This window comes from Calonectris borealis, chromosome 21 (genome assembly GCF_964195595.1).
Source record: "Calonectris borealis chromosome 21, bCalBor7.hap1.2, whole genome shotgun sequence".
NCBI lineage: Eukaryota > Metazoa > Chordata > Aves > Procellariiformes > Procellariidae > Calonectris > Calonectris borealis.
In genome coordinates, this window is record NC_134332.1 from 12,953,388 (window position 1) to 13,073,123 (window position 119,736).

A 119,736-nucleotide genomic window follows, 5' to 3' on the forward strand; every position below is an offset into this window, starting at 1 on the left:
ATTTATCAAGCCACCTCTGCAATTTCCCTTTTTCCAAGACAGCTGAAGATGTGTGTCTTTCCATAGAACTAAAAGCTATTTAAAATAAAAATTGCAAGCACCACACTCCTATTAAGAGAAAGGGAGAGTTTTTCTCTCTAAATAGCTAATAAAGCAGGCAAATCCAGTTTGCCTCCAAAAATAAATTGTTCTATTCTTTTGCATGTCTCCCCACCCAGTCTACTCCTCCCATTTAAGTTAGTGTTTATGTTAGCTATTAATACAGCTCCACCAGCCAATCAACTGTTGACTCAAGTTGTATCAACCTACTATTTCAGACCTGCTGTAGTAGATTAAAGGTTGATATGATTAAATACTAATACTAAGTTTTATTTTCTGGTCTCACAACTGTGCACACAATTGCTGTGTTGATTTTGTGTCATTATAAAGTGAAAGAGATAATCTTAACAGAGGACTAAACTTACCCGAAAGCTCCTCTAAAAAACACAGTGGGCTATTTAAGATTAGACTGTTGAAACACATTAGGTTACAGCTGATCTAATGGGTACTATTTAAATCCTGATCTAGATAAATCTCCAAGAACATATACACCATAAATAGAGGAAAATTATTATCTATCATTCTCCCAGTTAACAAATATGACTGTTGAGAGGCTGAGATGGTATAAACATCAATTGAAGAATGTGTTATTCAATTAAGTAAAAGTTGTTTATCTGAGAAAATGACAGAACAGAAAGCAAACTGATTTGCCGTACGGAAGCTAACCAAGTCACAGGATTTCCCCTGAAGTACTAGTATAATTGTAGAGGAAGCAGATGTTGAGGAACAAGTAAGGTTGCAAGGTCTCTCATTTCGGAGCATAAGGCAGAATTGGAGCACTGGAAAGCATGAAGTGCTAGACAAAGAGGCTTGAAACTGTGAGTAAATACACTATGGTTTGATTCCTCTTATGTTCAGGAGGGCATGATTTTGCGCATTCTAGTGAAGTATCAAGATTGCATATAACAAACATAGACGCCATTATTTTCTCTTTACGTAACAACTGAAAAATGCTGAGGTGTTGTCTAACTATTCCAGGCAAAATGGGTGACAGTGTTTTATAAAGCTTCACTGAAACAGTTATTAAAACCAAGGCTCTTACTGTTTTGTGTGAATAAGTTTCTTGAACTTTGTTGATATAACATACCTTGCAGTAAAATGTCGTCTTCTGGTTTCTTCTCTGTACTGCAAGTGATACTAACCTAAACAGGCAGAGAAGGTCCAGAGTTACTAACATATTTTAAAACTCCTCTTTTAAAGAGGAGGGATATTTTTCAGTTTCAGAGCACACAAAATATTTTCTTCAGTAACAGAGACCCTAGTGATATCACACAGTGAAACAGTAGTCATTTGCTCAACGTTGGAATGTCATCTTACATGAAGTGAGTCATTTGAACAAAGGACAGTACAAAGCAGTACAAGAAGTATCTCCTAATAACTCCATGTACATAACCCTTTTCAGAATGACAGTGGCTATTTCTGGTCAGAAATTATTGCTCTGACAATAGTTAATATGTGCTGCATTTTTTTAATGATCCCATCCCAGCTAGAAAAAGAGAAATTTAGCTTTTTTAGTCACCCAGTTCAGTGGACATCAGCTAATGGTTGCAGCCTGTGGATTCCAAAAGAGGTGGCACAAGCTTGAACCCAGAATCATATTTCATATTTAGGAACTGATGCCATCCCTTTCTTGGAAAATTCATGTATTGAGCAATCCCCCTTTGAGCAGATCAAGATGAAAGACAGAAATGGGATGAAGGTTAGCAACCACTGGAGCTTTCCAGAAACTAAACGATTCTTTGAGGAGAAAACAGTGGGTTATTTAAACAGACTATATAGATCTCTATATGTCTCTATAGTTTTTATAGACTTCTTTATGTAAAAGGAACTTATGTGTTTCTTTATTGTCCCTGTCTTACTTGTTTTACTCACAGTCACTGTTCATGTCCTAAGAGGCCTCTGGTTTCTAACAAGAATGCTAGTTTATGTTTTTTCCAGATCAAGTGGTTAATAGTGCTTTTGGCATGCTAAAACTACTCGTTGTTAGTCTAAAAATAAGCTATTAGGATGAATTTGCATTGCCCAAATTGGGTAACATATGCCTACAAAATTTGTGAAGATAAACGATATTAAAAGTTGGTTTGCACGTAGTTAAAAATGGACAACAGATTGTTTCATCTAGAAGATGTGAGATGCAAGGGAACATTTGAGTGAACTTCCTGCTTTGTGTAACTTGCACGTAAAACTAAGATGGAGACTTCTATGCAGACGGATATACGGAAATTGCTCTCTTTTTACATTGGCTAGAAAGCAGTGGTGTTCCAAAAGGGGGGTAAATGAGAGTACTTGCCTTGAGTGGATTTTAACATTAGGTCTTTATTGCATGGAGAGACTACTAGTTTTCTAATATTTCTTAAATCTTAAAAATGCAATTTTCATGTAAATTTCCCAAGCCTAATTTAACAGGAAATTTTTAAGGTGCATTGCTGCCTGGTGTCAGACTGACAGTTGAAAACATTTCACCAGGCCGGTGTAATAATTTTTGCACTTAGCATCTGTATCAAAAAAAACCCTGGACCCTGTATTTCTGTAAATAAACATGACAGACATTAATGATGAGAAACTTTATTAGTGCTTTGTTTTATCTCACCCTTTAGTAAATTTGTCCCATCTCTTATGCAGTAAACCATCCTCCCCAGAAAAGTTTATATCAGGATTCTCCGATTTTCTCTACCTTTCTCAGTCACTTTGTTGTCCTCTTGGATGGGAAGATTGGACCCATAAACTACTCTACTTTTACAACTTAATTGAAGCTCCTGTCCTCTGTCCTTGTTACATGCCTCTTGATCTTCACACCCACTCCCATCTCTGCAAAGAATTCGGTTGATTTCTTCCAAGAGAACACTGACAGCTAAATCCCACCTCCAAAGTGGGGGGGGGGGGGGGGGGGGGGGGGGGGGGGAAGCGAAAATAAAAGCAATTGTGGATAAAAAACAAGAACTAGAACTTGAACTGACTATTTTTCCATGTTGTTGTTGGCTTCTTTTTCTTTTGTGGGTTTTTTTTCCTCTGAAGTTTTCTGTAAGCATTTTTAAATCCCACTTCCCAACTAATACTCTTATAAAAAAAAAAATTCACTCTAAAATATTCTTTCTCTTAGTTTTCTAATAGACAGCATGTTAGTAATTGTAAATGGTTTCCAATCCAAAAATAGGAATAACAGTATGTATTTGAAGAACTTTGATGCAAGCTGATAACTGATGATGCAGCCCTACTTTTATATATTTATTGTCATCTTTTCTATGCAAATATCACTTGCAAGGTCCTGCTTAGCCACTAGTGAGCTAATGACAAAATGCATATTTGGATTTTATTGGTTAATTGAGGAGGCAGTATTAGAAGTATTTAAAGCAGATGAGGAGACATCTTCCGCAGAACTGAGTAACTTTAAACTTTGTGAGCATATTAGAAAAACTATCCTGCACATGCAGTGTAATCTTAAAATTGGTGAATACCAATACTTGCATGAAAGATTTTAACTTTAGAGAATGGGTCATTATACATCGTTCAAAATAACTTCTTACACTTTTTGAGGCCAAAAAATGAAAAAGAACAGTTGAGCAACATCTTGGATTTGCAAATTACATCAGGCAGCAGTGCTTTCATCATATTCTTCAAACCTAGTACTCTGAAGTCAGAATAGAGCTGTAACTAAAAAGTGGCAATTTTGTCATAATTAGAAAGCGGTTGTTATTCAGCTGAGATTGAGTGTATACAAAAGAGGACAGACTACCTACAAATGGTACAGACAATGGTTAATTGTTCTGATGTGTTGTTGTGATGAGTCACATTATATCACGCCCTCATGGCTGCTCATAGAATAAAGCAAGGTTTGGTTTAGTTTGGTTTTGTTTTAATTTACCTTCCACCTGCTTGATGGTTTAAGCATGTGTAAATATCGAGCTGTGATTGTATACTGAAAATCTTCACTTTGTACTCTGATTTGGTAACATCTTGGAGAACTTGAAGTTTCCATGGCAAGGTTAAAATGTTCAGTAGTGCATGTGGTCCAATGAAGGGTCACAATATTCACACAAAGTCCTACTGAAATCAACTGCCAATTTAGAACTGTGGTCTGAGACTTGGCATCTTTAGTGGCAAAAGCAATTTACATTTAAGGTCATCTCAGCCACCTGAATAAGTGAAAAGGTCATTATATTCAAACCTCTTTTCCTAGATAATGTTGAATACCATAGGATCTTACTAGGCTCTGAAAACACTAGGGTCTGAAAACGTTTTCTTTGTGACTTGGTAATCAGGACACTGAGAGACTATGACAGGATTACTCTTACCCAATACAACAGAATGCAGTTTGAATTTTTGTTCACAGCACCTTTTTTAGGAAGAAGAGGGGAAAGGATAACTCTATAGTTTTACAAGCTTCTCAGAATACCAAAAAATAAAGAGTGTGGGTTTTCACTAATATAAAATTTCTTCCAGGCCTCAAAGTGATTCAAATTATACTATATTACCATTACTGTATACCAAAACAGCTGAAACTGTTGCACTGGGCCCAACTGTAGAGTAAAATATAATAAAGTTTGGAATGAGGAGGTATAAGAGAATCTCTCAATTTTTTCCAAACCTGTATGAAAAGTCAGGTCTTCATACTAAAGTTTGAAGTATCAAAACAATAACTATTGTGTTTAAGAGAATACAGTTCAATACAAAACATTAAATCTTTTTGGCAAATCACTGAAAGAGTGCTTTTTTGTGTGTTTGTTTTGTTTTAGAAAAAGTGAATAGAAGACTGAGTGTAAAGGTCTGTTAAGTTCCAAATTGTTAAATTCAGCAATGATACACTGTGGAAAAAAACATATTTGTGCTGTTGTTGCATGTATTCTTATTTTTACAAGCATTTTAATCTGCTCCTGGAAAGATCCTCAGCTACCGAATAACATAACTAGAAGAATCTTCCCCCAGGCAACAACTGCCAGTCCAGCAGATCAGCTTTGTAGGGGAAAACCTGCTCAAAATGTAATAACAGCATTAAAAGATAACAGAACTCTTATTATATCCCCATACTTTGATGACAGAGAAAGCAAAGTCACTCGTGTGATTGGGATTGTTCACCATGAAGATGTAAAACAACTGTACTGCTGGTTCTGCTGTCAGCCTGATGGAAAGATATATGTATCAAAAGCAAAAATTGATGTTCACTCAGATAGATTTGGATTCCCTTATGGTGCAGCAGATATACTTTGTTTGGAACCCGAAAACTGTGATCCGACACATGTATCAATTCATCAGTCCCCACATGGAAATATTGACCAGCTGCCAAGGTTTGAAATTAAAAACCGCAAGGCTGAGACCTTTTCTGTTGACTTCACTGTGTGCATCTCTGCCATGTTTGGAAATTACAACAACGTCTTGCAGTTTATACAGAGTATAGAAATGTACAAGATTCTTGGGGTACAAAAAGTGGTGATCTATAAGAACAACTGCAGCCATCTGATGGAGAAAGTCTTGAAGTTTTATATGGAAGAAGGAACTGTAGAGATAATTCCCTGGCCAATAAACTCACACCTCAAGGTTTCTTCTAAATGGCACTTCATGCAAGATGAAGCAGACATTGGCTACTATGGACAAATCACAGCTCTAAATGACTGTATATACCGTAACATGCAGAGGAGCAAGTTTGTGGTTCTTAATGATGCTGATGAAATAATTCTTCCCCTTAAGCACCCAGACTGGAAAACAATGATGAGCAGTCTTCAGGAGCAAAACCCAGGGACTGGCATTTTCCTCTTTGAGAACCATATCTTCCCAAAAACCGTATCTACTCATGTGTTCAACATTTCATCCTGGAATACTGTGCCGGGTGTTAACATATTACAGCATGTTCACAGAGAGCCTGACCGGAAAGAGGTTTTCAATCCCAGGAAAATGATAATTGATCCACGAAAGGTGATTCAGACTTCAGTCCACTCTGTCCTACGTGCTTATGGGAACAGTGTGAATGTTCCCATGGATGTTGCCCTCATTTATCACTGTCGGGTGCCCCTTCAAGGAAATCTTCCCAGAGAATCCCTCATCAGGGATACAACACTGTGGAGATACAACTCATCATTAATCATGAATGTTAACAAGGTGCTGTATCAAACTGTACTGTAAGCTCAAAAGTGAAACATCAGTTATAAGGAGGGAAAGTGGAGAGCTACCCGTATCGTGGGAAGGCAGAAGATACCATTTAAAGTAAATGCATTTGATTTATGAACTGAATCAAGGTATCCAGGGAAGAGATTTTCAAAATTGAAAATATTATTTGATTCAAGAAGGGTGGTTGAGGTCTCAGTCCACTGTTTTCTAGAGTTGTTTGCACATGGTTGGGAAGAGCCTGATGACGCTGTTGTTATACGTCTTTGCAGGAAAGTGGTGTGACATACCTCCTATCAGAGATACATCCCTTTGGAGATATATTATACATCTTTGGCTCTGAAAGTTAACTGTGTTGGGTATGCTACAATTTTAAGTGCAGTAATGATATTTAAAGGTGTTGCAATAGGCATTTAATGCTATGTTCTCCCCAACAATAAATGTATATTTAAGATCATCTATTACTCACAGGACAAAGGTCTGTAATTCATGGCCTTCACCATTAAAACAAATCCTACCATAGAACTCGTATGAATGCCCACATTGTCTTTTCTTGTAGGAATGATTCAACTAGCAGTTGCTGTCTCTAAAAAGTAAAAGTACTGGTGTAAACGACTGGATTTTATCGTTATGTAATTATCAAATTTCCCTCTACTTTTTTTTAAACATTGATTTGCATTTTGAAAAGACAATGGCTTGCTTGTGTTTCTCCATTTTACCCAAGTTAATTAGACCTTCGGTCGAGTCCAGAGACCTCCTCCAGCAAGGCGCAGCAAGGTACAGCACTACTGCGGTCTCTTTCGGGCACTCGCGCTGTCCGGGCTCTTCGCTCCGGGGATGCCGGGTGCGGAAGGGTCTCCCCGGGGCACGGCACGTGGGCCAGGCTGAACGGCGCTCCCGGAGCTGCCGGGGTCCGGGTCAGCCGCGGGACGGGCAGGCCCTGCTCCCCAGATGGCTCCGCCGGCTCGCCGGGGCAGATCGGGGGCCCCGCGCCGCGCCCCGCCCGCGTCAGCGACCTGGGGCCGGCCGCCGCGTCGCCCCACCTCGCGGTCTGGCGCGGGGCCTCCCCGACAAATGCCCCGGGGAACTTGGGACGGTGGCGGGAGCGACGGCAATTCGCCCGGAGCGGCCAGAGGCGCGGGCGGTGCGGCGGGGAGGGCCGCGGCCGCGCGCTCTGGGACAGCGGCCGGTCCCGGGGAGCGCGGCTCGCCGCGGGCTTCCCGCCGTCCCCGGCCAGCTCCCCGCTGTTCGCCGGACACCTCCCGGGGCCGCGCTCTGGCGCAGCCACTGCCCGGTGGGGCAGCGAGCCGCGCGGGGCGGCACCTGAACAGCCCGGTGCCCCGAGACGCCGGCCCCGGGCGAGCGGCGCGTGGGTGTGTGCAAACGGCCCCACCCGGATCGGCGGCGGGGGGGCCCTTTCAGACGCACGGCCTGGGCGGGGGCCCGCAGGTCTCCGCCCGCCGTTCGGTCTCCCGCGCGCAGCTGCCGCCAGCTTTCCGGGCGGCAGGTGACAGGATCGCGCGTCGCCGCCTGTCCCCGGGCCGCAGCGGCAGAAGGCCTGGCGCCGCCGGCACAGGGGTGGTCTTGCGGCTGCTGGTTTGGGGGCCGGGGAGGGCGCGCCAGGGCTCCGGGAGTGCCGGCCCAGCTTCGCGCCGCGCTGCTTTGGCAGTCGTGCCTGCACGGGGCTGCGGCGGCGGGAGCGTCTGCCCCGCTGCCCTCCCGCGCGCCGGGAAAGGCGAACTCACGGGATGGAGGACTGGGGGAGCCGGGAGACAGGCGCACCCTTGTCGGCGTATTCGTCTGGTCAGACTGCCGGCACCACGGAGGGTGTCAGGCTGCGGCTCCTGCCCGGGATACTGTAACTGGTGTCACCTGCAGAAGAGGCTCGGCAGGCTCGGGATTTTATTTCCACGCAAGAAACAGCAAATAAGATGGTGGTCAGCTGCAGCATTATTTTTCGGTACTGGTGCTAACCGCTTAATGGTAAGTCAAAAGTATATATTAATTGTAGAACCCAGTTTTTTAAAGTCTCCATCTGAATACACTCCAAGCCTGGAGTTTAATTTTAGATTTAAAGAACGCATAACTCCTCGAAAGAGTGGTTTCAGCGTGTGTTGTGGGTTAACCATGGCAGGCAGCTAGACACCACACAGCCGCTCACTCACTCCCCCTCGCAGTGGGATGGGGAAGAGAATCGCAAGGGCAAAAGTGAGAAAACTTGTGGGTTTAGATAAAAACAGTTTAATAGGTAAAGCAAAGCTGCGTGTGCAAGCAAAGCAAAATAAGGAATTTATTCACTACTTCCCATCAGCAGGTAGGTTTTTAGCCATTTCCAGGAAAGCAGGGCTTCATCACTTATAACGGTGACTTGGGAAGACAAATGCCATAATGCTGCATGTCTCCTTCCTCCCTCTTTCCCCAGCTTTTATTGCTGAGCATGGCGTCATATAGTGTGGGATAGGCCTTTGACCAGTTTGGTTCAGCAGTCCCGGCTGTGTCCCCTGCAAACTTATTGTGCCACCCTACTCCTGGTACAGGGGAGCAGGAGGAGCAGCATGAGAAACGGAGAAGCTTGACACTGTGTAAGCACTGTCCAACGATAGCTAAAACATCAGTGTGTTTTAAACACTGTTTAGGTCACAAATCCAAAACACAGCACCCTACAAGCTACTATGAAGAAAATTAACTCTGTCCCAGCTAAAACAAGTACAGTGTGAAAGACAAAAAGTTGAAATCACAATCTTTTAAATGTTGTAATGCAATTTTTATTTTGCCTGATCTATTTCTTTTCAAAGGACACAAAGTCTAATTTTTTACAATAGGAGAAATTTGGCTTAGGGATGTACAGCAGATTATAATGGAGAAGTTTATGAGTGTACAGGGAATGTGTGGTTTGTCAGTTCTAATGGCGCAAATTAAGTATATGACAACACTGTATATTGGTCTGGCTTACCTTCTTTGTATTTAGAATAGAAATGGCCAGCTTATTTTTTTTAGAGCAATATTTTATGAGTAGTGGAATAATACTGCCCTCAGTTTAATCGTTCAAACAATATGCTTCTGACTTTGGATCGTATAAGAGAGGAAGAAAAGTGATGTTTCAAAGAGTCTTTCTGAAAAAGATAAGCTATCGAAAGATGAGCAACAGACAATCTAGATAAAGATGATAAATGATTGTTAGTCTTTGGAATTCTTATTTTTATTTAAGCACCAGTGGTTTGTGTTGTTACTTTTGGCGAAACCATAAAGCAAAGGATAGAGAATAACTTTTTCCAAAAATAATAAATTAATAAGGCTATTTGTTAGTGGTGGCTTTTTAGTTAGACCCTGGGTAAACCAAGGATTAGGTTGTTTGTTGTTGCTATACTACTGAATCTAATACTGCATATTAGCGACTGAAACTTTGCAGTCACCTCTTGGCAATTGCCCCCTATCTTCACCCTAAATTGGGAGATAAAGTAATAAGCTGAGTTATCAAAAATTAAACTCAATGTAGACATTGAGAAGATACTGAAATGAGCAGCATAAAAGGTCTTCAGTTTTCTCAATGCAAAGAAAACAAATTACAAAGGAAGGCAACAATGCAGAGAACGTGTGGGTGATTAATAATGACCTAGGAATAGATCTTGAACTAAATTAGCACTTTGTTCCACGATTTAGTAAGGACAATGCTAATTGTGGAGGGTTAAAGAAAGATGACAGAAAAGAAGGTCTGAAAATAGAAGTTGTACAGCAAAGGTAAAAACAACATTCCAGTTGGAAGGTGAAACTGAATAATTTCCATTCCAAAATTCTAAGAAGGCAGACGAGCTGTTGAAGAACCTATAATGGGTGTCGTGAGCATAGTGGTACAATGTGTCAAAAGAAAGCACGAGAAGTTCCTTGGTTTAGGAAGGGAAGAAAAAAGATGATTTAAATATACACAAGTTTGTAAGTGCAAACTTAGTGACATACAAGATTTTAGAGTAGATTTTAGAAGGACTATGACAAAAGAAATAAGGAGAAATGTGATTAATTTGAGCAACCTGATCTAGTGAAAGATGTCCCTGCCCACAGCAGGGAGGTTGGAACTAAATGATCTGTAAAGATCCTGTCCAACCCAACTATTCTATGATTCTAACTGGGACAAGAGCTCTTTATTATGACCTTGCTGCAGAAGAAAACACATTATGTAACTGCACTTGGCTGAAAGACTGGGTAGATGTATTAATCTTCAGCTGATGACAAGCTCAGATGTATCTGTGCAATATGTGATACATTTGCAAAAAATATAATCCTGGAATATGTTAAGAAAGAAAATTTCAAACAATGATGAGGGCTTATCGCTGTCATGTACAAATGGACAAGGAACAGGGATTTCTGGTCTCCTGTGCTAGAGATTAATTGAAACTGGGCCAACTGCACGAAAGCAACCGGTCAAGGAAGAGTGTTTCTTATGAGATGGTATTAGAACAGCCTGTCTTATTTAATGAAAAAGCAGCAAATATGAAGACTAGGAGGTGATATGACTGCAGTCCATAAATGCAATAGGGAGGAAGAAAGGCTCTTTAATATTAAGGGGGATACTGAAAAAGAACAAACTGGTGCAAAGTAGCCATTGATACCATTCGCTAAATTTAGTATTAAAGCAAATCTGCATAATTTGTATCATGTTCTACTTGAATAGTAATTGGAATTAAAAGACACAAAACCGGAGTGAATTGTTGTTGTTATTGTTGTTATAAAATTATAAATTATTATAAAATAATCTCTTTTAAATATGTTGGAAGCTTATTTTTGAAGTTAAAATTTGGCGAGTACTCTCTATAATGAAGAAACATAAATGTAATGTTCCTAATTAATCTGACTTTATATATTTTCTGACTACGTATCTGTGCTGTTAATTTCAGGGGATCAAAATTCATGAGGCATATGTTGGGAAAACCATGAATTTCACTCCTCAAATAATTACATTTTTCTTTAAGATTCTGTGTTCTGGTGTGTCTTGAGTTCTAGATTTTGCTCTTTTTCTCTGTTCTAGAATCTGCTGTTGTTTCAGGTCTCTCTCACAGTGCCTCATCAGAATCTGTATTTACCTGTTTTAATTAGGCCTATAGTGTGTTACTAAAAAAACGATTGCCCAAGAAATACAGATATGTAGTATATTTTTATAGTTCTCTTTAAGTATGTCTGTGAACTGCAGATATATCAACATGCAGGATTAATTTCCAGAAGGAAACTTAAGTAGCCTTAAAAAAAAAAAATCACCTGAGCGCTTAGGTTTGATTTGCTTGAACAACTCCACACTCAAGTTTGTAATTTAAATTAAGTTCTTGGGAGGCAACTGTATGCTTTGCTCAAGAGAAGGAAAACTTGTTTTTCTGGTAGGTGTGGCTGCTGTTACTGTTAAACACCAACCATCTGAAAATGTGTCAGCAAGTGTCTTAGGTACTGTACCAGCATTTTTTTCCTCAGTATTGTTCTGTATTGAACAATTCTTGCAATTTATCTTAAAAATATTTATGTTTTTATTTGGTTAGAGTAAACAATTTGTAGATTATACCTTAGCAAAAAATAAATGGAGGACTGAACAGAACTTCACTCAGCTATCTGCTTTAAAAGGTACTTTTTCCTTTCCAATGTTCACTGTTCAAAACACAGTTGAAAAGATTTTTTTTTTAATTGTTCATTATTTATAGCTAGCAAAAGCAGAAGAAATAACAGGTAATAAATTAATTGTATTCTTTAATGTTGACATATTTTGATTTTTTTTAGTAAAAACTATTTATTCTATAAGACTGGACAATATTTTAAGTCATAAATAGATAAGACCAAGGAAAAAATGTTAAATGTGATCTATTCTCTGTTGTAAGAATGCTGATATACATAACAACCGGGGAATAAGAATGCTCAGGGGAAACGTTTTGTCTGATTTTAGAATGTTTAATAAAAAGACTTAAAAGATTTGAGTTGTTCTTAGTCACAAATCTCCAGCAGAAAGTTGTGTGACAGTAGCAGGCTCTTGCCATGTATTTGCAGTTCTCTCTAAATTGTAAGGACTTCTAGGGGTGACTCTCCATTTCAGAAACAGAAGAGTCAGTGCTGTCTGCTGCTGCTGTTCTGCTTTGTGCCTAATGTGATGTAGTGAGATTTCTGGTGCCCTATGACTGTTCTGGTCTGTAAAGCAATTTCTTGGTAGCTAGGAAAGGCTGCTATAAATCATATCAGCCTTGGCAAATGGGGTATTTTAAGGGGTATGTTGTGACCATACTTCGCTTTTTCAGGAAAGAGCAATTGTGAAAATATTGCACATTATTCTGAAGGCATGGGCAATTATTTTTTGCCTAAACTCAGTTGAGATTCAGAAGCTAGATTGCTGTATTCAGAAGCTAGATTTTACTGGTTGGAAAACACTGTGTTTAAGCAAAAAAACAGACCCTAGGGGAATTTTTAAAGCCAAGCAGTGAAGTTGCCAGTGAATTTAGGCGCTTCCAGAGTTATGAAGCTGCTGAGTATGATATCTGGATCAAAATAATGGATTTAGGTTCTTTCTAGTTTTGTATCTTTCTTACTTTCCTTTGAAAATGCTAGTTTTCTGTTCCATCGCAAAACAGTATCAAGAGAGAGGCTCTCAAAATAGCTTTACACAATGTGTGAAATGTGGGGAAAAAAGTATGAAATATTTGGTTTAATTATTATTTTAGAATAGACTGAGTAACATGCTTTGGAAAAATTATTGTTAGATATTTAGCATGTGCATTCTCTCTGAAGATACTTAGATTACTAAGTACTTAAGCAAGTGATTTTATTAAGAGTCCTGAGAAGGAAATGAAAGGACAAGAAATATGAGAATCTTCCAATACCTGCTATACCTATGACATTGCTACCTGTTTTAGCCATAAAATATATACCTAGAAATCTGGATCTTTTAATGGTATGATTTTTTTTCTCAGCAGCTGGCTTTATGCAGCAATGACATACCTACTAGAAACATTTTCTTCATCTTGTGCAATAGAATCAATTTATTCCATCTTGGCATTTTACCCCACACTTCTTGCTGGCAGTCGGGGATACTCTTTTCTACCAATCCAGTTTTCTGATCTAATACGAATTTGATTAATGATGTGGGACACTCTTCTTCCAAGAATCTCTGTAGTACAAGCAGGCCTTTGAAGAGACTTGCTGTCACCTTACTGTTTATGGATCTTATCTGGATGCCGAAAGATGAATTTGTAGAGGAAACTTTAATCCGAGCTCCACTTGCAGAAATTACTGCTTGAGTGCCATGAGCTCCCTGTCAGGCATTAACACTTGTTAGCACATGAGTGCTGCTAAAGACTTTGGCCATCCAGGTACCTGGGGATGCCTGTCTGTTCCTGCAGCAGCAAGAGATTAAGACCTGACCCCCAATCTATGCCAGGAGCTGAGCCAGCATTAATGCAGTGTGAGGAGGCCCAGATCTCTAGCAAGCATAAGGCGACCTTCCCTGCAAGCCCTGCCTTGTACAGGTTAAGTAGGGTAGAGCTGATAACTAAGAATAAGTTTTATACCCCCATAGATTTTACCTGTCTTCTGCTGAATTGTACGAATTGACCTTCTTCTGTATGTATTGTCTCATCTGTGGTGAACTGCAAGTTAGGGAATTTATACACTAGACATTGTATCTGGACTATCATGTGCAATCCCCAATTGCCATTTTTTTATGAACTTGATTAATTCTGTATACATTTAACTTATATATCTGCCCCTAACTTCTCTGTGAGAAGTCCGGTTGAAGGTTTTTTGGTGTATAATTTACATATGCACTGTGTAGGAGGAAAGAAAAAAAGCTTTTGTTTTGCTTTAAAAATTACTGCCTAATTATTTAATTGGATGTTCTAAAATTTGGATTATAGAAAATATTGCATAATGTCTCCTTGTTCTCCTGTATATAGACCTCTATCGTATTCTCTCACAGAACCCTCCATGTACAGAAACTGTTCCACACATCTGACATATAGAGGCATTCAGAGTGTCACATAGAGTATCGTCCATCCCATTAAAGGTGTGTTCTGTAATTGATTTTTCATAAAAGCACAGTAGCTGGGTCTCTGATTAAGTCAGTGCACAGTGAGAGAGATTTGCCCCCCATCTTGTTTGTGAAATTCTTGACCAATGATCATGAGTCAATATTATCTCATACTACATATTTTCTTTTCTGCAGATGCGGCAGCATAAAGTGCAAGGACAAAGAAATTTGCATCCACATTTAGATACATTCAAAATGTTGTGTGGTGGGAAAAAATCTTACTTTGCTGCTGCTGTGTGCATTATTACTCTAACTTCAATGGTCATACTTTCTTATCTTAGGTTACAGAGACTTTCTCACCTGCCAAAAATAATTCAAGAAGGTAGCAGATGTAGAGGGAAAATTACCAATAGCACAATAACAGCATTAAAAGATAACAGAACTTTTATTATATCCCCATACTTTGATGACAGAGAAAGCAAAGTCACTCGTGTGATTGGGATTGTTCACCATGAAGATGTAAAACAACTGTACTGCTGGTTCTGCTGTCAGCCTGATGGAAAGATATATGTATCAAAAGCAAAAATTGATGTTCACTCAGATAGATTTGGATTCCCTTATGGTGCAGCAGATATACTTTGTTTGGAACCCGAAAACTGTGATCCGACACATGTATCAATTCATCAGTCCCCACATGGAAATACTGACCAGCTGCCAAGGTTTGAAATTAAAAACCGCAAGGCTGAGACCTTTTCTGTTGACTTCACTGTGTGCATCTCTGCCATGTTTGGAAATTACAACAACGTCTTGCAGTTTATACAGAGTATAGAAATGTACAAGATTCTTGGGGTACAAAAAGTGGTGATCTATAAGAACAACTGCAGCCATCTGATGGAGAAAGTCTTGAAGTTTTATATGGAAGAAGGAACTGTAGAGATAATTCCCTGGCCAATAAACTCACACCTCAAGGTTTCTTCTAAATGGCACTTCATGCAAGATGAAGCAGACATTGGCTACTATGGACAAATCACAGCTCTAAATGACTGTATATACCGTAACATGCAGAGGAGCAAGTTTGTGGTTCTTAATGATGCTGATGAAATAATTCTTCCCCTTAAGCACCCAGACTGGAAAACAATGATGAGCAGTCTTCAGGAGCAAAACCCAGGGACTGGCATTTTCCTCTTTGAGAACCATATCTTCCCAAAAACCGTATCTACTCATGTGTTCAACATTTCATCCTGGAATACTGTGCCGGGTGTTAACATATTACAGCATGTTCACAGAGAGCCTGACCGGAAAGATGTAATCAATCCCAGGAAAATGATAATTGATCCACGAAAGGTGATTCAGACTTCAGTCCACTCTGTCCTACGTGCTTATGGGAACAGTGTGAATGTTCCCATGGATGTTGCCCTCATTTATCACTGTCGGGTGCCCCTTCAAGGAAACCTTCCCAGAGAATCCCTCATCAGGGATACAACACTGTGGAGATACAACTCATCATTAATCATGAATGTTAACAAGGTGCTGTATCAAACTGTACTGTAAGCTCAAAAGAGAAACATCAGTTATAAGGAGGGAAAGTGGAGAGCTACCCGTATCGTGGGAAGGCAGAAGATACCATTTAAAGATCACATTAAAATAACTTCCACGTGAAGTTTACATCTTACAGAGATTTAGGAGAACAGCCATTTTATGTACTGTGCCAAAGTAAATGCATTTGATTTATGAACTGAGACATGGTACCTTGTATGAGTCCTCAGTGATCAAGTGCTGGTTAAGCACTGAGTTCCTCAGGTAAAGTCTGTACTGCAACTTTGTAAGGTGTAAGAGCTGAGGCATAGTGAGTCGATAGATAGCTCTCTTACATGCCTGTAACTATGAAGGGGCATTATTCAAGGCCTAGGAAGTAACCATGCAGAAATTAGAAAGTTAAATGTACTGATTTCCAGCTTTCTGTCTTTTTCTTTTCCCATCTTCATGTATGTTTTAGCTAGTACAATGAACCTGTAACTACCTGAAGAAGGAATGAACTGATTTTTGGTTATTTGTACCTCTGAAGTACTTGGTGGATAAAAAAATACAGCTGTGCTTAGTGGTGCCTATTAAAAGATGGCTTGGGACAGCATCTCCCAGGTAAAGAGCTGCATTGGCATTAACACTGTAACTCATTATAATCGCAGAGGCAGGATAAGGAAACGCACCAGCTGTAACACTGGAACTGTTACTTGTTAGTGGTATTTCTTTTTAAGGGAAACGGGAATTTGTAGCAGAGCCATGAGTCATTTAATGATACCAGGGATCAATGCAGATGGTATTACTTCTTCTGGAAAATGTAAAATGAGTTTGTTTTCAATTAAAAAAAAACAATCAGTATTTCTCAACTGATTCAAATAATGCAAAAGGCTAAAGACAGTTTTCAACCTATGTACAAAAAATACAACTACAGTCATTAGTATTAAAGGTAACATTGCTTAATTCTTGCAGTTTGTATGTCACTGTTTGGGCACAAAATTTGTATGTACCAAGCTGAGTAAAAGGTAAACATATACATTGTGAAAATTATAAAGCAAAATCTACCAATTTCAATTGTAAAAAAATGAACCCCTTATATTCTTAGAAATAGTGTTTGTTAAAGTGGTGATGTGTTGTAATACTAAACATAGCCGTTGGAGTTTTGCTGATCCAAATGACTGTTCAACTGGGTTTTTGAGACATGTAAGTTTAAGGGTGATCCCTCTTTTGTTACCCACAGCTGTTCTGAATTACTTAAGCTGTAAGTGCTGAGTTGTGTTGGAAAGCTTTAAAACAGAGGCAAGGGATCCATATATTGATGTTGAAGAAAAAGAGACTATTGTGAACTGAAAAGATGGCTATTTCCAGGTGGAAAGATGGATGGATGAACAACTACTTATAATACATAATATTTTTTTTCCTGGGACCTTGAAGCCTCATAACAGACTTTCTTCATTCACAAAATTACACATCAGGTGGATTTTAGTCCTTTATATATGGTAAGTTGAATTATGTTGCTTCTTTATGTAGGTGTAAGGATACAGAAGCTGCATCTTTTCCAACCTCTATCTAAAAATAGTGTCAGGTGGTTATTAACTTTTGCTGAAGGGTCAGATGGAAAGCAAAGCAAACAAAAAACATTCGCTCACTGTAGTTTCACAATCTCAGTCATATTTTTTCTGTTTGCTAAGCCCCCAAAGCTATGTGCATTGTACTGATGTGGCAATCTATTGGAACCTTCCTATGAAGGGACATCTAGGGGCGGTGATAGTCTGACACTTCAGTGAATGAGACAAGTGTGTGTGTGAGAGCAGGTATGCTTTTTTTAATTTCTACACCAGTGTCATGTTTTTGTTCCTTCATCTGTTTTGTGGTGGCACATACCTATGCCCTTAAGGAGCTCTGCCATTAGTGGATTATCATTAGCTAGCAAATGTCCGGGTGGAACTTCTACTTGGAAGTCTTCAAGAGACAGTCTGTAAATAACTGTTTGCTAATTGTGTTTATAATAATCATCAGCTGCTATGTAACAGGCTAAAACTTCATTTATAAAACTAAAAGGGTAGAAGAGCAGTGTAGTGTGTATTGGATGCTTCTCATCATGCTTTTCTGCTTGCATACTCTGGGACGATGCAGAAAAGGAGAATTTAGAGTTCTTAATTTGTTTAAAATTTTCTGCAACTTGTGAAATGCTTGTGGCAGAATACCTTTCCAACTACCATTTCACAGCTTTTAACAAACCATAGTATTTGCTTCACAGTGGCAGCAGCATCTCCCAAAGTCTGTATCAACAAACTGGCAGCTGTATTAACACCAAAGGTGCCTGCAGCAGTGGTACTGTCTTGCTTGGCAAGAGGTCCATTTAGAATTTTAGACTCATGTAGTTTAGAAGGGGCATCTGGAAGTCCAGCTCCCTGCTCAAAGCAGGGTAAGGTAGCATGGTTTGTTCAAGACTTTGTCTAGGTGAGCTGGACACAATCTCTCTGGGCAACTGTTCCAGTCTTAAACTACCCTTACAGTGGAGAAGAGCTAGTTAATTTCTCTTGTTGCAATTTGTGACCATTAGCCCTTGTCCTGCTGCATGATGCTGAGATGAGTCTGACTTTGTCTTCTCTATACCTTCTCATTAGGTAGCTGGAGACAGCAGCAGTGCATCCCCACCCCATGCCCACCACCTTCCCTTCCCCCTCCATTCTCTCTGGAAGGCTGAACTCGGCTGTCAAGTTTCCCAGACATTTGTGCTCCACCTCCCTGTCCATCTCTGTGGCCTCTCACAGGACTTGCTCCAGTGTGTCAGTCTGTTTTGTACTGGGGAACTCAACACTGGACTTGGATGTAGCCTTGAGAGCAGAACAGAGGTGAATCCCTTCCCCTGAACTCCTAGCTATGTACTTGTTAGTACAGCTCAGTATACAGTTGCCCGCCTTTGTCACAAGGGCATATTGCTGAATCCTGTTCAATTTGCTGTGCAACAGCATTCCCAGATCCTTTCCTGTAAAGCTGCTTTCCATCTAGTTGGCTCCAACCTGCCTGTGTGGGGGGTGATTGTGTCTCAGGTGCAGAATGGTGCATTTGCTTTGGTTAAACTTCATGAAATTTCTGTCAGCCCACTTATCTGGTTTGTTGAGGACCCTCAGAATAGCATTCCCTGTTCTCTTGCATATTGACTGCTTCCCCTTCCCATGGTTGCCCCTTCCCCTCCAAATTAGTATTGTTGGAAACTTGCTGAGAGTGGACTCTGCATCATAAGGGTCACTGATAAATTAGTTAACCAATTCTAGCCCCTGAAGAACACTATTACCTGATTATCAATTAGATTTTGTATCACTGATGACCACTCTTTGAGCTTTGCAGGCCAGCCCATTTTCCACTCATCTTCAGTCCAGATATTCACTCCAGATTTCACTGATTTGGGTGCAAGGACATTTCTGGCATGTCTAAACTCCTGTTGTGAAGTAATCTTTCAAAGTTAATGCAATGTTTTATAGGTGGCCCATCATGTGGCTCCTTTTAGAGTAACATCTGAGTTACATCATACACAGTATAGTTACTCCCACATTAAGAATTATGAGAACTGGGTTTCAAGGCAAGTTATTGAAAGCCTTCCATTTCATGTAAGTTTTCTTCACTTTTGAGTGAGAAAAGAAAAGCTCTAAGAGATCATCATTTGTGCCCCAGTCAGTGTGGTTTCAGTCAAGAGCTGTGAATTTGGCTTCCAGTTCATAAAATCCTTGACCACAAACACATTTTCAAAGTAAGTTTGTGTGAATAAAGGTGGAAAACCGAGTACTTAAGACTCTAGCTTTGTATTCAAGAGACACTGCTCCACTGTGACTTCATGCAATTCCTACCACATCACTCAAACACTGATTCTTGCATACAAAAACTCCCCTTCCATTGGTATAATTCATACTGCATACATTTGGGAACCTTGGCCTTTGTTCAGTATTAAGTATGAAATCAGGTCTCCTTGGGTAGTGGGAAGAAAAAAAAACCATACTAAAAATAGTAATGTTAGGCAGTTTTATCTTTTCAAGGACATGAGCCAATCTTCATGAAAACTCATGTTTTCAAGTTGTGTAAATAAAAAAAAAAATAGACATTAAGGGGAGATTTTATTGTAAGGGAGGAGGGGAAACCAACCTAAAGCATTTCTAAAGCATGTGATGTCATAGATACAGCTTTTAAGTACATGTCAAATCCACAAAAGTGTGTGGATAGGTATTTGCTACTAGATAGTTAACTCGTGTCTCATGTAACTCATCAGGTCTCCTATGATGATCAAAACAAAAGACCTTTTTCTACTCCTATGCTTTTCTTCAGACTTTTGATTTTTTTTTTTTTCTTCCCCCCCGAGATGTTCCATCCTCACTGTTATTTGCCCGCTTTCCAAATCTAGATGTAGCAACTACTTTAAGTGCATGATTATATTAACTGCAATTTCTGGAAAAGTGAATGGCTGCTAGACATCATTTAATGTAAGAAAGTGACTCTTGTTGTAGAGATTGAACATCATCTTCCCATTCATTATATTTCTACCTACCTGTGAACTAAGTTATGTTCTCATAAAAACTACAGGAAATGTGGACTATAAAATACTTATCAAGCCATTCTGAGTTACCGTCAGCAAATATGATGAATACTGTCAGAGGTTCTCTAAGGTTAATTGCAATGGCAAGCTCTATCAGATAGAAGAAAAGTTGGCTCATTCTCGCTGAGGAGAGTTCATACTGACATGTTCCCAAACTTAACCAAATTATTATTGTTAGCATTTGATCCTCGTTAAAGGACTCATTTGATTCTTCTATTTCAAAGGCTAAGTATTTAAAGCTATTGTAAGGAAAAAACATTTTGAAGAGAATGATACTGGAGAGAGAAAGGGTTTGCTATCTTCTCATTTTAGTTAAGCAGCCATGCACTGTAACCAGTATTTGCTGTTACATGTACAAAAGCCTATGGTTCTAAAATAGTAGCTTCACCTTCACCTTTTCAACAACAAAAAATAGGTCAGAAGTCAGGTCAAGCACTACCTCATTTCAGACTTGATGGTGGATTTGAATGGTTTAAACGTTACAAGCTATGGTTCAGAGCCCAAATAGGTATGCTTAAACATGAGTACAGACAAAATTTTGTGGTGAATACTGTTAGCATGCTGTATTGCATTATGTCCAAAACAACCCATTCCCAAATGCCCAAATAAAAATAAATGATTGTGCATTGCATGATGATACCATTAGGTGTGCAACTTTGGTTCATGCAAAGTCTCATTTTATGGACACACTGCTGACAGTCCATATATTCCTGAAGATTCTGCATATGTGAGCTTTTCAGCCATGTTCTTTCCATAACACCAAATGGATACTATGGTCTGGCATACTGGTGGCAAAAACCAAGCCCATATCATTTTGACCATTTAGTCCATTTAACCAAGACATTTCACCAGCCAAAAAGCTTGAACCTCTCTTTGACTTTCTATACTCTGGTAGAGGCCAGCGGCTTATCAGTTTTTCTGTCCTCAAGTCCATTATATACAGGTATCTGTTATCAAACAGTAGAGCAAATATCTCTCCAAAGCCCAGCAAGGACACATTTGAGAAGTCAGGAGGTTTGATAACCCTAGAAGACAAGACAACACTGTTAGAAACTCTGTCACGATGGCGTCATGAACCTGCATTACTAAAACGTGAGTAAGTGTCTAAACTCATCATTCTGAAAGGATTTAGAAAAAACTGGATGCAAATTTTTCAAATCAAGCAACGGAACACTTAGCTGCAGTCAGGCCTGCAGTTTCAGTTCTGGCTTTGTGCATTCAGGACAGACCCTTCTGAACATAAGATTAGGGTTTGAAAGGGATTCTGCACAGCACAAGGAAAAAAAAAATCTTGTTTCCAGATACACACAAAAAAGCAAATGTACTTGTGTTTTACAGTAAATTTCCATAGGGATTTCATGCCTCAGTGTCTTTAAATTAAGAGGTAAAACCTCTTATTATTCTTTTGACCACTCTTTTAAAAGCTGGAAATAAAACACAGAAATGCCTTCTTGTGATAGGAAGATAAATCATTCAAGATTGGTCCTTAACAGAATGCTCTTTTACTAATGCTTAGCATAAGTTAAGCATTTTCACCTTACGGAGAAATAAAAGTATTTGTTAGTTCCCCTACACCTTTAGGATATTTTTGCCTTAATAAATAAAACTTGGAACAGAAATGAGTCCACAACTGACTGAGCATTTGATCATAGCATTACATAAAGCACAGAACTGAGGCACAAAAATGTCTGGAGATGAAAATCTGTTCTCAGCAGTAAGAGAACATCTTTCTCTTTTGAAAGATGGGAGGGTAAACTAAGAGGTGAAATTACTCACTTTTTCTTACTTATAAGAAGCACTTCCTTTGGAGTAGATCTTCCTATGGTAGATACTCTACAAATATTCGGGCCATTTCAATTAAGAGTCTGCTAACAGTTCTAAAATGCAATTTTTTTCTTTAATAAGTTACAATCTTTGATGCCACCATTTCTAACAGATACAGCCTCATTCTTTTTATGGAAATGGAATGCGATCCTCTTTGATTCCTTACTGCAGACTGATTTCACTATCATTCCACAGCGTTATCGAGAATGACAGATCAGTACTGCTATAAGGAAAAAGAGTCTTTTTAATTTCTTATCTCATCAAAGAACCCCCAGAAATGGCCATCAGGTTTTCTGTAGAGCAGTCTCCATGGGAACATTAACTTCTAGTCACTACAGTTTCACATTCACAACTACAGCACTGCAGTCTCATTTAAGTCTATATTGAAACTCTTCAGCTTATGGAATGAAAATATGAGAGCGGACTAGCCTGTGGCCAGAAACCAAAACAGCAATCAAATGATTCGTATTAACAGATGATAAATAAGAATTAAACCTGGCAACATGTGTAAAGTAAGATGTTTACAGAATTTTTATCAAGATTCGTTTGGCCTAAATCTAAAGTAAGTTATTAAAACTACTATGTTCTGGTCCTTATTTATTTAAAGATGACTAAGTCTTAAACTGAAAGATTTACCTGAGAATATCATAGCTGGCAAAGTCCCACTGGTATAATCCTAGTGCTGAACTGCACACTATGTATTTACCATCAAAGTGTAGTCTGGGCTGTAGGGAGATGCTGCGATCTTCAGAAACAGACAGTGTTTTTAAGCACTTGCAGTTTATTTCCCTTCCAATAGGCCAAATCTACAATTAAAACACAGTGTAAGACCATAAAACGTTCACGTTATAAAGTGTTACACAAATAGAGCAAGCCTCACAGTCTCTCCTTAAGCATCGGGTAAATGTGTGCATGTTTTTTCAGAAATATTTCTCTCCTTTAGGTAGGAACATCAATTCTGTAAGTAACTTGTCTTACAGTATTGTTGCAGTATGTGGTGTTTCTAGCCTAAAAAAATCCAAGTGAAAATGGGTGCTTTAAAAAACGGCAAAAAAATCAACCATTCAATTGGACAGAAATGTGACAATGTTTCAGTTATAAAACATAACATAGCCACAAACTTTACAGCACTCTCCAACCCAAAAGTCCCCAACAATAACAGTACTTGCAGTTAAGTGCTTACTCAGGGATGCACTGGATTTAGAAAAAAGAAGAGTTTTAGAAGAAAATCAACTCCATCCCAGCCGAAACCAGGACAGTGCTTCACTGTCAAGTTAGCACATTAGGCATGCACTAAAAGCACTTATTTTTTGCATTACCATTCACCTAGAGCTATCATTTAAATCTAAACATGAAGGAAAGCATTGAAAAGTTAGCTTCCAAAGAGTTGCATGTCTTATATGTAACTTTACAAGCAGGGAATACAGGAGAAAATAGTGTCTTACATTATTTGTAAACTTCAGCAACGCACTCAAGCATTTTATTTCCCTGGGTACCGAAATGATAGATGTATGATATATGGTACATACCTTAATTTCATACTTATCTGCACTTAGAAGAATATAATCCCCAGGACTATGCATAAGGGATTTGACTTTGCACTTCTGCAAAACTACCTGTAATTGAAGGATGTAATGATTTATGTTGATGCTGTTAAATAACCAAACTTTCATTTGCATTTTTCACTTCATTGACAACCTGCATACTGTACCCTTGTATAAAGGCAATACAAATACTTTTTGCAACTGAAGGGAAACTAGAGTTTACACTTTTCTTGTTTCTTCTAGTGACAACTTACTGTATTAATAAGCGAAGATATGTACTTCACCTCTAGAATCACCCTCCTAGCTTCCAAGTTCTGAAATACTCAGAAGAAAAATACTGTTTCTTGACTTCAGAACACTTTTCATGCTCAGATTTTAATTATCAAGATCGTTAGTTTTTCTACATAATTTTTAAAGTGGCTTTGAATCAAACCAATCCATAATTTTACTCCAGCTGCTTTGGAATAGAAATATCTTCAATGGTCTGAAAGGTTTAATTATAGCTTCTTTAAGTATTTTTTCTGCTGAAATGTTATTTTGCAGTATTTCCTGATGTTCTTCAGATTCTACACCTAGGTGCAGGGTTAGGATTAGGAAATAGAAATTTAGAACACGTTACAAACTTATTGCAAGTAAGTGTTTTGCAAGATTAATTAAAAATCAATATTCCCACCTTAGTGACCCATTCTGTATGTCCAGTAAGGGTATTCAGGCACGTTCCTGTTGATAAGGCCCATACTTTCACAGTGAAGTCTGCAGAGCCACTGACCAGAATATCAAGTTCATCATTGTAATCCACACTAAAAACTACAAGCAAAAAGGGTACTAAATAAGGAATACCAGTCTCTATGCACGTTTTTCTGTAAATGAGACACTAACTAGGTCATATAGCCTCTAAATTCATATACTACTACAGCTTTAACTGTTGTTCTTGAACTGTATACCTGAATTGTTGCTCTGGATTCCTAAGCTTACATTGCAAAATTACTGATTTTTGTCGAAATTAAGAGCAGGTACATCAGCGGTTCCTTTATGGTTTGATTATGGCAAAGCGTAACTTAAGCTAGTTCCTATTTTAAGAGTTCTAGTAAGTAAATTCCAGCAGGATTAGTACATTTGATACATCTCATTACTCACAGGGGAACAGACCTACAGCTGAGTTGAGGATATTTTGCAGCAGAGGACACAGAAGTTAATTATGAGAGAAATGCAAATACAGATTTCCAGGTCCTATTCTGCTCTTTGCTGTAAGCCCATCTCCAGTCTGGGGATCTAAAGAACTGCTGTTGCCATGTGCTCCCTCCTACCTAGGGTTTACATCTTTATGGTAGACTTGAAAGTACTGAATAACCATGGCATTTAGTATTATTTCCATGCAACTGCAAAACACAACATGGCTAAACTTTAGCATTATTCAAGGGCAGACAGATCTAGATCTGTTCTGGCCACCTCCCCCAACCCCAGAATGACTTGGAACAGAGCCTAAAAAAAAAAGAAGCTATCGTGCAAAGAGCTAACTTAAATTATAATTTGTCTGATGATGATGTATGTTACTTGATTGGTGAAATTACAAATTGAAAAGTTCAACATACCTGCACCAGTATGTCCTCTAAAATGCTGTGTCTTTGCCCCAGAGCTCCATTCCCAACAGGCTACTGTGTTATCAAAAGATCCTGTTACAAGCTTTTGTTCATCAAACTTCACTGCAGCACAAGTGTGTGTCTGGATACCATATATGCACTGACCTGTGCTTACATCCCACAGTTTTGCAGACAAGTCATCTGATCCTAGAATATAAAAGCACAGGGTAATTGGAAGCAGAGAGTAAATAGTATTTCAAATCCTATACTCGTCTTCCATGTTTGTCCTAAATATAGTATTTTCATGGAATCACAGAATGGTTATGGTTGGAAGGGACCTCTGGAGGTCAACTCTTCCAACCCCCCTACTCAAGCAGGGCCACGTAGAGCTGGTTGCCAGGACCAGGACCAGACAGCTTTTGAATATGTTGAAGGATGGATACTCAACAATCTCCCTGGGCAACCTGTGCTCAATCACTCTCACAGTAAAAAAGTGTTTTAGAGGGAACCTCCTGTGTTTCAGTTTGTGTACACTGCCTCTTGTCCTGTCACTGGGCACCATTGAAAAGAGCCTGGCTCCATCTTCTTTGCACCCTCACTTCAGGTATTTACGTACATTGATAAAATCCTCCCTGAGCCCTCTCTTTTTTTAGGATAAAAAGTCCCAGCTCTCTCAGTCTTTCTTCATATGAGAGATGCTCCAGTCCCTTCATCATCTTCATGGCCCTTCATTGGACTCTCCAGTGTGTCCATGTCTCTCTTGTACTGAGGAGCCCAGAACTGGACACAGTACTCCAGGTGTGGCCTCACTGGGGAGGGGAAGGAGCACCTCCCTCAACCTACTGGCAACACTCCTCCTAAAGCAGCCCAGGATACTGTTAGCCTTTGCAGCAAGGACACATTGGTGGCTCATGTTCAACTTGGTGTCCACCAGGACGCCCGGGTCCTTTTCTGCCAAGCTGCTTTCCAGCTGGGTGGCCCACACCATATACTGGTGCCATGGAGTTGTTCCTCCTCAGGTGCAGGGCTTTGCATTTCCCCTTGTTGAACTTCTCCTCATTAAATAGTGCTTTCAAGCTGCTTGAATGGGGAATAAGCCCTAGTTTTAAGTCTCAGCATGCAGAGACTCAGAGTACAGCCATGCCTCTTGTTTTCATGTTAATTAAGCTACTAGGTGTCTGGCCTTCCAGATTCCTTATATCCTTTTAGCACCTTCTATAGATTCCAGCACTGCCCCTGATTGACAGAATCTACTGAAACAGACACATGGAAGTTTTACATGATACATCACACTCAGGTTTGCAGAGCCACTGACTATACTGCAAGCTTTAGTTTGTTTCAGGTAGGAAAGTTCACCAAATCTCAAAAGACAGCAGATGAATACCAGGCCCCATCACTTGCCAGTTTCCTTTCTCTCCCCGAACTTTCTTTTTTTTTTTTTTTTTTTTTTTAAAACTCATAACAGTAAGTCCAGACTGCTGGCTTTGGAGAGCAGAATAAAACCCTGGACCCTTACACCTGTTGTTTCTCCTGATTTCAGCACAAAAGTGTGCCACTTTTCAGAAAGTTTTGACAATGCTGCTTCCTGTGTATTTATATTCCCTGCTGAGTAGGGAAGTGAAAGACTTGGCTAGAGTCTAGTTGTTGGTTTCTAGTAACCATCTTAATGTACCAACAAATGTGGGAGTACTTAGCCAGTATTCCCAATTTATTCTATAGCATTGTCATCTCAAGTGATTGGGAAATCCTTGGGATATGCTCTGACAGCAGTTCATTGTAACTTTGTTACTATTCTTTCATACTTAAGGTTTCATATTTGTTCTGACTGTGTTTTTAAATTCAAACCGAAATCTTGAAGTCTGCAGTCTTCACAGAGGAAGCTGAAATTATCATTACAATGTGCAAGTCAGACTAGTAGCAAGGTTAAATCTAGTTTACAGGTCTTCATACAAGCACTTATGTTAAGAACTGAAAGTGCTTACAGACTGTATCAGAGAAATTGTCTTGTTTCAAGGAAGAAGACACACTTTTCCTGCCACACATTGGGAGACTGCAGCGATCACATAGCCCAGACAAGGTCCCTTTAACTGGAAGTTATCCTGTACTGTACATATCTGTACTTCTCAAATGCTTACTAATCTGAAGCATGATACCTGCTGTTACTGGTTTTTTAACCAAGGAAATTGGTCTCCTTGTTTTCCTATTAAAGTGACCAATGAGTTTATTAGTGTGCCAGGTTTCAGAAATTGGAAAAAAAAAAAAAGTAATTTTGAATCATCCTAAACTGCGTTAGCACTATGAAAATAATCTGTCTGGTAAAGGAAAAACAAATTGTCATTAATCATATGGGGGGGGTGGGGAACAAAGAATTGTATGACTCCAGGTTTTCTGTCCTTCCTACCTGTACACAGAAGTCCATCTTTATAGTAAAGTGCATATACTCTGGCACTGTGTCCAATTAAAGAGGATGTCTCAAAGGCTTCGTGGTCCTTCAGTTGCTTCATCCTTAAAATAGCCTTTAGGTAAACCTTCTTCCAATGTAGAGGATCCTGAACAGAGTCATCTATTTGCCAACCCAAATTCTTACATGCAGTCTGCCACACCTCTGTACAGGCACTTATAACCTTATTCCACTGCTTAGAGACGAGGCAACATGTGAGTAAGGTCTGAGGATCAAGCCATTTTAACAGATAAAAACTAAGTTCCAATGGAAGAAGTTTGAGGAAGTCCCTCTTGAGGAGAATCTCTAGATTATTGGAGAGGTGCCTGAGCTGGACTGCTCCACTCAAGCTAATCAGGTGATCCAGAGTTTCATTTTTCTGCAAGTCCGTCAGAGAAAGAAATGTAATAGAAATGTTATCAAGCCATGCTTCAAAGTCCTTTTTCTCCATAAGGTTATGGAAAAATTTACCTGTGATACATCAAAATACTGTATTAGTTCTGTTCAGAAAACAAGGTAAGCATCACATCTTTATTACTGGTATATCAGTATTCCAAATGGCATGTTAACACATAGACTGAAGTGACCAAATGCGTTTTAAAATATTCATTAGGTTAGGACTAAGCATTTGCATGCACTTTGAACTATCATTTGTCCCACATCAGACTTAGAAGTTAATTGTATGGAGCTAGTGAATGTTAGCATTCATTATGAATGTGTTGTGGTTTAACCACAGAAAGAAAGTTAACTCTATCCCAGCCGAAACCAGGACAGAATGTTAACATCTTTCTTGTTCTAGGTTAACACTTTCAAATTCTGAATCCAATAAGGTAAGGGTTAGTTTAAGTTTTAAACCTATTATAGCAAATGAGCACTGTCTTACAGTTTACTCATATATATTATACTGATAAAGGGAAGAAACCAAAGCATATAAGCAGAGTGATGAGCTAATTACTGACAAAACTTATTCATACCTTTGTCCTGAACTATTTTAAACACAAAGCAGGTAACCAGAGTTTTTTTTTAAAGAAGATAGAGAGAGCTGTCTGAAAAATTATATTGAAGGATATGTTAGCCATCTTTCTATTTGGCTCTTGTAAAGACTGTAGATTGTGCTGGTCTAGTATCAGTTTTGACATGTTTGCACTGCTTTGACCTAAACTTTTTTTTTTTTTAAATTTCTGTTTTTTTTTCCTATTTTCTCAGTTTATTTCCAATGAAAAGAATTAACTGTGAAACTGAAGGTTTGAAATACTATCTCCTGAACTATGCAATCTGTATGCATTCATACTATTCTGTGGCATCCCAAGGTCCTACCATAAGCTTGGACAAGTAATTAACAAAATAAATATCGGGCAAACAGTTAAAAAGCCATAATTATTTATTTTCTCTGGAAGACCTAATTCCATTCATTAGACAACTGGCTGAACTTAATTCACAGAAGCTCCCAAACCCAAAGAATTGAAGAATCTGAGTGGGAGTCAATAACATGTTTATTTCTATACAGACATTTTACCTTCATAGAATAAGATCTTAAAGTACACCTCTTAACATGGCATAGTAGTACACAAAAGTACAGTTTTCACTATGAAAGGCTGCACATGGCATGCAATTGTTGATAAAAGCACAAGAAGGTACTGGGTGTCAAATGCACAGAAACAGCTGCTCCTATCAAGTCACAAGTTCATACAGTCACTTTTACTGCTGACAGCACTTACCAGCTTTCCTCAGCACATATGGCAGAGAATATATTTGCTGTTCTAACAGGCATGTGTTCTCTTTAAAAGAAACAAAAATTTCTAACAGGCTCCCTATGAATAAAAAATAGGTGAGCTCTAAGGCGTTTGTTTTATTCAACACATGAAGCTAATACTGAAATCAAGGGCTGCTGCGAGGCCCCGAAACCGGTGCTCAGAGCTACGTGCCCGAGGCTCTTTTCTCGGTGCTATCCAGCAAGCCCGATCCGCTCCCCCGCCCACTCCCATATACCTCCGCACGCAAAAAGCACGGCGAGGACTGGAGACTTTCAGCGCCGCTGCTGCCGACAGCTGCCGGCGCCGCTCGCCCGAGTCCCGTGGGCCGCGGCGCTCACCTCAGGTAGCGGCCAGGCGCAGAGCGTCCTTCGGCAGGCAGCCGCCACGGCTCGCGCGGCCCCCCGGAGCCCGGCATGGGCTGAGGCTTCCCTGCGGCCATCGCTCCCTCAGCAGGACAGGCTCCCAGCACTTCCGCGGCCCGGACCACAACCTGTGGGCACCCGCGGCAGGAGGTCGCCCTCGGACGGGACTGGGCGCTTCAGCCACGCCCGGCGCGGGAGGGGAGGGGCGGGGCGGGGCGAGCCCCGCGCCGCGGCCCCTGCGCCGGGCGAACCGGCCGGCACCCGGAGGGAAGGCGCTCCGCAGAACTCGCTGCTCTCCGTACTCAGGCAGCTTCCGGCGCATGCCCTAGACGTCATCACTCCCCGCTGCCACACTAACCGTTTCCGTCTGGGTTGGAGTTTCAGAGCGCAGTGGCAAGCACCGCGGTCGAGGGTCCGGCCTGGTCTGGCCTGCTACTGCTGCCCGTACAGCCTGGACGGGAGCCGCGGCTGCCCGTAGCGGCTGCCCGTAGCGGCTGCCCGTGGAGAAGTTGCTGGGGCTGGTCGCGCTGAGGCGCTCTCTGTAGGCGGGGCATGGCTGCAGAGGAGTCTCGCTACCTGCTGGGTAGTTACCCCGCTTCAGACTCTTATCCGAGGTGAGCGCGGGCGCCGCGACCCGCCGCTTTGGCGGGCTCAGGGACAGCGCTGACTGCCCTGGAGCGCGGCCGATAGCGGGGGGCGGCCGAGGCGAGCTCTGGGTCGAGCCCTCTGCCAGGCCCGCCCGAGCATTACCGGCCTTAGTGAGGGGCCGGAGGTGGGGGCGGCGTGATCCTTGTCGGCCTCTTCTGCCTCAGAGTGCAGAACAAGAAGCTGTACTTGGCCGCGTTCGCTGCTGTCCTGGGACCGCTTAGCTTTGGCTTCGTGCTAGGCTATAGCTCACCTGTTATTCCAGAGTTGAGGAAAATCAACGATCCTAAATTAAGATTGGACAGCAATCAAGCCTCGTGGTTTGGGGTAAGTCTCTGTATGATGCATTACCATTATGTGATTTCACTTGAAAGCATAGCTCAAGAAGACACTGCTTATATGATGGGGTCTTACTCCTCTTAAGAATGAGGGTAAATGCAGATCTTTAGAAAAAAACTGGATTTCATTATTAACTCAGTGGTTGATTCAAATTTTTACAGAGTAACACAGCTATGCTCTGATAACTCTTGGTTAGCATATATTAAAAAATGCCCCCGTTATTTGAACTTATTTTTGGTGCTAAAATGTCTTCTAACCATTCTCATGTTTCTTAAATGAACCTGTTAAAGGACCACAGAAAATAAACTTAAATAAATCAGTGCAATCCATCAACATGGGGAATATTTGCTTTTTGGATACAGGCTGGACTTAAGGTTAGTCAAGATAACAAATTCTTCAGGGCTTTAAAACAGTTTGAAAGGCCTGTTTGTGAATGGAAAGCTTTGTAGACAGATTAAGAAACAGTTACTGCCCTTTTTTTTCCTTCATTGAAAGAGCTTTGTGTGTAATACGAAAATTACTTGCAGCTCAGTTGTGGTGAGTAGTGCTTCTTGACTATGTTTTGATTAAGAAGTTAATGTTTATTTTGATTTGCAAAACACCTGCATCCTCTTGCACATTTTTTTTTTAGAAGCTGCTATTTACTTTTCAGGATTTTAAAAGAAATTTCTGTTTGCTATCTATTTTTATATTTATTTATATATATGTATAATAAATTTTTTTACTTGTTTTTTGAAGTCAGTAGTAACATTAGGAGCTGCTGCTGGAGGAATACTAGGAGGCTATCTTGTGGATAAAGTTGGGAGAAAGCTGAGTCTAATGCTGTGCTCAGTACCATATGTTTTTGGATATATAGTTATTATATCTGCTCAGAATATTTGGATGCTTTATTTTGGACGAATGTTGACAGGCTTAGCCAGTGGAATTACTTCACTTGTTGTTCCGGTAAGTAAGACATTTTTCTGGGTATGTGTGTTGCTTTTTTGTTTGTTTGTGGGTTTTTTGTTTCTTTTTCTGTAGCAGTATTGTGAAGTAACTGAATAACTGTAGCCAAGGCAGTTTGTGGATTTAGAAGAAACTGATTTTTATAGAATCATATTTTGCTTGGTTTTAATCATGAAGAAAATATAAATAAAACAAATTTGTTTCTTGTAGTGGCACTTCTGTACTATGCATTCCTGATACAGTGATCTTTCAGATTATTAGTCCTTTATTTGATTGCTTCTGTTTATGTTCTTTTATAGTCTAGTAATATTTATGTCTTCAAATTCCTCATATATAACATTGGGGGGGGTGTGTGGCTTCCCTGCCCGCCCGCCATCCCTTCCCCCCCTTACCAGCTGCTTCTAATAGTCTTATATTTCACCAAACTTCTTGGTTTTGCAAGTAAACTATGGCTGCTCACTCATCCTGGAGTAATGCTAAATAGTGCCTTCTAATTCCATTTAACTGTTATCTTCTGAATATTAACTCTTCCTATGCATTCAGGAATATATGTGCAGTAGGGAAATGGAGATAATTCATTCTGTTGTTGTCTGTCTTCTCTGGTATTATTTGACCTTTTGGATCTAGCTGAGTAGGTAGTAGTGTGAAATAAAGCATCTAGAATTCAAGTTTGTTTCTTTTCTGGTGGTTCCAGCATTTCTAGCTTTTGAAGTGAGATGCAAACTAAAAATCAAAGGATAAGAAGTACTCGTAATGAAGTATGGAATAAATGCTCATTCTTTATCAATCTAGATGGTTATAAAAATAAAACCTAAAAAAGATTCAGGGTGGTAGGGTCTAAATGATAATTTTGTGCAGCTTTCTCTGTTGTTGGAAGCTTGGTTGCTTAGTCTGTTGTGTTCATGTCTTTGGAGGAATTCTGTCTGCTTTACAAATGACCACTTTCTCTTTGTTTCATGGAGCTGAGCTCTAAGTTCCCATACGTAAAGGCCTTAGCCCACAGCCAACAGTAAAAGAACTATGTGACTGCAGGGATGAGGGAATTTTTGTAGCTCTAAATTATTCTTGAAATAAGGATTTACTTATTTTCCTTCCAGAAAAAGTAAGAACTGTGACTTTAGAAAGAATTGTATGTATAAGTATGAGGGATTTTTTTTTTAATGTATGCAAGCTAAACTGTAGCTGTTGACTTGGGATCATTATATTAAAAAATAGCTGAAAAGTTTAAATTGATCCCAAATACTGGGTGAAATGTGATACTGCTCATATAGTCTGTGTTAAGATGAGCTGTCAATTTTGAACTTCACGGAGAATGAAATAATTTGCACTCTTTTTGTTGAATTAAAAATTCAAAGCTGTAATTTCAAACAGTTTTATATGTGGCTTGGGCTACATGTTTATGCAAAGACTGTTCTAAGCTTTAGACTGCTTTGCGATGATGTGTTTCTTGTTGAATATGGCTAACAAAAGAAGCTCTTACGCAAGTTTATTCACCTTTGGGGTACTGATACTGCATCAATGTTGTTCTGGCTTAGGTCCTTCCTTTTTTCCAGGGTTTTTCATAATGCCAATATACATTTCTGAGATGGTACTTTTCTACTCACTCCATTTTATTGAGGCTTTTTTTAAGGAGGGGGGTTACTAGGAAATACATCTGTCTTTTTTCAGAAAGAAATTACTTATCAAGTCCTTGATCCAAAATTGGATAGGAGTAATTATTAGATGTTTTCTCCCTATGTTTTAGGTGTATATATCTGAAGTATCTCATCCTAAAGTCCGTGGTATGCTTGGCTCTTGTGTTCAGTTGATGGTGGTGACTGGCATACTGGGAGCCTATGTTGCAGGTATTGCAAAAAAATTAGTACATATAATGAAAGAACTGCACTGAAGAATTGAAAGTAAATGTTAATTTGTACAACTAATTGATGTTCATAATCCTCTTTCCTTTTTGTTACCCAGGAATAACACTAAAGTGGCGCTGGCTGGCAGTGTTGTGTACTTTTCCATCCTGCATAATGCTATTGTTCATGTCCTTCATGCCTGAAACACCAAGATTTCTGCTGAATCAGAACAAACGCTCAGAAGCCATAGCTGCTTTGCGCTTTCTGCGGGGACCACATGCGGACCATGAATGGGAATGTAGGCAGATTGAAGCTAGTGTTCAGGAAGAGGTGATAACAATCTGATTTACTTTTAAAAAACTTTTTGCGTGGAGATAACATCTGAAAGCATATAGTATAATTAAAAGGGTTTTACCAAAGCTTAGTTAATAGCCTTTTTTACAAACAGTGGTCCAAACCTGTTTCCTTGTACAAATGATACTCAAGAAGCAAGTGAGATTCTTTGAATCTTTTTCCTCTACCTTTCAGCTGCAACTGCTATCACCGTTGGCTGCCATCACTGTACACGAGTAGCAGTTGGGCTTGTGATCTTGTTACTTATATGACAGCTACCTGTTTTTTTGCTTTATTTAGCAATTTTTTAGGATTGTTCAACACCTCTAACACTAATTTCCTATTGTTTGTGTTGTATGAATGCATTTTCTCTTGCATCTCTAAAAGCATCATTTAGCCTCTTGTAAGGTGTGTGCTTAATTAGGCAGGTCTAATCATTGAACTTTGGTTTCTGCAAACCGTGATTTCATGTTAACTTTCTCTAGAAAGTACTGTCAATTTCTGCCTCTAGAACCTGAGAAAAGGGGAAAAATGCTTTTCTGGAGTTCTCAGATACTTCAAATGAAAATATTTTTACTGTTAAGGCACTTAGTTTTGCTAAAGGGGGGGTGGGAAACTTACTGAGTTTGAACAGATTGAAATGTTCTGAGGAGGTTTTTTGTAGTTGTTGTTTTTGTTCTTTGATTTAAAAAATGAAATTTTTCACCAAATCATTGCTTAATCTTTTTAACAGGGACTGAATCTCTCTGAATTTAAGAACCCCTCAATCTACAGGCCACTTCTTATTGGTGTGACTCTAATGTTCTTCCAGCAAGTAACAGGCATTAATGCAGTTATGTTTTATGCAGAAACTATCTTTGAAGATGCAAACTTCAAGGTAATTGGGGTGTGTTTCCAAACTGACAAATGTCTATAATAGTTTCAGCTTAGTCAGTGCTGTAGTAAGTCTAAAACACATAACAAACCGACTTGATAATGATCCTGCGTCATAAATAACAGCATTTGGGTTTTAGTGGGCTTTTTTGGTTTGGATTCTGAATACCTTCTTGACTGTGTTACTCTGGCATACCTGAATGTTCTGGGTTTTTTGGGGAGAAGTATGTTGTGTTTTGCTGGTCTGGAACTTTGATACTGATAGAATTTCCTATTATACTCATCTTCCTATATAATTTTTTTTTAATAGCGTTACCAAATGCAATGTTTCAGAGAAAGTGAAACTCTAGGAAGAAGTTGTGGCTTATTTTGAAGTCTATTAAGAGACCAGTATGTTGTGTTAATTGGTGATGGCTTTTTTTTTTGTGTGTCCTTTTTTTTTTCTCCTCCCCTGTTGTTTCCCCCACCATTAATTTCTGAGGCATAGTTTGTCTTCTTTCAGATTCAAGAAACAAATGCATTTGTAATGCTTAATAAGTGATCCTCTTATCAGCCTGAAAGAGCAAATTCTCCCTACCTCTTGTTTTATTTCAGGACAGCAGAATGGCTTCTGTTGTTGTGGGTTCCATACAAGTATGTTTCACTGCTGTGGCTGCACTTATCATAGATAAAACTGGACGAAAAGTGCTGCTTTACATATCTGGTAAAACATGTTACTGAATTTTGTTCAGTAAGAAAAAATACTATATATAGTACCAAAAAGTGTCTTAACTGTGGGGGAGTTAAGTGTTGCAATTTATGCATTTTTAAGTGGTTTGCTTTATATTTATAATTTGGTATAACTATAGACTTAAACTCAAACTCATGATAGTTTCCTCTTATGTTATATATACATTGTAGGTGGAACCCCTTGAAACTACACATGGCTATCTTTTTGTCTTCTTACCAGGCCAGTTTTTATTTTGAAATAGCTATGTCACTGAGACAGTTCTTAACTACTGTGATAATTTTTCTGCTTAATAAGATTCAGTGTCATGATACCTTCTCATACCCAAGTTGTCAACAAATGGCTATTTCAAAGTAATTTCTCTGTGGCTGCTGCTACTTTCATGGCACATTGTGGTGTTTAGTTATACAAGACTATAGTTAAAATTAACTTTACAAGTAAATGTGCTAAGAAAACTAATTCTGTTTGATATAGTTGTTGCACTGCACATTCAATAGTAATGACTGGTGTCAAGACTATATTGTTTGGCTAGTGTTTAGAATGCTTGTCTAGCATCTTTCACTCCTGTCAAGGCCAGTGATTATTTCCAAGAACAGTATCTTTTAAGAAACACTTCTGTGAGGGCCAGAATATCTTATATTTGACTGACCAACTATGTTCGGTCTCTCAGAAGAATACCCAAGTGGCAACTAGTGACAACTTGGTTATTGCTTACTTTCCAGGGGTAATCATGGCTCTCAGTACTGCATTGTTTGGGCTTTATTTTAAAATGCTCCTTCCAAATCGAAATAACTCATCAAATCCTGATGTATGGTTCACTCTAAATTCAGCATCCCCAGGAACAGAAAGCAGCGTATCCTGGCTTGCAGTACTGAGCCTAGGGCTCTTTGTTGCTGGTAAGTGGAACAGGCTTGTAAGTAGCCATTACATAAAACTCAAACTTTCTGATCTTTCTGATGAATGTGACAATCTTGTTCCATTTTGTCACATTATTGATGAATGGAAATGAGTTATGTCTTTGACAGACCTTCTCAGTGTATAATGCAAAGTTGGGCTGAGTGTTCACAACCCTGGTGATAGAGCTAGCAGTTTAGTTAAGCCAATTCCCTGGAAAATTAATTTATACCTCCTTGTGCTAATAGTAGTAATTGCTCAGGTTAAACTGCTCTACAGTCGTTAATGGAAAAAACAGGTTTTGTTAGTGTCTGAGCCACACTGAATTCTGTGATGGTACAAGGCAGCAGCAGTTAGAAACAAGGTCAGTTTTTAAGCTTACACTGCAGAGACTTTGTGGCAAGAAGTTCTGCTTGCTAAGAATATTCTTGTAATTAATTCGATGTAAAATGCACTAGCATTTATCATGCTGCCCTAAAATAACTTGTCTTTCCTTCTGGCAGAGGTACTGTTTTACTGGAATCATCCAAGAATCTAGAGTGAAAACTGCATCCCCCTTACTTGACTAACTCGGGCATCATTCAGTCTTCCCTTCAATATGTACTTAACTTGCATTTATTCTCCTCTGTTTGTAATTGCAGGTTTTGCCCTTGGCTGGGGTCCTGTTCCATGGCTGGTGATATCTGAAATCTTCCCACTTAAAGCTAGAGGCGTATCGAGTGGTGCTTGTGTGTTAACAAACTGGGTTATGGCCTTCTTGGTAACCAAAGAATTTCATGATTTTATAGTAAGCATCATAAATTACAATGTGAAGTTTCTTCTCATGGGGAAATTTATTAAAGGCTTCTGAGAGAGTCTTGAGCCACAGTCTTCTCTGGCAATACAGAACTGTAGTTCTACAGTAGTGAGCTTTAATAATGCGTTTTTTGTTGTTTCCCCTCCCTTAGGGTTTCTTAACATCCTATGGCACGTTCTGGCTCTTCTCTGCCTTCTGCTGCCTCAATGTAACTTTTACAGCCTTCTATGTTCCTGAAACAAAAAGACAGACCCTGGAACAAATTGAGGCCTACTTCAGAAGATCTTAAGCCTAAGGCTTTTTATATTGATATGAAACCTCAATCATGAATTACAATGCTGTGGTTGAAACTAACTGCATCATATGGCAGACATCTCAGTTACTAAACTTGCTATCAAATTGTTTTAAATGAATTTTGTAAAATCTGAATTCTGTTTTTTAAAAAAAAATCTGTAAGGATCTGCATATACTTCAGCATACTCCCTGTAGTAAATCTCCCTTGTGTGGGTCTTGGACATACTCTTTTTCTTTGATTCCTGTGTTCTTTTCACCTGGTGCAGACTGACTATAATGGCCAAGTAAGAATGTTAAATGTATAGGCCAGTATCTTTTTCCTAAGATGTAAATTAAGCTCTTATTTTGTAAATAAATAAATAAAATTTCTTTGCTCCATGTTACAGTGAAGAAATTAATGATGTAGCCTGCCTAATGTCATTTTCAGACTGCAGCACTTTACCTTTGTGTTGGTGCTACTCTTTCTGGGATGCCTGACCATGTAAGTCTTGGTCCCAACTGGAGATGAATGCTTGGCTTTTATGGGTGTTAATGTTAAGTTGGCGTTGTTTTTCCTATTGCGGTCAAGTTGGCTAGGAATGCATTTAAATCACAAAAAGGGTTGTAGTTCTTCGGAGAATATTTTAGAATTCAGGAAAGAGTATTACTTTTTCAAATGGAGTTACAAGGTCTGAGAAACAGCGAGAATATACTCTTAGCCAGAAAAAGAGAAAAACGATCATCTTTTGTAGTGTTAATTTAAGGGGTAAAGATCTCTGAAAATCTAGAATATGCCTGGATTATAGTTCTTGTCAAAGATGGGTAAGGCTTAAGACAAACACCAGTCTCACAGGTATGATATAGCACGTAAATGAATGACATCTCTGAAACAAAATTTCTAGGGAACTCAAATGGAAACAGTAATCCAGAGCTGTCTGCAATAGTATACTACCTCCTGTCTTTTTAATTTCTTGTCTGATGAACCAGATTTGGAAAAGCTGTTAGTTCTGCATGTGTGAAAGAAAGAAGTGAGGTCAAATTTATGGTTTACTATATATGAAGGAATAAATTATCTGTTACTCCTTCACAAAGGTGATAAATGGCACTTAAACAGTTCCAGCTGTGATAGGACTGTTTCTATTTGGATGTCACATCTAAAACACAAACCATACACACTATCCCATGACATTAAAACCAATGGTAATACATCAGCATTTAAGACAAGTGGTAAAGAGTTTTTGATCACAAACATAGCAACAGTCTTAACAATATGCAGTTATTAAATTAGAAAGCAGTCTGCTAACATTCAAAGACTTAGTTAAAACTGACATTCCAGGTTGATAACACTTTTTGCATAAACCTTCAGAGACATAACATTTTTCCTTCAACCAGATAAATACCTAATAGAGCTATAAATAAATATACAGAAAATAATCTCAAATTTTCTCTTCAAATCATGTGCTAATATAATGATTTCCAGCAGCAAACAGGAGTCAGTCAGCAATAAAGTGAAGCAGCTAGGCAGTATACAGGCTGGTGAAGTTGCTGTGCTCAACTAGTAAGAGTAAAAATGCTTTGTAACCTGCATGCAAGTACAGATGTTTGCTGCATACTGTCATACAAACTTTCCCATATTGTTAACATTAGATTCTCAAGATATAATTTATTCCTCCACAAAATCAGGCTAAGCCTATCTGAGAAAATACTGCTTTAACAGAAGTAGCAAGCACTGTGCATATGAACCATGACATCAAATTGTTAATAATGACAATAGTACGGTTCACTTTTTCATACACAGAAGGCAACAAAAATGATTCTGAAATACCTTATCACTTGCAGATGGGATCCCCCCCATAAGATTACATTACTTTAGTTTCCTATATATGCTTAGGACTTTAAATCCCTTAAAACTTGTGGTAGAAATTACAAATATTATACACATATATATGTATATACATACATATGTATATATATTAAAAACTCAATCCAAACCCAGAGAATTATATATCTCAAATGCAGACTAAGCCAACAGCTCTGGGAAAGCTGCTGCATCTGCAAGCACAAGTTACAGATCCACATCCTTAGGAAAATGTGCATGAGCTTGAATCCGTGGCTTGGTCAAATACACGTAGAACAGCAGAAAGTAAATGTCAGGAGAAGCAACCTTGACCATATGTAACTGGTTACATAATAGTTTATACTTCATGTGGGTGCTATTTAGATAGCACCCTGCCCTATTAAGAACTGTTTAAATATTTATTTAGTTGACTGGCCTAGTACTAAAAAAAAAAAAAAAAAAAATTCATTTGAATCTACCAATCAATTACAAATGCTTGCACATGTATGGAAATAGTCACATAAAGGCAGACAGCAAACCCGCTATTCATTCTGGGTGCCACTTGCATCCTGTATGTTATGCATCACAAAAACCCAAAAACAAACAACAAAAAAACCCAACCACCAAACAAAACCACCCCACAAGCCCCTCAAACTTCAAGAAACCAAACCAAGCAAAACAAACAAAACAAAAAAAAACCCACCCCAGCCCCAAACCAGGAAAGGACTGTAATCAGAACAGGCCCTACTTGTTCCTTGCAAACCAGGAAACTGAAGGTATCCATACATCCATTCAACCTAGAGTCCATATCTCTCGCTACCATGAATAGCACCTAGCCCTTTCAAATTGCATGTGGGTCTTTATCGCTCCTTAGAAGGAAGTGTTTTGTTACTTTCAAACATTCGTAAAATTTATGTGTACTGCATTGCCACTAAAAGAAAGAGCTGGACAAAAATGATTGTTAGTCTGCAACAGTTCCTAAAGCCCAAACTGTATAGACCTTGGGAAGGGCTCATCAAAGCCTCAGCCTTAAGAGCTGCATACTATGTGTGTGAAAAAATTAACTTAGCTCGTGTGTCTTGGGGCTCTCGAGTCCTAGTCACACTTCAAAGCTGTGGCGATGGTTTATATGCATGCTGTAATGCAAATGCAGGACAAAGATTATGAGTAGCTCAAAACGTTGCATCCCAGTTTTGAACAGACTCAAAATGCAACATGGCACTGAACAACCTGACACTGACGCTGTTTTGAATGGAGGTGCATAGGTGTGGGTAGATGATCTAGATGACCTGCAGTGGTCCCTTCCAACCTCAACTATTCTTGTGATTCTATGCATCATTACCCATGCTGGTGAGAAGGCACAAGTACATTCTAAATTAACTGCCTGTAATGCTTGCACCAAAGTAAATGACATTCCTGTAATTTAGTCAGACTAAGGCACAGTGCTGAAATGATGACACCACCATTAGCCAGAAGGGGTTAAAAGCCCTACCTCCTCCAACAAATCCAGCATGTTGGGATAGAAAACATTTCTTGCATAAACTTATCTGTTATGAGTCCAGAATGGAACCTTCAGTTGAGCTTAACTTGATAGCAAGTGTTCAACTTGGTAACAATTATTCTTCATGGAAAGAATTTCTTCCATCCATCTGTAGCAAGATGTTTTAGTATTCCTCTCTATTCGAACAACACCCATCTTGCATAGCTATAGATTCAAAGAATATCTTTTCTCTCATCTATGAGAGAACATGTATGGTGGTGTCAGCCAACACCAAGAATGCAGGCTAAAGGCAGCTTTAACATAAGATGTGAAAATAGGAAGGGTTGTGCTTAGGGTGGTCATGTCTACAATGTGGGCCCAAGACTACTTTCTAAGTTTTAATGAGTAGATGCATGCACATGCTGGAAAAGCAGAAGGGAAACAACATGGCTCTAAGGCTGGAGTGAACGACAATATAGCTGTCCATCCCAGTAGCCTTCCAACAAGCCTTGTCATCTGACACTGGTCTGAAGTAGGAGAGGTTGCACAGATGTGTAAAAACCTTGCCCTTTATAAATGATGCACAAGAGCTTATATATCAATACCACCAGTTGGCTTTTGTTTTGATTTTAATTAGCAGTCTGAATGGTATGGATCCAAGACGATATTTTGAGAGAAACGATGGCTAGAAGCTAGTTCAAAGGATGCCAACTCATCACACTAAGACGCATGTAACTCGTGGCGGTCTGATGACACTGTTAAGAGCCCACAGAAACCACATCCTTGTACAGTCGATATTTGTCCAGTTGCATCAGCAATTTCACATTATTATGCAATATTTTGTCTTTTGATACAATAAATGTGATAAAGACTTCACAGAATTTGGTTCTTGTGGCTTGTGTCAAACAAAACTGGAACATCATTACCATGTTCTCTGCCTTCTACCTATACTCTGGGCTGCTCTTGTACAGTAAGTAGGTAGTAAACTACATATACATGACCCTAAAGTCTCAGCTTTAGGGTCTCACCTACCATCTCTAGGTGTCACATAAATCAAACTAATGTTGCCTGATCCCTCCCAACTGCTTTTGCTAGGTCTACTATTATCCCTACATCCCTGCAAGACACACCGATTAATTACAGAAGCAAAAACTCAAGAAGTGGCAGCCTTGTTAAGGCACTTACTGCATACATTAGGAATGAAGACAGGTAATTTTTTTCCAGGGTTCAGATCCTTGCTGTCCTATATGAGTAATAGTCTGTTAGGTCTGGTAGTTCCCACTGTGACCTGCATAACAGCTTGCACCTGATCCATTAAGTCAAGCTATAGCATCAAATTCAGGTGGGAGGTGGGGGGGGGAGGCAGTTGCTGGGCTTCCCTCTTCAAACTATACCAACATCCTGTTCCAGATAAATACCATGAAGCATGTTTTTGTCTAGCTTAAGCAATCAAATTTAATCTGTACTCCTTACAGTCCTTTTGCTGTTAGTATTTGCTAGATGTCATCAATGCTGTGATTACAGGCAAACCTTCAAAGGTTCTCTCACACACACACTCACACACTCTCTTACTTTACAACAATATTCTATAGCCACTGCTATGGTTCCGGTTAAAGAAAGTAACTCTTGCTTTATGGCCTCTCTTTCTACAATCATATCTCCATTATGATGCAAATGCCACATCTATATGCATCCTGACTACCATCATAGCCAGTGGTCAAGGTTTCTGTCAAGCTTTCCTCATTCTTCTTGATCTCTTGTCTTTCAGGACACCTTAATATGTGTTTGTTCAGGTTCTTCAAAATAAGTTTTAAAATCTCCATATATTGCTTCAACTGCTATCGAACTATGGTTTAGTCATTTTAAATCATTCTAGAATAGCACAGGTGAACATCTGCAATATATTTAAAATCTGATATCCTAACAGTGCAAAGCAAAGTTTCCACTTAAAACTGTATTTTAACTAAAGCCCCAGTTTTGCAACACACTGGTACAGTCTTCAAAAACACCCACGTAACAGAAATGAAATACTACACCAAGAAATCCGTTTATGGAAAGAGGTGGTGCTTTTACTTTCTAAAAATATCTACGTGCAAGCAGTGCTTCCTAAAGTGGATTTGATAAGTCCACAGAAGTGTTTACAACTTCCAGGAGAATAAGCACCACGTGATACCTTCAGAATGATTTTTTTTTTTAAAAACCTTAACTGCCCAGATAAATAGGACAGGGTAAATTAACACAACCTCTGGAAATAACATTCTCAAAAAGAATTACAAGCTCTTGCAAACACTTTGAGATGGTGCTTCCTTTTAGGTGCTTATTAAGGTTCACCCCACACATCTATGGGTGCAAAAACACTAAAATAATAGTAGCTACTGGTTAATTCTGCTCCTAGATTAATTACTATTGAAAATATTGCTTCTTTCCTTGATCAGCCACTCCAGTTGAGAGTAAGAAATGATCCTTCCAGATAAGGCCCTGCACACTTTCTTAGGTGGAGCAATTAAGCCATTATATACAATAAACTGGGCAAAAGATACTTTGCAAAAAGAGTTTTACATTCAGATAGACCGAGGCAAAAGGCACACATCTCCAGAGAGTCATGCTTAGACAGAAAGTGAAGTCATGACACATGAATCATATTACAAAATAAAATCAAGGATACAGAAGGATTTCTACATACAGAACAAGAAAGACTTGCTAATAAAGCTAAATCTTCATATATAAAAAGCTTGGAAGCATCACGCTTTCATGGAAAAAAAAAACACAAACCAAAAGAAAACCAAACAAAACAAAACCCTTTCAAAATACTGTTTAAAATTGATTTTTGGCACAGAGGAAAGGGTTAAAAAAATCAAGCTTTAAACATGAAACCCTGTCCTTTAACATAACAAAAGATACAAGATGACTACTTAATCATAGAAAACTAGCTTCTTAGCAGTGAAATTTCAGCCTGGATCCGGTTAGAAAAATACGATTATCTGGAATAACAACTGATACTGTTGGTGCAAGAGCAGACAACAGCTAATGCTGATGCCTGCATAGGAATCTTTGTGTAGTCAGAAAGAAAATCAGGGGTTGGCTCTTCTGCCTGTAATGGGAAAATCTGTAGGTGCACTACAATAACAGTTTTCTAGTAGATGGAGAAATACAGAAGGATTGTGGTTTGCTTGTCTGTTGGTTTTTTTTTCCTTCCAATTCTTAAGGAATATTTTGAAAATTTGTGTTTTCTATAAAAAGTCTCTCTGCTCAAGGATTCTTAATGCCAGAACAGTTTTCAAGTTTCTCTAAAAAAATGTACACGGACAGGCCAGAGCAAAGAAAGCAGCATCTTCATATTACCTGATCTTTATAGAACATCCTTGATTCTTCAGTGAGCATACCACAGCTGCATCATTTCAAGGACAGACTGCACTGTTTGGAAAGACCTTGCCTGCAAGCTTTTTTTTTGTTGTTGTTTTGTTTGGTTTGTTTTTTTCAAAGGACTGAAAAACCAAAAAGAGTGATTTATGTTATAAAATTCCTCTTCCCACATGACATACACTGTTGTAAAACAACTCATGATAGTAATAAGTGATTAACTTAGCTGAATGTCATTCAAGTACTTCAAATTATAAGCTCAGAACAAGTAATACTTTTTATTTACTTCAGTTTCAGCCTAAATCTCTCATTGATTACCTACTGCTAGAATGCCACAAAAAGTAATGGTTCATTAACTGAGAAAAACACGCATACCTATGTCAGATATAAGCATCACCAAATCAGCTGAGCTAGCCAGAACAACATGGGTTCTATAAAGATTAATCACCAATACTTCCAGCCACATTTTACCACTAGAAGCAGTGTTTGTGACATTCCCATAGATCTCACAGAGTTGTAAGAAAATGTAAAGTAAGGAAGAAAGGTTTTAAGACTGTCTTCACTTCAAGTCAATGATGTCTTCATCATATAAAGAAATCAGCTGAAATGGATAGCTAGATGGTGAGCTGTCCTCCCTGTTTGCTAAAGTATCGGGATCTGAACTAGTGGAAAGGTGACGTCCTTCAGAATAGCTTTCAAAAGAGCTTGAGATTATCCTGTAAAGAGGAAGACAAAAGTTACTAAAAAAATACACAGCTCAGGGCAAGCAGGATCAATGGCTATTTCTAAATTCAATCAAGTTATCCTAAAGACAGAGACAGACCATTAAAACTGAGTTTCTCTCTGTTTTACTCTACTGAAAATCATCAAAAGGCAATGTTAATGAAGCCCCTCATCCAAATAATTTCCAAATAGTGAAATAAATAAAATATGGTTTTACATTGCAGCAGATTTTTTGTTTATTTTGTTAATTTCTGTCTAGCGTATCTTGGCTGAATTCTGCCACAGCTCTACACAAACATAGGTTATGAAAACAGTGAAAACAAGAGAATGGCAGTGGGGTCAGGTAAGCAGAGCCAAACACACAAATGCTATGGTGTTTCTTCACAAAATTTATTCTGGAAATAGCAACACAAGAGCATATGAAGAAAAGAGCAAGCAAGCCTGCACAGTGCAGATCTAGTAGTCCAAATCCTACTGACAGGCTCAACTGCAAAATCCCATTTAGTCTTGCTTTGCTCATTAACATGTCTTTAGCAAAAAGTATAATCATTTCAGGACTTAGAGTATTCAGATACTCTAACAAATACATTAGCATGAAATTCACATTGGTATACAAAGTAAGCCCCATGCCAACTTGAAAAACAATCAATTCTGAAAATACTTACAGTCTAACTTAGGTTGTTTTCTAAAGCCAGTATATTTACCTGTCACTACTAGTTGATCTTACTGCTCCCTGCTTGGGGTCTGACTGTCTTCGAGGAACCTTTTTTTGCTTCTGTGCACTTTCTGTCTTAGGTATAGGCTCATCCAAGAGGCCTCAATAAAGGAATATAAGACTTAATACTCTCAACAGAAAATAAAGCATTCATGAAAATGTTAAGGTATCTGTCACTGGTTTCCATTATTAACCAAGTATCTTCTACCTGGCTTAGAATTATGGTCACCTTATATGTGATCAGACGCTGGCTAAACTATTGGCAAATAATGTTTTCTCACAGTTTCATTTGTTTGTTTATACTACTTATTTATGAATACTGGTTGCATGTTACAAATCTGACTGTGGTGGTCCAAAAGATTAGAAATTATATATGTGGCAATTGATATGTACACCGAAGAATGAGGAGAGTTTACCCAGCAATTCTTTACGTGTTCTGCTTGCAATTTCTTTAATTTCCATACGAGATAAGGATAGCGAGTGAGTAACTGGAAGAGAGGCAATGCCACTGGATGTTGTAGCAGTGATGACCTTGGGAGCCAAAGGTGACTTCAGAGGTCGTTCAATGCTTCGCCCAACCAGATTACTGAGAGGAATTTTGTACAGGTTTTTGCATGGAACTTCACCTGAAACACAGAAGGAAAAAAGAATGTTACACTGTCACAATAGAATCACTTCTTAATACTTCCAAACGAAAAGTTATACAGAAAAGTATACAGAAAAGTTATACTCGTTTGTGTATACCCAAATAACAAAGACCTTTCTTGCCCCAGAGATCTTTCAATATAAATAGGCTAGGAGGACGAAGAAATACAACCACATTATGCAGACTTGCAATTTGACTTAGAGAAAAAAAGAAGATTGACTCTTGGTGATGTGATGAATCAGCAGTGGAACCAGGAAGTAAATTTACATGTCCTGAGGCTGGTATTCTGACTATTACACCATGACTCTGCACTCTGTGCAATATTCCCCATGTATTTTAATATGTTGCAAGTATATTGGAGCCTGGATCCCAAGTGGTTTAAATTATGGCTCCTCTTCTTAGGTCACATAAAATATCATGTGTTTTCCTAATTCCTAGGGGGAAAAAAAAAACAACTTACCATCAAATAGCACTGCCTTTTAAAAACTGAAATTGTGATTCCTTTCTCCTTTCCCCTTCTGCCAACAGTACAGCAGCAGATTTAAGTGAGGAAGATATACATACATCTTGCATTATCTAGTTAATGTTTCTTTGTTTCTCCATTATTGTTCCCCTATAGGCTGATTGTTCACAGATCATGTTACACTAAATTGACTGTGCAAACTCTTTTGAGGCTAGAACTTCTTCTTTCTTTTGGTTTGCAAAAGAGCTTTAACCATCCAGTGGTAGTTTAGCTTTTCTTAAATGAAAGGAATGGTGTATGCGAAATCTCAAGTTTTCCCACCATTTTATACCTCTTTTTGCATTATTAATCTTGGTCATATTGCCAAAGATTCATCAAGCTACTGAAGCTTAATTCTTGCCCTCCTACAGAAATGATTTCTTCAAAACAGTGCTACCATGGATTCAGAAGAGATACTATGGGGCAAAAGCTCAGCCAGGTGTTTCATATCTATGGATAAACAGAAAATCTCTATCTTCCAGACTCTCACCTAGGAACTCAAAATCTTTAACCTGATCAATTTCATCTTACTAAAGATCAGCTGCACTGAGATGTGATAGCTGTTGGAATAACCAGAGATCATTATTCAAGCTGCCCGGAAACCATGTTACCTTCTAGAGAAGAAAGAGGACATTCTGGCATTTCATAAGCTGTCGGTGTTTGAGGAGAACTCCTTGAACTCATTTCCTTAGAGCTGCTGTCAGATGATCCACTTACTGCAGCAGTAGCTTTAAAATAAATATCTGACTGAAATGACAAATAACTCATCATTAGTACAGTAAGACTTTCTTAATAAGAGCCCAAATGTTTGTCCACTATGTTCTATTGCCACTATCACTGTATTGCCACTAAATCAACTAGGGTTGGTCATGGAAAGGTTATCCCACTGTAAGTGGAGGGAACATCTGTGATGTTGAGGATAGCATTTGCCCCATAAACAGTCAAATATCTCAGATCTGCATTACTGTGCACAATAAAGGACAGTGAGATCAGTTCTGATTCTCTTTGTTCTTGATGTTAACTAAGAGCATACAGATGAACAGTTACCACAGATCAAGTAGCACATGTTTCAGTTTTGGTTTGTTTGGGTTTTGGCTGCAGCAACTTTTTATGTGAATTAGACCCCAACGTATTACAGAAATAGTCAAACATGATTTTCCTGTGTCTTACCCTTGATGCTACAAGTTGAAGCTCAGGCACAACTGCTGTGTGGACTAAGTTCCCATTCACCACTAATCTGACCTCAATGGAATCAGTAGTGAAGGCAAGGATATAAGGGAAAGCACACACTGCAATGAAACAAAAATTATTTTGCAAGGAAAAATGGTTAATGTAAATGTCTCTTGGATGCTCCATGAAAACCGTTCTTGAGTATCTGACCTCTTCTGGCATCTCCCTTTGCTATGAAAAGGATTGTCTAACATAGTGATGGACATTGAGCTACATCAAGCCTGAAGAAAACTTCACTCTCCATGCCTGGCAGAACATAGACTAAACGGAAAATGAAAAACAGAAAAAAGAGGAAAAGTAGTTCAGCAAAGGAAGAACTTGGCACCAAGGCTCCACTTTTTAAAATTATCATATGCAGAAACTTAGCTAAAGTGGCATCATGAATGTAACATGCTTATTCCTAGCACACATACTGTAATTCCACTAACAGCCAAGTGCAAGCCTAAATAGTAAAACAGCCATCTAGTAAAAAGAGATATTTTCTTACCAACAGCATAAGGAACTTGATTCCAGCTGAAGTGGAAGTCATAAGCTGATGGCTGGATCAGTGGAGAACCTCCATTGAAAGGATATACTTTTCTGTATTGGCAAACATCTGTAAGAAAAAAGAAGCATCCACCACCTTACACTGCAAGTGACAAACACCAACTTTATAGGCAGATTTTGCAGAAGTGTGGGCATTATATACATAATTGAACATTTATGTAGCAGTCCCTCTATATCTAAATAGATAAGGGAAATGTGCTTCCTCTGTGATCACTGCATTTGAAAGATCAAAATAAAAGACCTACATTTTAATAAGTTGTCGTATTTCACAAAGTAAGTATTACTCCGTTTCAACAGTTATCAGTTCCTTACCTTGTCTATGGACAGAGGAATAGGCAAGAAAAATTCAGAAAGCAGTGTCAGCAGAACTGTACCTCTCTGCCCTTCAAGCAGCCATATGCTAGCACAGTTTACATTCTTTGAAGACTGTTATACACACGGGATATTACAGATACCAAGATTTCATTAATCCTATAACTTGTGAACCTACTTCTTAGCTGCTGTAAATCCACTGATTCTGAAATTAACGAGTCAGACATGAATGCTGGCTTATACAGTTTCTTACTGGCAATGCAATTTGCATTTTTAATTTGATGGATCTAGATAATGGGGAACTTAACCTTCCACTACCAACAGATTTTTCTTTAAACACATGCACTAGTGCTGATCAAACATCTATTAAAGTTCAGGACTTGAGAAGTCATATCAGCAAACAATAAGAAAGTTTAAAGACGAGATGCAATTGCAATCATCTTTTTTTCTTGAAAAGCTCGTATGAGCGCACTGGGGGCTCCAGGTAAACATCTACGACCCTCTCAAATACGTGCTGCTTCCAGCTCTTTTCTATTTTTTAAGCAAAATTCTATTTTTTTCCTGTAATTGATGTCTTTAGACTAAATTAGAAATGTATTACAGATCTTTTTCTAAATGCAAGCTTAGGACACTGCCAAATCCTGTGTTTTCATATTTGTTCTATAATGACACTTTCAGAATTATAAAACTCTCTAAAGAAAAATGTAGGTTTCCCTGTGACACCGACCTAGAAATAGGAATTCAAGTTGCTGCAAGCCTTTGCAACATCTTTATTGTAACTTTAAGATCAGCTAAGTTTGTTAGCTTTGGCTCAGTGATGGGTCTACTAGAGGGGAACTGATACCATGCAGATATATAGGTGGGAATTCACTATGCTCTGTCAGATGGTTTTTAGTTCCAAAGCAGTGCTAAGTGAACCAGAACCAGGTAGGACCTGGCAAGCTATCAGAACCAGTAAGGCCTCACAGAGCATAGAAAGATATAGTTTAGAGACACTTAAAACTTGCTCTGTCGTACCGATCTGATAGCCAATGCTGGAACATACGTGTATTTATCCTGTCTCCATCAATGTTCACTTTGGAGAGGCAAATAGGACATGCCTTCTGCAACACAGAAAGCCGTGCCTTGTCCTTCAGCATTGCCTCATAAAGGCTGCTGCACACTAAGAGCTTCTATTTTCATGAGGATGAGAAGAAAAAGTACCTGTGTACTGCAGAGAAGAGCATATGCATGTTTTATAAAAGGCCATTTTATAAAAGGAGATTGAGATAATTACAATGAAATAATGCAACAGTGCCAAGAAGTAGGTGGAAGAAAAAGCACAAAGACAGAATGGGACAGCACACAGAGGAAAAAGGGGTGGAATGCTAAATTGCCTTGAAAACACCCAGTAAGTATGTAACTACCTAAAGAATGAGCTAGATCTGAAGAAATAGGACTTTTGTGAGTAAGGTGGTTAACATCTATAAAAATATAGACACACATCTATATACCTGAAATTAAAACCTAACAGCTAGTATGTCTAAATTCAACATACCCTGCAATAAAGTAGTACTTCAATTGCTGGTCTCTCTAATACGCATTTAAATTCAAAAGAACATATATTGAAAAGCTTTCCATGAAACACTGAAATTTATTTTAAAATACAGATCTAGACTCCAATGAAAAAAAGAATTACATATGCAGATTGAGGTATTACCATTTTCAGTCTTCCCTAAATACTTACAGTTATAACACAACAGTAGACCAGCTTCACCATCTTCATACACATCAATAGCTGCAACAAAATTAACCTGCAATGATAATGGAAAAGGGTAATGAACAGGCAGAGGATACTGAGGTTATTACAACTAGGTTTTGACTAATAAGCAATACAATCAGTTGGGGGAGTGCACAACTACAGATAAAAGAGGAAAAAAAAAAAGTAATTTTTCAAATGCAGCCTCTTTTGTGATTAGTTTTCAGGATGCTCTCAGGATGGAAATCAATTTCTTTTGTGTTCAGTTCTGTACAGTACTGAATATTCAATACCACATCCACAGCATAAAGCAATAAAAACTTACATAACTTATTTAGCCAATACAAATTTTGGGAAATGAGGTGATTTCAGGCCAGCTGTGAATCAACATGATATGCTAAAAATAACAATTCTTTTCAAAAAGTGAAATCCAAAAAGCTCCATTGCACATCATGACTAGCAGAAAGATCAGATGCACCAACTACTGGTTCAAAACTATTAACACTTACAGAGGTCAACAGGGATCTACTTAAGGATTACTGAATAGGCTGAATTTAGAAACTGACAACCAATGCTGGATACACCACAGTATTTTTTACGTAGCATAGGCTACATAAATTCTCATATTTCAATTCTGTATTTGTCTTTCACAGTTGGATTAAAAAACCCAAAACAGCCATAAAAAGTAGGGTATCTGTTCAGGAAATGAGACCTTATTAGTGAAATACATAAGATAAGATTAGACAAATACTTCCCAGACCACAACATTTACTACTTGGGCAGGGAGAGGGGTTGGAGACCGATTCCATGAACAGCTGTTCTTTGACTTTCCTTCGTAAATAAGCTAGATATTCACCTCTTGATTTAAGATTACTGTATAGGTCAAGAACTGTTAAACAGACCTGGAAGTTTATATATCTATACCAAACGCATTTTGACCCATCCTTTGTAGTGACTGAAAGCCATTTCTGCTCTGTTACTGTAGAAATAATTTGGTGTCCCATTTCAACATCATAAAAATCACTGGCTCAGCTCATATTAATTGTCTGCTTTGTTTGTGTTCTCAAAGGAAATACGAATTCCTAGTGAGAAGAGGAACAGGGGGGTGGGGGGTGGGGGTGGTGTACTTCTCCATCCCCATTCTTTACTTGTAATTCCTCCTCATCCAGATTAAGCCAGATTTCCAGTGCTGTAGAGAAGCCTACACTGTATCGCCCATGCTTGGAGTACCAAACCTCTTCATCAGATCGGAATAAAAATACAAATGATTTCAAAAGAAAATAACCTATCAACAAGAACCATCAAATTAAAAGAGTAGTCCCTTATCTCATTATGAGGAAGGGAGTCAGTTAAAAACAATAAAAAAAGATTAACTGTGCAAAATCTTCCTTTTTTTTTTTGTCTAAAGCTGTATATCCACATTCATATTTAAAAACAATTACAATTATCTGATTTTCAGAGATGCTGAAGATCATTATCTTCCCACCAGCAGGAAATACTGGAGCTCTTTTCTGAAAATCAGGACATGTGCTTAAATCCCAGCCCTATGTCCTAGTTAGAAAGATTCAGTTAATTTACTAGTTGACTGGGCAGCAGTTTCTTAAATACAGCTAAAAGCTACATGTAAATATTTTAGACTTAGTACATGCAAATAAGCAAATCTGAATGAGATACTGGTGGCCAACAACTGAAGTTATTTTGCTGCAATTTCTTAAACAATAAAACACTGACACCACAAAGAAAAAGCAAAAGCAAACTATTGACTAAGAAAGGAGAAAAATTAATTTATGCAGACAGCAATATTCCAGAGCCTGAAACACAGGCTCTTTCCTAATGTGTCATACCTTATAACTACCTCTCTTGGGAGTGATTATTATCACATATCCCAAAAGGAACAAATATCTCAGAGTGCCCTAAAGCAGAGGTTATAGAAGTGAAAAGTAAGAGACGTGAGGATCTCCATAAATTACACTCCCAAGAGGTCAGCACAGGATGCGCTGAGTCTGCAAGAAATTATGTTCAGTGTGATTCTGCAAGAAAATAATTTCAATGATGAAAACTTACCTTGTTTGTTTCAACATGATGCAATCTATAGGACTCCCCAGTACTCTCATTAACTAAATCAAACTGATGCCGATACGCTACACAGATCATATTGTCACTGTCTCCAGTAGGTCCATCCACCAGCGTCATAACCACTGGAGGGTCAGAAAGGCATATTTCCTATAATGCAAATAATAGAGTTATTCTCCTTTTCAAGCTCCTACTGTGGGTGCCATAGGTACTCCATGAATTTAAAGCGATGTGCTCTAAGCACAGAAACATGATAAAGAACAAGCAGAAACTTACTTAAAAAAACTGAAAGATTTCTTTGGCATATATATGATGGAACTCCATCATATGGCTTCTCACTTTTATTTGTCTGGAGGTTCAGGAAGATAAAAATGCATGCTCTTTGTCGTCCCCCCCACCCCGACTAGCTGAGTGCTGCCCAGTCTGTTAAGGTAATTAGTGATTAGATTACACATACCCGGATGTACTGGAACTCCTCTACTGGAGATTCAGATAACGATAGCAGAGAGTTGCTGGTTAAACTGTTGCATGGATTATATTTCTTTGTGACGAGAAGTAGTTTGTTCCGAATAGCAACAACAATCCTCAGTTCACTGCCATGGTGAGTATTAATGGCATACAAATGGCAGCCTGAGGAAATAATGTTCTTGTAAGTGTCTGGGGTAGGGTCTGCTTTTTTTGTTCTGTATTTGTATGATGATTAGTATAATGGGGCTCTGATGCATGACTTAGCAACACATAATTACAAACCTCCTAAGAGGATAACATTAACTTCTAGAAAAAGACAAAAGGCTATGACTCTTTTGAAACCTATTTTTCCCCTTACTCCTTTGCAAGTAAAGACTAAATACATGAATTTTCACTGTTCTGCAGGTTCCAGCTTTCCAAAGCAGCTTGCTTCTGAAGACCAGAAAATGCTTATGTCTACTGAAATAATTGGGAATGCCCAAACTAATCTAAGCACTACTATTTAATGGAGATTTGCCAGTGTTCCTCCTCTACCTTAAAATGCCCTTTATTTCGGTCTCACATCCCTGCATAATTCTTCTCATACCCCTCAATCCTGAAAGCAATATATCTATTTTTCTCTACAGCTTTTAATCAGCAGTGATTGCCAAGTAACACGGTATTTTTACAAAGATCTAAAATGTCGTGCTTGACTATAACAGACTTATTTTCACATATAAGCTTAACAAACTTCGCATTGACTGTCCAGAGAAAAAAAATAAAGGTGAACACCTATAACTGCCTCAAGGGAGCTAATAAGCCCCTGGTAACTACAGGCATCATACCACAGTGGATGTTTTAACGCAGGATAATAAAATCACCTTTTGTTCTCTCCAGTTTATTTTCTCTGCAGTCGTATTTGCTTCTTATCATTTGCTTTGTTTCTATATCTTTTTGGACAGCACTGAGTCTGAAGACAAGGAGACGAGAGTCCTTCCCTGAAGGATGAAAAGAGCCAAGGAACAAGAATTTAAAAAAGAGATGGTGGTAGTTTGAAATTAATACTTCCAAAGAGAAGCAGACTCTAACAAACAGAGCAAAGATACACAAAGCATACTGCTTCTCTGGGGATGAGCCACAGCGTCATACAAGACTGCTTACGAACTCTCTAGGTTTTACAATTCTAGCAACCAATCCCTTCAGTTCAGTAGCTGAGCTTCCCATCAGGTGGTGCTGCAGCAAAGAATGATATAAGAGCTTGAAAACAGTGAAAGGTATGCTATTTAGCAAATATACAAAATTTCGCAAGATAGCAGAAATATAATAGATATAAACTACAGGGCAAGAGTAAAAGGGTTAACTTAAAAGCTCGAACTATCCAGCTGAGCAGCTGATAACTGGATCCTTAACAGAGTTTGAAACCCTTTGGGATGCAGACTGATTTTTGCTTATCAGTTCTTCAAAAGTAGCTAAGTTAGGTTCAAGGCATATTCCAACTGCAAAAATAATACAGTATCTACTTCCATGGCTAAATCTGTTTCCCACAAAGATAGATATGAGTGGAATCTACAACCCCTAAATTTAAAACAAATACATAAATGATGCACTACTACTTGCGGTTGGCAAATAAGCGACTTAAGAGTAGTTTCTTAGATAAGAAACCAAGTTTCTTAAAATGCAAGCAAGGCACGATTTTCTGACAAAGGTGGACTCTTTTACTAGACTAGCTGGTATGGCTGGAAAAATTAAGCATGCTTTCTTAATACATAGTTGGTGTGGATCCCGCCATAAAGGCAAAAGCAAAATCATGGGTGCTGCCTTCAATTCTGAGAGTACAGCAACATGAATCAGGACATCTGGCCCTTGCATGACCTTTTCCCATAGCAAGTGTAAGAGAAGAGAAGATGCAATGCTTCCTTAAGTCTGCCACAGTTTGAAACATTGAGTAATCTGACTCAGAGAGTAAATTCTTACTATCAACACTGACAAAAGGAAAATAAAATATATGCAATTCCTCTCTTTTCAAGAATGTGTGCACACAAGAATCTGTGCTTCCATGAATGAGTTCATGGAAGAAGAATGGCAAGCAACATTCACACCCTTTTGGAGGGAAGGCCAAAAAGCATGAGCTAAGTCAAATGTTCAAGGACAGTATTACTGCTCTCATCAATTCAGTCTCTCTTTGGACTTACTCCTGCCTTTGGTGTTCAGTTAGTTATTCCAAACATAATAACCTGAAGAATCCGGCATCAGAATCCAGCAAATTCCTCAAACAAGCAAAGATCGTAAATACAGTTTTCTGTGGTGGGGACAAATCTTATTAGTCAGACAAACATCAAGGCATAGAAAACACACATCTTATGTTTGCAATGTCAAACAAGTTGCCAAAAGCGACTGTAGATTTACAGCCAGTCAACTAGTCCATGCTTTAAGCCCTGGTAATACTAGGCTGTTCTTTTCTAAAGTCTTTCTCCCTTTGATGAGTTAGGCTGCCTATAAGATGTTTTCCACTCTATCTGAGAATCTCCTTGACTTCTCTGAAACCATCCTTGCCCATGACACTTGACCAGCTAACATCTTCCATGCTAGATGCACTAATTTTTGGCCTGGCTAGTGATGATCATCTGATAGTGACAGGGCAAAATCTGAGCTAGATAGCAGAAGAGGCAACTGAATGGGCCTCTGTAGCAATCTGTAATCCAAAATTTTCTCAGTAAACAAGAGTAACTTCTGATAGCATCCCACAGGACTAAGGAAATCAACACAAAACCATACAGGACGCTCTGATTTCACTTCAGGAAAGGCATAAGGCAGAGTCAGTATTAGAAATACGACTTGGTGAACATTGTCTGATGAGAATTTTCTGTTAATCGAGTACTAGCCCTGTCATCAACCTTTGCAATAACTGCTTATGATTGCTTATGATTATGCGATAAATGCTCAGAAAGTCTCACAGTTTGTTTCCAATTCTTGGAAAGTGGAAATTATAATCCCATGCCCAAAACTGGACAGCTGTGGTTGCTGCCTAGCAGCTAATTGATCATTTTTGTTAAAGTCTTTCACAAATTTGTGGCCTCTTTATTTAGGAAAGGAATCAAGAGTGGCTCTCAAATTCATGGAACATTTTGATGCTGTGAAATGAGAAATGTAATCAAGGACTTGCATGTTCACCCACTGTTTTACAACTACTGCACAATTCTTGGTGCTGCATGTGAGCAGCACATACATAAAATACCTACACGTGACCAAATACCTTAAAATGCTCTTCCGTTTCTACCAACTTTGATTTTAAGCTAAAGTAGCTATTGACACAATCTGAAGGAAGGCCATCTTTCCTGATCTAGAATCAGTGTAATTCTTACGACTACCACCACTTGCACTGAGATCAGAGATGGTTTTTAGTGCAGCCATTCAAGACTGAAAAAAGTTTATTCTGAATCTAGTACCATTTTCTCCCAGATTCTGCCTCTGATTAAGTAGCTGCTCCTCCAGTGATAACTGCAGTGTTCAGTCTTCGTACCTGAGCTACTATTTCAGCTCAATATTTTACATTCTTGGTGATGCAGACAATTCTGAAATGCTACAACTGTGTACCCATAGCAAAACTCAACTTTTTCTGGCCAACCTGAATGTCTGCATTCTTCAAATCAAGAAATGATTGTAAACAGGCAGATATAGGTGGGAGCAAGTATTACCACCTAAATTAAGCGCTATTATTTTTGGAGGTTATGCCAAACTTCAGAAGACCTTTCATGCTTCCATCAAACATGCCATATTTACATCCCTGAAGATGTTACGTGTGTGCAGCAAAGAATAACACATATGATAACTTCTTTCCAGGCAGGCATTGCACTATGAAGGCAGAACAATGACCACTGCCTTCACTGAAATCGGTTTGATATGCTTTTAAAAAGGAATTGGGGTTTTAATCCCCATGGTCCATGAGATGAGCACCCCACAGTTGACAGTAAGCCTGCCTTTCAGCAGACATAAATCTTCACCTTTCCTTGTTGTTTAAAATAGCTCTGGCTCTTTGACTGGTGTGTCCTCTAGGATGCATCACTCTTTCACAATACTAGTTCTTTTGCAGATGTTCCAAACAACCCCATTGTAGTGTTAGATTTATCTGTGGCTGCCTATAAAAGTGACCATCATTCGAACTTTTTTAGTTTTTCTTAACTTCCTACAGACTTGATTCTTCCAAGCGAAGCAGCTCTTCCTCATCCCCCCTCACCCTCGTGTCTAGGCATTTCACAAAATTAAGCTGGAACAAAACAAAAACAAAACAAAAATGTGTTTGGAGGACAAAACAGATCCATTTCTGTGCCTTGCCTCTCATTACTGAGACAAATTTAACCATCAGATGTCCCAAACAATCCCATTGCAGTGTTAGATTTAACTGTGTCTGCATTAGAACCGAGGCCATTGTTACCAAAGCAATTTGTGCTGCCGTCATTGATACCTGCTGTATTGGTGCCTTCTTCAACGCCTTCTCTTGGAATGTTGACATGAATAAGCTCTTTCTGATAGTTAAGCTTAAAAAGCTAACCTTGTAGCATATAACATTTTATCCTCAAAACCCACAAAGTCTTTGAACCCAGTTTATGAGCCCAGTATGAGCATGCTTTTGCTCATCTAACTCATTATTTCTCTCATTTTTGCTGCAGAGGTGTAGTCTGAAAATGAAAGGCAAGTATGATTTTTCTTCCACCCCAGATCTTAATTTCAATATGGTATGCAAATACAAAATAGGAGGCCAGAATTCTAGCAAGTATGAAAGAACTTTCTCCTAAATGCTTCAGAAAGTATCCATATCAAGAGTTAGAAATATCTGCAATTTTTTACATGAGTAAGACTTTATCGGACTATGTTTGAAGTGTCATGAATTGATGCCGGTAATACCTTGTTCTGTTACCTCAAAACGCTTGCTTACATCTCTCTCTTCAGGTTTAACCAAACAGTACAATGTTTTGACAATTAAACGTAATAATCTTTTCTAGAAGCTTCAGAAACTAAGCTTCAGATACAACCTCCTTTTTCAGATCTTCAGAAACGTCACCCACCCTCCAGGTGTCTTGAAAGAGAACTGCAAGTGGCTCTCAGGTAGTTTCAGACAGTTCTGTAGGGTCCCAGGGTGAATTTCATCAGGTGCAGCCAAATTGGGCAACTCCCAATGATACAAAAGGAACCATGTTTTACCCCAAGTTTGGGTAAATGTAACTTCAGTCAATACTGAGCAAACAGACATAATGTGGTAAAAAACAATAAATCAATCATATTTATAATTCTTTTCTCCATGTTACACATACAGATCCTGTTCTTGCTTTGTGTATGCTCACTTTATGAAATTCCATCACAGACTACTGGGTAAAAAGTACCTCATTGAAAAAGTGCACATTTTATGCACATTTAATGCTTCCAAATGAGGCTAAAAAGGAAACATTGTCAGTCCAAACAAGATTTAAGTTCTTTTATACCAGAACCTTCACGAAAATACATTCTATAGCACTAGGATATGGTGACAGTTAACAGAATAAATACCAATAAAACACATTTGGTAAAACAGTGACAGCGTAAGTAATTTCCCCCACATTTTTGCGCAACTGAATAAACATATAATTCAGTGAAGCAGATTTCCAAAGAGTGTCAAATTCTAACAGTGGCTGAAGAAAGACCATATGACCAGTTTCAGACTTGCCTTGAAGGAAGCATGAATGAGCATTTAGGCATTTTAGAATGCCCAGCCTTTTAGAAAATAACAGCAGTTGCTGGATGTCCTCCCTTATTCTAAATGAGGCATCTAATATACTTGCCACTGATAGGCACAATTGCCTCATGAGACGTACATACCCAGCACCAGCCACATTCATATGAGAATCAAAGAACAGGGACCTCTCCTACCTTTGTCTGTTCGGGCAATCAAAAGATCCAGAGCTTCCAACACATGCATCTGCTTTATTTGGAGAGTTTTATCAAATACTTGCACTGACGGTTGACCATCTAAAAAAGAAACACACATATTTATTCAAAATCCTGCTAGTCACTGGTTTTGACCCATTTCTTTCTTGTAATAAAAGCCTCATTTTTTTCTTACAAAAATAAAACAACCTGCACAAAGCTGCTACGTATACCACAGCATCATAGCCAATACTTCCTCACGGAGAGTTTTATCATTACCATGGATCAGATTACGCAACTGAAGCCTAAAAGGGACCTTCCTTTGGAAAGTTTGAGAATTATCACCGAGAACTAACTTCATTCCCTCAGTCCCACTGGCCTTATGTGGCACACAGAAGGTAAGGGGTCAAACTAGCAATATCATTGTCATGGAAGAAGCAAGCTTTCATTGTCACATAAGCCTTTGGCTTCATGCTCATTATCATCAAGGGCTAAGAAATTCAGACAAGCCACTTAAACACTCCTTGAGCTTGGATGTGGCTTCATAAGTCTTTTCAGATGGTCAAGAAAACAACATCTGAAATCTGCATTAAAACATTCAGAAATCTGCATTAACATTGGCTCCCCAATATGGCTTGATTCTGGTGCAGAAAGAATTTTTGCCACTAGGTTACATAAATGTAATAAATTCACTTGGACTGCTAACTATCCCTGTAGGTGAAGACCTACCAACACCTGAGCAGAGCTTATGAACATACATTTTCCAGAAAATGGTCAGATACACAAAAATTGACACAAAAACACTGGATCATTTACTAACCGTTTATTAACAAGATGCCAGCATCTGTAGAAACCAGCAAGGACTGGCCCCAAGAATCTGCACAGACAACCTCATGAGGAAAATTACTGCAGAAAGATTGAGATTCCCAAGGCTACAAAGTAACATTAGGGATACATATTAAGTACTCTAAGAAACATACAGATCATACAGACACAGAATGTGATGGACAATGGCAAGTAATAACATGTAAATGCTTTTGGCAGGATACATTTCCAAAGAATATATTTTTTGAATTTGAAATATCAAAATGTAGTTAATTTTCTTGTAGAGGAAATACTCTCTGTATTAATTGGGTTTGGAGACTAATACGTGCAAGACACATTCCTGAAACACTGGAATTAAAACACATGCAGCAGATACACAGTGCAACCCTGGAAATACTCAGTATGTAATTTATTTAAAAAAAAAACAAAACACACCCACAACTATAGACTTAAAATGTATGTACCACCACGCATATGCAATTTGTTTACATTTTATGGCTCAGTTTGTGATGTTTAGTCACTAGCACATGGTACAGTTAAAATTGCCTTTTTGCCAAATTTTTCTTTTGTTATGTGTTCTCTGTACTTACCTCCCAGAGTCTGCCCCTCCACCCCCAATTTAAATATTAGCTGAAATTTGTGAAATTCTAGAAGCGCTTCTGAAGCTTCTGTACACAAGATGCATGCAGGACAGCATGGTTTGTATCTTTCACTCCCTAATGCCCTTGACAAAATCTGGTACTACAGGAAATAAAAACACAACTGAATTTTGCTTTAAACTTGATGCATAAGTTAAAATAAAAGATGATTGTGTATGGAAAATGGCATTTTCATCAAGTGTTCTCAGAGACAAAAATATCCACACTTGCTCTAACTTGAGAAGTGCTTCTGCCTCCAGGGTCATCCTTTGTTAATTTTATATTGGCTATAGAATCACTTTCACACTATGGATTTCATCTTTGCTGCTACAGCATCTAATTACAAAAGTAAATAAACAGTATGCAGAACTGATACGCAATGCCATACTTGACAGCATTTAATTTTTTCATAACTCTCCTCAGACAGACGGGTTCACTCACCTCCTTTTTACAAAAGCTTGCGGTTGCCAAGTTAGCTGTGACATCCCCTTTCACAGTGGTTTTCAATTTCAATGCCTAATAAAATTGAATTTTTGTCAGCAATATCCAAGCTAAAGACTATAAAGAAAGGACAATTTAGGACTACAAAGTAACTCCAGTTTGGAATTCCTATCACATTTTAAGTAATTAGGAAAGAAGCAGAATGCTGTATAGCCTGAACAAAGTCTGCATGAATCACTAGAGGGCTGCTAGATATCTTCTCAGCCAAAACATATGTTGGTTTGGGTTTTTTTTGGTTTTGTTCATTTATTTTTTAAACGGAAACTCAAAATCAGAAAAGAAGTGTCAAACATAGTAACAGAGAAAAGCCTCCACCTCAAATCATACAAGCTAGTCATCTACACAATTCATTCTATACGCTACCTGGATAGAGGATCCTTTTATCAATTATACAAGTTGGCCTTTCACTTGCAAAAATTCATAACAAACCACTAAGTCAAACTATATATATACATTGCCAGGGGTGCCAAGGACACACAGTCACAGTATCACAAATTCTTTAACTAGAAGTAACTAGAAGCGAGCTGATTCTGAAAGGGCTAAGAACTCTAGAGATACACAGTAAGTCTGTTTCAGTGAGATACACAGTAAGTCTGTTTAAACTATCCTACATACCTTCATTGCTAACTTTTACAGCAGTGTTCCTATAAAGTGATGACACATGGAATTGTCACAGCATTCTTTAACGCAAAGTTTAGAAATTACATAAACCAATTTTACTGCCCTGAAGTTTGCCTACCATCATGCACGGTCTCCGTGAAGTGGCAGTAATCAGCTGCATGAACCATTTGCACATTTGCATTAAGCATGGCTGCCAGCTTACAGAGCTGGCACAAAATACTTCATTGCATTAACATTTTAATTTCATCCCACCAGTCAGTAGAGATCACCTTCACAATAAATAAATGATTTAAATATACTGCTGAGCCAGTCATGAGTGAGTTCTGTTTACCGTTTAAAAACTCAACTGACTATAACTAAAGGATAGACACATCCACAGAATTTGGCAAGAATGATTAAGAGCTACTTGGAAGGCATGTTGAAATGCGTCCAATGCTACAGTTTGTAACTTAGAGGAAAGTTCTTTTAGGGAAGGGAAAGATTTAAATGTGAAAAGAACCTCCAAGAAAAACACAAACAAACAGGTATCTATGAATTTTTAACCCACATATTAGGTTTCCCTTCAATGAAGGCCATGCGGGGGATGGAAGTCTTGTTTAAGAAATGGATCCCAAGTAGATTTGTTACGTTAGTATCTTATCAGCACTTAACTTGGGGGAGGTGGAGGGGATCAAGCTTATAGGTTTCTATACTTTCAATAACCATGTTTTTCTTTAACTTCTGTAAAGTAATTAGTAAACTTCAGGAATAAATCATTGGTTACTTCTCTCTGAATATTACAAACACATGCACTTTTTCTTTTTTTTTTTCCTTCCCCCCACCTGCCTAGAGTGACTAGCTATTTCAAGGTGCTTGGGGAAAGGGTGGGCAAAGCACAGAAGAGTAGACTTTGCAGCCCTGCCAGCTTTAACAGGCCTGAGATTCTTTTGCACCAGCTCTCAATCACCTGGCTCCATTCTCTACCTTTAACCGGATCTGGAACTTCTCAGACTCTTCCACTCTTTAGCTTACTAACTCAGATTAAAAAAATGGGAGGGAATGGAGGAGGCTTGGGTTTTGTTGGTGGTGTGGGTTTTTTTGTTTCTTTTTTTTTTTCGTTTTGTTTTTCTGCTCTGTTAACTCCTGCTGAGTTAAATCAGCTAGAAAAGAGGTATTCTTAAGATAAGTAGCAGAACCATGTCACCAGTCCAGGATCAAGAAGAGACAAGTGGGAAGGGACAGGGGAACTGATGAGCATAGACACTGTCTTTTTTTCTGCTGCAATGAACTGTCAGATCAAACCAGACTACCTAAATCATCAGGAAGTTTTACTCCTCACTGAATCAAAATGTCAATAAGCCCATAGAAGATTGGAGTCAGTGTCTGGTATGTTCAAAGACACGTAGCAACCTCTGATTTAGCAGAAAGACTGTAGAAACGTCTTCCTGGCTAAAGTAGGGTAAATAATTTCTAAGAAATTCTACCTTAAAACATATAGAGGAAATCCATGAAAGATTATGTTTCTCCAAAGCACAGAAAAAGACAGAGCACTCTTCTGCTTGGAGGCAGAAAGCATCTGCTGCACGAAGCAGGGAGAGACCTTTTAGGTTTGATCCTAAGGCGTGATTTTTCCAACCTTCCTTTAGCTTATGTATTATGTAAATATTTGTAATTGTGGTGTGAACTGTGGGTGTTATAGATAAATACTTCTATTCCTGTTTTACCTTAACATAGCTTGAACTAATGCAATACTACAAAACTATTTCTGACCACGGAGAACTGCATTAAGTCCTGACATAAGTCTACAAGCTAATAAAATTCTAACAAAAGGAGTGATGCAGTCTTTGTAAACATAGGTGCATTCCTCCTAAATTGATCCTACCTGACCAAGTCGGACAAACTCTGCTTGCCGAGCTTCCTCTTTTTTCCGTGTTGATTTTGGGGACTCTGGTAACACATCACTGAAGGACCTTCTATTGAGCATGTTCTAAAACAGAAAACATTTCTTTTTTAAACTGAACCAAAAGTTTTCATAATCTTTTAATCTGAATTAACTTAATGTGATATCATTTAAATTTTCTGTCTTTTTTTGGATATTTTCTGTAGTGATGAATCTAACTGTATAGCTTCTCAGAGAACAGAAATTGCAACTCTTCCAATCCTTGAGTGCTTTACTTTCCAACTTGTCATAGTTTATCACTGCCACGTTCTATACAATCACAACAAAGACCGCAGACATGAATATATGGACAAAAAAGTTTAAGTAGATCTATTTAGCTGAGAGAGATAGACAGTAGGAAAAAAATAGCACCTCACTAATTTTAGAAGTATTGAACTTCCTTTTAGTTAGTTAATAATCACCGTAAGAGCAAGTCATCATCATCTAAAATGAAGTTATCTCATTGTTACCCAAGGGTAAAAATGATCCAAATTTACACATAATGGAATAAGTAAGTGCAGTTTTTATGGTGACGAGACTAATACCTATATTTGCAGAGCCTAAATTTCCTATTCCCTTGCTGCAGGTAAGCTTATACAAAGTATGACATTGTTATGCTTCTCCTCACACCCGATTTAAACAAATGCATGAAGAGTCCTATCCTGAAAGGACTGTCTAATCAACTTTCATACAACTGTAAAACAAGTTATATGACAAATGGTATTTAGCCTAGTGTATGCAATTCAGTGCTCATTAAGATTACAGTCTTTTAAAGCAACAGAACATTCAATCTACTAGTGAGAACAGGAGAGACTTCTGACTTACATTTACCTTGTGTAGATCAGGCATCAGGTCCTGGTACAACGAGCGGATCAGCATGTCTAGAGTGCGCTGACGTTTCTGAGAAAATGTTGGGGTTTCCAAGGTGGCTTTTTCCCCATTTATTACTAAAATATTATGGAAAAGAAGAGACATTACCTAAATGAACTTTGACAACTTCCACTGACTCTAGTTTGCCTCTGTACAAAAACACCTGTCTTCCCCTTAGTAATCTAGAGTTGCCTCCTTTTTCCATGTTTTTTAGTGAATAATGATCCCTTAAGCTTAAAAGGGAAAAATTAGTAATAGGAGAATTCAACAAGGCATCCCAATAACCTCCTAACTAATAAAAAAATTAAAGACAAACTGCTAATCAATTTAAGTACTAAATTAATTTAAATATGCAAAATGAGCTATTAGTCAAGATCCTGTCAGGTAAGCATCTAATTGTAATCATCACAATCAATTCTCAAAGATTTATTTCTCGTTGATTTAGAAGGGCAAGTAAGGGTCAATGAAAACTGAAACTGAATCATTACAGAATTAAGAAGTTCTTAAAGGTGCTGAAAGGCACCTATGCAGCATGCATTCAGAAAAGCTTATGTTTTCAGAGCTGCTAACCTAACACCTTCTAGTACTAAATATCGAACAGCATTATAAATTCTTTCAGATCTCCAAGTCCTTTAAGAAATGCAAAGCTAAACATGGCTGCACATTCTGCAAATGTAAAAGTCAGTTTGTATCTAGTAGCCTGAGAAGCATAATTGCATAGAAATTCAGTTTTTTATTAGTCTGACTGGAACAGTTTAATGGAACTGACATCCCCTCTACGCTACAGATTTGAAAAAAATTCTATACAGAACAGCAGTATATACAAGAAAATGTGTTTACATTTTAAGCATCATAAATTTCAATTTATTAAAGTACTTATTAAAAAAGTGTTTCTAGCAAAAGAAAACTGACTTACATTTCACTAACACAAAATCCCTGAATTCCTGATGATTTGTAAACACAGGTGGGGATGGAAGGGGAGGCCCAAATAGAGGAACACTTTCTTCTGAAAATATTTTCAGCCTATTGAAAGAACAAATCTTTATCTATATTCAAAGTCACATTCAAAACCCAGCGTTTTTACAGACACTATTCAAACCAGAAGAAAGAACTGGAAACTGTTATCTGGGTATGTCTTAGGTAAGAACTCCCACGGGTATAACAAAAAACATTCACTTGGAATTATTCACTAGAGCAAAATTCTGCTTCCTTTACACAAACTAATGCTGGGACACTAACAATTACAGCAGAACTTTGCAGTTCTATTCATAGAACAATGCTTTTAGTGGCACTAGTAAAATGTAGTCCTTTTCAAAAAAGCTGTAAAAGAACAGTTCTTCGCCCTCAAAATATGTTCTTATAGATTTCTACCTTACCTATGCATTCACCACACGCATGAAATATTTGATTCTTTCTGAATAATAATGGCTTCCTAATTCCAGCTGAATCTGTATCTTGGAAATAGCAAATTCATTTTCACTGAGGAAGAAAGAGTCAGAATGACTTCCATGACAGCTGGACCAGCTGAGTTCTTTTGATCCATAAGGAATCCGGCATAGAAGAATAAATGGCAGGTACAAAAACCGTGCATACAACATGCTCAGCAAGCTGTAGCTTCTTTAAGGTAAGTAATCATTCCTTGGTATTTCAAGTGACAGTCTGCACAATTTTCTTCCCTGTAAGATAGCAGTCAGACAAAGATCTTCCAAGCGGCATGTGCAGCTGACACAGGTCACAGCAAGTTAAGCGGTAAAATTATAGATTCAACCCATCTCTACTGTCTACAGACCTCACAGTGGCATTGCATATGAAACAAGGAAAATTTGTCTCAAAAGCCTAGAGTATTCCCTGTTTCTTTTGACTGAAATTTTTGCCATTTGGAAGATCGTCTTCACAAAAACATAACAGAAGGAACAAGAGTCTCATACAGGCCTAAGGTAATTAGGCCAAGCCGAAATATACAATAATGTATTAAGCCTGTCATATAGCGTAAAAATACTGCATGGTATGCACTATGGGAAGATGTGTTAAGACTGGCAGAATGAAGCAACTAAGGAATAAGATGGACTGACCTAGTAAAAGCAGTCAGTTATTTGGAGCAAGAGAGACAAATTTATCTTATTTACTGCTACTCATTTTTTCCCCAGATAAACAGCAATGTAAGAAGCAATTACCATGGCTAGCCCATCTACTGACTATTAGTGTACAATTAGGGAAACATTCACTTCTTAAAGGCTAATGAGGGATGTATGCCCAGGTTTCTGTCCCAAAACAAGAAGAAAAGGAAAGAAGTAACTGAGCTTTCACTGCACACTGGAATCATGAACATGTTTTGTGCCTCTCACAAACCTAGGAATACTGAAAAGCAGAATCTATGAAGACAATCAATTGAAAAAAAAAAATGCAAGGAGGAGCTCACAAAAATCTTAGAGCAAAATGAAACTACTCCTTTTTTTAACTGCACTACAGACGTTTTCCAAAACGAACCTTAGCTATAAATAGGATGCGGGGAAAAAAAACCCCACATATACAAACTGAAGTATCATGCTGTTGGGTTATTCTCTGGAGCTAGATTTAATGGCATGCTGGAAAAACATAGTAATATAGATTTCTCTCATCTTATTGAATCAAGATTTAAGTTTCTTAGCTATATTGGAAAAGAAGGTTATTTCTAGTGAAAAATTCTTTTGAGATGTACTTGTCCCTATATGTATATATCCCCCCATATGCACCTCAAGCACCCAAGTTTGTAGACTTTCAACTCCTGCACCTATTTGGCATATACATGCTTTGTCTCATCTCATACTCCACACCAAGAGCGACAAGGATGGTGTGAACTTTCTCCTGCAGCATGCTGGAGAAAGGCTCCCAAATATTAAGGGACTTGAAGAAAAAGGTAAGATAGGAGAAAGCACACATATTTATCAGCAAGCTCTCTTGAAGAAATCCAGTTAATATTAATCCATTTTCTTCTCGCCTTCACATTCTTGTGCATTTCCACATTCGCACTGCAGATGATTTCAAGTAACATTCACAAATGAGTAGGTGGAGTTGCAGTTGCACAAAAAGCACCAAACTCTTACTGCTAATGATCAAGTTTTGGAGCTAGGCAAGAAGGCTTAGTCAGTCCTGTATCTTTGAGATACAAAAAGTTCCAGTAATCTATAATGCAGCAAGAAGAACAGATTCTTAGATGACCATGAAGATTGCTCAGCCTATGAAGCATAAAAAACTTCCAAAGCAAGCCAGAATTTACATACGTTGGAATGGTTGGAACTATGTGATTGGATCTGAGCAGCAGCTTCTGAAACCATGGACCATGGCTGGTATCAGTGGTCTGTATTGTGCATTGAGGGAGAAGCTAAAAAAATGCCTTCTACACTTGTTCTATATTTCTTAGCTGTCAAAGTGATACGGGTTGTTCAAAAAACAGCACTAGTGCCAGGTGATCAGTTTCAGGGATATTGCTGGTCTCTTTCACAATCTGCCTGAGTCCTCAGAGTTATGGAATTGTGAAGAAAGGAAGAGGCAAAACTAATCTACCTAAGAACCCTGTATTCCTGGAAGCCATTTCCAAGTTGTTTCTTTCTCTCCACTGCAAGCTAGTAGTTCACCTCAAAGGAGTAGACCCAATGCTGTCAACCTTCAGCTTCGTCCTGCAAATGTGGGGTAGAATGATTTGCAAACAGTTTAACGTATTGCTAAGTAACAGCTAATGTCATGCAGGCTCACACAGCCGTTAGAAATTTGCATTCAAAGCCTAACACATTGACTTCACCCTTTCATCTTGCAAAGTTTTTAGCTTTGAGTGTTGTAGACACACACACATTCCAGTCTGAGACATAATTTTAGTTTCATGCCCTGAAATTTCCTTTCTAGTGCTGGATAAACCAAACATTTTGGTTTTCTAATATAAATTCTTTAGCCGTGAGAGACTTCAGCATCTGAGCTGGCAGTGATTTCAAACCTAACCAATCCTCTCGTCAGGCACATATTCAAAAGAGAACACAATTCTCCCATTTCTTTTTGACCTAGTCTAAGTAGTAACTGACTTAGCATGCTTTCAATAGAAGAGAGATCACTACAGACATTGCTAGTACTTTGTAAACAAGAAATAACAGTGGCAAGTCTACCTCCTATACTGAAGACTGCTGCACACGCTGTTAGCTGAAGGGTGGCTCTTTTATTTCTCTTTACTGCTTATTTGGCTCAAGCCCAAGGTGAATCCCTCCCATAGGCTCGGACAACGACATCCCATTGACACTCTGCTTTTTCAAGACTGACAGACATCTCTGGCATCTCACCATTAATCTCAAGACAATAGTTGGGATTAACTATTTGGTTCAAGTCACTATGTTAATTAAAGCCTAGGCACGAGGCTGCAGAAATGCTTGCTTTTCAGATTCTGGTGAGACCTAACAGACTCAGACTTGGACAGCATATGCCTCCAAGTGTGAGGGTCCCAAGGCTAACTGAAAAACAGATGAACACATTATTTACCAGCAAAATTCCACTAGGTTTTAAGTACATGATGTTCAACTGTTCAAGTACTCTATTAAGATCCCTGAAAATGAACTGGTTTGGTTAGCTACAACTGAACCCAGACCTGTAAGGATCCGCAGTCCATAGCTATGACAACACCACATCTAATTAACTTTCATCATACACGTAGTTCACTATGTCATTGATCTCACCAGGTCAGAATGTTCCAGGCATATCTTCCATCACTTTTTTACATTTCATCTAAAAAATAGTTTTGTTTTGCCCCCTTAGCTTATGCCTGTTCCAGAATTTCATTTTTCTGATGGTTAGAAACAGGCAACTTATTCATAGCCAGTTTACAGCCATCTGCACCCGGGTCCATATCGCTCTTCAATTTCGTAAGTTCATTTGGCTTCCTGGCATACAGACAGGTGGACAATACAAAATGTTTTCCTGTTATTTATAAACCATCAGAAATTCAGTGTGAAGGTACCTACCTGTAACTATCATTCTGCTTATTGTATCTCACTAAGGCAAAAATATCTGTCATGCAGTTAAGGAAGTTAATCCAGTACTAATGAAGCTCACATGTATTTTAATACACTTTTTTTTCCTGCAGCAGATGGCAGATTTAATAAAGGTAAAATATATTAATCAATGTAAATATATAAAATATTCTAGACTATACACATTTTACTATTTATAAAGGAGGTCCCATACAAAATTTTATTGTTTGATCAACAGTTTTAAAAATTGAGCTAGTACCACAAATACAGACTTCCTGCCATTATATGAAGCGTAAAACGTGCTATATAGTTGTGTTTTGTGTGTGTGTTTGATAGACTTGTGATTAAAAATTCTTTTAGTTGATAAAAAAGTACTGATTCTGAACTTCACTTATACCGAAACTTCCACTGAAGAAAATTCCAATGAAATAATTTAGCTAACAGAATTATAAGAAAATAGAGAGGAGGATTTAAAGTGCAAGTACACAAAAATATATTACCAGTCTTGATTCATAACTTTGGGCAAATGTGGGCAAAAAAAAAAAAATCATAGAAATCCTTATGGTTGCCTTGCAAGATATTTTTATGGAATCAATTAAAGGCTTCTTGCTTTAATAGATTTCCTTAACACCGCCTCTTTAACATCTGCCCCTCCAACTCATTATGACATCAAGGACAGCTGAACCTCAAAACATTTGTCAAAAATCAAAAAGAGTGGGCTGTATCAATTACATCATGACAAGTCCTCCTAACAGCAATAAGGGAAGAATTATTCCTTTTTTACTAACGCTGACACTCTGATGAAGAGGTACGTTGACTTGGTAAACATTTCTTATTAACAATATTTAGGTTCCTCTGATATCTAAAGAGCTTTTTTTTTAATTTGTGGAATTCTTTTTGTTCTAGTCACTTCTTCCATTTAGAGTGAAAGAGGTTAATATTAAGAGCTTAAATCTAAAAAGTAAGACCATCCATGGACGAAACTAGCAAGAAAGTTCTAACAGCAGTCAGTCAGCCTGAGAACTATGTTTAGAAGTTGTAAGCTTTGCGATCGTTTTTAAAAACTCAGCAACGGAGTATGGATAAAAATAAGAGTTGTCTTCTTTCTACCCATTTTTCTTCATTCTATTCCATCTAGCTTAAGAGATGCCAGATTGGGATCTATGGACCACTAGTGTGACCCCATGATAATCCCAAGCGATTGGCAGGTGGTTTTTGGAATCATATTGTCTTCACAATGTTTTCAACCAAAAGTTTGAAAAAACACAGGCTGCCAAAAATCTGGAGAGTATGTGGTTTATGGAATGAAAGATTTGAGAAACACTGATCTAAAATACATAAATACCTAAAATAAACAGCATCTAAATATTCAAAGGCAATATTAAGTAGTTAATGCCAAATTAATTCACATCACTAACAGAAATATTTCTATGAATTAATATTTTATGAAAATGTATGAAATTTAATTTGTGAAGTGATCCAAATAAATGTCTTTAATAAAAATACGATTTAAAAATCACATTCTTGCTTTGACCTCATCTTCTAAGTGGTTCAACATAAAAATTGTTTTATGAGGCAGACTTAGAGACTTCTAGTGAAGCCGCTGAAGGTAAAGAACGCAAAAAAGCAACTGTCTTTCTAAAATAATTTTCACTTCCATAAACAGCATGTAGGAAGGACTTAGGGTAGAATTAAAAGCAATATTGCTCTTTAAAAAAAAAAAAAAAAAAAAAAATCTCTAGAAAGTGTAAGGAAAAAGATACGTGTAAAATGAGAGCGAATCATCGATGGCTTGAATGCTGGAGAAGACTCTTCACCTTCCTGAAATACGATAGTGACAATGTCATTTCCAATATGTCGCTTCCTTTCTACCTGGAAAAAAAAAAAGAAAAGAAAAAAAAGGGGGGCAGGAGGGAGAGACAGACACAATGACTTAAAAGACATAAATAAATACCTTTACAATTCTGGGAGAGAATGGTAAAACAATATTGCTAAACTGCAAACAGAAAAATTATGGTCAATATGATTGAAGCCAATATAAAATTACTACTTACCTATAAGCAAGTAAACCTAGCAATGCCATGGTGCACACACACAAGGCAGCTGCTAACCCAGCAGCTATTGCATATTTTTAAGTTAGCAAAGCACTCATAATTTCCCTGATTTCCATAATTAATATTCACAAATTGGGCACAGAACACCTAGCATTCCAAAAAAGCAAATCCACCACTTGAAATAAAAGGGAAAAAACTCTGATGCCGAGTTATTCTTTAAAAACAATAAATGTCCTGATTGGCCTCTGGTTTCTGCTGTGTCATCAATCCAAGGCAAAAGCATGAGAAAACTGACATGGAAATAACAAAAGGACAATATAATTATAGAATCTAATTATATTATTATAATAATACATTATAATAATACATAATATATAATTATTGCTTGAATAAGAAAATAGTAAAACAAGTAATTTGCGAGTAATTTTAGGTAAATGGTTACGGATGTGTGATATATAGGTAAATGCATGTGCTTATGAAGTATTTTTTTCATCATATAATACATAGAAAGGTTCAAGCAATGGATGACAGCACATTTGAAGAAGTATACCCAAGAACCCACCTAGTATGAGAGGGCAACAGCAGTGCTTTAGAGCAAATGCACAAAGCTTGCCATTAACACGCTCACAAGGGGAATTTCTTTCAAGCCACACGATTTGCTACCTGAGTATGACTTGTGTGTTACATATGTGAGTATTCTGACAATTCACACACAAGTCTAATTTCCAGCTTTCCTAAATTCTTTGAGGTAATGATAATTGCAGCAGGGAAGCTCTACAAGTCATCTGAATAACAGAATACTCAATCACTACTCAGTCAATCAATTTTTACCTTGTTTGCAAATGTCTTTTGTACCTTAATAGAGATGATATGATGCATTATCTTCTAACAAACATAATGAAATTTTCAGCATTAGGTATAATATTGAGGGAAAAAAATACAGGAAAAGTCTTAAGACTTACATTTCTGAAATACTAACAGGCAAGAAATCTCTATTTTCTTTTAAAGTTTAGCAGTTTGTGATTTAATAAATAAATAAAATAAAAAATTAAAAAAAAAAAAAAGAAAGAGAGGACCATGTACCTGCTGCTTGTTCTCTCTAGAATATGGTAGCATGGTTGAAACATGGAACATAATTTCATGCCCTTGAAAAACTGTATAGATGGAACAGGTTCCAGTTGTATCATCTGCAAGGGAAGACAACATTTTCAGCAAGAATATGTCCTTTAAGTTTTCTAAAGATCAAAAGATATTTCAAGTCCTTCTACCAAACCTTCTTTAGTCATCCTTTTTTCTGATCCATTTTAGAAAATGTCCATGCTGCATGTTTTACGTGTGTCCAAACCCGAGTTTGCAACTTAATCTGCATATTCACACACTTAAAACCTATGACATCCTTCACTTAGCCTCCTGAAATCATGCACAGTTCTTCAAGCCATGATGTCCTACTATCATGAAGCAAGTAACATATCGGGTTATCCTTCACCCCATTCCAATATAAAATGAAACCGTTCACCTTGAAAATACAGGTCATATAAATACTTTTCTTCAACTGCATTCCATACCAGTGATTTAAGCTAACCTGACTTTTTCCTGGTGAAGCAGAGCATTTAGCATGCACTTGAGGAAGTCTGTTTTGGGATTGTATTATTTCTACAATATATAAAATATGCGCATGCAATAAGCAAAAATATTTATATTGCAGCCCCCCCACTTTTTTGCTTCAGATGAATTCTTACTTTTAATGTCCAGTCCCCCTCTGTAGCCTGTCCAGCCTTTCAAAGTAATTGTGTCACCCAAGAGATGCAAAAATCTTTGAAAACTTTCACTTCCGGTTTCTATGCATGGAAGGGAGAAACATTACAACAGAAAAGCACATGTAGTAATAGAACACCTATAAAATATAATCAAAATACAGGAACAGGTCCTGCTCCCAGGACACGAGGACCAAAGTTTCAGCTGAATTAGTTTCTCCTCATGTCATCCAAGCCTTCTACCTTTACCGAAACAGCATCCCAGCCTTGCAGATTAGCCATCGTCATGTGACACTAAACAGTGACCTCTTTTGCTAACTCCAAAACACTGTTCAAGTGCATAGAAGAACATGATCATGCTGCAAAAACGTAAGAGTGAAAGAACTAGAAACAACAGTGACTTTTTGCAGATAACATAAGTCGCCTCCTTCAGCTGCTTCCTTTTTCTAAATCTTACGTTGTATAGTCTGTTTCTAGAAAAGAAATTTCAGTAGCTTCCAACTTGTAATAGTAGGTTTCCTACAGCAACCTTTTACAGAAATAGAAGATTCTACGCTACCATTTTTCACTCAACACGAACATGAAAACCTAACAAAACTACTGTTCACATAACCATCACCTCCCTTCTGGCTTCCATGTATAGACACTATCCTACATTTTTTTATTCAGATGAATAAAACAATTAAGAAAAAGGTAAAAAACTCACCATTGCTGAACATTTCATCATCTGTAAGCTGCCCATCCTTAGCATAAAGGACTCCAAATTTAAAATTCACAGAGCCCTGAGAAATAAAACCAAATATTATATGATAAAACAAACAGGCAATCAAACAAAAGACCTAAAATAATGTTTTCTCTAAGGATTTTTATATACATACCTTTGTATACATCTTACACATGGGAATATGCATTTCATACCAACTCCATTACATGCTCAAGTAGCAGATAGTTAATGATTTACCTTTGATCATAGATTATGAATTTTATGATCTACTAAGTTGGTGATCTATTAATATATATTAAGTTGGTGCTTAAAATTATTATACTACATTTTTTTTACTGCAATAAGCAATTGATTTCCAAGTTGTCACAAGCATGTCAGTGCAAATATTTCAAATACAAAGCTGTATTCATTGAACAGGTCTGTGAGCTAGGAGTGGTAAGTTTACATTTACCTCTTGCTCTTCAAGAACCAATAAATCCTGTAAACAAAACAACATCTTTAGTACACAGGTATTAAAGATAACACAAACAAAACTGTAACATCCTTGTGTATTTAAGTTTTGTTTTGAAGTGGCCAGTTCAACTAATAAAGACAGTTTCCTTTGTAGTATCATGTAACCCTACTCATCATTATTATCCTGCTATTGAAAGAAACAAACTAGTAGTGTTTATACTTAATGACTTATTTTTCCAGAAAATAATAAAGAAAAACAACCAAACAAAAAAAGAAGTCACCTCCTACCTTTTGTATCTGAGGATAAAAAATCTCCCTTGGGCTCTTCTCAAATTTGTCGAGACTCATAGCACTGCAATACAAATGAAATACTGCTTTATAGAAGGGCAAGTGTACATTTCAACATTAAACCACTAACTGGTTGCAGTTAGAACTGGTTACAAAAGGAATTGTTCAAAGAGTCTCTCTTACATGGAATGTTTTGTGGAATAGACATTTCCTTCCCACAATACTAACCTCCTAAACTTCTTTTTTATCTTAAAAACAGAAATTAGTAAGACCCTGCATGGAGATCAGGTTTAAATTTACCATATTTACTTATAAAGCACAGAGTTTTATTCCATCATCCTTCACTTTCCTTTATACATAATCACTGTTAGCATTTTAGGAGGACTCAATAACCTATTCTATTTTGTAGGCTTTTCTTCTCTCTCTTCTAAAATAATTCAAGGCAAGTCAAATGAAAAACGAGCAGTTCAGCATCAAATTCACATGCCAAAGATCCACAAACAGAACAGAAAAAAGTATTTAAATAAGAAGCAAGATCAACTGCCTCAGTAAACAGAAAGATCTAATTTATAGCATTTTTTCCTAACTCGTGTTTCTGCATTTACTATTATTTTTGCCCATTTTTTTTTCCCCAGCATTAATTTATAGACTTGCGCAGCATGTCACGGAGTGCCAAATGCAGTCTATCTGGGGCATACTGAACTAATAGGGATGTCAAATCTAATGCACCCTTCCATCATTGCTTATACTAGATCACAGTGCAGACAGGATTTGCTTTAGTTCCTTTTGAAAGGGATTAAAATGTACCGATGTTCCAATTAATTTAGAAAAAACAGGTTTATTAATGTAACCAAAATTCTTTGATACAGTCTGTACCTAGATTCACACTGGCTGTGAACAGGGTGAAATGTCAAAGGAATATCAATCAGGCCTGAGGAAAGGCTCAAGGACCGTAAGGGAAGAGATTTTAGTCCAAGCCGAAGTCGGCAAAAGGAGATGACATTTATCCAGCTGATCACAGGCAGCACAGACCCTGGGAGAAGTGGGGAACAAGGTCTGAAACAAGCCTGCATTTTCCTCTGTAAAATACTAGAGCATCACAGGATGGAACACATGAGGGTGTTTCAGCAAAAGAGTTATGACCCTAGCTAACAGAAGACAAAGTTTCTCCACTCTGGGATGCCTGACCAAAAATGTGTATGTGGGCGAGAGTGGAGGGAGAGGCTGGGTTAGAAAGGAATGTTAGGAAGAAACATTTCAGCGATTGGTGGGCAGACATGGAAGATCAGGTGCTTACGCAGATACAGCATGCAGTACTGACAACTTGGAACACTATTCAAGCAGTGCTGTAGGAGTTTGAAGAGGGTACCTAGCTCATTTTGATGAAGATGATGAAAGAGATCTGAAGTGTTTTCAACGCACCATCTTGACACTCCAAACCAGAGCCACAGCCCAGGAAATCAGAATTAAGAAGTAAGGCTCAATGGCCTGCTAGCCTGTCTGGCAAAATCAGTGGTCTGGAACCTCTCAGAAATCTTGTGCAGTTGTAGGAAAATCCAGATCTGGTAGTACTGACTTCACATCACAACACATGCCCTGTTCCTAGAATTCTCCTCTCACATCAGCACTGGCAGTGTTACCCAGTGGATCGGCTTCAACCAAGCAAGAGACATTTGCTCGTACTCTATACAGACCAAAGGTTTTGAAGACCTACAGACTGCCCATTTATTTGGTACACACTACCTGTTCAGTAAATGAAGGCACTTTTTATGGGTTTCTAGAGGAGGTAAAATCCTTCCAGAAGATGCACTTGAAGACATTGTCAGTGAGGGATTTGAGAAAACGCACATGATTAGATTGTAAAAATTGCAGGTTAAATTTGAATGAACACTTTGCAAACAGGTGCTCTGACATTTCAGTTGATTATATTCATTCAGTTGGGCTTATTCACTTTATATTCTCTTCTGCTACAAAAGAGGCAGGACTGAGTACGAGCATGCCCATACAGACTCTGGCTGGGGGAAGGAATTTTCTTGGCTTCACTGACTGTGTATAACACACCAATAGTGAGACTTACATGGAGACAATCAACTGAAGAAATAATTCTTGGTTTCTCCCCTGTTTGCTTCCTCCTGCTAGGGACACATAATAACCACCTTTCTAGTCCTCTTAATTGTCTATCTAATTTAAAAAGATATTCCTTCTTAACCACTGCGGTTCCACTTAGCACCTGTTTTCCACATAACTTGAAAAGTCCCTGCACTGAAGAAAATGTGCTAAGAATTTTTCTCCATTTTAAAGTTGTCACTTTGTCTATTCCAGAACAGGCTTTAAAACCACTTTTTGCTGCCTACAATGGTTAAGATTTGTAAATCTGTCTTTACTGTTTTTATAAACCTATCATGAAAACCATGCAACACAAGCTCTGAATTACAGGAAAAGGCATACAGACAAATATCTTAACTGATAACTTATTTGTAAATACATACCTTAATATAGATTTCACTGATAATGTTTTCGTGGGACTGTAAGGGAGACATATTTTCTGAGTACCCTATAAAGAAAAAAAGCTAGGAGATATTACAGGACATACTGACTTTTTGTGTCTATTCAAATAGGAATATTAATAAAAACAATTAAGTAAAAAAAACAAAGAACAAAACCATGCTAGTTTTACTTAGCCATATTTACTACTGGCTTGGAAAGAAGGAAAACTGAATATGAAAAGTCATGGATGGTGCAAAATTATTTTTTACTTAGTTTTGACTACCTTGGCATGCGGTATGAGGGCTGCTGAAACTAGCAGACATTAAAAACTCTTTCTTTTTTTTTTTTTAAAAAAAAAAAAGTGACCCATGCATGCATACAGGAGAGTTTTAAATCAATTGCTTGGATAAAAGGGTCTTATGGAATGTTAAGTGAAAAAAAATTCATTAAAAAATATTAGCGAAACCAGTATCACAACTGCCTATTTTCTTAATGTTGTATAAGAAAATTCCAAAAACGTATAAAGTCATTGCCTAAATTCATTGCAGAACACAGTCAAGAATAATTTAGGCAACATTTCTAAAAATAACACAGAATTGCAGGTAAGAACAATTAAAAGATATCCAGCATCACAGATTTCTGTCAAAAAGTTTAGTATAATGTTATCTACAAAGCTAGTTTCATTTTATCTACTATGGTAGAATTGTATGTTCTTATTGTATAAAATGAAAAATATGTATTAAATACTGAAATGCTGAAGAAAGAAAAAAAGTGTATCATAAACATATCCAAAACAAATAAGCAAACAAAAAAAAAAGTCAGAGCAGCAATTAAATATTTTTCTTACTGTTTTTCGCCAAAGTATTGAATGGTATTGAGGAACACGCTGATTATTTTGGTCAGACAGTACAACAGACAGAAAGAAAGGGTTCTTCTCTGCATCTGTACCTATATAATTTTGATGAACTGTTAGGGAAAAACAAGAAGCATTATCAACTGTAAAGACGATACACACACCCGCTTGCATGCACATACAGAGACACACGCGCGCGCACAGAGAGACATATGTAAATATATGCATTCATATTAAAAATATATACTTATCTACATAAATAACTCTGTACATTTATACACAGATGTGTAAAAAACCAAGGGATGGGTACAGCCTTCAAGGCCAAGAAGGGTTTCAAAACAACCCTTTTTGATAGCAGGGATTCCACGGCTTACAGAAACCCACTCTCTGTCTTCTGGTTAAAAATACATGAAACAAGAACTTGTTTTCTGTACAGGACAGAAAATGTATTAATACTAAATTAATATCATACTTTTTTCCATATTTAAATAACAGCAATTCAAAGCTACATTGCATTTTCATTGATCAAAACTTCAATCCACTTGCAAAAAGATAATTACCTTTCCCTAAAAAATATTTGAAATACCATCTTGTATGATACTCTGGGTTTTCCAAATGCACGTCTGTTCTGTGCCATGTACCTGGAGTGTAGTCTGTATTCTGAAATAGAATTGGGAGACTGTTAGATCAAATGCCGAGTGGGAAAAAAAAAGGAGAACCAATCAAGAGTGGCTGATTCACCGGAAGATTTTTAGCTCTATACTGTTTTTTAAAAAGCAAAGAATTATTCTGAAGTCAGTTGTTGTGCAGCTGAAATAGAAGTTTCTCCCTCTCCTCATCTTTTTTTTCCTCTTTTCTTTCTAAGTAACTACAGTCTTTTCCTATTGTACCACTGTTAAAGGTAATAGCTTAGCATTCCACTGAAAAGAGGATATTTCAACATGGAATTTGAAGACCAGTGTTTTTAAAACTTGTAAATAAGTAAATTAATAAACAGAATTCTGCCTCCAGCTTTTGTTTTCTCAGTTCTTCCCAAAATAATCCTCAAGGACTCCTCGCTAGACCAGAGCATGCTCCGGAAGTTCTTCAGTGTTGTTTCTGGCTTGACCAGTTAAGGTAAATTCCCAAGCATCCTTCAAGTCCTTTTCTACTAAGAATTAACATACGCAGAGAAAAAGCCATTCTCCCTATCCATTCACCCTGTGGCCATTCCTCACCTACTCAGAGAATCTTTCTGTGATACAAGCTAATCAGCTTTTGAACTGCATGAAACTGAACTAAAAAGACAGTGTACAGAACACGACCCCACAGAGAATCAATGCAGAATACTTAGATTGTTTTAAACTCTCAAGACAGTGCTGATGCAAATAGATGATCAGTAATAGTTTACTGTTAATTTAGTTCAATACAAGTTTACCAAGACCTTACATATATTTCAAGAATATGGGGTCTTCTTTCTTTCAATATTAAAATGACATTTACAGCTGAAAAAGTTTTGCAAAGGAAGATAAAAAATTAAGATAAGTAGAAACCTAAGTGTCACTGGAGTGGCTGCAGGGACACACCGTGAGTTTAACAGCACAGGAATCTGGAGGGAATGTCTCTCGCAGGCTCCACTCAGCTTCGTTATCTCTTATTTAAATATAAGCATAGCTGCCAAAAGACAACTAAGGGGGAAAAAAATGAAGCTATAACTTCATCACATGAAGGAATAAACTTAAAAGCACGAAGGTCAGCTTGAACATAGTAATATCAGGACACCAATACAAAGTGATGAACTAGAGACTGAGAAGTGTTATTCAGAGGACAAGATAGGTATTTTTCTTCTAACATGATCAAGTGAGCAAAATGTTACCAAAACTAAATGAAATACCAGCTTTTCCCTTAAAAAATTAAATTGTCATGATTGCATACTCTTGAAAGAACAGCTAAGCTAGACTGTGGGGGAAAAACCCACCATCTCCCTCCTCTTAGATTCTTACATTCTCATATTATTTAGCATTTTTCAAGTCCTCTTCCTTAGTAATTGACTGCAAATACATCTTTCAGTGATGAAGAATAACTGAAACTGAATTCTTTTTTCAGCTGTCTATGAGTATCTTTAGCCACTTACCTCACCAGAAGAGCCGTTTTCCACACGGAACCGTCCAGCTCTTTGAATGGCTCCATCAGCATCACTAGATATAAGCTATAAGAGAGTTTAAGACAGAGGTTCTAGTTCCAAAAATAGCCATATGATAAGCAATCAAAGCTTACTACCGTTTCTTCTTCTCCCAGGCATCACCCACAGAGAAGGGATCAGCACAGCTATTACTAATTTGACTACAGATTTCGAATGACCCAATTATAACTCTAAGGAGGTATGAGCGGGAGAGCTCTTCACTCTTTTCGTAGATCCCAGTACTAATCAGAAATTCTCCTGTCTCAGATTTTGGCTGCACTAACACAGAGAATGCCTACAGAGGTACTTGTCCGCTTTCCAGAAATTGATCTTGAAGCTTGCTCCTTTCAAAACAATGGGTCTTATAGACATGATGATCCTTGTCCTCTCAGCCTTGCTAAGCCTAAAACTCTACTTGTTGGCAGTATTACTGGGACTAGCAGCCTTTCACTGCATTTTATTTATTGATGTTTTCAGGAGACAGAAAGCAGCAACAATCTCCAAACATAATACTCAGTGACGATACTGAACAACATAAGGTACAGGAGATGTCCTGGTCTGCTTCCAGTACTAACATCAGAAAATATGGTTTGTTTCCAGCTGAAGACTTCAACAGTTTCATAAATATTCTGGAAAGACTGCCTGTTCTTTTTATACCGGAATCCAGGGATTCCCAGAACACTGAAACTCTGTTGTTAAAAAAGTTCTTGAGAAGTCAGTAAAACATAGGATAACACGACAATTCTGACATGTTCAGCAACACTGCTTAGGATCCCTACAAGAGAAAAGGAGGAGAATGCTGCCATTGATATTGCATGTTACTCCCCTCAAAACTGTAAAAAATGAGATTGTCACGTATCATACCAAACTTATGAAATGGGATCTGAACAACAATAATGTAATGGTACATCACTTCTTGCTTCCCTCCAGCAATCCATGTTATTCTAGGATAATACTTTCTCCCTTTACTTGGTGGAAGAGTTATCACAACATTTTGAAGTTCTCTTCGCTCCTTGCTTTGAAGTGATCTGAGGCTAGGTCAGGAATAAATTAACATGGCAAAAACCCCAACACATCCTGGTGCCTTGTATAAACTGTAAGAGAAATCATACAGACAACTGGTCGTATTACACCAGTGGCAAAGACATAGGAAAAAATGTTTAGGGCAGAGACAAAATAATTGCGTTGTAATAAACAAAAGATGGAAATACTTGAGCAATTGAGATGCTGCTGTGCAAAATATTAAGCAAGAAAGGTTCAACATTAAACATTTAGAAATCTGAAAGGGCAACAAGCACCTTTATACGTTTGCACTCCAAAAGATAAAAAGACACGCTTTCATAAAATACTAGCAGAATTTTAAGAAAACCAATCAAAAGACAAGACCATTTGTGTGAGCTGACTGTGAATTTACAATTACCCACAAATTCTTCTTTTCCAGCAAAAGAATCTAAGTACTAGTAATGAAAGAGCCTCTTAGCAGAAAGCAGTTCACTTCCTTTTTCTATTAAAACACCACATCTAATACGTGGAAAGCATGCAAAGAAAAGAAAGATACATGGTGTTCTTGCAATGCAACTTCCAGCAACTAAGCCACCAATTCACACCCAATTTACATACCTAATAATAAATATACTATCCAAGAACTTTAAATTACAACTATAGCTAGTAGAAAATTAGTGATTTCTTCCCACAGTAAGACAGTTGGAGTTCAATTTCTTTACCCTTCCCCACTTCTGTTTGCCTAGAGTAAGTTTATGTAATTTCATTATGGCCTTGTATACAGAGTGACGTTATTTTAACTGCTGACATACTGCTATTTCCACAGCGGAGAAGAAATTTATATATGAGAAAAATGAAGTGCCAACTTAATCTTTGAATTTGAAGAAAATGCAGAATAACTGACAGATTTTAGGTAACAGTTTTCAATACCCTTATTCTACCTAGTTCTTTTAATTTTAAACCCTCTCCCACTACTCTGAGGCACATACACATAAAATCACATACACATATATATGTACACACATAAGCACGCACACAGTTTTTAACTCGCATAATTGCAAGTATTTCATCAAATACAACCCTAGTATTTTGCAATCTTCAGCTTATAAGAGAAAAAAAAGCTCAATTTCCATCTGGGGGTAAACATGATATTTATATAACATTTCCTGTCCCATTACGATGAAATATTCATAAATAACGTAGTAAAAAGATTTCCTAGCACAGGTCTAATATACCTATTCTGAAGCCTCTTTTTATTACCCTCTAACTTTCAAGTCCAGCTTAGCAAGCATGTTTTCCAAACTAGATCCAATTTTTTACCTGGAAATGAAAAGGATTTGAGCTCTGCATTACAAGCTGCTAAAATCAAAGGACAGGCTATATAAACTTACAAGCTCCACAGATCCGTAATGCTTTCTGCTAAACTCTCCACGTCTGCAACCCAGATCTTCAGAGACAGAGCTGGAATAGAAACGCTTCATCAGTGTACACAAGTCAACTAGCCTTAGATCTCCTGCAACGCTATACCCTGCCATTAACAAATATCATTCCTGCTGAACAAGGTTCGCAGTGCATAAACTCATTACTGCAGGGAACACTCCTTACAATGTGTACAATCTCTAGCAGCCATTGCAGTCTGGCTTTCATATTACCCCCAAAGGAAAAGAAACATCTGTGTCCTGACTGGAAGCAAAAGCTATGATTAAATTAAATATTTAGTCATGATGTGATCAGAGTTCCAAAGCTGGTGGTGGCTTATAACCACGTTTGAAATCTGCATTTAATCTAAGGGAAGAAAAACCTACAGTAAACTTCATGCCTCGAACAGGACAACTGCACTATGCTCAATAAACTCACCCTTAGTATGTTGCTACTGTTTTTTTCAGAGTGTCTTTTTTTAGCCTACACACAAAAAGAAACTAAACAATTGCTTTAATTCAAAAGCATAAGGAAAGAACAGCATTTCATAGGTGCCCCCAACAACCTTAACAAAGATAAAATTGTCAAGCAAGCAAAAGTAATCCTAGAATGCAAAGTTCAAAATCTACATGCATTATCACATATAATCTCATACCATCATGTCACATTAAGCACATCACTATGTGCTTCATGAGGTCAAAACAGATAGCAAACATATAAACTATAACTATATACTCTAACTATAAACACTAAGCCTCCTGCCTTTGTAATGGGGATATACGTGTTACAACTACAAGCTAAATAAAGATTTAGATGCAAATTTAACATAAACCTTGATTACCCAGTCTGTACCACTGCTAGCAGCTCGATCCCTCCATCAAATTCCAAACTTACAGTTCACCCTTCAGTCAGCAGTAATAAAAATAAAGTCATTTAATTTCAATGGAAAAAAACCAAACAAAACAAAACAACAAGAAACCCTCCATCCAGAAATAAGAGATTAAATTTTCTGAGAATTATCAGTACTATAAATTGCAATGTTACATCGATAAACAGAAGACATATCTAAATTTTAATGCAACATCCTCATACGTGCTTCTTGACTGTAGGAGATACTGGAACACTGGACTCTGAAACATTTTAATTTTCAGACAGCTTTTCTATTTGGATTTGTATTTATAAGTACTTAAAATTTATTAAACATGATTCATATTTCTGAGTTCTGTCCACTTGAATTCCATGTCTTTACCCAAGGAGAAGCAATACAAACAAGACATATCTAAGAAAACTTTAAAACTCACCAAAATAATCCTAGTATCTGCTTCCAATATGTAAATTATGCAGGAAGGATAAGAACATGACAATAATAGTAATTTTAAATGACGCACACACTGAAGCAGGAATGTCAGCTGCTGCAACAACAGAGCTGCCTTTCTAACTTCACGTGAATAAAACCTTGGGATGACACTATTGCTTCTGACATATACCCTGTACTTTCTCTGCCTTTCAGCCAGATCCCTCATCGCACAAACACATCTATACTGCTTCCTAAGCAAAAATGACCGTATACAGCCAGTTTGACCCCTGAAGACAGTGAAGCCATAGTCTGTGTTCTGACACCTATGGGGGCACACCCATACATGCCACAGCAGCAGTAATACGAGTGACTTGAGGAAAACTGCCTACAAGAACTGAGGTTTATTCACGTTAGATGCAATTTTTACAAGCTCCAAAACAATCACTCAGTTGGAAGTATTATGACCTAAACATGAATACAGTTATTTAAGCTTTCAGCTTGTGGTTGCCTGCACAATGAACTTATGTTTGACTGGGGACAATTATTAATCTTAACTTTCCTGAGAATACCTTCCAGGAAAACAGTAAGTTCCCATATCAGGAATCTGCACATCACAGATGGAAAAAGTCTGTGATACAAGAAGAAATTGGGCTTGGGTCCTGATCTAAGAGCCCTTGTCATCAAAGCAGCTACAATTTGATCTTACTTAGGATGTGCTGTTTGTAGACGTAAGTATTTCAGAGCCTTACCATACTTGAGATCCAAAAAATAAATGTTAAAGCCTGCAGTTCAAACAGCTTGTGCTCTAATTGAAAGTAACAACAGTAACTCCTCCTTTTTCCCCACAGCAGGACAGAAAGCAGACAGAGATAAAATCAGAAGAGAAACAGTATTAAAAACTTAAGAGATACATAAATTACAAATGAGCCACACGAGTCCGTTCCAGTGAGTAAGGCTACTTCAGGATGCTACCTGAAAAAAGCATGCCCCGAAGATGGAATTTTCAAAGTTTGCGGTAGTACATCTCTATCTATCTTTTCACATTTGTGACACTGAGAATTTTCAGAGCCTCATCACCTGGACAAAAATGAAATAATCTTAATGGAGACCAAGAAAAGAAACTGTTCTTAAGCCAGGAAGTCTGAGCATCCAAAAGTTAGTTCAAATCTTAAGCAATCACACACCATGAGGACTTTACGTCCGACACTTTTATACACCTACCACTACTGCTGTTGGACCTTTGAATGAACCTTGCCATGCAATACTGCCACGTTGTTGCACGGAAGTTGTAGCGCGCCACAACACTTACAGCTCCTTCTGAGCCTGCAACAGAGAAGACGGCCCGGAGTAGTGAAAAGACTGAATGAGCTGCACATCTCAAATAACTTCTGTTAGAATTACTTTCTACTTTATGTGTTTTGTAGCAAAAACTGACATGCTCATTCAAAGTGTATTTGGACAGTTTCTTTTCACGTTACTCCTACATGCCATTTACAAGGAAATCATGCATGTGTTACATTTTATTGCAAATGCATCATCTTCTTCCATCTTTCCATCACCTGAAGGGAACTATAAAAAAAACAAACTTTTCTTCAGTATGGTTTGCAGTAAAGAAAAATTTTGATGCTATTACTCATGAGTTCTCATCTTTTCTTTCAGAAGGAAACACACATAAATCTGGCTAACAAATTTTCTCTGCCATTGTTAAAACTGGTTATTTAAAAGAAAAGTATTTCAAGATTAGCATCTATACAGACACAAATAAAGACATCAGATTTTCTTTTTCCTTCCAGATAGAACTAAGAGTTCCCAAGTTTAGTTTTGTATGGCAAGATCTCGGAGAGAATTTGGAAAATTCAGATAAAACCTAAAAAGTACTAATGCATCAAATGCAATTTTTAGAGTTCACGCACTTTGAGATACACATGAAATTTGGCAGATGCTTCACGGAACAAATGGAATGCCTCATCTGCAATATATTTTAAGGGATTGTGGGTTTTCTATTATTTTTTTACTTTTACAGAAAAATCAGGTAATTGTGGTAGTGCTAGCATTTTCTTTGTGTGCTACTTTTGTTCTACAAAATTCATTTTTGTGGCTAGATGTGCTAGTTGCCTTAGAAACCACTGTAAAAGCAATTCCGATCAATGAACACTTGTCACCGTCAGTACTGGTGGCAGAATGTTATGGAAACAGCAGTCAAGAGAGATTTTGCTGTTGCTGGGCTCTGAAATTCAGTCTTTGATCAAATGAAGAAATGTATGTAAGATGACAATTCAAGGAGTGTGTAAAAAAAAAAAAAAACAAAACAAATCCAACAACAGTCACTAGCACAGTAAATCTTTTCAAGTCTTGGAAAAACCAGGTCACTGTTTTGTGTGTCTGACATCTGGACAACCCCAAACACAAATATAATACAAATTAGAAAGTCACCACAAAGAGCATCTGGCCTACTGTGCTTTGAACGGAACCATCTCCACCTGGATAATTTTTTAGAGACTTTCATCAGTCATGCAATAGCTCCACAATGCAGGAGAAAAAGCAAGCTGAGGTTTATAAAACTGAACTACTTTCCACCTTGTGGCAAAGCTAACCTCAAAATGCATGAAACTAGAGGAAAACGCCATCTCATGAATTACCTGCATGATAAACCCAGGGAGTTACAAAGGCATTTTAGAACTATCTGCATATACACAAACTAAGTCCTATACCTTAATTTGGTAGTATTTCAGCTGAGTGAAAGTCAAACTCTATCAGGAAAAGCATGCTCAGATCTGAGCATATTAATGCTGCAGAGATAACGAAGTCAGTAGCTAACAAAAAGCTTTAAAAAATAAAATATGAAAAGAGTATTCAAAAACAAACATTGTATAACTAAGAAATGGATATAGGTATACAACACATGAATGCACTAATGTAACAAAATACATCAAGTTAAAGGAGGACATGACATGAAATCCATTAATTTAGAAATACAAAAAGTCAAAATGTATATTAAGGTATATGCCTGGCAGCCCAGGTAAAGAGCCTGGAAAGTAACGTCCAAAAATGGTGGCAGAATTAACAGCAGACCAGATACACTGGTCTGATCTTAATTAAGATTAAGATCATTAAGATACATCTCAACAACAACTACTGCAGTAACATTTCCCAACCACAGTGTCACAACAAAACAAATGACAAAGCGAGGTGCAGAGCTAAGTTTGGGTTCTACCATACAAATCTTTTTTTTTCCTCAACATGGAAAAGATGATTGTCTTCCACACTCTGTCAGGTGTACTCAACATTGCTTCTAGCAAAGTTCAGGAGGCCAATTAGCCCAAAGAAAGGTTCACCATAAAGACTCCCTGATGTCCATGAGAGGATGTTGAAGGAGACCATTTGAACCACTAACTTATGGTTTACCTGCACTTGCAAATACAAAGCTCTTCACAACTGGTGTGATGTCTACAAAACTATATTCTCTATCACATGAATATAGCCTCTATTCCAAATTCTCCAAAAAACCTTTTGATCTAAATGATCCCAGTATGGTTATTGGAATTTTTTTTTAGCATGTCCATAATGACAAGCCATAAAAGAGCTGCCTTTAGGAGGCACTCCAACATACTCCAACATTTCACATTTCACCAGCTTTGCTGGCCACAGAATGACAGGGAGCAGGGCTGTTTCAGAGTTCTGTCATTGCACGGTAGACACAATGATAAGCATGCAGACAGTAGCCAACAGCAGCATACATAAAATAACAAGGAGACAGCACTGTCACATTCTGCAAGGAAACTGGCAGAGGCTTCGCACCACTGTTCATCAGGTCTTGAGAAGAAGAATTACTGCAATACCGCGGCCAACCTCCAGTGCAATCCCACGGTCACAGACACCTATGGCGACACAGGTGAAAAAGAAAGACGTGATATCCATGCATGCCTTGTAAGTGAACCCATAGGACTCCATTCCAGTCCAAATACCCAAGATCTGACCCTACTAAGGGTACAGGGATTCACAGATGCAGCGAGACAGGGTATAGTCATCAAATGATGCAGAGGAGAACACCAAGTGCAAGCGAGTTTAATGGGAGAAATAATCTATATTCTTAGACCATGTGATACAAATGGAAAACACAGACAAGCTCAGAAAAAGCATAAAGAACAGTTTGTGCGCCTGAAACATTTATGCTCCTATCCTCTCCACAAACTACGTTCCAATAATTTAAGGAAATACATTGTCTCACCACAAACCACAACCTTTGGTATCAAAAGCATTTTTCCAATACTCGCTATTTAAAAAACAGGAGTATATCTGAGGAAAATGTTGATTAAAACAATCGTGTTTTAATCTTAACATTCTTATCCATTTGTGTCCCAATTCAAAGTACCTAAAACATACCTAACTTTCAAACACACTAGCAGTCCTTTTAAAAAATCAGAATTATACCCAATAGCTAATCTCTGCTGCTTCTTAACCTAACTACCTCATATAACGCTTCTTCTTCATATCATATTTGTCATCTGCTTCATATCAAGCACTTAAAGCAGAATCTCACACCAACATAAATGCTACACAGACAACCTCGTGAAAGTTAAACATCTTATCCCCAATTTATGCACAGGTAAGACTTACATTATCACGCTACTTGCATGGGCGCACATGTTCCCCAAAGAATTTTAGCCTGCATACCTCTTCAGCTCTCCATTCTTGGTTACCACCAAGATTTGTACTCATCAACTGACATATTACATCATCTAATTTAAAAAATATGCTTTGATTAATATTAGCTTTTCTTATTAATTTTCTTCATTGGATTACATCCTTCCTCAGTCCTGACCTGATCTACATCAGAAAAACACTGTTGCTCCAGTTACGCCAGTTTTAAAATAGTTTTCATCCTGTTAAGATGAACTGCCAACACTGAAATACTTAGGTTAGTTTACCAGTGGCTCAGACCAGTTTGGCTTAATAATTTAAAATTTACTTATATTGCAAAGTGTTTTAATACAGATGAGTCTTTACTCACATGAAAAAAAACAGCTTATACATATTGGTACAGCACCCAGGGTATACTCCACCTCCCTCTCCGATTTGTTTGGGAACACAGGTGCTGTTGTATAAATGTACAGTAATAAGGAAGAGGAGAGAGGACCAGCTTCCTCCCATTTCAAGAGAAGCTCCTACAAACTTTAACAGTCCTGAAAGTCAAACAACAAAGCAAGTTTAAACATATTTGCTAATCTAAACTTAGGCGTATATTTTTAGGATCCCAGCGTCAAATCACAAGTTTTGTCTTTTAGAAGCTGACACTGGAAAGCACTTTACTTGGGAGGGGCGAGGGGGGAGTAGTGGCAGAAGCGGGTGAGTTTGCAGGTTGCACCTGTGTGATCACAACGACATAGCCTGCGTGCCTCTTGGGCTCTGCATTCTCCTTACTACCTAGATCTTTACTTGCCAGTATCGGTTAATCTACTTTCATTGAAGAGGCAGGCACAGGTACAAGCGCGCTCAGCAATCGGGTAATTACAGATGCTATCCCAGCGGTATCTGCCTGCACGGGTATCGCTGAACAAGCTGCCAAATCGACTCCGAAAACGGTCGTCTGGCTCCGCCCACGCCACCTGCAGCAGCCCCCGCGGGAAGCGGCCGCAGCTCTGGGGCTCCCGCTGCTTCGCTGCCTGAGGGCCAGCCGCCCCTCCGCGCGGGAGCCTCCAGCGCCGCCCGGCCCAGCGCCGCCGTTCCAGCGGCCCCTCCAGTCCCCCGGCCGGTGGAAGCACAGCACCGCCTCTCCGCCATCGACAGCGCGGGCCCGCACCGCACCGCGCCCCGCCCCGCCTGAGCTCGGCCCCCGCCTCCAGTACCGCTGAGTGAGGCCGAGGAACCGGGTGGAGGCCGCCTCTGCGCTGCTCAGCTCCATGCGGGCGGCCAGCCGAAGGCCTCACCCCTCCAGCGTCGCTCCCGCGGCTCCGTCCCGCGCCGGAGAGGCCACGGGAGCTCCGCGCACACATCCCGCTACCCCGGCGCACGGCCGCCGCGCGCCCGCCCCGCCCCGCGAGCCACTCAGACGGCGCGCCAGCCGCCGCGCCGCCGCTAGGGCCCGCCGGGAGCTGTAGTCCCGGGCTGTGAGCGAGCGGCCCGTCCTTCGCTGCCGGGCGCAAAGCACCGCAAGGGGAGCGAACGGGTCCTGCGCCCCCACGCAGCGGGGGACCTTGGCGGGCACCGCCCCGAGGGGCTGGGCCCGGGGCAGCGCACCTCGCGAACGCCGGCTTGGTAACCGCGGGGAGGCGGGGAAACTGGCTCCCATGGAGTCGTTATCACGGAGCTGGTCGCTATTTAATAGGAGCAAAACCCTTTGCCAGCTCTCCATCCACTTGGTGGATGCTGCACGCTAGAAGTCGGGCTTAATGCTACTACTGTTGCATCAGTAAAGGCACATAAACTGTTTTCTCAACTTGCTCACCTACAGCTCAGAATCTTTAGAAGTGCAGTCGTCTCACAGGCTGATATTCTGTCATGTTCAATCGCAACGGGCCAGCAGGGTGAAACCTTACCGGGGAAGGAACGACAGCTCAATTCAGTATTATTTCTTACCCAAGTCGAAAAGTCAGACAGCACGTGGGCAGAGTCTCTGGCTTGCTAGCCGGCAGCAGCCCACTTCATCACAATTGAGTCTTAAACGATCTCCACCTGTGTGACTTTAAAAGTCTAACACAAACCAGCAGCGCTTTCAAATGTGTGAAGCTCTTCCCTGTGTCTTCTCCTTTTACACGCTATTGTTCTCTACCTTTTCAGGAGGTAAACATAGTCTATGCTTGTCATGTGACGTAAACCCTGGAGTGAAGTTTGAACCCCCGTATTGGGAATCAAAGCATGGCAAGGTGACCTAAAGAATTTTGACTCTGTGAGGACTTATTTTAAAACTTTTCAGAAGAAGTTGAAACCAGTATTATAATCAACTATTATGACTAAAGACGAACCAATGTTTTGCTAGAGTAACAACTTGTATCTTGGATAATCGTAACTTGGATGACTGTATTCCGTTTAGACAAATTTCTTCAGTAATTTCAATTGCTTGTGTTTTGTAATAAACTGCACTGCATTACTGTGTATTATTAAATACTGCAGACATCCAGATAGTAAACTGTAATGAATTACTACATGATGTCATTGTGTATATATTCTTATCTTTCTTCACAACAATTATTACAAAATAGTAACTTCAGGTAATATACTAAAACTCTACTTTGAGGTTTGAATTTAATGAAAAGCTTCACTAGTGTTAAAAGACAGTTCAATTCCCAGAATTCATATAATTCTGGGTCTCTGCTTATTTTGTCAGCCACTAGAAAATGAAGAGAGACATAAGAGGGCAAAGAACACCCATTACGCAGTAGAAGCCACCAAAGACCAACTTTTAATTAATGTTGATCCGGGCTGGACTCAAGCTGGTGATGTACTGCTGAGGAGTTCTGTCAAGCATTAGCCTTGCCTTAAAGAATTCAGACCATGCAGAATGCTAAGGCTTATCAGAGTTAGACTCATTTGGATCTTCTATAAGCGAAGTTTCCAACATTGACACCTGGGGATAGCTTCACAATGGAGCCTCTGGCAGCAATTCTAAGTGAGTCTGCACCCTCCTCCAGTTACTTACTCCTCCTCCTATGTCACAGCATCACCCTTTGCTGTCAATTCCGCCATTGTGTTTGAGGAGTCACACTATCAGCTGCTTAATAAAGTAACTTGGGGTTAAAAAAAAAGAAAAAAAAGTCATTCAAAAATGGTAGGGAGACACTCTTTGGTTAACCAGGGAATTAACATGATAAAGTTGGATTGTGAGTTTAATGATAGATTGATTTGAGCGAAGTGCAAGCATGAATAAAATGATAAAATGCATACTATTATTCTGAACCTCACATCATCATGTAGGACCACCTACAAGTTACATGTCCCACAGCTGCTCAGTTTGCCAGACGGCACCTCAGGTCCAAATCAAAAAATCATACCCATACACCCAGCCTCTCACCAAAAACTGACAGTTATTCCTAGAGAAGCGTATCTCTGTCCACAGGCAGTTGATGGCCACATCTATGTCTGTAACATAATGCTCAATGAGCAAAATTTAAGTATGCTTTTTTTTTCTTTAAAAAAAGTTCTTACTCCCAGTGCTAAAATACAGTGAGAATTCCATGCACAGGGCACCCTTCGAGTAACATCTCTTAATGTTTTCTCCTGCACACTGCCTTTTTCCTCATATAGGTAACTGTAACATTTCATAGTTCTTCCAGCTAGAAATAATGCCATCAAATTTAAATCAGAAACATTTAACAATTTTTGGAATAATCTTCCTTCATGAACTGTATTATTGTGCTTTTACTCAATGTTAAATGTATGGACATAGGTCAATCCTTTACAGTCTGTCCCCTGACAAATCCTCAGAGCTAACAGGAGATAGGAATCTGCACCTTAGCAACTACACCTTTGTTTTTAAAAATTAAATCTAAAAACTCCTGTGTCTACAGGCAAGAAACTCCAAGAAGATAACTGGTTAATTACTGCAAACAATGCTTTGTACGAATTAACTGTATCACTAAATATTGTTAGTGGTTTTGAAGGTTTTATCTCCCATGCATGGAAAAGATCTTCCAGGTTTGGAAATCAATGGAAATAATTGATTTTAGCCCAGTAAAATAACACACTGTAAAGAATATTTTATTCGTTTGTAGACTACCTGTATAGAGCTCATTACATCATAACTTAAATGTCCAAACACAAATCCAACCATGTGCCACCTGAAAGTAAATGTCAACTAATAACACTGTAAGCTCAAAGCTGACTGCTTATATATCAAGAAATACCCTAACGAACATATGCATACCCAGTAAAATGACTTAAAAGGAACTTCTATACTAAAGAAACAAAAATCTTTATTGAAAGAAATACCAACAATAACCCCTACTCAGTATTTCGCACTGAACCACAACTTTCCTTCTCTCTAAATATCTGGATTGCTTTACAACATAGCTAAAAATGAGGCTTCATTTATCTTGTTCTTTCAGAAGAACCTACTTCCACGGAAATAATGAAACAGAAAAAACCTTCCACTTAAAGTACTTAATTTCCACTTTAATGCAGTTGACATTTACCCCATTCCTCTTCCCTTCTGTGCACTAGGTATAAAACAGAGTTAATATCAACGCATCACTCAGACCTAAGTATTTGCTCTGTGGTGCCCCTCTGTCATCCTGAAGAAAACCAACCTTTAAAACACAACCACTCTTTCAAACAGCAAAGAAACATACCCTGCTTCTGCATAGATCTTACCAACTGCGACAGCTTTTTCTCAGTCAACTTCTTTCTAAGTATGTCTCCTGAAATGGAAAGCCTGAAAAAGTTCTGCACCTGTCTTAGGCCGTGCTGAAGTCTAACAGCATGCTAGAATTCCAGCCAGAGTGAAATGCAAGCACAGAGCCTCTGCATGAAAAAAAGCCACAAAAATTGAAGTTTGGGGGTTTTTTAAATGTGTGCAAAAAAAAAAAAAAGAGGCATTTCTGTAGTATGCTATAATTTCAATGCTGCAATAAATCTTGAATACGATAAAAACCACAATATTCTTTACACAAAGGGCTGCCTCCCTTACAACATGCTGTTAGCAATTCTTTTCCCATTTTCTCAAACAAGCAGCACACAAAGATGGAAACAAGAAAGGTAGTGGCAAATTAAGAAAACAGAGTGTCTAAAGAGGTATACTGCAAATGCATTGGCTTAGATGCTGTCTAGCTAAAATTTGGGATTCTTGTTGGCAGCTTTCAGCAATGATAGATGTTTCTAGTATTCTGTTGCAGGATGCAGCATGTCTCTGCAGTAAGAGGCTGGCAGAGACAAAGAGCAGAACTGCCTTAGCTTTATTTGTAATTACTGCTGACTCTTTGTCAAGTTCCATACTTCCCCAGAAGAAAAAAAAAACACATAAAATATATAAATGGATTTTATAAGCATATATACTGAGAAACAGAGAGAGTATTTAAAGAAAGGGACAGACAAAAAAGCTCACAGCCTATGAATTATAAAGAAGAAAGTGTGAGAAATAGAATTATGGGAATATTAAGAAAAAGAAGTTATTCATTGGAAAAGATACAGGACAGTAATAAACCTGAAGGTTCATCAAAATGAACCTCTGCTTTCTTTAATTTCCAGAATTACATCTCCCTTCATCTGCTTCCACCTTTCTAATAGCATGGGTCATTCAAGTCTATTTCGTATGGATTATATAAATACTGATGAACAGCTCAATTCGCCAGACTTGTGATATCTGTACTGTCAGCAATTTCAAATAGGGCTATTCTTCTGTCGAAACAAGGACTCTTCATCATTACTTTTGTTAAGGCATTGTAAAACAAGTTTACTTTCTAACAAACTTCAGGACAGATGAGATCCTCAGCACCTTGCACACAAGGAATATACTTTGAAAATTACTGCAGACTCTTACACAGGAATACAGCTGGTCTATTTCAGCCTGACAATTAAGATTTCAAAATAACGCTATCAATCCATTTTATCTCCTCGACTTTCCCAAAAGACCACAAATTCACTTGTAGTGACACTTTAAAAGGATGAACTTTCCCTTTATAGCAAAGCCCTTCTGTAACTCTCCACTGGTGATGTCTCTCTCATGTTCTTCTGAAACGCACAGTACAAAGTACTTACATAACATACAATGATCCAAAAAGAGAAGATGTTTGATTTCCTTTTATTAGACGAAATCAAAACCTCTCATCTTTTTCACAACTGGATAGCTACAAAAAAAAGACAAGTCTAGAAGCAAAGTTCTCAAAAGCAGACTAAGCCACAAAAATTGAAGTTTGTTTTTTTTTAAATGTTTGCAAAAGAAGTAAAGAGGTCATGAAAACCCTGGGCACATATAGGACTCAAGTAAGATGGCTCAAAGTCCACATAGCCAGCATTTTCTATCATCTCATTGGTTTTGGACCTTCAAATGTATTTAGCCAGTTAGGGACTTAGGTAGAATTCAGACCACTCCAATCTTGACCAGAAGGTCTGCATTACCTTCCATCCAGGCATAAACATTTCTAGTGCACAGCCAAACTTTACTCACTAGTACTACTTCCAAGCTTTCCCCTTCACACTGTGCATTCAATGGACCTGTGCAGACCTGAAGTGGCATGGGTTTGCTACTGCCTGGGCAAGTTTGAGATTCTACACTCAGTGTAGCATACTTGCCATCTCTGAAGGCTTCCACAAAGCCAAAGTCCAGCCTGCTTGCAAAACCACCATATAGAACAAGAGACAAAGCACTTCATGTAAGCTCTTAAACGAGAGAGAGAGAGAGAGAGAGAGATATTTGCTTGGTGACAAAATGGATGAAGACCTTAAAAATTACAATGATCAGCACAGAGGAAGTAGGAAAATAGTTTATGCTTAGCGAAAGAGATTTCCAGAAAAACCTACAGTACTAGCAAGACAAGGGATCCAGAAGGAGCAGACTCTCAGCTGCTTCTTACCACCCTTCTTACCACTGATCATTTAATGGATTGTAAAGGTATAGCACAATTTCAGCCATCTGCAGAGAGTTTTCTGTGGAAAGTACACCTATTCAGTATGCCTGCAACTAGCAGAAACTATTCAGTTCCAAGACAGCCAAGCAGCTAGGTCAGATTTGCTGTGGAATGCTGCTCTCAAGTCAAGATGCCATGCCAGAATGACTTCCATTCACACTATGTGACTAAAATAGCGGGCTCGCATGGTGACTTGCTGGCCAGATGAAAAGCGATGGAATTCAAGACGCATCTAGACAGCATTGTACTGAATACTGAGAGAAAGCCAGTCATCACAATCACAGTTTGTGCACAGATGAAATACTAAAATAAAAATTTTACGTAGAAGTACGAAACTAGAAGTGCCACAATAGCATTCTCTGAAGTGTAGTCAGCATCACATTTGACACCAAGCAGACAGGCAGAATCTCAGTGTGCAGTGGAGAATTTGGTCTATGAATGAAAGTTCTGGCTTACTAGAAATCAGGGAAAAATTCTTGCAATGACACAGCTGATGCAACGAGGGATGAAAATCCAAATAAAATCCAGTAAAGCCAATAAATCCCAAACCAGAATGCTAGCTGTTAGGTAAAAACCGCCAACAACCAAGGGCAACTCCAACATGGGGACAAAACTTCAATGAATATTTTTAAGAAGGCTAAGGCACAAAATGTGTAACTTCCAGAGGAAAAAAACATGACCATTAAACTGTATTTCTTCTGGGGGGAAAAAAAGGTATATTACATAGCTAGAACTAAAGTAATTATCTTCTAAAATGCACGGGAAACTTCACAAGATTGACTGAACTCTAGCTATTTTTGCAGGTAACTGGTTGAGCCAGCCATTTCCATAAAAACAATTAGTAATTAAAATATTTTAAATACCTCAGTGAGGCAGTGGATCAATAAAAAAAAGATACCAGTTTTTAAGAAAATAGAACACCTTGCTTTTTAAAAAATTCTAAATTTCCCAAATGGAGCAATTTGTCTGTACAGTTCTTAGCACAGTTTTGAGTGATTTTTAAGGCAAAGTTAAAGGACAAGAATTTCTTTTCCCATAGGCAAGACTTTCTTATGTCTCTCAGAATACGTGCGCGTGCCTATCTGTACATATACACAAAGACGTAAGTACAATTGAATATATATAGAACACAGATGTCAACAAAAGAAAACGTAGCCTTATCAAGGGTTGGAGGTTCACCCAGACCTCATTCGGAAGAGTTCTCCAGAGACTTTCCGATTGTTGGTTTATTTAAGACAAATTTCTGAAGGCGTTTTCTCTGTTTTCTCACGTTTCAGGGTCACCACCAGGTCTGGCAGGCCGCTGCCGAAGGACGAGAACGTGCACCTCGTCTGCCCCTCCCAGGCTGGCGGCCCCAGCCGGCCTTGCTGCTCCTCAGGAAGCCCAGCTGAGGGGCCGCCCGGCACCGCCTCGCCCGCGGCCCGCCCGCCGCCCGCGCTCCCGGAGCGGCGGTGGTTCCGAGCGCCACCCCGCCGGCCGAGCGCCCGCTTTTCTCGGACGTTCCCGAGCCAGGTAGTTACCAGAGGACTCTCAGAGGCGCCGGGCACCAGCAGCAGCTGGCGGTGAGGCTGCCCGGCGCACCTGAGAAGGGCATCGGGACGCCCTCCCGCCGCGGCGCCCCCACGCTCCCGTCGATTTCGGCGCTCCCCTGCTGACGCGGACCAGGCGAGCGCACGGTGGCTGGGGGTGCGCTGCCACTCTCCCGCCCCCCGCCCCCTCCGCTGCAGCGCGGCGCCTCGGCAGCTTGGGGGCCCTCGGCAGCGGGCCAGGGCGCAGGCCGCGGAGCCCCGGCCCGCCCCGGTCGCCGGGTCCTAGAGCCCGCGGGTCCACGGCGCCGCAGAGGGTGCAGCATAGTCTGTTAGGCAGCTTGAGAGAGGGAAGCGAAGCCCTCCTTCTGTCATTGTCCTGGCGAGGGATAGTTTCCCATTACCTCAGTCCCTCCAGTGCCTGGAGTTTTTAGACGCCATGGTTTTTGTCCTGTCTTGGCTGGTTACAGCTTTCTGAGCGGTCTGAAGGTCTGACTGCAAATATCGGGTGCTGTGGCAGTTATATGCAAGTGTTCGCTATGGAGGAAAGACTAGGTCTTCACTTAGTGCAGAAGCATAAATGGAATAGGGGTGACAGAGGGATGGGGAAATGGCACTGGGTGGGCAGTCTTCCTAGCTCTCGTATGGATGAGAGGCGATGGGAGGCACGCTTCTGGTGACAGTGTGCTGAATGGGTAGCGCTCGGGCACAATGACAGATGGTCCCCTGGCTTTCCTTCTGCTTGTGGCAAGTGAGAGGGTGGGCAGGTGAGAGATGAACGCTTGTTCCTCCTTTCTGTATTGAGTGCGTGCATTTTTGTGCCAAGTAGGAGAAACACTTCTGGCATTGCAGTCTCGGTCTGTGCCACAGTTTCTGAGTACCACCATCTACGGAAGGCTGGAGTTAGCTGGGCACCTAAGTGAGCCTGACAGTCCTTGAGGCCTATGTGACATCCTGGTAATTAAATGAAGCTGGAGGAGGTGACCAAAGCAGCGTAGAGTCAATCTTAATTGTGAGAACAATTACCGGCCTCGGAGTAGTGGATAGTTCTGGGAGGGCTGTGCCGTTGCCTGGCCGCTCAGTTGCCTGGCTGCCTGTTCTTGCCTTTTGCAGGTGCTGACATATAGCCTGGCAGTTGGAGCGTTGCACTTGGGAGCTCTGTAGAGATCTGTGGCCAGCCATGGAGGACAAGCTCAGACTTGCAACCTGGGCACAGCTAAGTCCTGCGGCCGCGTTGCATGTGAGGAAGGCTGGACTGGTGGAAGGTGGTTGTCTTCTAGTTGTGGGTGGGGAAGACTGTGTGACAGTCTGCGTGCTGCTGGGTGGAAGGAGCTGGAGGGGGCGGGGTTTGAGACTGAAGCTCAGTGTGGGTACCGAGCAGGGGACACGTTTGCCAAGCAGTGGCAATTTGAGTGGTGTGCCAAGTGGTTAAGCAGCTTGAACTACAAATGTTCAGAATGTGGGTAACAGGCTAAAAAAAAAATTACTATTTTACATCATAAGAAATATTTCCCCAGCTGCAGTATTTTACCTTTGTTCTGTGAGGCATTTTCTGGTTAGTCTTTGAGGTGGGATTTACTGGCCAGTGGCAAAGCTTTTCAAAGTGCTGTTAGTGACTGCAGGAGTTATGATAACTACCAGTTATCATAAATGCTTCTCTCTTAGCAGGTTCTGCTTTCCTTAAGGAATGGCTGGTTACTGATAATAAATATCACTGGCTCTGGATGTTTGCCTGTGGAAGTGAGAGGACCCCAAAAATTAGGTTAATCATCCCTAATGCGGATGAATTAGTGCTTACGGTGTTGCAGGTAGGTTCAGTGGAAGTACATTCTCATGTGGGTCTTCCCGTTCTGCTGCAGGGAAACTTTTAAAGCTATGGGCAAAAATTCCTCACATTCTCTTTACTGTTTTCCTGCTCATACGTGCTTTGGTGTTTCTTACTTAAAACTGACGGTTCAGTCTTTCACTTACGGTTTCTTTTTTAGAGCTTGTAGCTGAGGGTTGCTTACTCAGGGGTTGTAGTTGTGAGGCTCAGTATTTGTCAGGGTTTATAGTTTACTCATTTACTGATCAGGCATCAGAGTTTAAAATCTATCCTTATCCATAAACTTCAAATCCCCAACCACCATTTTTGGTTCCAAGATTTGAAGTTTATAACTTAGATTCAGGATTGATGACTTACAAAAATGGAAATGTCTAAATCCTAAGATAATAAACTGTAAGCCATGAACCCTAAACACTAGGCTGTGAACCCTTACATGAGGTTTGTAATCGTCTCCTGTGCCAACCAGGGCTCAGCTCTGTGCTCTCATCTAGGGTCTGGATTTGATATGGTGCAGTCACCTCACACAAAATCAGACTGCTAAGGTAACATGTGACCTGCGAGCTGTGAAAATTTCTTGCACGGCTTTAGTCTAGAGGTAGGGCAGAGTACAGACAGGTAAAATCTGGGTTTTTCCTCTCAAATACCAGAGTTGAATCCTATGCCTGAAGGAAACAGGGGGTGGGTTTGACAGCTATTTGAGTTTCTTGCCTCATCAAGGACAGGAGCAGGAGGCGATCCTTCCCTACTGGATTGGTGATCAGTGGTCCAGCAATGGCTCCTCAGGTGTCACAGGGGAAGGGGAAGCATGCTGGCATTGAGCCGTGTGATACACTCACTCCCGGGTGTCATTTATGTGCATTCATTAATAAACAATTGCTTTATTCTTTCAACTCTTGTCCATGTGATGGAGCCACCACAAAGGCAACCCGGTAAGCATACTGACAAAGAAAGGGATCTCCGCAAGATGTCCCTGATAAGCTCAGCCAAAACCCCCTTGATGGGGAGTAGTCGGCAGAACAAAAACAAACTTTGATGGGTGCAGGACAAAGAAACTGTGATAACCTTCTGGGAAAACAGGAGTCAGCAAAAACTATTGTGGGAACTGATGTCCTACACCCATTTATGTATCCACACCAAAAAAGTATAAAAAGTAACTCGCTACCTACCTAAAATGAGCTTCTCTGCCAGAGCTTCCTTGCACAAGATCTTCTGGACAGACCGGATCCTCACCAGGAATGCACAGCTGACTCCAGGCTCCACAATGCGGATCATCTTTGAAATGAGACTTTTCTGTCATCGATTCGCCTCACTTGTGGGAACTATTTGGCAAGTGTCATACCAGTAACGCCTTACATAATATATTTATAGGCATGCACACAGGGAAAGGTTTATAAATATATACTTGCTTCACTCGTTGGAATTCTGTAATATGTTATAATACACATATATTTGCTTTACTCTTGTAATATCTATACTTGCTTTCCTAGTGGTCATTTTGTAGTGACTTGTAGTGTGTGTATATATATACACACGCTATATATATACACTACTTTTATATATATGTATATATATTTGTTTTTAATAATAGTAGTTTTGTAGTAATTTGTAATAAAGAAATTCTCAGAAACCCAGAGCTCCATGTCTTTGTGTATTGCGGAATCCTGAGAACCCCACGGTCATGATCTTTACACACCTATGGGTCAGGTAACCCTTACAGGTCGTGACCATGACCACTATACCATGTCCCTTTGTGTTCGGTAAAAAGTACCTCAACACAGTGCTCCAGGGAGGAGGTTACACATTGTGATTGAGAGGCTAGGGACCAGCCCCAAGGGCTCTTGGACCACTTTAAGGTTCCTCAATGTTCCAGGACAACCACAGTGCTGTTCACAGGGCTGCAGGGGATTTTTCTCACAGTGCCATCGACATTCAGCTGTTAGAAATGGCTTGCATCATCCTGGAGGCAGCCAGGGTTTCTCAGTGGTGTGTGAGGTCCTGAGGCTGCCCCTGGATTTGCTATTAGCATCCTGAGATGGTCCTGGCGTGTCTGGTGGCAAGGGGTGGGGCCTTTGCTGGCAGGGGTGGGAGATAGAGTTTCCATGATGATAGCTGATTTCCCATTGGCCCCGCTGAGCCCCACCGCAAGCATTAGGAGACCTTTGGTGCATACCAAAGCCCTCCATTTGCCTTTCTGCACTCCCAGTCATCCATTTGCCCCATCACCGCATGGTGTTTCTTTTTCTTTTTTCCCCCTCTTTTGTTGCACTGCTAAGCTCTCCATTTGGTCTCTTGTCCACTTAATACTACTTCTCCTTCCCATTTGCACACTCCACAGCACTCTCTTTAGCTTTCAGCAAGCTGTTCTCAGGAGCTGGCACAGACCTCTGCTGCCCTGTCAGGCCCAGCTTTCCCTGATGGAGATAATGATGATGGGCCCATGTTCCTGATAGGCTGCAGCTGTGAACCAAGGTGCTGGTGGGCCAGGCTGCAACTGGGGGCAGATGAGTTTGTGCTGTGTTGCCCCGGGGGGCAGTTGCACGCGGGGGAGTCATTGAACATCACCAGTTGGCACCAGAACTATGGCTGCAGCTGCAGAGCAAGTGAGCGTGGGTGGTGGTTTTGTGCTTGGTCTGCACCTCCTGTGATAGAAACAGCAGGGGACCCAGCAGGCAAGGGGCAAAGGGAGGACTGGCCCAGAGCAGTGTGGGAGGCTGCAGTACTGGGGCCACAGGTGGCAGGGAGGGTGCATAGTGGCAATGAGGGGTCACAGTCATGGTGAGGCCACACCGAAGCTGGGCGAAGCTGTGGGGGTGCCAGAGTGCTGGGGCTGTGCCAGAAGCAGTGGGTGAGGAGCTTACGGGGCCAGGTCAGGGCTGTGTCGAAGTGAAGGGTCCTAGGGGAGGGGAAGGGGGTTGGAGCAGTTTGGGGCCATTCTGGAAGCACAGCACAGTGCCAGAGCGTGGTGGATGTATATGTGATGGTGGTGAAGCTCAGGCACTGTTGGACCATGGGTCAATAGCAGTGCTGCCAGGGAGCCCTGGGCCGGTGTTGGGGATCACAGAGCAGCACTCTGCATTCTGTAGTGGCTTCCAGGTCTGGGCAGGAGAAACCACCTCTATGTAGGGATATACCTCACACAGCATGCCAGGAGTTGTAGTCCTCTGGCACAGGGATTCCAGCCTGCCATATTGTTTTGTACTAGGCAGACCTTCTGGTTGGCCACTTTGTTCCGCACAGAATGTCAGGAGATTGCCCCAGAGCCTTCTGCTGCCTGCCTAGTCCTCTTATGACCCGTCCTGCATTTCTTGTTCTGTCTCAGAGATTTCTGTTTACTCACTTACTCGCTTCGGACCACACTGGTCCCCTTGGGACCCCTCCCAAGGCCACCTTTGTGCCCCAGAACACTTTTATTGCCCTCTACACCATCTAGAATGTCTCTATCGAGGCCCTTCTCTCCTGATGATACCTGTACTCATCTCACATTCCCTCCAGAGGTTCTTTTTGTGTCTCTGAGCCTTCTTTTACCTCTGTAGCCCCCTTAGTCTTTGTAGCTCCCTCAGGACCCCTCTTGAGGCCTTCTTTGTACCCCAGAGCACTCTGTTCTTTATCTGTGCCATCTAGGATGCCCATATTAAGTCCCTGTCCCTCTGAAAACATCTGTGTGCTCTGCTCTAACTCCCTCTCAAGTTCTTAATTTTTTCCCTGAGCCTTTGTTTGCCATTGTAGCACCCTCTAGACTCTTTGAGTTCCCTCACAACTCATTATCAGGCTTTCCTTGTGCCGCAGAGCACTCTGTTAGCCTTCTACCCCACCCGAGATCCCTGTTTTGGCCTCCAGGATCTCATGTTGCACACAGAGAAGCTGTCTGAAGGCCCCCTTGTGCCCCAGAGTGTTCTGTTGCCTGTCTAGTCCTTTGAGCACCCCTTTGAGAACTCTTCTAGTTCTCTTCAGTGACTAGGTCAGAGAGACATCCTAGGAGTCTTAGTGACCTGGAGTTGTAGGTGCTATACATGAAACAATTCCCTCAGGAAGTGGACGTTTGGTAAGTAAAGGCTTCTTCCAAGATGTATTTCTGCTGTCTTATTCAGCACTATACAGAATGCACTCCTGGTGTAGCTTTAGTAGCATATGTGGCCCAACAGAAATGAAGGGCAGTAGTATAGTATTTTCTTTGTTAGAAAGAAAACTATAGCCTCACACTTCTGTTGCTAGTACTGTTACAAATTTAGATCAACTGTTTTTCAGTGTAGCCTCCAATAACCCCAAATGCTTTTAACAGCTTAAAAGAAAGGTTTGTGTTTGTCAGAGTAAAAGCAAATGTAAATTACCTACCTGTTCATATTGTTGCTGTGATAGATGCAGTCATAGTAAAAGTCTTTCACAGTAGTGGTCTATTTCTCTTTCCTGTGCTTGGCATGCTGTAAACCTAAGGCAGAGTAAAAGACTGACTTCTGCCCAGCTGGCTGTCTTTATGCATTTTGGTGGCTTTCCCCTCCCCTTTCTTAAGGGGTTGTACGTGGGGGCTAGTGGTATATCAACCTCAGGTCTCACCCCAGGCATCTCATGTAGCTTGTGGTTTCCAAAGGGGTTAGTGGTCTGGGTTTGGTTTTTGTTAATAGCAGTCTTTGAGGCTAGTCAAGATATTTGGGAAGATATGTTTTCAAGCTCAGGGAAGCAGAGGTTTGTCTTTGAGGTAAGACCGATAGGATGAGTCAAGGCTGACTAGTGGGCATAGTACAAAACATGCTTATAGGGTGCAGTTGTTTTTCAAATCAGTAAATGACTAAAGGGTGTTCAAGGTGGAGAATACTACAGCTACTTTTTTTTTTTTAACAAATATAGATTATATTTTCTTGAACTTCAAACATTACTGTAGAAGGAATGTTCTGGATCTGTTGGAGGTGGTGAAAGCAGGGGTCATCACTATCTTCTGTAGAACTCAAGAGTCAAGAGAACACAGTGGTGGTCAGGGCAAGCATGTTATCTACACTTGTATCCAAAGTTCCTTTGCATTCCCAGGAAGCAAGGGATTGTGACTGTGTGCTTCCCTCTGCTGACCTGACCTTTTCCCATAACCCTGCTCAAGTGATAACCACCAGTGGCAGTCATGATGGATGCATCCAGCTCAAAGTGGATTTGGGGGAGACGGATAACAACACAATAGCCAAGGGCTAATTTATGGTAACACGTCCACCTAACCACAGTGTTTGTCAATGTCTGACTCAAGCCAAATTTGGAAGAAATTAACATCTGCCGTTGGTATGTAAATATGATTATGAGTCAAACATCTTACCCCATAAATAGTGAGCAGCCCAAGAGCCCTTTGAGCTCTCCTGCATGGCAGCGGGCTGCACACCAGGATCTCTCCTTGAGTAGGGACGCCTCTCAAGGTTACTCCTTGAGGTTGAGAGAGTCCTTATTGTGTCAGATACTCAGTAAGTGAATTGGGAATAAGCATGCTGAAACTTTGTAATCTTAGCTAAGTGATATAAAGGACTGATATATCTAAAGGACTACAATCCTTTAGACATAAACCGTTGACCAAGTCCTGGACTAAGTTTGGATCTAGCCACACCTAGGCTACCCTAAGGGAAAGAGTTTAGAATGCAAGGGGGTCTTCTTTGAGCCTCATGACTCAATGGGAGGGTCTCCCTAGCAGTTTTGTCTGACCCTGTCCTCTATGCAGTAAATAATCAAGTGTACCTTGCCATCGAATCTTGTTAAACCACTGTTGCGTTTACCATTGAACTTTGTTAACTCACTGTCTTATATCAATAAACATACTGCTGCTTCTGTCTCGCGAGTGAAGTGCATCTCTCTCTGCGATGTAAAAGGCATGTGCTTTTTCGTCTGGTTTCTGTAGGTGACGCACACAGTCCTGGAGGGGCAAAGCTGCGTGCTGATGAGCAGTCCTAGGAGCTGAGGATGTTGGCTGGATTGGGGTCAAATTGCAAAGTAGTATTGTCCCTTTGGTTTTGTAGGTGCGGTGGAGGGCTGTCCTCAGAAGTGGCTGAGGATTTCAGGTGAGTCTGGGTAGGAGAGAGAAGGGGCATGGCTAGCTGGATGCAGCCATCGTGACCCCCACTGGTGGTTACTGCTTATGCCGGGGGGGCGTGGGGGGGTGGGTCTTGAAGGTGTCTGAAGGTAAAACAACAACAACAGGAAGGAAACAGCAAGTTAACAAAAATTTGTGTATGTCAAACACATCAAAGTTTTATTGCCAAATGTTGTTTGGCAATATGTTCCAAATGGCTATTTTTGGTAAATGTAAATTTTCAGGAAATTCAGGGTTGTGTGTGGATACACATGTCCCTTTGTCTAGGTGTCCTGCGATGTAAATAGCATCAGCCAATAGCACATCCAGTGGCAGGGCTGTTGTTCCCTACTCTCAGTATTGCCATAGTAGTGTTGCAACACTTAGGCCTAACAGATGGGTTTAGGAATGGAAAGAGAATGCCTGTTTTCTGTGAGGGCTGACCCGTTTCTGTCTGTTGCTTTCCTGTGCATGAGATGAAGCTGTTTTATTTTTCTCCCTTGTTCCTGGTCTAAATATTTCTAAAGCTGTCGCTGCTGTGGGTTTGCAATTTGTGTTACTGCATTTTTGTACAGTTCTAGTTATGGATAATTTCTACCGTGGCAAAGTGTCAAGATACTGTTTTCAGTTTAAAGCTTCAGAAACTACATTCACTGAAATCAGTAACTCACAGTGTAGGTGAAACTAATCTTGTGCATGCAGCTGTGCTTGCAGGGATGCTCAGTGGCTTCTCATCAAAACAGCAAGGTGTGTGTGGACATCTGTAGGGCTGTGCTTTGGGTCTGAGAGCGTTCTGTATTTTTGCTGTTGGAAGGTGGAATAGAGCATGTGCCTGTTAAATCTAAGGACAGTCAAAAGCTGGGAGGGACCATAAACAGGTTTGGTGGCACAAGTGCAGTTTTAAAAGATCTTGACCGTTTGGAGAAATGGCCTGAAAAAAATCATTCTTTTTTTTGCAAGGAGGCAGTTCACAAGGACAGATGGGTTGCTGTACTCTTTAACAAAAATATTCAACTTGGGACATATAGGGTGAGGAAATCTTGGCTATACATAGGCTTGAGAAAATGTACGTAGGTATCTGTGTCTGTCACCTGCGTGTATCTATGAAAGTGGTTCTAGTGAAACCATAGCTGCCAATGAGTCAAAAAAAGGCACAGTTGTCTAAAAAATGCAAAAGCTCTAGTGGCCTGTATCAACAACTGCACCAAAGATGATGCAAAATACTTTTTCCTCCACTCAGTTGTATTCTTCACAAACCTTCACAGAAAAAGGAAGCTTTAGATTCCTACCCAGTTTTATGCTAAAGGGTTTTTTCCTCTCTCAGTAGAATGTCAACTGCCACCATTTCACTGTGGTTGCCCTTTCTTCTGCCATGAAAGTACAAGACAGATGGAAAGGATCCATAGTGGTCTGCAAGTACAAAGTACATCTATGATGTGTGTCTGCATTTTTTCTAAGGTACTTGTAGTATGGACTTTAAAATTAACGTTAAGAATATGCCATCTCTCCTTCTGTAGTTTTGCTATGAAATATTTTAACACAGATACTAAAAATAAAATAAGGACTGTGCTGGAGCATATTATGCCTATGCAAAGCTTGCTTCCCTCCGTTTATTTTCTCTTCCTGAAAGCATAATCTTCTGTTTCTGCATGCTTACTATTAAATGATACTGTGAAAATAATTTTGTACTAAAAGAGGAAAAAAACTGTAAGAGTTCAGATGTTCAGAAGAAACAGACTTTGTTTTCATAATAAAAGCTTTATGCTTTTTCAGTCAATAAGTTTTTAAAATATCTTATAGGAGTGCTCAAAAACCTTACTGAGATACTAGCATCTGTACTAAAAGCAATCAAAGTCAAAGAAGAGACATAGACAAAACAGGACAAATCGACATCGCTTCTGTGTGTTTTCCAGGCTTTCCCAAGAAGCGTTAGCAGCCTCGTAACTAGTGACAGTGAGTCCTGATGTGTTTTTGGTGACTTACTGCTTCAATAATGTCCTTTTTCCTTAACCTACAGTGTGTAATTTTGACTTCCGGTGGAAAGAGATTTTCCAGAATGGAAGTCTTTCTCATTCAAAGAAGTTGCATTTTATGAACTTCCCATCAGAGTGGATCTTAAGAGATGATGTACTTGGCAGTAGAAGTCATCAGCAATGAGACTTTTCACTCTCTCTCTTAAAAAAAAAAAAAAAAAAAGTCAGTCCATTTCCTTCCAAAGACCCAAGCACAGCACGTCTTCCAATTGTTGATATATTGCTGGTCTTTGGTTCTCAGGTGTAACAGTCGAGATATCATAAAAAAAGTTAAAATTGTATAATTGACAAACTATATATAAAAAGATTTCAAAATAAAAACATATATATACACTATATTATAGGAAGGATTTTAGCATATAAAAAATTCTAAATAGACATATATAGGGTTTTAAAATACAAAAATAACTCATATATAAATTAAAAAATAAAGGTCTTTGAAATGCAAAAAGGATTATATATTTTATATATGAAGGAATTTAAAATAGAAAAAAGTCTGAATAGGTAGAGCTATCTACACTTACTATGTGCTACATAGTCTAAATAGATATATGTAATCTAAGAGATTATACATAAGTGTAAATGGATATCTAAGTCTAAATAGATATAAGTGTAAATATATATCTCAGTCTATAAAAGATATAGGTGTAAATATATGTAAGTATAAATAGAGAAGTCTATAAAGATATCTAAGCATCAAAATATATAAGTCTAAATAGATATTATATATAATAAGTGGGAAATAGGGGGGGATAAGTGAGAAATAGGGGGGGATAAGTGAAACATAAATATATTCCCTAAATATATAGATGTGTAAATGATACATAAGTGTAAATGTCTATGATAGATAAGGTTTTTAAAATGCAAAGAAACCCTGTTTATAGAAAGGATTTAAAAACTCGAAACCTCCGCCCCCCTCGAAATACCTCTCTATTGAAGATAGAAAAGTGCTTTCAAAAGCTGCCTCTTCCCCGTTCTCCTTTTCTGTCTTTTCCCGTCCTGATTTGGGGCCAGTTCCCCAAACGGGGACTTTCCCCTGTGTGGCAGCGCAGACAGAGTGGGACCTGCCACCACGGCATAAAAATACCCCAAAACCCCTGATTCTGGGTCTGCAAGGGGGGGGGGGGAAAAAACACCACGACAATTTGGGGGAAAAATACCCAATTTGGAGCTCCTGGGAAAGCCAAATCCACCTAGATTTGTGCAGCCAGAAAACAAAAACCCCTCATTTTCATGCACAAAACCAAAAGCAAAAATCACCAATTTTTATGTTGTGGAAAAGTCTCCAAAATTGAATATTTTGGAAAAGAAAAAAAAAAAAACAAAACCAATTTGGGGTGAAACACCAGCAGTTTGACGGGCATCGCTCGGGGTTGTCTAGTGTGGGTTATCTGGTGTGGGTCAGTTATCTGGAATGGATTATCTGTTGCAGATTATCCCAGGTGAGTTATCTGCTGTGGATGGTCCCGGGTGGACCCCCTGGTGTAGGTCACCCCCACGCATGTCCCCCCACGCATCTCTCTACCCATACACGCCCCTCCCAGTGTGCGCCCCGCCTTTCCCGTGCTAGGTTTTCCCCCCGTGCGAGGTTTTCCCCGTGACGCGCCCCCCATATCCCCTGCCCTCCTGCCTTGTGCCCGCATTGCCCTCCTCTCTCCTCTCCCTCCTCCCACCCCCCGTGTTCCGCACTGCCTCCCCGTAACCCCTCTGCCCCGGACCCCTGGGGTGCTACCTGCCCCACCGACCTGCCCATTGCCCCCCGCCCAAACTCTGGCACCCCCCTCCTGCTCCCCTGCACCTCACTCCCATCCCACTCTCCCTCCTCTTGCCTTTTGGGTTTGTGCTGAAAACAGCGTTGATGACGCAGGGATGAGTTAGTTCCTGCTGAGCAGCGCTTGCACAGCGCCAGGGGCTGTTCTGCTCCTCGCCCTGCCCTGCCAGCGAGCAGGCTGGGGGTGCACGAGGGTTTGGGAGGGGACACAGCTGGGACAGCTGACCCCAACTGACCCAAGGGATATTCCAGACCATATGATGTCATGTAATAAAACTAGGGAGGAGGCTGGCAGGGGGGCCGCTGCTGGGCTGTGGCTGGCTGGGCATCGGTCGGTTGGTGGCGAGCAATTGTTTTCATTTGTACTGCTTGTGTGTCTTGGGTTTTCCTCTCTGTTGTTTTTTTTTTGTTCCCCTTTTCCTTACAAGTGGAGTTTTTTCACTTTGCCCTTCCAATTCTCTACCCCATCCCACTGAGGGGGGAGCGAGTGAGTGGTTGTGTGGTGCTTAGTTGCCGGCTGGGATTAAACCATGACACAAGGTTACTTGCAAGCCCTGCCTGGCTAAATACTTTAGGCTCTCCATGTTATTCCTACCGTCTTGATAGGCCATCCTTGTTCTTTCCTGCTGCTTTAAAGTGCCTTGTGCTCCGTAAACAGGCTGGGAAGTGTGGTTGTTGCAGAAACTGCTACACCCTGTGACTCCTTGGGTTGTTAGCTTTGCCCCATGTATGGACTGCCGAGGTCGTCGGCTCTGCACGGGACGCAGGCAGCCCGCAGAGCTTGACGCCAAGCCGTTCCTTTCCTCTCTGCGCAGTAGCGGTTCTGCCGCTGCTACAGGCAGCCACTTGCTCGAGGGCGAGGGGCTGGGATGACGACAGGCTGCTGCACACTTCAGTTGAACTAAGACGCTGTTCTCTGGGGACCCGGTACAAGGAGAGCTCAGGTACGTTCTGTACTGCCGATGGCTCTTCACAAGGGAAGCGTGCTCTGGTTTTAGCAGAAAAAGGTGACGGTCACAGGCAGCCACCTATCACTGTGCACAGCTCAGCTATTTGGCAGGGGTCTTGCTTGTTCGAGTAGAGGCGTATTCCTCGCCTTGCAGTCTCGATGTCAAAACAATTGGGGGTTCAAGCTACAAAAGCCTTTTGACATCGAAGCGAGATGGCAGCTGGGTTTCTACCAGCACAGTACTTAGCTGTATTGCTAGGTGAAAATGGCTTGCAGGCCAGGAGATATGCAGAGGGGTCTAAAATAAAGAAACCAAGTGTTGAAGTGATTGTTTTAAGGAGGCAAATTAGGCAGCTAAAGGAACCGAGCTGCTCACCTGTCACATTGGCAGAACAGCCCCTCCAGCCCACTAAGTACTGCGTGTTGCAGGCAGCAAAGTGCAACTGTGCCGCTTGCTGGCAGGAGCGGCAAGGAGTGCAGAGCTACGCGCCCTGTACAGAGCAAGGATGGAACCTGCCGGCTCTACGGTCATCTGCTGAGGATGCCTAATACACCAACATGCCTCTTCACTTTCCCTGCTTCATTTCTAATTACTTTGCACGCTGGAGGGCAGGGTGGTAAGTGACGTCGTGCAGTGTCTCTCCTCCAAGTGACAAGCCCTGCGTGGCAAGCCTTGTGTGTGTGCAGGATGAGGAGAGCAGAGTGCTGATAGCACAGAGGTGAAGAAAGGTGCAAACACCACAACAAAGCCCCAGGATCACCAGCGTATCGCTCATTTGCAGATCAGCCACTTGCACCAGGTCTGCTCAGAAGCGTGGTTTCCTGATGGACATAGCTGCCCCTCTCCTGCTTTCAGGGTGTCACCTGTATTGCCTTATTTTTTTTATCTCTTTCCAGCATCTGTTGAGTCGCTGCTGTCACTGCCACAACCCAGATGCCACATGCAGACCGAGACAGCGATCCCTGGGGCTTCCTCCGGGTTAGAAAGAAACCTGTTCCACAGGTTCCCCGTGCTGCTTCTCCTCCCCGGATAATGGGCTGGGGGGCACGGGCAGAAACAACCACGGGACTTCTAAAGCAGCCAAAGGGGAAGGACTGAAATACTGGGGCCAACGGGTGCTTTTTTTGGTACAGAGGCGATGAAGATTAGTGCCCGGGCCGCGAGTGGGAAAAGGGCAGAGAAATATAAGCCCAGTACCCCCGGTGAGCAGTTAGCATCTTGCGATGGTAGAAACTGGGAGGAGAGATGGGGAAAGGGTCGGTGAGACGATGGTGGCACCCGGCGGCCGGGATTGGGTACTGCAGGTCGGGAGCCGCGCGTGCGCGGTGGCGCGTTTTTCTTTGCTCGCTGCTGCCACCGAGCGAGCAGAATTCGGTACTGCAGGTCAGGAGCCGCGCATGCGCGGTAGCGCGCTTTTCTTTGCTCGCTGCTGCCACCGGGCGACCAAAATTCGGTACTGCAGCTCTTGAGCCGCGCATGCGCAGTGGTGCGCTTTTCTTTGCTCGCTGCTGCCACCAAGCGACCAGAATTCGGTACTGCAGCTCTTGAGCCGCGCATGCGCAGTGGTGCGCTTTTCTTTGCTCGCTGCTGCCACCAAGCGACCAGAATTCGGTACTGCAGCTCTTGAGCCGCGCATGCGCGGTGGCGCGCTTTTCTTTGCTCGCTGCTGCCACCGAGCGACCACAATTCGGTACTGCAGCTCTTGAGCCGCGCATGCGCGGTGGCGCGCTTTTCTGTGCTCGCTGCTGCCACCGACCGACCAGAATTCGGTACTGCAGCTCTTGAGCCGCGCATGCGCGGTGGCGGGCTTTTCTTTGCTCGCTGCTGCCACCGAGCGACCAAAGTTGGTTACTGCAGCTCTTGAGCCGCGCATGCGCAGTGGCGCGCTTTTCTTTGCTCGCTGCTGCCATCGAGCGACCAGAATTCGGTACTGCAGGTCAGGAGCCGCGCATGCGCGGTGGCGCGCTTTTCTTTGCTCGCTGCTGCCACCGACCGACCAGAATTCGGTACTGCAGCTCTTGAGCCGCGCATGCGCGGTGGCGGGCTTTTCTTTGATCGCTGCTGCCACCGAGCGACCAAAGTTGGTTACTGCAGCTCTTGAGCGGCGCATGCGCAGTGGCGCGCTTTTCTTTGCTCGCTGCTGCCATCGAGCGACCAGAATTCGGTACTGCAGGTCAGGAGCCGCGCATGCGCGGTGGTGGGCTTTTCTGTGCTCGCTGCTGGCACCGAGCGACCAGAATTCGGTACTGCAGCTCTTGAGCCGCGCATGCGCGGTGGCGCGCTTTTCTGTGCTCGCTGCTGCCACCGAGCGACCAGAATTCGGTACTGCAGCTCTTGAGCCGCGCATGCGCGGTGGCGGGCTTTTCTTTGCTCGCTGCTGCCACCGAGCGACTAAAGTTAGTTACTGCAGCTCGGGAGCGGCGCATGCGCAGTGGCGCGCTTTTCTTTGCTCGCTGCTGCCATCGCGCGACCAGAATTCGGTACTGCAGGTCAGGAGCCGCGCATGCGCGGTGGTGGGCTTTTCTGTGCTCGCTGCTGGCACCGAGCGACCAGAATTCGGTACTGCAGCTCTTGAGCCGCGCATGCGCGGTGGCGCGCTTTTCTTTCCTCGCTGCTGCCACCAGGCGACTAAAATTCGGTACTGCAGCCCTTGAGCCGCGCATGCGCGGTGGCGCCCCCCTTCTCCGCGCTGCCCTCCGCCGGTAACGGCAATGCCGTACTGTGGTGCCTGCGGGGTGATGCCGCCGCGTTCGTGGCTTCGTCCCGGTAAGGAAACGCCGCTGCCGCCCCACGTGCGCGCTGCCGGCGGGCGCTGGGCGCGTAAAGCGTGGAACTGCAGCACCGGTGCCGCCCCCGGGCACGCGCCGCCCGGCGGGTGCTCGCTGGTGCTGCCGCCCCGTGGCCGAATCGCGGTACTGCAGCGCCGGCACCGCACAGGTGCGCAGCAGCGCCGCCGCCGCCGCTTTCGCTGCTGCCGCCCGGAAGCCGAAGCGTGGTCCTGCAGCCCGGCGTTCGCGCGCCGGCTGTGGCCCCTCCATGCGCCGTCCCCACCCCGGTGCATCCCTCATCCCGGTGCATTCGTCATCCCGGGCGGCAACAGTTAGGTTGTCCCCCCCCCCGCATGCCAGCACCCCCAAGAGTGTCCTGGTGCTGTCCCCATCCCTGGGGCAGCTCCCCGTCCCCTGTCCCTGCAGCTGATCGTTGGGCTCTGTGTTCCCCCAATAAAATATGGGGACGGAGGGGACCCCTGGGGACAGGGGGCAGGGACCCCCAGAGAGTGGGCTGTGCTGCCATCGCTCCTTGGTGCTGGCCCTGCTTGTCCCCTGTCCCCCCAGCGGTGACGAGCTCCAGGCCACTGGCGGGGACCCTCACTGTCACCTTCCCCCCATACCGGTTGCCACCAGCGACAGGGACAGCAACGCCCCCCTCCCCCGCCACGCACACGGGTGTGCAGGGGCACAGGCCACCCCCAGTCAGGTGGACACGCTGGGGACACCGTCTGCCCCGGGGGTGTTTGGGGTCCCCAGGGTGGGAGCAGAGCTGCAGGATGCTGGGTGCCCCCTGCCCAAGCCCTGCAGACCCAGGTGGAGCGCAGGCATCCCCCGGCCCTGGCCCCAGCCCTGTCTTCATGTGGCCATGGGTCGGTGCTGCCATTGCGTGGCAGGACACAGCTCCCGCCGGCTGGGGCCAGAGGAGCCCGGCAGCCTGGGTACCCCCAGGAAGGGCTGGCTGTGGTGGGGACTCGGCGCCCAGGGCCCAGGGCACTCCAGAGACCTTACAACACGGTGCAGCATGAACTATTTTATTACCCGTGCAGTATCCATGAGTGAGTCCCCATTGTTCCCATCCTGGTCCCCCAGTGGGTCCGGGTCCCAGCTGCCCCTGGGGGTGGCTGCAGGTGTGGGGGGTGAGATCCCTTCTCCCCAGGGTGCCGCCCACCTCCCCAGGGTCATCCCTCCCAGTCTCAACCCCCCACATGGTGTCCCCAATCTTCCGAGAAACACCTCTGTCCCCAAATGTCTCCCTACCCCACTCCCAGGGTCCCTCCTGGACCCCAGGAGTCCCCCCCCACCGCATCCAGAGGCCCTCCCCATCCCCATGGTCACCCCCAGCCCTGAGACACCCCCCCCCCCCCTTAGCACGGCAGGTGCCTGGGGAGACACTGGGAAGAGCCGGCACCGCCATCTCGGGGACCTGCTGGCCGTCATCCCCCCTAAAGTTTTGCACCATGCTCTGCTCCTTGGATGGAGTGCCCATAGTCAGGGGGAGTGGGGGTTCCCGTCCCCCCCAGAGAACCCCCCCAACCTGTCCAGGGCACCCTCTGCCACCTCCCCAGGGTCCAATCACCGTAACAGGGTCTGACCCTGGGATCCCGCTGGTTAACATCAGGTCCGAGAGAAGGTTCCTCGTTACTCCTTGATTAGTTCTTAGGTGCCAGCTCGAGCTGGGTGCCTCCAGAGAGGGGCCCCTACCCCGGATTGCACTCCTTGCATACCTGCACCCGTTGCTGGAGGGTCCACGCACACCATGGGAACCACGTGGGAACTGGAGGCGGCCTCGAGGCTGCTCAGCAGCAGTCAAAACACCCCAGTGGTTTCAGACACCGGCTGTTTTGCTCCCGAACCCAAGGGTACTGCCGAGAAAAATAACCACCACTGTCACACGAGGGTCCTGCACAACTACCACTGCTACATGAGGGTTCTGCACAATCACCATCGTGGTACAGGGCTCCCTGCACAACCGCAACCATTGCACAAGGGTCCTGCACAATCACCACCATCGCATGAGGGTTCCCTGCACCCACCCCCCATTGCGTGAGGGTCCCTGCCCTGGTACAGCACCATTGTACAAGGGTCCTGCACAACCATTACTGTCGCATAAGGGTCGCTGCATGACCACAACCATCGCGTGGGGGTCCTACACAGCCATCACCATTGCACGAGGGTCCTGCACAATCACCACCATCGCACAAGGGTCCCCAGGCACCTGCCCACCATTGCACGAGGGTCCCCTGCACACCAACAAATTGCATAAGGGTCCTCCTGCACTGTCCCCCCATTGCACGAGAGTCTCCACACACAGACCCCCCGTTGCGCAAGGGTCGCTGCACAATCACCACCGTTGCATGGGGGTCTCTGCACAGTCACGCGCAGTGCACAAGCCGCCGTGCGCATGCGTACTTCCGGGTCGGGGACTACAACTCCCGGCGTGCCCCCCGCGGGCGGCCCGGTGGAACCGCGCGCTGATTGGCTGCGGAGGATATTTCAACGGGGCGCGCGGCAGGGTCTGCACCCAGGCGGCGGCGGCGGCGGCGGCGGCGGCGGCGGCGGCGGCGGCGGCGGCGGCGGCGGCGGCGGCGGCGGCGGCGGCGGCGGCGGCGGCGGCGGCGGCGGCGGCGGCGGCGGCGGCGGCGGCGGCGGCGGCGGCGGCGGCGCTGGAGGGGGGCCGTGCATCCCGGGGGGGGGCCGGGGAGTGAGGCTGGGGGGGGCCGTGCATCCCGGGGGGGGGGCGGGGAGTGGGGCTGGGGGGGGCCGTGCATCCCGGGGGGGGGCCGGGAAGTGAGGCTGGGGGGGGCCGTGCATCCCGGGGGGGGGGCGGGGAGTGGGGCTGGGGGGGGCCGTGCATCCCGGGGGGGGGCCGGGGAGTGGGGCTGGGGGGGGCCGTGCATCCCGGGGGGGGGCCGGGGAGTGGGGCTGGGGGGGGCCGTGCATCCCGGGGGGGGGGCCGGGGAGTGGGGCTGGGGGGGGCCGTGCGCCCCGGGGGGGCTGGGGAGTGGGGCTTGGGGGGCTGTGTGCCTTAGATGCACTGAGGAGTGAGGCTGTGTGCCCTAGGGGGCTGGGGAGTGGGGCTGGGGGGGCTGCGGTGCCCCAAGGAGCTGGGGAGTGGGGCAGTGGGTCCTGGCGGGACTTGAGAGTGGGGCCTGGGGCTCCCAGGGGCCTGGAAAATGGTGTGGTCGGGTGCTGTGAGTACCGGGGGTCCTGGGGCTGGGAGGTGCTTGCAAACACTGTGGAGGGGCTGCGAGCATGGGGGGCACAAGGGTTGCACCAGGGTCGGTGCACGATCACCTCCATTGTACGGGTGTCGATGTACAGGCAGCCGCGCTGCACGAGGCGCCGTGCGCATGCGCACGCACGGGTCGGGGACTACAACTCCCGGCGTGCCCCGCGCGGGCGGTCCGGTGGAGCCGCGCGCTGATTGGCTGCGGACGGTATTTCAACGGGGCGCGCGGCGGGGTCTGCGTCAAGGCGGCGGCGCAGCGTGAGTGTGAGGGGCCGCGGGCCCGGGGAGCCGAGGAGTGGGGCTGTGGCGGGGGGGGGGCGGTCCTGCAGGCTCCGGGGACGGGGGCTGGGGGGGCTCCAGGCGGGGGAGGGGCTGTGAGCATCTGGGGAGTGGGGCTGGGGGGGGGGGGGGGGGCTGTGTGCCCTAGGGGGGCCGCGCAGTGGGGCCGGGGGCGGGGCGGGGGGGGCGCTGTGTGCAAACAGACCCTCCCTGCGAGTCCCCACTGTCGCCCCGTGGGGCCGGGGACCCCCCAGCCCTCCCTGCAGGCAGACGGGCAGCCTGTAGGCAATGGAGGCCGCCCGCCCCAGCGAGGTGCTCGAGTCTGGGGGCTTCACGGGCCGAGTCGAGGGAGGAGTTGCTGGAGAGAGGGCTTAGAAACGGCCTTCTGCCCCCGAAACTCCTGGAGCATTTTAAGGGGAGGGACAGGTCCACCCCAGGGCCCCAAGGGGAAGACCTCGGAGCAGGGAATTGGGCTTGTTCCAGGAACAAAAGCTGGTCCCAGCCAGCTCTCCTCTGCTTCCCCGGCACTGGGATCAGACCTTTCAGCCCCGTTTCTGGCGGAAGCATCACACAAGCGCTTGCCCTCCCCCGGGGGCATCTTTGGGACTTGAGAACAGGCGCAGCAGCTGGGTTTTTAGGCTCAGAAATGGGCGCTAAGTGAGCTGGTTTGGGAGCCCAAAGCAGAAGCCAGTTTGGCCGTTTGTGCGGGGGGGTGGGAGGGCATTGGGGGCTGCGGGGGAAAGCAGGGGGTGGGTGGGGTGCGTGGACCCTCCCCGGGGGTGGGGGTCTGGTCCTGCTGGACCCCGAAGGGCAGGAGGCCGGCATACACCAGGACAAACTCAACGTCTGAGGTGGTCTCTGGGGGGAAGAGGTGATCTCTGCTTTTCAGACCCTGCACGCCCTCTTCGAGTCCAGCTCTTCCTTGTCGGCTGCTTAGAATAGTTATTAACGAATTAATCGTACAAACTAATTGATATTTATACAATGTACAACTATGATATTTAATCCTAATAGTCAAGTTTTGTCAGTGATTGATTTATGACCTTGTCAAAAGCCCAGGCTGTTGCAAATAGCTGGAGCTTGTAAGGAGAAGGAGCTGAAATCAACGGGAGCTTCAGTGCGGAGCTGGAGCTTCAATTAGCCAGAACCGTCGCAAGCAGGAGCTGAAACGAGACGGGGTGTCCGCTGTCTGGGGCATGCCTTAGCCTTAGCCAGAGGCAAAATTACCTGCAGCTGTAATGAGTGGGAGCTGCGATTTGCTGCAGTGTCTGTTTGCTGGAGCATCCGTTGGCCGGACTGAACTCCTAGCACGGCTGAAGGGCAGCCAGGTGCAGGCAGGGCTGTCCCCAGCAAGGAGCTCCGAGCGGCAGGGAGGCGAGTTGTCCTTCTGCCAGCGGGGAGCCCGGCCTCTTCCCTCGGGGATTAAATCCACGCCACGTGCCTCTCTCTGCATGGAGGGTCTCTCCCGGTCCCGTTTCCGAGGGCTGAAGTGAGGTGGGGGTCCCCCGGCTCTCCTGGGGGGCAGGCGGCAGCACGAGGCGGTGGTGTCTCCCCGGTACCCAGCAAAGGGGAGAGAAACCAGCTGGCTGGAGCTCCCGGGGTGCACAGCCCAGCCCCGCACGGCAGAATCCTTCCCTGGGTTTTCACCGTTGGCTGGGCGTGACAAACAGGTTCATTTTGTGCCTCCTCTTTTCCCAGCGTCACCTTCTGCGTCACGTGAAGAAAATCCAGCGTGGTTGATGCAGCTTGCTGCTCAGTTAATGGCACGTATGGGGCTGGGGGAGCGGGGAGAAACATTGGGTAGTTCAAGGACGCTGCAGATACTCCACATCAAACCCAGGGAAAAGGCAAATTTGCTGCCAGTGCAGAAAAGCTGATGAACAATTGCCGTTAATAGAGCATGCCTCGTTCCTGAATCGGTCCCTGAGTAGTTACGAGTGTTTTCCTTTCAGGTAAAAGAATGAACTTTCATCTACGATAAATTAAGAGCTGCCTGTTATCTTCTTTAGGGTCAAGTGTTTCTCTTCTGTTTGTTCATATTGATTTTATGGGCAGGTTGGAAATAGCCTTTTATTTTTATATGCATAACTCAATTTGTAGTAATATGTGGTGTCAGTATAGTTAATTTTTGAGCACCTAGATAACACTAGAAATGTAATGAATGAAACATGATGGAAACTGATATTTCAACTTGACTTTTACTTGATTTTTTTTTCATTAGAGTGTTGATGGCATGTTGTCCTGTGGCTCAATCCACATTCTGTTCAGTGGAGTCTTCAATCTAGGACTTTTAAGGAAAAAAGTTTGTCCTTCCAAAAAAGGGCTAGTCATTCATAGGATCGAGGTATAGACTTGGAGAGTCGCTTAAGTATGTGATCAGAATTAAAGCCAAATGTTGCTTAATGTTGCTGCTGTTGGTCTTCACTTTCATTAATTTCCCTGCTGCTCTGTCATGGTTGGGAGCTCTGAATCTGAATTTTTTTCTCTCCCTAACACATTTTTCTCCCCAAGGAGAGGCTACGTTTAAAAGTTAAGTAGTTTCCTCACAAATGCATCGGTCAATAAAATTGAGTTATGATTATTAAAACCACAAAAATGACACCAGTCTTACAAATCTGGACTATTTCTGAACACGTATTCATCACATGCAGATGTCATCGGGATACAGATCATCTGCACTTCATGCTCTGACAAGACAATATGCTGAGACAGGGACGAGCTCCAAAAAAAAGGTACAACATCAAGGTTTTGTTTTGTTGTTGGTTTTTGTGGGTTTTTCGTGTCTGTGGGGTTTTTTTTAAGAGCGCGATGTTAACTGGTGGCAGCCTGCAGAGCTCTCTTGCTGCCTGACTTCTCCTTTTCTTCTCTGTCACTCCTCTTTCATGGCTGTAATTTTCACTCGGGTAGTTTTAGAAGGGCAATTTAGTTACTTGCCTGTGTAAATGTGCTGGTAATACCTGGAAGGTAAATGCTTGAACCAGTAGCGAATAACTTGGCTACAAGTAGAATTTCTGAAGGAAGAACAACAACAACAACAACAAGAAGCAAGTAGCAAGTTACCACAAATTTGTGTGTGTCAAACACGTGTTCCAAATGGCTAGTTTTGGTAAACATAAATTTTCAGGAAGTTCAGGGTTGTGTGTGGAAAAACATGCCCCTCTGTCTAGGTGTCCTGCTACATAAATAGCATCAGTCAGTAGCACATCCAGTGGCAGGGCTGTTGTTCCCTACTCTCAATATTGCCGCAGTAGTGTTGTGATGTTTCGACCTAAGAGGTGGGTTTAGGAATGGAAGGAGAATGCCTGTGTTCTGTAAGGGCTATGAATGCTGACCCTTTTCTCTGCCTGCTGCTTTCCTGTCCATGAGATGAAACTGTGTTGTTTTTCTCCCTTGTTCCCGGTCAAAATACTTCTGAAGCTGTCGCTGCTGTGAGTTTGCAATTTGTGTTACTGCATTTTTGTAGAGTTCTAGCTATGGATCATTTCTACTGTGGCAAAGTGTCAAGATATGGTTTACAGTTTAAAGCTTCAGAAACTGCATTCGCTGAAATCAGTGTAGGTGAAACTGATTGTTGTGGTTTAACCCGGCAGGCAGCTAAACACCACACAGCTGCTCGCTCACTCCCCCTGCCCCCAAAGTGGGATGGGGGAGAGAATTGGAAAAAAAAGTGAAGGTCATGGGGTGAGGTAAAGACAGTTTAATAGGACAGAAAAGGAAGGGGAAACAATCATAACGATAAAAGAATATACAAAATAAGCGATGCACAATGCAGTTGCTCACCGCTCGCCGACTGATGCCCAGCCGGTCCCCGAGCGGTGGTCGCTGCCCCCCGGCCAACTCCCCCAGCTTATATACAGAGCGTGAGGTCATATGGTATGGAATATCCCTTTAGCCGGTTTGGGTCAGCTGTCCTGGCTAAGGTCCCTCCCAGCTTCTCGC

General features: G+C 41.1%; 5 protein-coding genes and 1 long non-coding RNA gene across 18 annotated transcripts; 4 read left to right on the forward strand and 2 right to left on the reverse strand.

Moving 5' to 3' along the window:
• Nucleotides 1–734: 734 nt before the first annotated feature.
• Nucleotides 735–6,985, forward strand: LOC142091519 (uncharacterized). The gene is made up of 2 exons (XM_075170937.1): nt 735–917; nt 4,833–6,985. The coding sequence occupies exon 2, from the start codon at nt 4,894–4,896 to the stop codon at nt 6,211–6,213; it is 1,320 nt and encodes a 439-aa protein (XP_075027038.1). The 5' UTR covers nt 735–917; nt 4,833–4,893; the 3' UTR covers nt 6,214–6,985.
• Nucleotides 6,986–14,524: 7,539 nt separating this feature from the next.
• Nucleotides 14,525–17,199, forward strand: LOC142091523 (beta-1,4-galactosyltransferase galt-1-like; the record flags this gene model as incomplete). Its single annotated transcript, XM_075170955.1, has 1 exon — nt 14,525–17,199. A coding segment is annotated over one exon (1,209 nt), but the record flags the coding sequence as incomplete, so codon positions are not given.
• Nucleotides 17,200–19,798: 2,599 nt separating this feature from the next.
• FBXW2 (F-box and WD repeat domain containing 2) lies at nt 19,799–29,899 on the reverse strand. 6 transcript variants are annotated; one of them, XM_075170948.1, is made up of 8 exons: nt 29,669–29,782; nt 27,641–28,150; nt 25,405–25,446; nt 25,252–25,314; nt 24,333–24,466; nt 23,645–23,731; nt 22,752–22,921; nt 19,799–21,316 (listed from the first exon to the last, which is right to left on the reverse strand). In XM_075170948.1, the coding sequence occupies exons 2-8, from the start codon at nt 28,128–28,130 to the stop codon at nt 21,028–21,030; spliced, it is 1,275 nt and encodes a 424-aa protein (XP_075027049.1). In that variant the 5' UTR covers nt 28,131–28,150; nt 29,669–29,782; the 3' UTR covers nt 19,799–21,027. The 6 variants fall into 6 exon arrangements, with proteins under 6 accessions (XP_075027049.1, XP_075027047.1, XP_075027050.1 ...); XM_075170946.1 differs by having other exon boundaries at nt 25,252–25,446; nt 29,772–29,899; XM_075170949.1 differs by having other exon boundaries at nt 25,252–25,446; nt 27,641–28,058; nt 29,772–29,855.
• A 352-nt stretch (nt 29,900–30,251) lies between these two features.
• On the forward strand, nt 30,252–37,860 carry SLC2A8 (solute carrier family 2 member 8). Of its 3 annotated transcripts, none has more exons than XM_075170952.1 (9): nt 30,252–30,767; nt 31,518–31,724; nt 33,469–33,568; nt 33,684–33,895; nt 34,632–34,775; nt 35,366–35,474; nt 36,221–36,394; nt 37,034–37,179; nt 37,340–37,860. In XM_075170952.1, exons 2-9 carry the CDS (start codon nt 31,599–31,601, stop codon nt 37,475–37,477), a joined length of 1,149 nt encoding a protein of 382 aa, XP_075027053.1. In that variant the 5' UTR covers nt 30,252–30,767; nt 31,518–31,598; the 3' UTR covers nt 37,478–37,860. The 3 variants fall into 3 exon arrangements, with proteins under 3 accessions (XP_075027053.1, XP_075027054.1, XP_075027052.1); XM_075170953.1 differs by having other exon boundaries at nt 36,329–36,394; XM_075170951.1 differs by having other exon boundaries at nt 31,522–31,724.
• A 715-nt stretch (nt 37,861–38,575) lies between these two features.
• On the reverse strand, nt 38,576–97,031 carry GARNL3 (GTPase activating Rap/RanGAP domain like 3). Of its 6 annotated transcripts, none has more exons than XM_075170942.1 (30): nt 89,668–89,866; nt 85,043–85,144; nt 82,497–82,566; nt 80,056–80,130; nt 78,503–78,602; nt 77,937–78,055; nt 77,092–77,172; nt 74,603–74,666; nt 74,313–74,339; nt 73,844–73,919; nt 73,123–73,221; nt 72,467–72,570; nt 71,093–71,201; nt 69,321–69,366; nt 65,258–65,364; nt 64,297–64,418; nt 63,415–63,519; nt 60,873–60,947; nt 59,789–59,900; nt 58,972–59,070; nt 53,952–54,068; nt 53,081–53,253; nt 52,615–52,773; nt 50,539–50,605; nt 48,442–48,549; nt 47,895–48,013; nt 47,336–47,471; nt 45,993–46,202; nt 45,566–45,677; nt 38,576–44,854 (listed from the first exon to the last, which is right to left on the reverse strand). In XM_075170942.1, the coding sequence occupies exons 8-30, from the start codon at nt 74,660–74,662 to the stop codon at nt 44,698–44,700; spliced, it is 2,499 nt and encodes an 832-aa protein (XP_075027043.1). In that variant the 5' UTR covers nt 74,663–74,666; nt 77,092–77,172; nt 77,937–78,055; nt 78,503–78,602; nt 80,056–80,130; nt 82,497–82,566; nt 85,043–85,144; nt 89,668–89,866; the 3' UTR covers nt 38,576–44,697. The 6 variants fall into 6 exon arrangements, with proteins under 6 accessions (XP_075027043.1, XP_075027042.1, XP_075027044.1 ...); XM_075170941.1 differs by having other exon boundaries at nt 77,092–77,156; nt 89,668–89,852; XM_075170943.1 differs by having other exon boundaries at nt 64,303–64,418; nt 77,092–77,156; nt 89,668–89,843.
• A 9,438-nt stretch (nt 97,032–106,469) lies between these two features.
• LOC142091525 (uncharacterized) lies at nt 106,470–106,934 on the forward strand. The gene is made up of 2 exons (XR_012676840.1): nt 106,470–106,738; nt 106,844–106,934. It is a non-coding gene; the product is annotated as an uncharacterized LOC142091525 (long non-coding RNA).
• Nucleotides 106,935–119,736: the final 12,802 nt, after the last annotated feature.

What these genes read in the sequence shown, in the direction of transcription:
- LOC142091519 (XM_075170937.1), top strand. Translation starts at nt 4,894, where the DNA reads ATGATACACTGTGGAAAAAAACATATTTGTGCTGTTGTTGCATGTATT.
- FBXW2 (XM_075170946.1), bottom strand. Translation starts at nt 28,130, where the DNA reads ATGGAGAAAAAGGACTTTGAAGCATGGCTTGATAACATTTCTATTACA. An exon ending in AGATGGACTTCTGTGTACAG is followed by an intron (nt 25,447 to 27,640) that starts GTAGGAAGGACA and finishes TTTATATTCTAG; the next exon opens with GATCAGATGACTTGTCTGCA. An exon ending in GCCAGCTATGATATTCTCAG is followed by an intron (nt 21,317 to 22,751) that starts GTAAATCTTTCA and finishes CTTGTCTTCTAG; the next exon opens with GGTTATCAAACCTCCTGACT.
- SLC2A8 (XM_075170952.1), top strand. Translation starts at nt 31,599, where the DNA reads ATGCTGTGCTCAGTACCATATGTTTTTGGATATATAGTTATTATATCT. An exon ending in TTGAAGATGCAAACTTCAAG is followed by an intron (nt 34,776 to 35,365) that starts GTAATTGGGGTG and finishes GTTTTATTTCAG; the next exon opens with GACAGCAGAATGGCTTCTGT. An exon ending in AAGAATTTCATGATTTTATA is followed by an intron (nt 37,180 to 37,339) that starts GTAAGCATCATA and finishes CCCCTCCCTTAG; the next exon opens with GGTTTCTTAACATCCTATGG.
- GARNL3 (XM_075170938.1), bottom strand. Translation starts at nt 96,973, where the DNA reads ATGCCCTTCTCAGGTGCGCCGGGCAGCCTCACCGCCAGCTGCTGCTGG. An exon ending in CAATACTTTGGCGAAAAACA is followed by an intron (nt 77,157 to 77,936) that starts GTAAGAAAAATA and finishes TTTTCTTTATAG; the next exon opens with GGTACTCAGAAAATATGTCT. An exon ending in AGTTTGTCCGACTTGGTCAG is followed by an intron (nt 60,948 to 63,414) that starts GTAGGATCAATT and finishes CAATTTTATTAG; the next exon opens with GCATTGAAATTGAAAACCAC.